The sequence below is a fragment of the Phaenicophaeus curvirostris genome, chromosome 7 (assembly GCF_032191515.1).
Source record: "Phaenicophaeus curvirostris isolate KB17595 chromosome 7, BPBGC_Pcur_1.0, whole genome shotgun sequence".
In the NCBI taxonomy this organism is placed as follows: Eukaryota; Metazoa; Chordata; class Aves; order Cuculiformes; family Cuculidae; genus Phaenicophaeus; species Phaenicophaeus curvirostris.
The window spans coordinates 22,756,463-22,900,641 of NC_091398.1; the positions used below are offsets into that span (position 1 = coordinate 22,756,463).

General features: G+C 36.9%; 1 protein-coding gene across 4 annotated transcripts; it reads left to right on the plus strand.

Moving 5' to 3' along the window:
• Positions 1-15,987: 15,987 nt before the first annotated feature.
• Positions 15,988-77,561, plus strand: GRB14 (growth factor receptor bound protein 14). Of its 4 annotated transcripts, none has more exons than XM_069861202.1 (13): positions 32,212-32,367; positions 50,936-51,092; positions 57,463-57,584; positions 59,768-59,842; positions 63,771-63,908; positions 64,983-65,093; positions 65,284-65,379; positions 65,970-66,050; positions 68,772-68,888; positions 68,985-69,042; positions 69,134-69,221; positions 72,404-72,497; positions 76,562-77,561. In XM_069861202.1, exons 1-13 carry the CDS (start codon positions 32,305-32,307, stop codon positions 76,706-76,708), a joined length of 1,347 nt encoding a protein of 448 aa, XP_069717303.1. In that variant the 5' UTR covers positions 32,212-32,304; the 3' UTR covers positions 76,709-77,561. The 4 variants fall into 4 exon arrangements, with proteins under 4 accessions (XP_069717306.1, XP_069717305.1, XP_069717303.1 ...); XM_069861203.1 differs by lacking the exon at positions 32,212-32,367 and adding an exon at positions 47,826-48,033; XM_069861205.1 differs by lacking the exons at positions 32,212-32,367; positions 50,936-51,092 and adding an exon at positions 15,988-16,111.
• The last annotated feature ends 66,618 nt before the right edge of the window (positions 77,562-144,179 follow it).

Here is a 144,179-nt window from a genome sequence, read left to right on the forward strand (position 1 = left end):
TGTTTAACTTGGTTTCTGACTGGATAGCTGAATCTGAAACAACACTTGTTACAGATGCATTTTTTATCAAGTCTCTTTTGATGATTATGCAAAGCAGTACCTATATCAATAGAAATGCTTCAAAGCTTTTAATTGAAAAGGATACTTTCCATGTGGATTATTTTATACAATCCAACTGAAAATCACAGGTAAGGTGGATTTTTTTTCCTTTTAAAATTTCTGATTAGGTAGCTTTGTGGGAGGGAAGATGTCCTTGTTAAAATGACATGAAATTTGCAAGTAATGGAGTACTAGGCCTCTTTGAAAAGATACTTCCTTTTATCTTTTCTTCCTTACCTTGACATGGTAACTAACACAGAAACTCTGTGCCAAGAATCTGTATGCAATGTATTGCACATGAAGTTGCATTATTTCTTGTCAGCTGTTCCTGGTTGTTAATACAAGCACTTAACACTTAACATTTTTGGTGTGTATCTATCTTCAGGGAGCATATTTGGAAGAGGCATATAGTTTTTTTCTTTTTAGCTGTATTAAACCTCATGTTCACATAACAGTGTAATGGCTGATGCTTAAGTGAAAGAGGAGCAAATGAACACTTCTTTCCCCCCTCCCTCCATCTCACTAGAAAGAACACTAAAACTGTTAATGAACGTAGTTATTCTTAAATTATTCAAGACACTTAAAAGAATAAAATTAAGGGTGCCGGTGGAGAGGGGAAGAGGCAGAGAAGAAGAGGAGTTCTGCTTTTCTGTATCTGGAGAATCACCACTTCTGCGAGGACGGGCAGAAGGATGTTTCTTCTCCTCCCTATTTAATGTCCAAAGGAGTAATCTTTTATGGGCAAATTATCAGCAGGGAATGACTTCACCCCCTTTCAGTGGAAGGTTGAATGAATTTGGTATTCTTATCAGAATCTTACAATATGAAGTGCTGCTTCTCCCCTGGCCTTTCATTTTTTGTTTTCTGTTTTGGCTTCAGGGTTCTACAAATATTGTATCATTTCAGGACATGTGAGTACAAGCCAGAAACTAAAAGCATCACTCTGAAAGCTGATAACTTGTGATTCTCAGTCATGTAATGATGAAAATGCAATCCAGTGCAGCACAGGCATTGTTCCACATTTGCTAATATGGCAATAAAAGAAAATGTCTTCGCTTTGGGAAAGGGAGAAACAACTGTATCTGAAAAGGTCACTAGAACTATTAGCAAATTTTAACTGCATCTATCGGCGATCGCTATTTCAGAGTGACGGTGCATGTATAACTTAGGACCTGGAAATAACGAGGGCTGTGTTATCTCCAACAGAAACAGATGCAACTGTAGTGCTAAAAAGAATCCCGCATAGTTGGATTTGGAAGTAAGTTGCTAATTCCTCTGAACTTCTCATATTTTGAGAATGGTCTTGTACCAATAAATGTACTACAGCTAATGTGATTATCCACAAATGCCAGTGATGTTTACTCATAAATATTACTCAATTGGTGAGGAGCACAGCAGCAAGCAGTGGCACCAGTAAATTCTGCAGCTGAGCACGTCTCGAGGAGGAAATGGAGGGTTCCTGGAGTCGGGGAAACCCATGGATGTGGTGATGGACCAGCTGGGAGCCAGCAGATCCCATGAATCCAGCTGATGCAGCAGGCACATTCCTGGAAGGAACCGTGGGACATTTAAGCGCGGTAAAATTATAAGTATTACTCATTTGGCCGGGGCATTCCCAGGAGGAACCATAGGAGATTTAAACAGCCCTTAGGGAGCACTGGAAACAGTGGGCAAACAGGGCATGGCACATCAGATTGTGCAGGCAGGGTGAGCGGGCAGAGGTCTGTCCCAGGGAGCTGAGAACAACAGGAGCGATGATGTGCAGCTCTCTCCACATTCCTTCCCTTCCCCTCTCCCTGTTTAGCTGGAGTGTTTCATTTAGAAAATTGCAATCAGTGTAACTATTTTCAAGATTATTTCCACTGTATTTTTCATAAATCAGAGCTATAGAAAGCCTTAAGCAACTGTAAAATAAATTGATTTGTCCTTGCTTTACTACTTCAATGAAGTGTCACTGTAGCGATCATGTCTTACTTCTTGTTCAGGATCACATAGGGAGGGGAAAAAAAAAAGTTAAAAAAGAGGAAGACACATGTAGTTGTGGGGAAATTATAAACTTCTGAGTCCAACAATAGTTTATTAATTATTTTTTCAACTAGAAATTCATTAACCATTAGTTAGTACACTAGTGGTTAATGTACACCAGCACTAGTACACTCAGTACACTAGCACTTGTAAATAGCCACTGTTGGCCAGATATATTCTTTAACAGCTGTTGAAACTGCAGGTTCTGTGGACTTAATTCTCCCCCTGCCCTGAGCTGATTGTATGCTTCAACTTCTTTTCTCCTCTGGGTGTTCACTGTCACATATGCAAGCCCATTCTTTCACATCTGCATTGTTTTAACAATCCTGTCACTTGTGAAAATTTCCTCATCTGTTCTGTACTTCAGTGTGTTCCTGTAGCTGTGGCTTTGATAATATTAAATATCATAGACTAAGCAAGGTCAGTCCTGCTTTGTACTTAGAGAGAAGACTTTAAACAAGTGTCATTACCCTCTGCGTTGTACAGAAGAAGCACTCCATTACGTGACCAGCAGGTCCAGTGAGGTTATTCTCCCTCTGTACTCGGCACTGGTGAGACCGCTCCTCGAATACTGTGTTCAGTTCTGGGCCCCTCACCACAAGAAGGATGTTGAGGCTCTGGAGAGAGTCCAGAGAAGAGCAAGGAAGCTGGTGAAGGGGCTGGAGAACAGGCCTTATGAGGAGCGGCTGAGAGAGCTGGGGTTGTTTAGCCTGGAGAAGAGGAGGCTGAGGGGAGACCTCGTTGCTCTCTACAACTACCTGAAAGGAGATTGTAGAGAGGAGGGATCTGGCCTTTTCTCCCAGGTGACAGGGGACAGGACAAGGGACAATGGCCTCAAGCTTCACCAGGGGAGGTTCAGGCTGGACATCAGAAAAAGATTTTTCACAGAAAGGGTCATTGGGCACTGGGAGGTGGTTGAGTCACCATCCCTGGAGATGTTTAAAAGATGGGTGGATGAGGTGCTGAGGGATATGGTTTAGTTATGGACAGGTATGGTTGGACTCGATGATCTCAAAGGTCTTTTCCAACCAAATGATTCTACGTATTGCCTTTAGTTCAAATATTCTTTCTAGTCTGACTTGCAATCAAACAGTGTTTTTCTCCTGAACTATTTCTGCTGATTCATTACTGTATTGCAATGTTAAATTGAAACACGCTTTTTAACTCTCTTTATATGAACTACCTTTGTGGCAGTGTTTTTAGATGAGTCTTTTGATGCCATTTTAATGGTACATTAAAACTTAATGAATGCTGAGTAACAGTAGAATCCCTATGGGTACACATATGGTATCTACATTAATACTGAATGAATGCATAATGATCAGTAAAATTTTTGTGATTTCCACTTGAATCAACAGTGATGAGCCACTTAGTGTTACACTCAATTACATCATGTTCAATTTATGTAGCATTGTTTGGACATTATGTTTAAAATGTCTTTAGTAAATCACTGAGACTCTAATTGAGCCTCCATTTCAGTGACAAAATTGCACTGTAAACATTAAATTCAGTTTTTTACACAACAATTAATTTATGTTGAAGCCTGCTTGCAAAGGGTCAACAACTTGATATATTCTCAATATTGCTCCCTGAGAAATGGAATACTAGTGTAAAATTGTGGCACCTGTTAAATTATTTCTGTTCCCTTAGTTATGCAGTGGCTGGGTGCTCAAAATGCATTAATTCCCTGAACTCTGGAAACAATGGCAATACCTCACCTGCTCTATAGGGCTGCTGCCAAGCAGTTCAGAAGACCTTTTCAAGTCAGAGTACCTTGTCCACATCTATGCAGCAGAGTTCTCTGCAATGCCTGCCTCACTGTATTGTCACACCACTTCTTAGGTATTTGTGAGGCCCTTCTAGCACATCTGTTACTCAACTGCAGTGCACATATAGCACAGCAACTTTGACCAAGAGCTTTTGAAGAGTGACCATGTCCCTGGTCTGCTGGAGGTGGCCAAAGAGCTGGTGAGGGAACCTACATCACATACAGACACTGTCTTTCAGCTGTTCTCCCATCCTGTGCAGGACAAGGAAACAAACACTTGCTTCTATGGTGTTTATTGCCTAGCAGCCTGTGCAGAGGAGTATAACCATGCCTCATTTCTAAAGCAAAAGTGAGAGGACCCACTTAATCTCTCCTGTTCTACCTTGTAGCACATTGAACATGGGCAGTTGGTTGCACAGGTCAAGGGGTGAAGGCTCTGTAAAAGGTTGCCAGTAGCAAGAGAACTGTATGTAGCTGTAGCCCTCCACTTAAGTCCTCCACAGTATCTGCTGCAGCAACAGATTATAGAGTGAAGGAGGACAGAGATTTATCTGAGAGATACGAGAGACTCCACCTTTCCAGACTGGCTCCGCATGCAGACTATGGATATACACATATGTGATCACAGTGAAAAATAATACAAGTAAGTACACTTCATTAAGGAAAACTGGAAATAAAATACTCATACCTCAAGCATCCCTAGCAACAGTAAACGTCTTGGCTTTCACATTTTCCTGCCAGCTACTTCTAGCAGATAAGCTCCTGACACACTGTTTATGTGGGTGTCCACTTGAGCTGGCTTTGGTGATGTTCCAAGGCAGGTCTGTAAAGGTTCATTCATAGACTGAGACTACAGTTGCCTACTTTATTCAATCAGCTCAGTTATTTAAAGAACCATCTCAGCTTGTCTGACTTTTGGAAGAGAAGATAGCCTCTTCCACTACTCCAGAAGGGATTTTGCATGGTTCTCTCAAGCTGGTCCTTTTCCCAGGTAGTTCAGGCCAGCAATGTCTTAATGAGTCTTCTGTCTTTAACATTCTTCCTCAAATAGCTGTTCAAAATACAGCAAGCTTAAATGAGTTTTTAATTCTGAGGGGTTGTCTACTCCAGCTGCCTCTACAAGAAGGACTATGAAGAAAGAGAATCAGGTTTGGAGACAAAATCCTATCAGGTATTTACAAACAAATCCATCGATACACTTCTAGCTTCTGCAAATTTCCTGCTTTAGGTTCTAGCATTAGGCACTGCATCCCGTTACTTTAGTTTATAGGTGATTTACCATCTGTGAGCATACAAACCTATCATTTTAATTTGTTGTTCTTTTTGATCTACTATGAGATTATCTGATAACTGGCAAGGCATCTAACTAACAACTGATCAACAACTTTGTTAGAAGAATTATAGACAAAGATCTTGTTAATGATAATGATCGTAATAGCTGCTCTCATTTCTCTGGATTGCTGAAAAATGCAAATTTAGACCTTTAATAATTGCAGCTCAAGCTTTCATTTCTGACAGTAAAGTAAGAGAGAAAAAAATCTTTACATCTTAAGATGCTGCAAAAGAGGCTATCAGCTTCTTTGTTAAAATTCATTCTTCTTAGAACATAAGAAACTAAGTATAAGAGAGAAAAGATACATATGGAGAGCCTTTTTGTTTTGCTTTAAAAAGTCCTTTTTTTGGTTCATGTTGATAATTTTAATGATTTTGTTCTTATTATTCAGGAATTCTATGCTGTGTTATTTTAATTCAGCTTTAACTTGAATAAAATAAAATAATAGCTAACTTGCTGGCTATGATGATAAAATGCATGTACTGCTTATAAAGAAAGCATTTGAAATATATCAAATAATCTGAAATACATTTCTCTTCGATGTACATCTAATAATTTTATTGATGTAATTATTTCTAATTTATTATATAGCTATGTATTTTTTAGAGCCTGCTGTGAAAGAATATTTTTTAAAAATTAGATGTAATGAGGTTATAATACCACTGTGGCCTTTGGAATAATACCAGTGTAAGAAACAGTACAAGAAAATAAGCCTTAAGCTACACAATGACTGTATAAACAGACTTCACAGAAAATTAGATTTCCTCAACTAGTGTTGTGGTTACAATGACATAATTCATGTTTCATAACTCTGAAGAAATAATGAAGACATTGCAACCAGAAATGTGTCAATTTGAATAAATTTATTATTAATTGCTTTGGTTCTAAAAGCTCCCAATATGTTATAATAGAAGCCTACATTCTTGCTTGAGAGCCAGCCAAATTATCTATAGCAAATGGAATGAGTTTTTAACGTCTTAACCAATCACTTAGTGGTAGATTTTCCCTTCAAATAAGCAAAAGAAGAAATGTTCTGAAGGGACCACACTAATGAAAGACTATATATAACTTTTAAAGCCATTTTGAAAGTAGAAGGTGGAAGCCTTGTATTTAGATGGTACCCTCTTACTACACACGGAAACTAAAAACATTGTTAAAAGTGTACATCTATTTTCACCTGAATCCAAGTTACACTGAAGGAAAATTTAACCAATGCAACAATTAACTCCCTGCATGTAGTTTTTGACTGCATGCACAGTTCAGCGGGCTTCCTCTAGCTACTGTGCAACTGAAACCACATAGGCTGGTGGAATGCAGATTGAAATTTAAGGCACCATCTAACACTTCCACAAACTACAATTAATCAGTAAGAAAGTTTCATATATTACCTTCAGTGAAACATTCTGCCTTTAGTATTATTTTTTGGGTCAGAGGCTTTGTATAGGCTTTCAGACATGGCTTGACAAAATCCTAAAATGGGCTTGAGGCCCTGAAGAGTGCCATAGGAAGCAGAATTCTCAAACTGACTTTGTTAGTTCAAATTTGTTAAGGGATTTTTCAGTGAGTTGAATTTTTACCAGTAGGATTTTTGCCAGATCAGATACTGTCTGTCCTCCTATAGCCTGCATAAAGTCAACACAGAAACATAAAGCTGCTACAGATTCTTTATCATGTGCTGTGGCTAGTTTGACAGAAAGGTGACTGCATGCTTATTCCTTCTGTGGAATGGACATGCCATCTTCAGTGGCACAGAAATCCAGTCACGAGAAAGAATACCAACTTTTGTGACAAGCGTGGATTTATGAAAACCTGGACTTTATGAAAAGGGAACATATTAATTCAGTAGTTCTTCTTGGATGATAGGATCAAAAGTTCAAGTAGGTTAGAAGTCTGAAAACAGTACTGCTATTGTTTTAGAAAATAAGTTCAAAGAATGTAAAAAAATCCCCGTGTATTGCTTTCCCATATTTGAGTTCTCAGACAAGTACAATGGATTGAGCCAAATCTATGGAACTGATAGAGAACACTGAAGTTTGAATTTAAAAGGGCTGAGTAGCTATAACAATTTTCTTAATTTTGGATGTGATCTCATTTTGTACTCCTGCTTCCCCAATGTTTCACATGCATCAGATGTTAAATTTCTTTGAAATCAGGTGCAAATTATTCATGAACTTGTTCAGTAGCTGGCATTTTTCTCATTTCCTCTCCCGCCTCAAGGGAAAATTTTGGAAGACTTTTTGACTTTTAAGTAGAGTTTAAAGGGCCACTGTGTGTGACACAACAGTCTGGAATTATCTTGTATGTTATTATTGATGGATTGTGTAATGTTTCCTTCCTAAACACACAGAAGTGAACCAAAGGTTGCTTATGTTCAGTGTGATGAAATTTTTCTATTTGTAATGGTAAAATTAGGACTATTAGAAAAACTATCACTTTTAAAATGAAGTAGAACAGTTAACTAAATTACTCCAGAGCACAGCTTCAATGAACATGAAACAAAAGGAAAAGCTACTTTTTTTCCTCCAGCTCAAAGAAAAATCACCTTTTGGACCAGATTTAAAGCTGACTTACTGTCAGGAGTAATGAAGTATTAACACACTTTACTGTTTTTATTTTTAGAAACAAGAAACCTCCATTTTAGTTACAAAGGACAGCCTGATTGTTAGTGAACTCACTTTGGACTTGGAGTCTGCACTCCTTACTCAGCCACAAATTCTCTTAGATCTTGAGAAAATCACTTAGCAAATTAATTGCACTGTGTAATTTTCAACAGCTGAGATGCTGGTCAGAAGGTAGTTCTCCCCAGGTTTCTCATGTAGTCAGAAGAATCAAAAAGTTATTCTGGGGTGGCTGTCAACACTAAAAACTCCTGTATGTTTTTCAGCTGACCTCTGGAGTCTTCTGTTTCTTCCCATGGAACTTCTATACCTCCGTGTAAAACAGCCAACCTGGCTTGGTACAGTGGCTAAAGTCAGGTACTCTAGATACCTACTTAGGGTTAATTTTTAAGCATATTCAGGCACATAAATATGCAAACATTTACTCATCCATATGAAAGGAATAAATACATTAAAATGTTAGGTGCACTGATGTTGTGATAATTAGGCTCATAAGAAATGCTGAGATTGTCATTGTTAGATAGGGTTCTTGAATTACAGACATTTGCATTAATAGCCCTTTAATATAATATCTTCCAAGTACACAGCATATTGCTTTTAAAACATGATCAATAGGTTGTTTTTTTCAAAGGTTTATTGAATACCTAATTTCTGAATGGCGATATCTTGGAAAAACTCTTGAGATGGAGCAAATGGCCCTTTTCTGTGTAAACCCTGCGGGATTAATTCATTCCAAGGAGTTCTAGGTGATGTATTTAAATAGTGTCATATATGTTATCATTCAGTGGCACTACCCGAGGAATTCTAGCTGGCCAGATAAGCATTTGTTTGTTTTAATTTCTGTCGTTTGGAAGGAACATAATGACTCCATCATTAAGGTTCAGCAGAGCTTTCCATTTCAGAGCCCGTTTTCAAGGCATTCTAAATTGCATATGCCCAGGTAGATTGATTTGAAAATTGCTTTGCTCAATCAGGGCTGGTGCAAATTTGGGGTTGCAAATCTGGGCTAAGTTATTCTAGTGATTTTGGAAGAGAAAAATTCCTTCTCTCCACACATATATGCAGATATGCATACAATCACAATTTTAATTTCTTACTGTTCCCAGAATCAGAGAAATGTCTCATTAGATTTAATGAAAGCTTCCGAAACTCAGTTTCACAATGCAGTATGTCTCATGTTAATAGACTTTCATTTTGTTTCCTAAAGTCACGCATAGTTGATTTTGAACTGCATGTTACAGAAACAGAACTGAAACAATATCAGTGACATCCAGGCACCTAAATGCAAGTGTCTGATGCCATATTTAATGTCCAACAATATCTGAAACATTCACACTGAGCCCTCACACATGGTATAGGATGAACAGGAAACCCATGCCTTCTTAGGGCACAGCAGAATAGGTGTCTAAATTTGTATTAGGTGCCTGCATTTAGGCAGACTAATCTCTATACATCAATTTTTAAAAATATAGAATTAATCTTGTCTTTAAATTTCAGATATCAGCCTTATACTCTGTTAAAATAAATGGAATGCTGCCTGCCTGGAGTCTGACCAGGTATGTAAATTCTCTTTGCCCAATATAACTCTACATCTCCCTTTCTCTTTTCATATATCCAGCTGCTCTTATTGTGCTCTATGTGGTACTATTACTTCAACGTCCTTGGCAGCAGCTCAAAAATGGCCTAGACTTAAGAGTGGTGTGGCTGTTTGTGGAAAGTCATTTTAGCTCTGAATGTCTTGTGGTTTTGTTTCTTCTCACCTCCCCCCCCACCCCCAGCTTGTATTTTATTTCCCGCTCTACAGCATGACTACTGTTAAAGGATCTAGAATCTGATTTTCCAACAACTCATATTATGGAAGCTGAACTTTTCTCTACTAGATAACTAACCACGAGGAGTACCAGATAGCACAGTCACCTGCACTCTTCCTTCCATAATAATTATAAATTTCTATGTAATATTCTGAAGGTATACAAGGTCAGAAATTATGTTCTTTGTCTAAGGTGGAGTTACAGAAAAAGGGCTGTAAAAAGTATCAGCAGTACTCTGCTGCTGTGAAACATCGCCTGCTTAATTTATCTAAATATTTTATCACATTATGTTTAAAGTTCTCCACTCTTCCCAGTAGTTATTTCAGAGGAACTAATGATGTCTTAATTATCAAAAATATTTACAAGGAATTAAGAACAGAGAAATGTATTGAAAGAAATACGTTTCTTCCATTAAAATACTATCATTACAAATGTCTGGCCTTGCTAAATCAGTTCCCCGAAACTCGGCAATTCACTTCCACAAACAGCCCCAGTGGTATATTATGTAGTTAATTTATACATAACTATCCAGAAGATTATATCTAGACCAGTAGATTTAGAACCATTAGATGAAGACGTAGACACTGTAGTCCATACATGTGTAATATTCATCCTGAACTATTACAGTTTTCTCTAGGAAGGAACTTCATGCCTTTTAGAAGTTCAAGGTTAGCCTGTGCAGCTTGCATCACCTAATACACATTTCATTATAGAGGTTGCTGAATGATTGATTTCATACAGCCTTAGTGCGAGGGAGCAGAAGCCAGTATGTCATGTTGTCTGACCCGCATCTCACAAGCCCCACATGCCACCCAGTCAAACCTATGCTGAACCTAATTATTTGTTTTTAGCTACAATGACCTTTCAGAAATCATAAGCTGTTGATTTGATCTGATTGATTTGAAGGGTATCATTCCCAACACCCTGCATGGAATTTAATTCTGTTCTTGTGTTACAGTTCAAGGGAATATTCCACCAGGGGGGTGTCCAGGGCTGAGAGCAAAGCTGTCACAGGGAATCACAGAACTTGCTATTGAATTAGCAAATGTTTTTTTCAAAGCCAGCAATAAAATTCATCCCTCTACTCAAATGTCTTATGAAGACATCTACACTTCTCAATAGGTAAAAATCTCAAGCCCAAACCAAACAACAACCAAAAACGCAGTGCAAATTTGCATCTTGATAGTAAGTGCAGAAGAGGAAAATTAAGTCAGGGAAACACCGGAGTATTACCATGCTGTGGTTTGTTTACGTGCATGAGAGGGAGTTTCAGGTTAGGTTGAAAAGCAGCTTCTGGTGCTGAGGTGGTGGTACTGATTTAATCCCTTGGAACCCTTCCCCTATCTGCATTAGAAGATAGATATTTTAACAGTAACTCTAAACTTCACATTCAATGTGAGCCATAATAATACACAAGACTCCTCACAAAATATTCAACCAAAGATAATTTTCAAAGAATTACGCACTGTTGCCAAGAAGTTAGCTAGCCATACCTCTACTTTTGCTCACTGGATAAATTTGGGTTTCTTTGAGTACGGTCCCTAGATGGACCAGTTTTCAAAGTTAAAAATGGGCTTTTGAAATGCTCAAGAAGGAGCAGGGATGCACAGCTTGTTGTATCAGGACCACAATACACATTCAACATATTCTAAGTACACTGATATAATAAATACACATAAATTACAAAGTCAGGCTTATATCTCAGGGCATGCCTTTTTACTGGACAAATCAATTTTTTTTTTTTCCCCCCTCTTACGGTGATCCTCTGTATCATTGCATTTGATTAAATTTATTTTGGTGTGATTGTAGAGAAAATATTGTACTGGGAGACAAGTCCTAGGTCTATTTATAGCCTAGCACTTGGAAAACTAGCTACTGCTAGGGCTTCAACCTAGTACTTCAGTAGAGATAATTATTTTCTCTGCTATTGTGGCTATTACAGAAGACCATGTAAAAGTGTGATATTAGTACTCATAGTGTAATCATCTTGAAAAAATTATAGAGTTGCTTTTTTTATGGCGAAACCATTACGTATATAAAACCACATTGAAAATACCTTGATAAATGCAAGAGGGGATGTGTGAAAGAGTGAAATAAAAAAACCCAGTGAAAACCGTCTATATTTTTCAGAGATAATCACAGATAGTTTGGATTTTCTAAACCTTCACTTTGTCAGTAATAACTGTGAAAGTTCACTCTAATTAAAGGCATAATTTTGTCACATTAATCAAGTACTGTGGTTCTAAATAGCACACAATCTTTTGAGAACCGGAGAGCTTGATTTACTGGAAGTGGGGTGCATGCTGAATAGCTTGAATACATTGGTTTTTTTCTTAATATATATTTTTAATTTTGTATGATAAACACAGGGACTTGATTAGATCTAACAAAGATTAAATTAAAAGAGAAAGGAAAACTATTGAGTTGAGGATTGAAGAATGCCCAGTAACTTAGTTTTAGGGAAACACGGGACAACAGGAACAAGGACCACTGCTGCAGAACCATAGCTAGTATCAAAAACCAGACTAGGTAGCTGATGTATGTAGATGATAAAAAAGGAGGCCAAGTCATACAGCTCAAAAAATATGTTGGAGTCAGTACTTAGCAGAAATCTGCTAGCCTTTAAATAACAATGCTGCTAATTGTCCAGAGATTTCTAGGTTTGTACTTGTTCCACGAAAGAGTTAACAAAGGTTACACCTGTACATAGTCTAGATTAAATGCCCTTCCAGTATCTTTAGCCAAGCTCAGGCAATCTTTTTTTATTCTTACAGTTGTTTGCAAGAAGTGCCAGTAAGTCAGGAGAAACTTTAGTTTCATATCCTCACCTAAGCAATGTTTCCAATGCTTCATCATGTAGGTCTTTCTGCACCTCAGTTTTCCAATGACTATATTTTTCACATGTAATGCTATTCTGAAAGCAGCAAGCATCAGAACAGACTATAAGAAGCAGAAAAAAAAAGTTAAGTCAATTTGTTTCTTAAATTGCTACATTCAAATGAAATTATAATAGCATTACATTTTTTATTGATCTTTCCTACAAGTGGCATTTTTGCTGTCATGACTCATTACAATCCTAACAAAGTTATTTTGAAAAATACAAGCATTTAATTCACTTGCTAATATTCCTTGTGTTTTTTATTTGCCTGCCATTTGAAAACAATTACATGACTAAACCAAAGACACAAACATGTATCACATATGTCAGGTTTCACTACGTAATAAGTTGCACAGACTGGGTGAAAAGTCAAAACACATTTTCTTTTTGTGGATGAACTTTTAAAATGCTGATTAGCTTCAGCATACAATTGCCACTTGAAAGATTTTATCTCATGAGGTTCAACAAGGCCAAGTGCAAGTTTCTGCAGCTGGGTTGTGACAGTTAGTTGGTTTCAATACAGGCTGGGGGATGATGTGATTGAGAGCAGCCCTGCGGTAAAGGACTTGGGGATACTGATGGATGAAAAGCTGGACATGAGCCAGCAGTGTATTTGCAGCCCAGAAAGCTGCCTGTCTCCTGGGCTGCATCAAAAGAAGCGTGGCCAGCAGGTTGATTCTGGCACTTGGCTCTGGCGAGATCTCACCTGGGGTATTGTGTTCAGTTCTGAAGTCCTCAGCACAAGGACATGGAGCTGTTGGAGTGGGTCCGGAGGAAGGCAACAAAAATGATTTGAGGGCTGGAGCACCTTTCCTACAAGGACAGGCTGAGACAGCTGGGGTTGTCCAGCCTGGAGAAGGGAAAGGTGCAGGGAGAACACACACCGCATTTATGTCAGTGAATCAATTAGGCAAAAACCAGTGGTCTGATCTGTGCGATTATGTAAAAAGGTAGCTGTTCGCAGGCAGTGAGGAAATCCAGCCAATCATCTTTTTGACTATAAAATTCTAGATATGTTTGCCAGTTTCTGTGCATAAGAACTGTTAATCAGCTCAGACTCGCACTTCTGCTGTCAGCATAACAGAGAGGGAGCTGTTCGGAGGACAAGGAATCCTTCATTTCATTGAAAATAGACGTCCTGCAAAATGATCCGTGACTCAGCCAAAATGAAAACTGCGAGTAGTATGTCAGGAAAGCCTTTCTCCACAATTGAAATTTTGGCTTGTGCCTGAAGAATTTTTTTGTTGGGTTCAGGAAAACAGGGAAACACATGCCCCAAAACATCCTGTACCTGCCTGACAGCTCAGCTACCGCCCCAGCCTGCGCCAGGTGCACTCGGGAGGTTTCCACACGCGGTTCTTTCTACCAGGGCCGCTCTCTAATGATTCGACTCCCTATCGAACTGGCTGACCGACACGATTTCCCCCGCTCCGCTCGGTGCCGTCAAACCGCTCTTCGCGCAGCGAGGGAACGTTTTGTGGGTTTTTTTTTTTTTTTCGCTTTGCGGTAGGCAGAGCGCCGATTAGCACCCGGAGTCCCGCCGAGGAGCTCGAGGCGCACGGGGAACCTTCCCCCGCGGGGCGGGACGCCGGCCCCTCCCGAGCCCGCATGGCCGGGGCGGCGGGGGCCCCGCGCCCCCCTCCCCGCCCCCCGCGCTGCCTCCGCGCCGCGGCGGAGCCGGCGCCCGCCCCCGCCCGTGCCGGGAAGGCGCTGGGTGCCGCTCGCCGCCCCCCCCCGCCCCCCGCGCCTCCTCCGCCCGGCAGCGCCGGCGCCGCTCGCCCGGCCGCGCTTCGCCCATGGCCGCCCCGCCCTCGCCCCCCGACAGGTAAGGCCGGAGCGGGGCCCGCCCGCACCTCAACTCCGAAGTTGTTCGCCGGCCGCGCCGCCGCCTCTCCCCGCCGGCCCCGGCTCTGCGCGACGGGCTCCCCGGGTCGAGGTGGTCGGACCGGGACCCCGCGGCCGCGGTGCCGGCTCGTGATGCTCGGGAGGCGCTGCCCTGGCGCCGCTGCCGGCGACGCGCGCCCGGTGTGTCGCCCCTCGGGCTGTTCCTAAAGCCATCGGTCTCTGCTCTTAGTAGAGGGAACTGTGAGCTGGGCTTTTCGTGAAGCGCCTGATCGGTTTGGATAGACTGAAGTTTACGGAATCTTAAGATACTGCGGACGGGATTTTGTACTTCTCCTCGATGCTAAATATCGCTTTAAATGAACGTTTCCTGACGATTTCCCGAAAGTAAAGCGTTTTCATTCTGCATCATTACCTTACTCTGATGGTTTTCCCCGCTTTGTAGTGTGTTTAGGCTGAACATTAGGAAAAAATATTTCACAGAAAGGGTCATTGGGCACTGGCAGAGGCTGCCCAGGGAGGAGGTTGATTCACCTTCCCTGGAGGGGCTTAAGGTGCGGGTGGACGAGGTGCTGAGGGACGTGGTTTAGTGTTTGATGGGAACGGTTGGGCTCAATGATCCGGTGGGTCTCTTCCAACCTGGTGATTCTGTGATTCCATGTTAAACCTGATATGATAATATCAGAACAACAATAATATGAGTGTTAATAATGAAGTTAATACATATTAATCTTGGAGCCATCGATTCACAGATGCAGCAAAAAATCTGATGATATGTTGGCAGACTCAAGTACTCGAGGTGCTTTGGGTGCTGTTCTCCAAATGAAACCCAGTAGACAAACTGCTGTTCAATATTTTAGGGGAGAAAACCACACACTGTCATGTACACAGCAGACTAAACAACCGCATTATTAATGTGATACTTTACACCGGGGCATAATTGAACGCTCCAGCAAGCACAGTAGTGATTATCTTTAGTCTTCCTGCAAGTGCTGGTTGGCGACATTTGCGACACAGTCTGGTTTAAGTGACCAGCAACTACTGAGACATTTGTTTTATGCTGATGCTGTGGAGATTCAAAGCCAAAAGCAATTGAAGACAGAAATGAGTGTATTGCTTTTCACTGTTTTGTCTTGTCTGTCACTTTGACTCTTGATTCTGGAGAAAAAAGTTTTCATGTGTTCAAAATGCAGTTTTGATATACTTGGGAAGTGTAACCAAGAAGTGCCATGCATCCACTGTTGTAATATGTCTATGTAGAGAACAGCATGAACACAGGGACAACAAAATATTTACCGATGTCCTCAGGAGCCAATATAAATATATCTGTGCTCTTACTCTGCAAAGACTTACACATATTCGAACAACTTTATATTGTGAACTGACTACTTGGATTGCTTTCAAGTACAGTTAAGCACTGTATGTTAATAGATTCAGCCTACTGATTAAAAAAACCAAACAAACCTGCACAAAAAAGCTAATTGCTGTAACCAGGATGTCATGCTATTAGTGCCTCAGTATTTCATGCATTGTGGTTGGATATTGCAATTTTTAGTGGCACTTGTTACAATTATCACTTGCTATTATGTATTTTGTTGAAATAGGATTAAAAAGAAAGATGACAATATTTTGGAGATTCCATCAATTCCAAATCCTTTTCCCGAGCTGTGCTGCTCTCCATTTGCATCAGTTTTGTCAGCTAGTCTGTTGCCCAAGGCAACTTCAAGAAAAATACAGGTAAGATTTGTAAATTATTATTTGACAAAATCTATATTGGTTTCATGAAAGCTTGAGGAAAAGCCCAGTGACCTATTAAGTTATTTGTCTAATAAAGGTATCCCATATTTCCGTAATTTGCTGAAATTTCCTGTGTAGGTCATTGACGATTATAAAAAATGAGGTTTTGTAATCTGTGACTTAAGATGTGACTGTTCTTTCGTAGAGTCTACATGTGACTGTGCAAATGTTACAGGTAAAGCAGAGCCAGGGTTAGGCAGGTGGGCAGTACTTTTTGGCCTTAAATGAGAAAGTGATTTCTATCTTCCCTCCTTCCCCATCTCCAATTACTGTCATCAATGCTATAGCAAAGTTCTAACAGTCAAAAATTAGCGTCTTTGAAGGTCTAATTTTGCTTGGATAATTGAATAAAACCAAAATTGATGGGGAAGGAGCAAATGCTGTGTACTTGGCTATACTTTTTTTGTGTGTATGTGTGTTTATCTCTGTATGGCTGATGTTACTAAGTTTCCATAAATACCTTAAACTGTAAGCCAATGGAGGCTGGAGTGGGCAGGCAGTCCTGGCAGAGCTCTGTCTTAGTAGTGTTCACACACAGTGTCTTTGTTACCCTGAGCACAGGTCGAGTTTAAAGAGGAAGAATTTCCAATTAATGGAAATTACCAGTGTTGAAAATTGCTTTGAAAGCTTACCTGTCTCATTTGTCTTTTCTTTTCCTGAGACTGGAAAGAGTTCTGACAGGAACACCTGTGGGGTTAAGGATACTACCTCCTTCATGTTGCCTTTCTTGGTGGTCTGCAAGATCCCTGTCTTAACAGTTATGGGTATGATATTGGATATGCAAACTTAACACTGCTTCTGCTTATTCAGTTTTTAGATTTGCATTAAGAAGTTGTCTGGAAGTTGAAGTTTCTTGTGGTTGTATTAACTTTTCTGAAGTTCAATAGCCATAACTGTTTCTTTGTACCTTCCTGAGAACTTTAATAGCAAAGTCTTGACTGGCACCTTAAGGATGAACCTTCTCCCTTCTTCTCCAGTGAAAAACATGTGTTTGTCTGGGAAACTGCATTGTTTCTGTCTTGCCATATTTTGCCTGGGGTTTTTTTTTTGAATTTTTTTTTAAATAGCGATGGTATCTTTCTGAACTACTTTTATCTTTTATTCCTTTTAGGTTTGTTTGTTTTTTTTTTTTTCCTACAACAGCAATACCAATCTGAAGCATTTCTGGTCAGTGTGTATCTAAACGTTGCTAATGCAGTGGGTAAAACTGTACTAGTTTCCTGGTTGGGGGCAAGGTGGAAGCACTGGCTGTCTCTGCAGAGGCATGAAAAACACTGAATTGGTAGCGTCTTTCAGAACATAAAGACTAGAAGTGACATTAAAAAAAATAGCTTAAATTACTCATGTTGCTGGCTTAAATTGCACTCATTGTGGTAATCTTTGTGCTTGAAACTGGAAAGTAGATTTCCCAAGCATGATTTGACACACTAAGGTCAACTACCTGCTTTTGTGGCCTGTCATGTTTAAAATTACTGACTGGCTTGATCAGTTAAGTCAGCTAAGTGTTAGCTTCTGTCTCTCAGAAGCTGAAGTTCATAACTTCACAGAATATCACTTCTATTTCTTTATAAAGGCTCTTTTCATACCTTTTGTGACAATTTCTGCTCACAGTCCTTCCATTTCTCCTGGTTTTGCATTTAAGAATGTACTGCTTTCTTTGGTAAAAGCAGGATCGAGAACAACTGGTTTACTGACAGAAGTGAGCTAAAATAGTAATAGCATCTATGGTGGGCCTGATCCATTGTTCAGTTACCAGAAAAGTTGAGAGGAGTCTTCCTGTTATTTTCTGGAGGCATTTTAACAAGACCATAGTTCCCGTCTAAAAGCCTTTTGCCTAGGTATCCGTTTATGGCCACTGCAGGAGACTGCAGGCACTGGGCTAAGTAGACCTTTTGTCAGACTCAGCAGGACTGTTCTTGTGTACTTCATCTGAAGTCATTAAAGATCAAGGCCAGATGAGAACTGTTAAGTTAAATTTTATCTTTGAAATTCAGGTTGAAGTTTCTAATATGTTTATAAAATTACTTAGGTTTAAAAAGTAGAAAGAAGGAATGTTAAGTAGGTATGCAAAGAGTAGTGAACTGGCTGTAACTTTGACTTCCCACAGTTGGCTGTGGAGGCTGTGCTTGGAAATGTCATGTTTCCACCCCCTGCTCTTGTTTTGCCAACTTTGTAACAGCTTTGTCTGCAAATACCTAATCCATATACAAAGAAATCATTGAATATAGCCCCCAAGGTCATGAGTATTACTGTTACAGTTTGATAGTTTCCTAACTCTTAAGAGAAACCATCTACACTGAAGCACTTTTTTTTTCATTGTGTTGACAGATGCCAGATTTTTTTTTTTAAGTTCCCTCTTTGATGATCTACATATGTTTTCAGTGATTTTTCTTTGAGATTGGTTTCTTTCTGATTTTGTTTCTCTTTCTGCTGTTTATAATTTCAGGCATAATGGAGACAAAATTATAGAGTAATTTCTACTTATGTCTAGTAGGTCATTATTATCAAAATATGTATTTCTAAAAGAAAAAAAAAGTTATGCCTCTTCTACCTTGCTTTTCTCTCCAGAAAAAAAAAATTCCACTTCCAGGGAAAAAAGAAATTGTCAGAAATACCTGCTGTCTTATTCATGGTACCTGTGACGTCTAAAATCTTTCCTCTTCTGAATAGAATTAACATCATTTTGAATTCTTGTTTTTCTAAGCTGAAGTTCTTACTGTCTTCTGACGATCTTTTATCATAAGCCTCTCCAAACATTGAACATGCTGCTTGAACAGCATGTCTGTTTGTGGGATGGACTCACTGAAAAAAGTTTATAAAAGTAAATTGGTAAAAGCCACGTAGCAGAACAATGAGTTGCCCCTCTGTGTGGAAAGTAGGACATCTGTGTGTCTGAAAATTGCTTGCTCTGCCTCATCAGCACAGCTGTCCATCTCCTTTCCCCCCCTACAATTTGGAACAGCCTTGTGTTGTATACTCACAGACTTATAATTGTGAGACGTCAACAGTAATTAGAGAAAACTTTCTTTAAGAGGCAGCCTTGACTATTTTTTTCTGTCTTTTAATTTGAAAAATGAAGGGAGAGGGAATAGTGGGGATCAAAGTAAGGAGTAAAAGTATAGAGTCAGTATAGTGACGGATTTTATTATTATAGAGGGAGGACTGGGACCTGAGAGAATGGAAAGAACAGGCCTGCGCTGAGCTGCTGAAAACATGCAGACTTGTGCCTCATATGACCTGTTTTCAGTGGAACATTTCATGAAGGTGACACTGTGGAGGTGATGTTATGGTATCACACCCATGTTTGGGAAGGTTGAACTTTGAGATGTTTCACAAGTGGGAGTGGGATTATGGTTTTAATATCCTCATCCTTAAGGGAATTATATGGAGATGAAATCAACGGCCGAACATACGGATGGGAAGACGACTTTGTGGATTGCATAATCCATTGAGTAAGAAGTTATCAAGTTTGGTATCCTTGCAAGAAACGTAGGAGGGAGTTGGATGCTCTTGGCATGAATAATGTTATACTTATGTATGTACAGATAAACTGATTTTTATGCTTCAGAGTGGAAGACTTCTATCTGAAAAGACCAAAAGAACCAGCTTTCCTCTCATCCAACACCGCATGGTCAACTAGGTTCATGGTGGGAAATGCCTTCCTCTGAGGAATCCATCATTTGCTGTTATTAGGTGGAGTATGTGAACGTGTATGGAGGAGCTAATTGTGTGTCAGAGTTTGTGTTCTCTAAGAAGTGACAAGGAAAGGAAAACATAAAACAGTTTGTAGTTTTGTCTCTAACTGTGAACAAAATGTAGGGGAAAATGTTATCTGTAAGAAAATGTGTTCTGTTCTTTAGTGCTCTTTTGGTTTTCTTTGCTTAAATGAGCTAAAAAGAGGTTACTGTCGTTTTAGAAAGTTTAGTTTTTAAGCCTCTCTAAAACCAAAACCTGAATAATTTTCACTGGAGTGACAGTTCTTGCCCTGTTCAAGGATAAACCAAAAAGTGTTTCATCACAAAAGTAGTTCAAGGTAATTAGTGAGTGCCTTGTTTCTTTAAATTAAATCAGAAGTGCAAAAATAAAGCTCATGTAAATCTCAAGGTGAAGAACACCAAATCTTGCCTCTTTTTGTCTTTCTTGATGTTCTAAACAAATAGATATTTTTATCATTTAGAATCCAAATATATTCCCACAATGTTCTTTCCAGGAAATCAATTGCATGAAGAGACCTCAAATGCACATTTAATTGTATTGGAACATCACTTCTCTTTTTGCATTAAGAAAGACTTTAATGTAAAGCCTTTTGGCAAAGAAGAACTGAGAGGAACTTTATGACATAAAGAGCAAATGTTTCTTTAAATGTGTGCTAGTCTAAGTTTATGAATAATATTGACTGTTGTAATTGGAGCACCATCTCTTTTTTTCTTTTACAACTATAGTTCAGGGTCTTCTAGTGTACCCCTTTGAAATGTTATTGTTCAAAATTTTGCTTATAATTCTATTAGCAGACGTAAGTGGCTAAATATCTGGTACTTAGAATTTCTCATGACAGATTTTTAGGCTGAAATACCTGTTTTCTTTTTACTTTTAAACAATGCAAAAAAATGAAAGACTTCTTTTTAATTGAAATGAATTAAATGAATTTGCAGACAGTTTCCAAGGGTTGAAATATCTTTTCCAATGAAAGGATGCATTAGTTAAATTTACTCTATAATTCCAGTCTGTCTGTTTCTTGCCAGGCTTCCTTCCAGGTTGGAGAGCTCTGCACATATTCTCCTTTATCAGTTCTCAACCTTTTTTACTTCCAACTTCTGAACATGTATCTGCTTTTCCTATGTCTTCCCCTTATATTACGCAAGAAAGACTGAGTTTGAAAGGCAGAAGGGAAGGGAAAAAGTTCTTCCAACCACTTTACAGATTAACAGAAAAAACATCCTGTACAGAAGCAACATAAAGAGCTCAAGGTTTTTACATTGTCTTTAATATAAGATTTGATTTGGTTGGACTCAGCTGGGTGTCTTAACTGGTGGTCTTCTGCTCCAGTTTCTGTGCTCTGTTTTTCATTTAAATGGCTGTACCCTCCCACCAAGAAAAGATTTATTGCTATTACGTTAGGTTGAAATTATTTAGAACTCCATTAAAATTTGCTGTTTTAATGCATGTACCCTTGTGCTTTGACCAGTCACCTTAACACCATGGTGGAATGTCACAGGTCTATATAGGTAAAAGTAAGGAAGCACATTGGAACAATTTCTCATTCTAGTAACAAGGAATATTGCCTATTTTATATTGAAGTGGCCTAGCACAAGCTGTCTAATGCGTCAGCCTGGGGAAACTTCAGAATAATTACCAGTTTATGTCTTCTTTTTGTATCTTACTATGTCTGTTTTACTTTGGTTCATTCATTGGTGTGTCTTTCTTCTAGAGAAAGGAAATTGCTTTCTGTCAAACTTCCCATCAACCCCCAATGTTGTTAGAAATTAACCTTGTATTTTCTCACTATCCAAAAACAACCCCAGTGAAGATTGTAAACGTTCTAACTTCACAAAAATAGCGTGTCTTTGTTTCCGCCCCCCCCGACATCTTCTGTTTAGCAAGAATACAAGGTCACTCTAACTTTTCTGGTTACTAAAATATTGCCCCCTGCAAGCTCATTGTTTAAATCACTTATATCAGGCTAATGTTTGGCTTAAATTTTTACTATTTTTACCAACATAAATTAAAATATTCATCAGGACTGTCAAAAATTCTGGTAGACATTTTGTCACACGGGAATGATTTTAGTAACACTTTTGATTTTGATTGTTTTGGGCTTCATCAGCCTGCAAGTCAAAACTGAAGTTTTTTATCTTTTCTGTTAGGAATGTTTTCTCAATACAAGAAACTGCCTCCTCTGTTCCATTTGGGAAGTTATATTTGGAACAAGAAATCAGTGGTACATTGCAGTAGATCTCATTGTTTGAGTAGAAAACCTTCTCTAAATATGGAAACCTGGCTTCTCCAAGAAGTGATACTTTAATGTCCATCTCTTGAATTATGAGTTGACTACGTGGTGTTTCAGTCCTGTGACACCTCTATAGTACTATGTAATTATGAGGTGGCTAGAGCAGACAATGATAAGAACAGTCTCGGTTTATTTGAAGGTACAAGAGTCTTGACAGTTAAAGTCAGTGGAAACTGCAGGGAACTTCTGCTCTAATGTTGCTGAGTCACTTTTGATAACTTAATTTTACTGAGTTTGGCTATAAAAGATTAAATTCTGATGAATTGAGCTTAAATCCTCATAATATTCAGAAGGGAATGAGATGTGATAGATACTGTTCTTATTCATAATTGTTCCCAGGGATGAGCACATTTGTTTAGGATTAGACTGGAAAACTGAGAAGTTGAGGTCACTTTATAGCAGCTCCATACCTGCCATAGACAGATACATGATTAAATAAATATTTTATTGACAGATCTTTTTTCCAGGGAGCTTCGAGGGGTACACAGTCTGGGTTAATCAGTATAGTGTTCAGTAACATTCATAATTTGTATCATTTATTCTAGGTTAGCATTATGATTCATATGGAAGAAATTATGTGGATTGCTGTTTAAAGGCATTATTAAACTAGAAGACCTTGATTCTGTTTTTTTTGAAGCAGTACTCCTCCCGAAGTATTAAGACCTTTTTCTGTTCCCCAAAGGATTGTTTTTTACAATCTCTTTTACAAGTTTTAAGCATGTACATATAGAATTAAAGTTCATGTCTGCATGTGAATGAGAGCTCCACAGATAATTTTCTTCTTTTGTTGCCACAGCATTTTTCATTTTCACCTAGGTAAAGATGAGACCAAGCCTTATATATTTTTGTATTTCTTCTGTCATTTTCTCCACTTTGTTTTTCAGCAACTCTCTTTCCTTGTGTTATAATATAGCTGTGGCCCCACTGTGGTCCATTTTCATCATCTCATTGACCAGTATTGTATACACCTGCTTTATTTATCTCAAGTTCTCCTGTTTTTAGAAGTTAACCAGTTTAATAGTTGTGTAGTACTGAATGAGATGAGAGTAGTCAATGATAAAGTTAAATTACCTGAAATGCTGTGGGTTTGGTAAAGGTGGCAACTTAGATATTTCTTATTGGAGGTTTACAATTTTCACCTCCACTGAATCAAAAGCTGTGCAACAGATGGAGAAAATACCAAGCAGTTTACCATACATTCTGCAGTACTTAACTAACATTAGATGTTTAGAAATTTTATGATTTTATCATAATAAAGTTTTGTTATCCTGTTGTTGGGGCATTAACTGAAGAATGGAGCTCAACCTCAGATCGATTTCACTTAGGAGTTTTGGTGCAGTTTTTAGCATATCCTTGGATAGTGTTGCATTTCTGATGTTCTGAGAGTTATCTATTCAAATAAGAAGTGAAGAACTACAGAAACAAGCAGATGAATATCCCCATGTTCTTGTAAGTTATTTTCATTAGATAGCTGAGAACTTCTTTGTTCTTTCACATGATAATTCCAGAGACAGTAGTATATTAATGGATGGGTTTTTTTCCCCAATTTTTGCTTCCTGAGCTTTTTAACTGTTTGCAGCGGTAATCTTTATGCTGTGCCAATTTATTTAAGAGATCTAGCTAGAATTGTAATGGCAATTGGACCAATTGGTTATGGAACTATTAGGACAGAAAAAGGACCTCTCATTTTCTTAAACTGCATCCTTACTTCTCTTCTGTGCTATAACTGCCTTTACTTTCAAGACCAAATTTCCCTTATATAAGAAGTACAGAAACTGACAATAGACCTGAGATCTCTCACCCTTGCCACCACCCTATTTCATACAGTGTAGTAGCAGAAAACCCATAGTGTCTTGATATCTGTAGATTACTTAGATGAGTATCTTTAGGATAAGAGTAGTCTTCTGTTTGGTACTTGTAGAGCTGGAACCACGATGGCCAGGCAGTGGGAAGGTGTCTGAATCCTGTTACTGGTAACTGATGTGGATCGTGTGTCTCTGTGTGTGACAGAGTTTCCAGTGGGGGATTTCAGGGCTTGGGGATTTCAAACTTTTTTTTCCACACATTCTGATTATTTCTGTTAACAAGATGGGATATATTTCTAGCAAGTAGTGAAATCCTGCAATGATAAGTGGGAGGTGACGATTGACCACCGGCTATATTCTCTTTGTTTGTCTTCAACATATTTAAACCTGTTAGATATGAGGGAATTCGTGCTTTTATGACTGCCTTTAATTTGGGAATGAAGATAAAGGGAAACCTTCAAGACAATTTACGTAACTGTGACTGTCATGTTAGAGTCCGGATGGGAGTCACCTCAAATGGTAGATTGAAAAAAAAAATTCTAATCAGGCCAAAGAAAATTTTTCAAGAAGGGCAATTGTGGGAGGAGGAATTAAGAGGGAGAAGAAATTAGACCTCTCTGCTCTAGTAACAGCATGAACTTTCTTTTCTCCTGTTTCAGTCACAGAACATTCATTTGCAGCTAATCAGCTCATATTTTAGCCCAATAGTGTAAATTATATTTAATACTTAAGTCTCAAGAGAGAAATATATATCAGTTATCTTAGCAATTTGCCTATGCTTCTAATTAGGGTACTGATGGATTGTTCCTGCCTATTTTTCATGTTTTTGCATTTGCTGCATACTGGTATGTCTATCTGTTTGCTTCCTAACTTGATATTCTATACACAGGAAAACAAGATTAGAATTGGATTTTTCAGTGAGTGAATTCTTAGGCTATAAATAGCCTTTTAATATTAGTTATGTTATGATAACTCCTGTTACTGATTACATTAAGACCTGGAGTTTCTAAACAGCTGCAAGTGCTTGCTAATGGCACAGAAATGGTATCAGCTGTTGAGAAACAGGCTAGAACTTTTCAAAAATTTGGTCTCATACTCACTAGAATTTAATGCTATGCAGTGAGAGGGAAGCCAATGTAATATGAGGGTTTTCTTATAACTCAATTGTCAGAATTTTGTTATCAGTAGGCTTTTCAATCAGGCTTGAAACTATTGATTGCAAAAATAGGCAGCTGAAAAGTTATGCAAGGTGTATGTGTAACACGGCTTTAAGATCCCACAAGTTTGTGAGGAGAATTGGCAGGGATGGGGAACTGCATTATGCTATTTGACACACTGAAATTTAGAGCTGCAGTAAACAGGGGCATCCACACCTTCCCTGGGCAACTTGTTCCACTGTTTCACCACTCCCATTGTGAAGAACTGCTTCCTGATGTCCAGTCTAAATCTTCCCCTTTCCAATTTAAAGCCATTCTCATCCTATCACTACATGCCTTTGGAAAAAAATCCCTCCCCAGCTTTCTTGTACATCCCCTTCAGGTACTGGAAAGCTGTTGTAAGGTCTCTCTGGAGGCTTCTCTTCTCCAGGCTGAACAGCCTCAACTCTCTCAGCCTGTCCTTGTAGCAGAGGTGCCTCAGCCCTCTGATCATCTTTGTAGCCCTACACTGGGCCCTTTCCAACAGTTCCATATCCTTCTTAAATTGAGGATTCCAGAACTGAATGCAATACTACAGGTGGGGTCTCACAAGAGCAGAGGGGCAGAATCACCTCCCTTGACCTGCTGGCCACACTTCTTTTGATGTAGCCCAGGATATGGTTGGCCTTCTGGGCAGTGAGCACACGTTGCTGCCTCATGTCGAGCTTCTGTCAACCAACACCCCCGAGTCCTTCTCTGCTGAGCTGCTCTCATCACCCGTTCTGTATTGGAGCTGCAGATTGCCCCAATCCAAACCTTGCACTTGGCCTTGTTGAACCTTGTGAGGTTCACACAGGCCCACTTCTCCAGCTTGTCCAGGTCCCTCTTCCGATGTGGCAACTGCACCACTCTCCTTGGTGCCATACACAAACTTGCTGAAGGTGCACTCGATCTCACTGTCTATGTCATTGATGAAGATATTAAACAGTTCTTGTGCCAGTACTGATGCCTGAGGGACAGCACTTGTTGTGGATCTCTGGACTTTGAGCTGTTGACCACTACTCTCTGAATATAACCATCCGACCGATTTCTTGTCCATCCATCAAATCCACACCACTCCAATTTAGAGAGGGGTATGTTGTTGGAGACTGTGTCAAAGGCTTTACAGAAGTCCAGATAGATTGCATCCATGTTTTTTCCTGTGCCCACTGATGTGGTTACCCCATCACAGAAAGCCACTAGGTTGGTCAGACAGGACTTGTCTCTGGTGAAGCCATGCTGTGTGCCTCTAACCACCTCCCCATCTTCAATGTGCTTCTCATTAGTATGATCTTAGGATAATATCCTTGTCATTTGTAGAAATGAGGAGCAACCATGAAAAGGATTTACTGGGGGTTTTGTGGATTTGTTCTTTTTTCTTTTGAAAGATCATAAGTGAGTTGTAAGGATTTTGGAAAAGGCTTCCTCTTAAGTTACTTCTTAGAAAGTTTTGTACTTTGTCCTTTGTACTTCTGTCTGAGACAATGACCTTATTAAATAACATTGAAGTTTAAGCATTAATACATTTTTGAAGTAAGTTAAGTATCTAGTAGGAGTTTTGCAACTTTGTTCTTTTTTAGCAGGCATTTAGCAAACAGATAGAAAACTCATAGGTATAAAATATAGTGTCATTGTTATAATGTTCCTGTTAACACTTTGGCATTAGCTAGTAAAATCTTATGTACAGAATAGGCTTTATGGAAAACTGGAATATGTAATGCTGTGCCATATAGAAGGCAGAAGATAAATAAGAGGTCTAAATATAAGAGGTCTAAAATAAGAGGTCTTTGGAAGAGCTGAGTGATGAACTTATTGTGGTTGGGTGTTATTTTTCTTCTGGGATGGAGAATTTGCAAATCCTGAATGAGTTTATAAAACAGAAGCTACTCAGCTTTTTAGACCCAAAGGAGGGGCATTTGGAGGACAGCTACAAAGCAGCAGTGTGTAAGTTAGTGGAGAGAAAAAGACTGAGATATGATCTAGGCTTTTCTATGGAATTATTGTGGAGAAGTGATGAAAAAATACTTCCAGTCTTTGTATTCAGAGCTTATAGATTGGTACAAAACTTATATGAAACTCTTTCAATCTCTTCATTAACCATTCCAGCAGCACTGCATTTTTGAAGTAGCGGTGGTACTCACCCAAGTACAAAAATAATGATCTAGGAAATAATTTGTATAGACTCTTCTAAATAACATTTAAGAGAATATATGAGCTCCGACACAAAATGGAGACTAGCCCTATAGCTCAGGACCCAAGCGTGGAAAGGAAGAGACAAAGACATGGTTGTAGGATATGTTCTAACCTGTCACAGTGAGACAAGGCTCACCTCGATTGCTCCACTCAGTACCAGTGGATGCATGTTCAAATATAGATGGTTTCTTGCCCTTGGTTGGAAAATGTCAGTGTACAAGAGTGAACAGCAAGTGAAGGTCAAGTCTCTTGTGAAACTGAAGACATTAGCTATGGATACTTCTGAATTTATTGACTGAGGCTTATGGTGAAGATCATGTTGGTGCTCAAAGGAACCCATTTTTTACCACTGGAAGATGTGAAAAAAAACAGAATAGAGATCCTCAACAGCCTCTCAGAAATTTATCTGTGAAATTGATTTGAACAGCATCATATCAGCTGTGTGTCAATTCACAAGTGAACTATTTTGAAGGTGTGCGTAGTTGTTAAATAAAAAAATAATAAGAATTACAGGTAGTCTCTTTTTTCCTTTTTTTTTCTTTTTTTTTTTTTTTTTTGGTGATCCTCATATAGTATTGTGATTCCAAGACAGAATGCATTACCAACTCAGTCCAAGTAGTCTCAACGTAGTGGAGCTCTCATCCTTGCTTGAGTGACTGCTGGTGGTGGTTGATTTCTGTGTAACAGAAATACTAACATGAGAAAGTCTTCTCTTTCACAAACGTAACTAGCTCCTTCACAAGGCAAATGTATGGAGACAGTCAAACTAAAGCCAGTGATTCAACTGTGACACCGAGACATTGTCTTACTTGTTTTTGTCCCCATGCTTTCTTCCTACAACCTGTATTTCTCTTTGCTTTAGCAAATATGTATTATTAAACATATTTTCCTGTGGAAAACTAACACTTGATAAGAAAATACTTTCTAATACAGCCTACCTATAATCTTGACTGGCAGAAAGCACAGTTACTGAGAATTTTTATCCGAGAATCTTGCTTTAAGTATGTTGAAGGGTCGGTTTGACCCAGCTATGTCATGGCTATAAGCAAGGGGGATGAAGGAAGCTAGCATATAGTTCAGTAATTCAAGGATAGCATTAAAAAGGAGTTCAGAGTTGATGTGATACATGTTTCTGGGCCACCAAAAGGACAGTGATCTGCTGAGAACTATGAAATGACGTATTTGGAGATGGCTTTTCAGCACAGGGTTTGGGATCTAATGTTATCTTGCTTTGCCCTTAAATTGCTCTGGCATGGTGTGTTTGTAATGCCTGGCTCATCCATGGAAAGGCTAGAAGAGGAAGAGCTGAAAATGTAGATGGAATTGGTTCTTTTTTCTGTGATATGTTAGTATCTTAAAATAGAATTTAATAGGTAGATAACTGTGAAGCGACAGAAGAAGAGAGATCATGATTCTCAGACTTCATTGTGAAGTTCATAGGTATGTTGTAATATGTAGGTTGCTTTACAGGTAATACAGTCTGTTTTTAACTCTTAACTCTTCTAACTGTCTTTAAACTCAAAAATTATTAATCCCCTAAGAGGTTGTACTGTATATTCTGTTTGTAACATTTCTTTGTATAAGGGACTGTAGGAGTAGAAAGATAACAACTCACTCGGTCACTTTGAAACCTTTTGTGGAGCGATTTTAAAGAAAATAATTATTTCTCAAGTAACTGCAAATGTACCCAAGCAAAAACCGTCCTGTATTTGTTTCCACAGTCACATTGATGGTATTAACTGGCTCTTTTAGTAAAGCAACAAAGTGACTAAAGGTGCCAAGCAGACAGGAGCAGTCTCTCAGGGAATTGCAGATAGTACCACAAGTCACTTACCTGTCTTTATGTTAGTCTTGTATAATAATCTTGTACCTTAGTTTAAAGAAAAAACAAGTACAAAAAATAGCATGAAAGTTTTCTACAAACCTTAATGAATTTATATGCTCTAGATTTTTTTTTTCATTTGTAGAAGCAAAAGCTGAGTCTGATTTGCTCTTGTTACCTACAAATGCCCACATTCCTGTGTTACGTCTGGCAGAGCCAGGAATAGATCAGCTGTTGTGACTCCATATCCAGTGCCTTGAGTACATCACTGACCTTCCACTACTAGCAGGATATCTCTACTCCATATGTTGTTGTAAAATCTATACTTGGAGCTACTAACTCTTACTAAGAGCTTTTCGATTCTTGCCCACTCAATTTAGTCACACTTTCTTTACTGGCAAGAAGTAGAAGTTGTATATATTTTTAAATATCTAAAAAGTATTTGCACAGTGTTTTCAGAACGGTATCTGGTAACTTAGTGACAAAAATAGGAGTGAAAAGCTGCATCAACATATTTATTTTACAGAGCTCTTGAGCAAGTGAGCTGGGTCTGGTTTCCTTTCTGTCCACTAGCATCAGCAAAATTCTTTGCAAAACTGAAATGGACAAGTCAAATCTTTTATCTGTAGGAAAAATTATATATGATAATCTATATTTCCCTGAAGGTGTAATTGGCTTTCAAAGTTTTCCAGTATCTCACATTTATCAACAGAACTCCTCTTGGTTTTCAGGTGGTGAAGTGATACTGCAAGGCTTGCACTTAGAAGTTGAAATGTCTTTTATTTTACTTTATTTTATTTTATTGGTGTTCGTGAAATGTAAGAGATGAAGTTATTCCTCAATGTCATTTTTAATACTCTTGGGCACAACTGATGTGTACTTCCATTAATATAAGTAAATTACGGTAGTATTTTTGTTTAAAATCAAATCAGTTGTGAATATTGGATTTTTATTACCAACTTAAATGTAACACTTAAGTCTTTGCTGACTTTCTAAATGGGTCTAGTCTGTAGGTCTGAATGGAGAAGATAAAATACAGACAGTCTTACTGAGGAAAATAATCCTCTGCTTCACCTTGCTGACAAATAGGTCAATATTATTCATAGAACAAAAAGCTGCACGTGCTTTTCAAGAGCCAAGGACCTTCAGTACTCAGGGGTAAGGAAAAATGGCTTGGGTTATTTTTGTTTCTTTCCCAATAAAGCTACTAATGCAATGCACCAAGATTTACAGCTACTGTTCACCAAACATTTTTCTGTGAGACCCAAGGAAAAAAGATTGTAGAGAGAGTGTTATATTCTGCTGTTGCAAACATATGCACGTGTAATATTTCTGGGACTAAAATGCCTACAGGATCAGGCTTTGGTACCACAAGTTATTTTCTGACTCTTACAGCAAAATTTTGAAGCTACATAATGGAATTTTGAGAACGTGCTCCCACAGGAAATAAAAAACTGTGCCTGAAAGGTAAAAACCTAATTGCAAACACTTGACATTTATCAACACGATCTCTAGTAGAAAAGGGTGTTCATTCCAAATGTTACAGAATTAACACCTTGAATTTGATCTTTAGAATAGATTTTTATTTTTCTGATTTCTCGAAACAGTCATAAGGATTTTGAACTGGAACTAAAGAGAGAAAACTAAAAGTAAGTAAACATAATTCCTTAAACCAAGAAGATTAGTTGCTATGCAGCTGTTGCTGCTATAGGCTCAATGTAAAATGAGTCAAAGTTAAAAATGAACCTCTATTACTGAGCCAAGGAGATGGCTAGTATCTGCTGTATTTTAACTGGTTTTATGACTTTATTAAAAGCTTTTGTTTTAAAGCTAACCGAACAAGGATCAAATGTCTGCCTTTGAACAAATTCTTTTCGTAACTTGGCATCAGTTTCTTATCAGTTTTTTTCCACCCTGTACGTCTCAATCAAGGACAACAGGTTCTGAAAGTTTAGGAAAATATTTGTCTTTACTTCCTATTAGCTTGTGTTATAATATTTGCCAGGTCAGTGCTGAATTCTTTGAGAGCTTATACATCAGCTGTGTGCTATATAATAAACTTGCAGTAGCTTTCTATGAAAGTACAGTACTCTGCTTATCTGACACATTATATTTTGAAATGCTATGAATTCTGAAACAACTTTTGCATAATGTCTGCTGCCTTCACCTATGGTGAGCAATGCTCCTGATTAGAATGCTTGTTAAAGTCATAAAAGAAATATCCAATATCACAGTACTAACATCTGTTAAACAATTTGCTTTACAACAAGATTATTGATTACTTATTCTGCATAAAAGGAGAAGACTGTTTTTCTGCTGTTAAGCACATTATGAGACCTTAAAAAAATTCCTTAGTAGAACCGGGTTAACGAAACCAAACTTGTCATGCAGATGTTTGATACACAAAGTAAATATGTGAGTGGGGGTGATCAGCAACTCGAGTTCATAAAGCAGTCTTAATTTTGCTCATTTGTAGCATTTTATGTGCTACATTATCAGGCCTTTGTTGCATTGGAAAGGTATAAATTGCATTATTTTAGTAACAACAGGTTTTTGCTGCTGCTTTGAATAAAAGCAGTTTAAGAAAGGTACAATTAAGACTCCGTGGATTCAGTGCATCTATTCTTATGCTCAGTTACTTTCCTGAAACCCTAATGTCAATAACACTGAAGAATACTTTATTTGCTGGGAAAAGCCAGGAAAAAAAAACCCCAACAACAGTAAAACCACTCAGGGTGAAGTGCTAGAATATTGTCTTTAATTACTTGGGTTTTGCTTTTGTTTTGTTAGTGAAGACAGTGTTCTGAGTGATAGAAATACATGGTGTTCTGCATATTTTTATAGCCAGAGATATCAATGTGGGGCCTTTTCAAGGACAGAAGTTGAGTTTTCGAGTTCTTTGATTGGTTGATTTTGAGTTTGTCATACCCCAGTGTCTTCTGTAATTAGCTTGGAGTGGGACTGGATTCACATAAACAGAGGGAAATTTACTACATCCTCAGTCTTTTCTTTGTCTGGCTCCCCAGTATTTGGGTTATGAGAAGTCAGGCTTCAAGGAATATTGATAACTACTTTGTTGTGCTTCATCTCCTCACCTGGGTGGGGGCTGGCAAGTTCTGTGAAAAGCAGACATGAGTTTGACTTCAAGAAGAGTAACGTTGCCTGCAGTTATGCCAATAATTCTGCAGAAACGGGTATGGCATTTAAATCAGCCTTGTGATTCTGATTTTAGCATGGCTTGGTAGTATATTTGTTTAATATAAATAAACAATGTTTAAAAGGGCTCTATTTAATTTTTCACTTTTTTCCTCCTTTAGTATAATAAGAATTTTTCTTTTCTGATAAATGTAGATATTTTTATTTCAATATGTGAAATATATGTTTACATAATAATATAAATATGTGTACATAATTGTATATTTGTTACTGTGCTTTTTTCTCTGTTACTGTAATTCTTTACCTTGTGCAAGAAATTGATTTTGCTTACAGTTTAATGTAGTTTTCAACTATAAAGTGGCATAATTGTACTTCAGAATATTAAGATATCCCTCTGTGGAAGGCTGTGTTGCTATTCCTAATGGATGATTATTGAAGTCTACTTCCACAGGCTTTGGATCAGCCTTAAACACAGCATATTTCTTCCTCACTCTCTCTGGCTGACACCCTAATAGTGAATGGGCCATCATGTATTTTGGGAATCAGGGTAACAGTGTACGTGTTTCCCTGCAGCTTGGCTTTTTTTCCTTATCCTGCAAAACACTGGAAGCATTCCATCTATGTGTGCTAGGACTGCCTAATGTAACTCTGTGCATTGGGGGGTATCTATGAAGTTAAAAATACACATGGAAGTGAAATATGGAAATATGTGTCTCTGATAAGCCAGATACATTATCTTCTAAGAGGTTAGTTCAAACAAACTGTAATTCATTAGTTTGATTTATTTTGTAAATGTGTACATATTTTTCAAAAATTTCTTGCTGCATAATGTGCCTGAATCACTGTTAATAGACTCGTTTGTTACTCAGAGGCTTTTCATACTAGCAGTGTGAACAATGAAATTTCACTGAAATATTGCTGTGGTTTTAAATGATTCTCATGAGCAATTTCCACAGGACACAGCATATATATCTTACGGCATAAGTGTAGTGGGTCTAATGTAGTATATTAACACATAACTCTCATTGATTTGGGATGTATGATATTCTTTCTGTTTACTTCATTGTTTGAGTTGGAGGTGAAGCCTGTGAACATACAATTTTAGTGTGATGGATTGGAACAGATTAGATTATACTCCTGTCTTGACAACATGATTGTATATCACTTTTCTGATATAGTAACTTTCCTTTTAGATCTAAATGTGTGCAAGATGTGTTATTACACAGTTTTATCAATTTGGTATATCTCTGTTTCACTTCTCAAAAATACTCTTTTAAAAATTGTGTTTTAAATTTAACTTCTCAGTTCTCATCCTCTCAGTTCTGTGGTTCCCTCCCCTTCCTCTCTCCCTCTTCCCAACACCCTACCTGTTCTTAAATCTTTAGTTGTCATAGTTACTTTATTTTTGGTGGCTCTTTGGTTGTTTTTATGTTAGAAGGTGCAGGTCTTTGTTCTTGCAGCATGCAGTTCTGTTGGGACTCCTCTGGTATGCACACAGCAGTACTTTGTGCTGTGTGGGTGGGGAGAGATGTGTAACTTTACTCAGTCTACCATTCAGAAGACTAGGAAACTCACTTTTAACTGCATTGTATATTTTAATAGATTGCTTTTCTTTTTTAACTGTTGAGATCTGAGTATCATTCTCCGAAGAAACTTAAAGACTTCACTATTTTGACAAATACATGGTAAGATTGTTTTCTGTGCATTCTCTCCTATTTTATAAAAACAAATATTTTCACACTTATATCAAATTAGCTGTCAACAGTTACTGACTTTACTTCTCTTTATCTGTGCAATTTGTAAGACGAAAATAAAAATAATGGCAGTAGGAGGAGGAAGCAGCACAGGATGTTGCTTAAGTAGGTAGGTAGGTTACACACAGTTGCAAAGATTCTCAAAGGCGTGTGTCCTTACTGAGGGCTCACTGTATGCTGAATTTAATACTCCTGTTCATGCTTGTGATGTTTGTATCTATACATGTAGAATTCCTTCTGAAAGTATTTCTTCTCTATTCAGAAGGTGCTTCTGTTATTTCTGTAGCACTATCCTAATTTCTGGAACTGGAATCCTGCAGGGAGGGAAGGCAGGAAAGCAGTCAAGAAAGAGCCTTTTTTTGTAAAGGGTAACATTTTTGCATGCGTAAATTTGCCTGGAAGTTTTAAGAATGTTATAGTAGCGCCGCACAGTCAAGAGAGACATAAGTATTGGCTCCTAAAGTATTATTTTAGGCTGTATGTGTATATCGTCTGCAGTCATTATTACTTAAATTCATGGGATCAGTGATTGTGTGGGAAGTTGAGTTTAATTATGGTACTACAAAAATGGCAAGCCTTTTTTTTTTCCTTCTTTTTTTTTATTCCCCCCTCCTTCATAGAAGGTAAAATTTAGGATTATCAATGTGCTAATCTGGCTGTTCTGCCAGTTTCGTGAATACATGGTTTTTTTCCTCATTTTCATTCCGAATATCTAATATGCTTTATCCAAAGTTATTTCATGCTTCTTTCTGTTTTAAAATCTGGTATGAAGTACTTATCACAGTTGACATGTTTTATGCTTAAGTAATATATTTTTAACTAAAGCTATAGTGCCTCATTTAGATTCCAAGGGGTCTTTTAGCACAGGCAGAAAAATGACTTGCTTAATAAGCATAGGGAATTCTGCATATTGAATACTATTAAAAACAAATTTATACCGTGTATATAGACTAGACTAGATATAATTAATCTAACACAGTTAGAGTAAATGTCTTCTTTATCTTTTGTATGAATAACTTTGTACTCTTGTAAAAATGTTTTTAAGAAAAGATCATAATGCATTCAAAACATTGATTTACAGCCAGTTGAAGTCCAATCATTTATTTATGATAAACACCCAAAAGTCTGCTGGACTTGCTGTGTGGTGAGTAGAACAGTACTTATGCACCTGATGCTGAATGTGAATTATACAAACAGTGAGAGCTGTATTTTTTTCCACAGCAGCTGGGAACTTCATAGCATACTAGGACACATGATGTTAAAAAGCCTTGTGGACACTGACAGTATGTATTACAGCTGAATAATTTCCAGTGATTCTTGAAGAGATGTTATAATGTCTTTTAAATGGAAGAAATATTGATTAGAAAAGGAGTATGTAGTTTAGATTGCTCAAATCTAGGACATGTATAAGTGTGCAAATTTCAAGATTCTTTTGCATCTTTATTCTGTCTATTTTTCTGGCCTGAAGTCACATGCTGCTTTAATCAACGCTCATCCCTCCCCCAAGGAAAAATGGTCACTTAAGCCAAATTGTACTGAGAATTACTAATGTCTGTCTGCAAGGCTAAGAGCATGAAAGTAATTTTTCAGTTTTGCTTTAGGTTCCCTGAGATGAAAGGCCAATGTGCTAATTCAGGAATTTTACATACGGCACTTTAAGTGACATGATAATGGTGTCATTAAATGGATACCTTTTATAAAATAACTGGAGGCAGACAGAAGCGTTCATGTATGAAACATCTCTTCATAAGGACAGTTTGAAAAATAGTCATTTAAAGATGCATAAACAGTATCTGTGCCCTTTTTGTCTTTTGCACACTCATAAAAATAAAAGAAATATAATAATAAATAATATAATATGGTAATAAAATAAAGGGTAAAATCCTACAAAGATTTGAAGACAGATAAGAGATTTGAGTAGGAGATGGACTTGAGTGTTCTTTAAAATCTTTAGAAACAGCGTTCAGAAAGCCTGTGATGGTTGAGGTAAAGTATTTGAATCACTGTAAGGTCTTATTCTTGATGGAATATTTTGTTTTATGGCTAAGATTTACTAGGATAAAGCACGAGGGTTACTAGGACAAAGCATGAGGATATGCTGCTACTGGATCTGCAGAGCTGGATATAAATAGTAAAGGTTTTGAGCTAGAACAAGAGCTGAGGAAGGTTGAGGAGAAGGAGTATATATGGGAATGGACAGAGGCCCAAACTCAATTCAGGAGACTGATAGTAGGTTTTTTGGAAGAAGTTTATGTTTAAATTTGCTACAAGGCCCAGCTAGTTTGTAGGCTTTAGGAAAGATCTTGCCACCTTAATATATTTAACATATACTAGATAGCTAAAATAGCTGGATTTTGTTTAAGGAGATCTGCAGTTCTTTCTTCGTCTTGATAATATACAAAAACTTTGTGAAACTAATTTTACAGGTATCTACCTCAGTTGAGGGACCATACAACTTATGTTAGCTACGAAAGCATTCATTAACTGTCATCTTGTCATACTGTACTTGCAAATGATAAGTTACCTACTCACAATAGAGGTGGGTGCAATGCTTGAGATTTGCTTTGAAGGAAGGAGGGTGGCAGACTAGCATTTTCTGTCATTGTGGAAGAGGTCTGGTTAGGTCTCGGGACTGCTTAGGAGGGAGTTACTAACAGAGCCCCCTTTGGGGAAGGTATTGCAGGACTTTTCTCTTCCTTGATAAAGTTCACCGAATAAATCTAGATCTGATACTATACTTGAAGGGTTCTGGGACCAGCTTTTGCTTTGAATATTAGCAGGCACCTGGTATAGCAGTCCATTTGGCCAGTTGTTTTTCCTGCTTTGAACAACATGAAGCCAGTAAAGCTTCCTAACATTTTATTATGTATAAAATTGATCCCACATATATAAATGAAATCAAAGTAGGACTAACTTTAGCAGACCCTATAGTTCAGCTGCTGGGGTGTAGAGGAAGGATTTTTCTATCCTGTGACTTTTCATTCTCTACAAGCAATCACATTTTAACACAGTATTGTGTACACAAAATTGCTAATGATCTTGGAGTTGAAAATGTATAGCACTAGGCTGCATAGTTGGCATGAAAGGTGTATATATATATATGTGTGTGTGTGTGCATGCATGCGAGAGTGTGTAATACGTGCAGAGAGCTTTTTAAATAGGTCTTTTAAAATCTCAGTGTTTTAATACACTCGGTCATTACTTGTCCCTTGTATAGTTTGACAAGTTTTAGTGGCACAATTAACGTTGCACTCTGTCTCTTCTCCGTCTTCAGTTCTTGAACAAATCTTTGAAATGCTTTGCAGTTTCTTCTTGCCTTCTTTGAACATCTAACATTCTTCATACAGTAACCAAAGAAATTGGCAGTTTAGTGCCCTACTCCTCTCATAATCCTTTTCTGTTGGGAGAAATCCTTTGGAAAAAAACATCTTTTTCATCAGTTGGAGAAAGTGCTTGGCCATTTTCTAGCTCTAGTACTTTAGTTTCCTCTTGAATAAATTATGCTCCAAGAAGTCAGAACTTGACCTTCAGACTGTGTTATCTAGCCTTGAAGTATATCAAGAGCTATTGCTGAATAGCTATTTCTAGTGGTAGTAAGCCCCATGCTGATTATGCTGCATTGCTGTGTATGGAGAAACACAACAAGCTGCATACAAGGCATTGGTGTCAGACCTATGTGAAATATCAAATTTCCCTTGCTTATGTCTTTTGTGTGTTACTTTGAACATACAAGTTGCTTTTCAACATAAGCAAGTACTTGAAAAATTAGATTTTATTTACATTTGATGAAATAAACATATATTTATGTTTACAAAGAAAATTCATCACCTTGCACCAGAGGATTATTCATATTAAAGCTTGCTTTCTTCCTCATTTTCGTGCCGTCTCTTTGGGTACTGGCCATACCCCGTGCTCCCCCACTCCATATTTTTCTGCCTGTGGGTCAGGAACAGAGGCAGGACCAACACAACAAAAAGCCACCTGTCCTAAGGACCTAACAAAGAAGTTCTGATGATATGAGCAAAACTTCTGAACCAATATAATTATATTTTAACACTGGAAATTTTACCTTAATTCCAGTCTGCCTTTGTCTCTTGCACTTTGCTTTCAGCCCTTTGTTTATGATTACATTATTTCATGGCAAAGTGTTTTTCATAGTTTAAAGTAGTTAAATGAGAACAGATTTATTCTGGCACAGTACAGTGCAAATGGGTGCCTAGGGAACAATACAAAGCAAGGTGCGTCAAACTTAGCAAGTCACACTTTCCAAGAATACATATACAGTTTCTTGAGTCAGAGTTAATAGACTCTTATCATATATATGAGATATATATCTCATATATATGAGATATATATATATATCATAGTTCATCACATTTCATGTAACATAGTTAATTACAGTCTGGCAGACTGTAATAGCCTTCTTGGACTGCCAACCTGTATCTCTACCAATACACATGCTTGGGCATTAAAAATGTTAACTTGGAGAGAAATCTTTGGTTCCTTTCTTTCCCATGCATTGCATATCCCTAAGATTATAAATTCCTGTTATTTGTGTCTTTGGCACCACTGAAATTCTTATGAAGGACTGAGACCTGGGAGGAAGTGTTCACTTGACACCCTTAGTGCTTTTCCTTTGTTTCCTACTAGTATCTTGGGGTTTTTTTTCCACTATTCCTCAGCATACTGATTTCTTCACAGACTTTTTCATCGCTCTTGTTGCATATCATATCATTTCCACCTATGACCTTTGCCTTAATGTAACATCGTGCATTTTTCTTAGACCATTTAGACTGCTTTTCTGAACCAGTTAATTCCCTTTTGTAAGAGGTGAAAAATTCAGAAGTATCTAGACTGAATATCTGACTGTCTTATATTAGCTTAACTAGCTCAGACTTAACTAGCTCATCAAATTATCCCCCAGCTGTATATGCAAGCCCTCAATTTTGTTACTTTTCCTGTGGTCCCGTTGACTGTAACTTATTGGATTGGTGTCTGTCACCATCTTTTTGGGTATCCTGTTTGACAAGACTTATAGGAGGATCATAACACAAACCCCCTCCCCCCTATACATTTATTATAATATACACGTGACTTGCATGTGACGAAGGAAAGTGACAACCAGACAACCCAGACCTCTGAATGTAGGGTATCATGGCACGTGTAGATATGAGAAATGTGCTACTAACTTCTCAGTTTTCCTGTATGACTTAAGGCTGTTCATTCTACACACCTCATTTTTTTGTTTTGGAACAAAGGATTAGAGGTAAATATCGTCAAAATCCACTGAAGTTCTGAAATTACTAGTCTCTCCTATTTCTACATCATCACTTAACATTATCTTTTTGTTCCACTTTATTCACTTGTTTTCGTGTCTTCTGCATTAGATTGCTGTTATATTTTTGCTGACAATTACAAGCCCTGATTTCCATGACCTGGTACCTCCTGGTCTTTTTTTTTCTGTTCCTGTGGTGGTTTGGATTTGTTAGCAAAATTTTCTGATGTGTGTGTAACAGCGTGACAGTGTGTAGTTTAAGGTTTTACCTGTTTTGAGTAGGCTTACTAGCTTTATTGCAGGATTTACTCTTTACTGGGATTTTATGCTTTGGCTGGCAGGAGTAATGCTAAATGAATAACGTGAAAGACAAGTTGAAAAGTATTGTGGGATGAAATGTTCTGTCAGAATAACTCTTCTACAGCAGTTAAACCTTGTCATTATGCAGCACCCATGATTTGAAACAGATAACCAGAGATATGGTGCTGGCCTGGAAGGATGTGGTAATTTGATCCAGCAAAGTCTTACATCAAGAGGGAAAGTGCGTCAGCATTCTAAACCAACTGTTTATTATAGTAGGTTAAACTACATAGCCTTTGTCATACTTACTCTGCACTTTTCCCTGTACCATTCTAGACATTTTGAGAAAAATTCTAAACTATCTTCTTTAGCTAAAAATCTAAACTTTGCTTAGTCTTACAGAGTATGTTCTTTTCTCATCTGGTGACCTCCATGGGAATATATAGGTGATAAAAGTGATGACAAAGGCATTCTTTACTTTGAAGCTGTGTTGTAGTTCAAGCCCCAAGGAACAATGTCTGTGTAAGATTCAAACCAAAGTTTTAAGAAAACACATTATAATTTTTTTTCTTTTTCTAATTAAAAGAATTATTTTCGGACTACTGCAAAGGAAATGGGAAACTGACTGGTCTCTTAATGTGTTATTCATAGACTTGGTCTTTCTGAACTTCAGCAAGAGATCTGCTTTACTGAGAAACCAGCAACATAGTGTAAAAAACCTGGTAGAAACAATAGGTACTTCTTTTTTTAGCTGGTATCTCTTCAGAAACATAGAGTGCAGCCAGAATGTGGCAGTAACAGATTTGCTTTCTGTTGTGCTGGAACACAACATTCTATTTATCTCTGACAAGCGAAGGATATGTTGGACAAACTGCACTATCAAATACAGAAAGCCTCATTTAAATAATGCTAGTGCTTTGACATAAATAGGGACAAGCTATTCAAACATGAGGTTGATAACATTCTGCCCTTAACTTTGTTGTATGTAGAAAACAAAAATCCAGAGGTATCTTTTAATGGCTTTATAATGAAATTTCTTTTCCCCCCTATCTTCTTACATGACTTCTTTGGAAAGTATAGTAGTATGTGGATAATTTCTACCGTATTTGTAGTTTGTGGGGTAAAGAACTCTGGTGCACTGGGCACTTTTTAATTTTCTGTTAATTTTCTATTTCACAAACTATTTTTTTTTTTAAATTAAATACTGAAGTTCCTCTTTCAAGTCAGATTCCTTGAACCCTCTAGTATGATTTTTTCATTCTATCCCTCTTTTTAAGTCTGGTTAGTCTAACTGGATGTTTTTCCATCACTATGTGGTAAGTGTATTAATTGTATTTTAAATGTTGCTAGTAAAATGTATATAGTAAAAGTATATAGTAAAATGTAAAGATTTGTATTACTAGTAATGATATAAAAGCTATGTAAAGTTAAGATTTAGCAGGCTGTGTTGAAACAACGGACTGAAGTACTAAATAACATAAGTTTATTAACAGGGCTAATAAGCTGTTTGCCTCTACTAAATTAACTTTTCATGAAAAAAGTTGATGTGAAACTACATGCGTCTTAACCTTAATGCAGCAATCAAGTTTAGTCTGAATATTGAGATCTTCAAATCTGAAACAATGAAGCTTTTGAACTTTTATCATAAAAGACTTGGCTTGAGGGCAAAATATGAAACTCTTAGCTGATTTTTGTACCTTCCTAGTTATTTTAACTATTTTCTGTGAATTTCATGTGAAATATAAAGGTAGCTCTGAGTTAAAATAATGGGTCATAAAACACGTACATTTAGCCTAAGTAACTTAAGCTTTATGCAATGAGATGTATTGGTTGGACATACTGGACTACATGAAAGAGCTTCGTGATTCTGACACAAAGAGGTGGTGATGCATGGTTAGCTTGCGTACAAATATACTTGTTTAGAAGCTGAATTATGTTATGTTCTCCACTGAGTTTTACAATTGCTTTCCTTTGGTTAAAGAATTTTACCCAAGTTTCACTCGTTCATCATTATTTATTTATTTATTTTTAGTAGACAGGAAGATGTAAAACTCTTGATAAGTCTTGATAATTGAGATCTCCGTGTCTATGTATAGGGTTTAGATTAACTGGGGAGCCATGCGTACTGAGCACTGAGGTCGAGAAGTGACCTGTATTTGATTAGCTGTCTGTAAGTAAGTGGTACATGGAAGACAGGAATAGGAACCTTTTACCTTTCCCAGGACCAAGAGGTTTTTCAAATAGCTTTGTGTCAGATGTTAATGTACAACACTTAGCGTTACTCATAAGACTTATTCTTATCATGGTTTCTAAGACGTGAGTTCTCTCTCTGATTTTAAGGTTAGTATGAGTAAGAGCCTGAAATTACTTTATTCCATGCCATTCTGCTTTTCCATGGAATTGTATTATTTGAAATTTTGCTGATGAAGTTGCTTTCTCTAGAATTTGCATTTTGTTTAGTTTTATACAGAGAAATGAGTTCTTCTGTAACTATTTTATTACAGTGTATAACTATATTTTGCTTGTGTTGACCAATATTGGAAAAAAAGGAATGTATCAAATTCAGGATTAAATAATGATATTTATTATTCAACTTTCCTGTTGTCTTTCAAAACTTGTTTCTCTTCAGTGTCACTAACATTGTCTTTGAGATGATTGCACGTCAGCATTGTCCTCATTCTGCCATTTTTTTCTAACATTATAATGTGATTGTCATAACCTTCATTTGAAAGAACTTTGCTGGTATATTTTTGCACATAGCTTATTATAATTTGGAGATCTGCATAATTTAACCTCTTTCTTTATAATACAACATATTTACACATCTAAAGCAGTAGTCATATGAGGAAGTCTAAGTGCTTTACAAATCTTAATGAGTTCAATGTGTTGCTCTGCTGCAAAGAAAGAGATTTCAGTTTCTCTGCCCCATTTTACAAAAAGGGAACTGAAGAACTAATACAGACTTACCCAAAGCCAGATGGCAAATACATATTTTCAAATTAAGAATTGGACCGGTTTTGCCTACAGGTAATCTCAGATGTTTTTTGGTACTTCCTCACATTGCTACTAGTTCCTTTCATGTGTGTGTGATCTTTTTCATTCATGGGATGGTTAATCTTGTGCTGGATTAGGTAGGGCATGGAGTCTGTACTAAGAGTATAGGGGAGGGTAGTGAATATGTGGACTGTGTAATGAAGACACTTGTCATAGTGCAAAAGTAAAATACCGGAAGACTCCTACAGAAAATAAATAGAAATTGTTTGTGTTGATAATATGTGCATACTGTAGCTGTGAAATTAAACATTTTTTAATATCTTCTGACAGAATATTTGGGTGTAAAAGAATGAATTGTGTTTGAGGCAACAAATTAATGAATTGCTAGAGAAATGGAGCTTGTCAGTGGTCTTATAGTTGAGTAAAGGCTGGAAATTGGCATTTTTGCTCTTTGAAATGTCATTTTGAAAATGGTTAGATTTAGGAAACAATATGAGATTTTTCTAGGCTGTGTAAAGGTAGGCAATTATCCTAGACTTTGGTCTTCCTTTCTTAGAACTTTGATTTCATTGCAAGACAGGCATAATTAATTATTGGTGGTTTTATATCTTTTAGTGCTTGTGGGACTGTACCTTGGTCTATCAATATTAGGTATCCGCAAAGTTCAGTTTTGGTAACATGGAAGAACAGCTCTTCCTTCTTCAGGCAGCTACTTCATTCTTTGATGTTTGCTGCCCTTGTTATCAGTGACTTGGCTTACCATCACATTCTTTAAATTGATCTCCCAAATCTTCAATATATGCTTCAAAAGCCATACAAGGTGCTTAACTTTCCTTATTAGCCTTGGGTGGTCCTACTGAAGATGACAGTTTAATTTCATTTCATGTCACTTCTATAGTGTCCAGTCTGCCTTTTTTGGCTTTTTAAAATAATTTTTTTGCATTTTACCTTTAGAATAAAGCAAAATATTCTAGAAAATTTGAGCCATAGAACAGAAATTGTTGCTAGCTAAAGGGTCTTAAAATTTCCCTTCCTGAAGGTGATAGGAATATAAGGAGCCTGTGCATGGCAGAGATTTTATCTAATTCTGGTGTCACCTAAACTACTGTTTATACATACTGTATATTATTTCAGCATGGGAGCAGTGTTCCTTCTGCCTCTTGAAGCTATGCTGTGTTCCAAATAAGAACTCAGGATTCACCACGACCTGTATTTTGTTTTTTTTGATTGCATGTTGGAACTCAGATTTGCCCTCTTCCCCCATGGACAGGTTTCCAGGTACTTGTTCATAATCATTGGGGATTTCAGTTCCTACCAGCTGGATTGTACATGTTGGCAAGTCTGTGCATCAATTACGTGGTGTCTTGTGAGCCCTCCTTCTAGGAGAGAGTTCTACAGGCTTAACAACTACCATTGTGGGTTGGGGTGCCTAAAATATTAATGTATCCTCTGTTATTTGTTTCTGTTCTTCAGTTCTCTATATTCATTCCTCACACAGACTTGCACAGGACAAATTTTTGAAAGCTCCTCTTGCATTGATTGAGAATATAATTGCTTTAAAAGGAGCAAATGCAGTTTATCATGATGCACACTTTTTTTTTTTTTTGGTCTTAATAACAGTTGTAGATTTCTGCAAACTGTGAGAATCCTTTTGGCCTGAAAATCTTCCCTCTGGTTCCTCCAGAACCAGAAGTAGGCCTTCTAACTCACACCTGATAATGAAGACAGTAAACTTCATTCTTTATTTTTTTTAACTAGTCATGAGTTAACCTGCCCTTAAATATTTCTATGAATGTGGAGTTTTGCTGATTCTCTCTAAAACCATGACAGACTACTGCTATAAGTCATAGAATAGTTAAAAAGGCTAGAAATTGAAGTGCTTCCGTTGTAGTTGTCTTGGTTTTGGCTGGGATAGAGTCAATTTTCTTCTCAGTAGCTGCACTTCTCAGTACCTGCAACATTTTAGACTTAGTGTGAGAACACAACTGATAACAAATATTGGTTTTAATTGTAGCTAGGCAGTGTTTATACTTGCCTGGGATAGAATTAATTTTCTTCTCAGCAGTTACTGTTTTCTCTTGCTTTTAGTGTGAGAAGAATGCTGAAAAATACAGACATTTATAGTTGTTGCTGGGAAAACCAAAGACCTTTCTCAGTTTCTTATGTCTTGCAAGTAAGCAGGTGTAGAAAGCTGGGAGGAGCGGAGTCAGGACAGTTGTCAGAAGTGCTCCATACCATGAACATTGTACTCTAAGCAGGAAGTTTTCCGGGGATGGCGCTCGTGTCTCCTGCTTGCTCTTGGTACATTCTTCTCCCACTGCTGTGCTGCTCAGGAATCTCTGCATCAGCTGTGATCTCTGCACTTGCTGTGCTCCTCATGTTTGCTGGAACTGCAGTTCTTGCAGCGTTCGCTATCTGGCTTTCACTGCTGGGAGCACGTGTTCTGTGACGGGTGCTCAGGGATGGTCTAAGCATAGTTTTGTGTATTATTATTATTATTGTAAACTGTTTTTATTTTAACCCATGGATCTTCCTTTCCTTTTCCAATTCTTATCCCCAGTTGGAGGAAAGTGAGAGAGCAGGTGCCCATTGTTTAGCTACTGGCTAAACTGGGACAGTAGTTCAAATATACTCCAAATTCCCCTACTCTTTGCCAGTATCAGTAAGCAAAAAAACTTTGTCTACTGGGGGGCGAGGTTGGAAGTTGGAGAACAAATGCTTCAGGAAAATAACCTATTGCTTAACACTAAAGACAGAGGTTAGCGCGGTATCAAGCAGGATCTCAGGGGAAGTATGGCACCCTGGTGTGTAAGACTTTTTAAGGCCAGGGTTTGCATATAATAACTGTGCACTTACGTTAAAATTTCAATCACACTTATGTTAAGTACAAAATGTGTGATATTTTATTCATGGGGAAAAAATAATTGTAGAAATGATAAGTTGAAATTAAATGTTTCTATCTTTATAAATGAAGTGGTCTGAGGTTTTTGGTTTGTTTTTTTTTTTTTTTTTTCTCTAAAGCGCCTACCATCCACTGTTTTAAATAGGTATACAAGAGCATTAAGAGTCATGTAAATGTCAGGTCATTTTGATGTAGGCAGCTAAATATGGGCTCTATGTGCTGAGTGTGTTTTTTTTTTTCTGTTGGATCTACCTGGCTTTTTTCACGTCAGGACTTAGTTTGAAATTTGAAATTCCTCACTGCAGGGTATGGTCTTTCCATATGTTTGAGCTGTTTCTGCAGATTGGCACTTCCAAAACAGATGGCTTGAAGATTCTGAAGAATCAGACTTGGACACCTTGTCTTAAAAGTCTATGAAATGCATTATTTAGTTATTGTGGTAGAGATGGTGGTTGAGTGTGGAAGAAGACCTGGGGGAGTAAAGTCCAGCCTTCTCTTGCTCCTCTTCCTTCTCCCACACTGTTTACCTTATGTGCTATTTTACTTCTTCTTTTAATCAGTTTCTGAATTTTTTTTCTCCTTCTGATGATATTTTTTACTATAAAAGCTAGGGTCTCCTTTTTCCTTTTCTGTAGTAAATACTGGGTTGTATTTGTCAACATCAACTTTACAGTCTGAGTTCGGATGATTAGTAAAATACAAAAAAGTATATATTTTATTTTGAAGCAACATTTCTTATTAAAATAATTGTTTTGAAGGGTAAAGATACATTGGGGATCTTGGCTGATTTTTAATATATTGAGAAGTGGAAAGAGGACACACAGGAAAACTGTACCTCCTTGCCTGCTCATCCAGGCAATGAATATGATTTATGCATGTCATGCTCAGCTTGGTGCTTTCCTCTTATAAGAAAATCTTGGAGCAGCTAATTTCTTATTGCAGTGTCTTAAGCGTAAGCTATTGAGATGTTTCGTTTTCTGGAAAGATGTCGTCATATTTATAAACCAGACAGGAAAGAAGAAGATTTGAGCACTACTGAGGCAACTTTTTCTGTCTACTAATAAGTATAGTCAAGGAAGGCTAAATTGCTTGCTTTAGAACAAAGCTTGAGAGTACATGCTAGTGAAAACTGTGATGACAGCTTGTACTCAGTAGTAGCTCTTTTTTTGTGTGCTACTTCTCAGACAAATTTTCAGGGGAGAAAATGGAAGAGAGCGGGGGTGGCTGACCAGCCTGATGCTAATATTAACTGCTAATAAAAGTAAAGAAGTGGTCACTCAAGCATCCTCCTTTCTACAGGAGGTCAGCATAACTGTATATTTAGCATAATCCTGCCACCTTTAATTCTTGGACCATCCTCTGCTTCTGGGAAAAGAGTTATTTGTTACAATGTATTTCCAAGGAAAAATTTTGAATTTATCCTGTTTCACGTGATCCACTCCCCTTTGAACTAATACATTCCCTGCAAATCCTACAAGAGACTTTGCTTCAAACATAGCAGAAATGCAGACTGAGCAACTCTAATTAAAAACCCTTCAAAGGTCACTTGTAAGGGTGTGATTTGCACCATCACATTTAATTCATTAAACTAAAATGGTAACAGAAGTTTAGAAGTGTCTATTAGGTGACTGCATATCTGCATATCTCCTGCTGTATTTGAATCCCTTGCAAGGAAGAGAAAAAGGGCACAACATTTGTGTTTTGTAAGGGAGCACATGTCATAGTTGTGAGCTGGAGTGATCTGTTGTCGTAGACTTCTGCAGGATTTATTTCCCCATACTGAGAAAGCCAAGTGAGAATACTCACAGAGAATATAAATCTGGGTTTTTTTTTCTGCTGTGTTTTCTTTTATTTTGTTACGTTGTTTTGTTTTGTTTTAGCTGTGCTCCTGTAGTCCAAGGCCACCTCCAAGGCTTCCCACTCCCCGAGTTGAATGGCCACAGGCAGCTCATTATCATGACTTGTGTTGCTGTCTTCAGCATTTTAAAAAGTCTTTTTCTATTTCTTCAGCAATAAGAATGTAGTCATCTGCACTGCGACTCTTAACCCCTTTAAAACGGATTTCTGTAGAAATCGTTCATCAAGGGCCTCAGCATGGTCTGTACGTGCTCTTGCTGTAAAACAAGCACACCACCTAAGTTGATGAGTACATGGAGAAAACTGTAGTTGCTAGTATGTGCTGGCAGGGTCCCTACCCAGAGTGCTGGTGTGGATTTTCACCATGGCTTTATTGTGTGAATATTGAGAAATAAAATAGAGTTACCTTTGGAGGGGACCTACAACAGTCATCTGGTCCAATATTAGAACAAGGAAAGTAGCTTTAATTCTCTCCCTTCCTTTTCCCTTCTATACTGTCTCATTCCATTCTGGTACTTCAGCCTGTAAAATCTTTTAGATTCATCCTGGCACAGACTTACTGGAGAAACTAATGAAGCTGTCCCTGACCTTCAGTGCTGCCCAGAGCAGGACATGTTTTAAGGTGATGGGATGCTGTTTTGTCTACTCACAGCCCTCCATTCCATTGACAGCGCACCCTGCCAGACACCTCTTTTAGTTGTTGAATCCTTGTAGATACTGCAGGCATTTGAGTGATTCAGGCCTGTTTATTCTGAACCACAGAACATAATTTCTGTGTGACTGGCATAGGAGTTTAGGAAGTTGTGTGTGTGGAACAAGACCCTACTGCAAGCAGGATGCATTGTTACCAGTCTCCTTTGCTTAGCTGTGGGAATGGTGTCAAAGCATAGACATCTGGTAAAGTCAACTGTAGCCATCAACCATGGCTGATTTGGCAGGATAGATCATTGAAATCAATGCTGTTATAGTCTTTTTGCCTTTTGTATTAAATGTAAGTACTAGGCTGTAGCTTAGGCCTGTGGGAACTTTGGATTGCCTTTCTCCAAGGTCTGCCTGTTTTCCCAGGAAAGGCTGTGCGTTGAGGTGGTTGATTCATGAATAGAGAGAGATTTTTCACCGCTTCAGAAGCCTGATTTTATTTGTCATATCCTGGAGATTGGTGTAGTGGCAAGTGTGGCTGAACCTTGTGTAGAAGTCTTGAGCTGTCATCATTTATTAGCTGAGATGTTAAAGCAAATCATCATGGACTTCATGCTGATTTAATATGCAGGGCTAAAGTTTGTAACAGAATTGTTGTATATGTAGTTCCATACAGAGAAATTGGGTTTGGGAGAGGAGTAAAGCCATCAATGCAATTGATGCAATTTTAGGATTTTTGCCATTAGTAAAAGAGAAGCAGGGGGCAGGTGATACGGTTGCAGGTTCTTACTCACTTTCCTAGCAGCTTTGGCAAAACTAGAGGAGTAGCTGCTGGAAGAAGCTAGGGCAACGATACATTGCTGATTGTGATCATTAGATGCTTGAAATGAGCATGTGTTTAGTAACGTAGCAGTTAAGGACTGAGTGACAGTAACATGCTTGTTTGTATTTAAAGTAAGAACTTTTGTCTTGATATTTAATGAAGGGTTTACAATGGTAGTTAGGTTTTGTACATAAAATTCAGGTGAGGTGTGTTGTGTATTCTGATGAATATGCATAAATTGAATAAACTGAGATGACAATTTTTGAGGTGAATTAAAAATGGCTTGGATGCCCTTTGTCCTTAGGGGGTCTGTGCTTTGGCACTGACAGGGTAGGCAGGGTAGTTTAACCTGTGTTGAGTTCCTTGCTGTTACGGCCAGACTGTCACTAGCAAGTGAGCTGCTTAGTTTTTTCATTGGCACAGTGCACAACAGGCACTGTGCCAGGGATGAACATTCAAACTCTCTCTATTTTGATAGGGAAGGAATAATGTTGCTCAGTGTTACTTAGGCAAATATTGGGGAATAAATCCCATTCTTAAAGATGAATTAGTGTATTCATTTCCTGATCTTGTGACATTGAGTGGCTTTAGGGTGAAAATAGCCTGTTTGAAATACAAAAGGTTAGAAAGATACATTCCAGAATTGATCACTTGGTGCATTTCTGAATACTCAGAAAACTTTTGTGGCGTGTTTAATGTTGCAACAAATCTTCTATACCTACTGTTCATGTTTACCTGCCTTTTTGTGTTTATAGTAAAATCTCAAACATCTGTTTTATTTCAGGAACAATGTTACTATTCTAACATACAGTACCACAGATAAAAGTTTATCCTCGTGTCATGACCATCAGTATTTTTCAACTTTTGGGCTTTGCTTACTTTAAAAAAAAAGAATTAAAGGAAATCTAACAGAGTATTGAGTTTCTTGACTGCTGTGAAGTATAGGAAATTATTTTCTACTCTTACAAAAAAAAATGTGTTGACTTTAATAGGATTAATCACTGTGCAGAGCTTACAAAGAGAGAGCACTAGTCATTTGCATCAATTCCATCCAATTCACTGATTCATCTGATTATTTGATTCATTCTCCTTTAGAGAAACAAAATACAGAAAAAGATACCTAAATGGTCATGCCTTCTTTGAGTCAGTCAATATGCAATAAGACTTCCTTAGCCACTTCATTTGAAACTAAGTATAAGCAAGTTTAGCTTCACCTCTTAAAGAACTTAATGGACCATTCCTTAGGACTCTTAAAATATGTACCAATGTTGAAAAATAATATTCTTACTGAAATATAAAAATGATAATGACAAGCATAAGTTATGAGAGTTTATATTCCCTGCTTTCCTCCCCTACAACATACTTAATAGAATAAAGAAACTTGGAAAAACTACTGAGATAAAACTTGATAAAAATTCTGTACTTTGTGATAAGTTTTTTGCATGTGCATTGTCTAGAACACTCTATTTACTTTTTGTCCTAATATAATGGTAATTCTTTTAAATGTATGGCTAATTCGGTTCTCTGTGTGTATATATCCCTTTTTTCACTAGCAGTTCTAGTTCTTGCTTGTCAAAATTGGAAGTGGCTTTATAGAGTCTCCTCTTTCTATCATCTATAGAATTATGAGCATCTTGAATCTGATTGCTGTTCTCTGTACTAATTCTTACTTTATCCAATCTTTCTTCCATTCTGAAGTCACAGAATTCTTGAGTTTCACTGTTTATCCTCTGATTTCTTTGTTAGCTTATATAAAAATGTACAGTTTCACGGGGGTTATTTACCTCTCCATTGCAGTGTTTTTATTAAAGAGAACGTGCTAGTCTGCCCAGTGTCCTATGGCAAGGGATGTCCAGAAGCAACATTTAGAAATGGGATGTGCTTTGCTCAGCTGTTTTATTCTCAATTGCTCCATTGCACTAGAGAGGAATGGCTGTGTTTAGTATCACTTCCTGTGTGTATAGGTTCTTGTCTCAGTCATAATGCTGAGAGAGGAACGTATTTGGACTAACTGAATCAAGGACTAAACTTATGAATATTTTAGCTTTTCTATTTATTGCAGGTTATTAAAGTGTATAGTGAAGATGATACTAGCAGAGCTTTGGAAGTACCAAGTGATATAACAGCCAGGGATGTATGTCAGCTGTTGATATTGAAGAACCACTATATTGATGACCACAGCTGGACTCTGTTCGAACAACTTACCCACACAGGTTTAGGTAAGACCAATACTATAACCATACAATAGTACAGCAGTGAATAAGATGTTTGGTTTTTATTTTCCCATAGAAATACAGTTGTAATGAAATGCTTAGAAGTGTGGGAGGCCTTGTGTGATTTTGTTCTTTTGGTGGTTTGCTACTTCTTTTTCTCTTTGTTTTTCAAAAGCATGTCTATGAAGTACGTTTTGTCCTAGTACATTTGCCTTACGCTGCTTGATCTGCATCTGTAGGAGTGATTTGGAAGACACTTAAAGTCAAAGTTCTCACTACAAATCCTTCGTCTCTCTCCCTTGCTTTTCTTTGGCAGTTCTGCTTTTACTCATAATTCCTGCTTATCTCTAACAAGGCTTGGGTTATTTTCATTGCAAATAAAATCTTTGTTGTTCTCAGCACACCTGAGTGAAATTTATGACATCAAGGACAGAAAGCGGTTACACAGGGCTATTCTCTCTGGACAATAGGACCCAGTCTTCAGAAACATGAACAGAGTAGGTTGTCAGTAATTTCCTTCAATACAATCAGTTTGACTAGATTTATTGTGAACTCTGGGATGGGACTGCTTAAAAAGCAGAACAAATCCATTCTTCTAAATTTACAGTTATGGACCAGTGAACTGTGTTGAAATGGCTTTGTGCTTAGTATTTAAGCTGCTAAAAACAAAATGCTCTGAACTTCTTCCATGTCATCAGTGTTCCTCTAGTGTAGTGAAAAAGCTTCTTTTTCTATTATACAGTTTAAAAAGTGGAATCTGATTCCAGATTAGAACTCTTAATTTTAATTTCTGGTCTCTTTTTCTTTTTGTCATGTATAGATGTAATATTGCAGTATAAAAACACATTAAGACCAATTAAATATAGAGAGAAAGGGGAACTTTCCAGAGATGTAAAAAATAGAGAGCACAGGAAAGACTTCACTCAGCCGAAGATGAGTTTAGAAACCCACTGCTAAAATGTAGTATTGAACTGATGCTGAAGTCAGACAATCTTACTTCCTGTTACAGTACTATGTTTTAGTACTGTCTTTTGTTTCATTTTGATAAGGAATTATATCAGAAAAATCTAGTAGACGACAAATGCCATAGAAAAAATGGTTTGAATTTCATGTTTCTCAGAGTTTCCATATTTATCTAGAACTTTGGCACTATACTAGAGTATACTAGAGTACCAAAGGTACGATGACTTCTGCAACCTCAAGGACAGGTTCAGCTGCTAGTGCAAAGTGTGACTTGAGAAAGAAGATGTTTTGGGGACTTTTGCATTCTAAAATACATAGGAAACTCTTTGGACTCCTTAATTCTCAGAAGAGAACGCACTGGTACCTGGTAAGTCTGGTACTGTTGAGTTAAAACAAAAACAACAACAAGCCAAACAACAAAACCACACTTACCCACCTCTTATATTTATGTATGGCTAAAAGCTACTGTTAAACTCCTTTTCTGTGTATGTATCTAGGGAATCTGGACTCATGCATTTGTGTAAAATGAACTGAGCTTTGCATCTCTGCCTGTATTATGTTTAACAGCCTTACATTAAAGAGGAACTATGAAAGCTGAAAATGTTTTCTGCCCTTTTCTGCTGCTTTATCCAATAAAGGCATCTACAAACATTTTTCTTTTTTTTTTCTTGCTTTGTAACATTTCAAAGATATTTATAACCTTTCGCACTGAATGTATCAATTGTAAGATGCTTCCAGCCCAGAGTAAGGTCAGAGTTAAATCTGGGTTGAAGCTGTAAATGACTGGCTGCTACAGAAAAGGAGGTATAAAAATGTCTTTAGACAATGATACTGAAGTGTGAAGTTGAAGTGTTTTTTGTATTTTATAGTGTAGCTGATGTTTAAATAGTGTACTGACTACTGAAGAAGACTCTCTTGACAAACCATGCCAGAACAATAGCGCTGTTGTTTCTCTCCAGGTTTATTATTTACACAGTATACTTCTTGTCAAATAGTGTACTTGCTTCAATCTGAAGGATTTCTTGGAAGATTTCAATATCAAAATAATTGTAAAGTGGTTTTTCCTAAGATTCTGAAATTCTCAAAACTGCTTGCCTGCCAGTCTGGAGACCTGCATTCACTATACAGGCTTCTGATTGCTCCAGCTGCTTTGGGCATAGTTTTGCAAAAAGTTGAATTGTTCATTCCTTTTAAAAAAAAAAATCTTAGATGATGAGGATGACAATTTGACATTACTACTAGAAGGAAAGGAACAGCTTGAGATATCTTCCCCCCCCCCCCTTTTAATAGTAATGAATAATAATGGATTTATTTTTATGAAAATGTTGTATCTGGTGTTGTTTGAAAGGTTTAACATGCTGATCTTGACTTGGATTAAGCATACTCTTAAGCACTGGATAAGTAGCCTGAACCAATATAGTTCAAATGATGATTTAGTTTTGGACTGTTTTCTATATTATTATTGTGTTGTATATTTTACCCATGGAAATTTGGACAGTCTTTTTCTACTAACAAGTGTAATGAATGGATATAGAAAGAAAAAGTACTGTGAGTGGGTGTATGTGTCTGTGTAAATTCCACTATGATGGGGATTAATAATTCATTCATCAATTAGTGAATATTTTCTTTAATATCTAACAGCTGTCTGAATACTCCTGAATTAGATATGATTGCATGAATCTTACTGAGCTGAGCACAGCATTCTGCTTTTAATCAAGACAGACATTAATTAAATCACTGGACTGTGCCTTCATTGTTCTATAGAGACGTGTGAAGGTTAAAAAAGAAAAGAAAAAAATTCCTACCCAAGAGAAAACATAAATCCATGATTTGTATGTTCCTGTTTTCACAAACCTATACACCCTTTTGTGTGGAACTGTATTGTTAAACATTAAGCATGGTCTTGTCCTCATTGCTTTGTACGGCAAGTTCTAAATAGGGGATGTTGACTTGTGGCAGGTGGGCAGATAAGATTCTTCCTCCACTTGTGCTCTCATTCCAGGGTACCTGTCACTGCACCCCATCTGCCTCCAACGGGACACCCACACTTTGCACAGCACACTGCCTCTGCCTCACCACTGGGGATGCTCAGCCTTCCTACCCACCTCTGAAGTTTTGTCGTAGCCTGGGCTCTATTTCAAATATCTAAAGTGTGACAATTCTTACAGCTCTATAAATCACAATATATTTCAGAACTGTGTGCTGCTACATGCCATTTTTGTCTCAAGCTATTGTATTCAAAGACATTTTTGGATATTTCTATCTTGTCCAAGGTTATTGAAAGCAGCTGAGGTATGCCTAGATTTGGATGATGCCATGTCATCCCTACCAACTTGGTGCTGGGTTCCCATACTTCCACTACAATTCCCCTGTACAGGGCAGGGTGTGAAAAGAGATCTCTTCCACAGCTCTTCTCCTTTTTAAGGAAAATGCTGTCTTCATCCTGATATTTTTCCTTCTCCAGAGAGAATTTTTTTTGCCTTGACTGTAAACAGTTTTCTGTTTGCTTCTGCAGCTGAATAGACATGTCCTAGGGTTCCTCTTTGAGCAGGTAATAGTGCCTTCACCAGGCACATCATCATGTTTCAGTCTCATTTCAATTTCCCAATCTACATTCTTTTAGGTAGCCTGTGGGAAGGCTCACAAAGCACTAATTGTGCAATAGCACTGGGCAACAGCTTTTCTGTTTTTTATTTAGTTTAAATTCTTTTCCTCTGCTGTTGGCTAGAGTGGAGCCCATTTGAAATGTGTTCTATTGTGCATTTCAATATTAAATCTTCTTTCTAGTGCTTTTGTTACTTTCCATAGTTAAGGAGACTTTGTTTTGGATGTAGCACTGCTCTTCATATTAGAGATAGTAGTAATCAAGAGATAGTAGAGGAGAAGGTAGAAATTCTCCAGTTTAGCTGGAAGAGAAAAAATGATCTTACTAAACCAAAGTGCAGGTTTTTTATGGTGACATTTAGGGATTTGATTACAGGGCTGTGTTTTGGAGTACACTAACGGTGCTTCAGTTCCTTCAAGAAAGTAAGTTGAATAAATTGTAAAATATTCTGTGATGCAACACCTTAAAAACGAAGAAATACCTGCATCCCTACCCATTGAGGTAATGCAGAATATCTTATTTTTGTACAGAGAAGTAAGTCTTGAGGAAATGATATTTTCTTAAATGTCACAATGCCAAGCATTTAAGAGTTTTAAATGTCATCCCAGAGGAGCACTTTCTCTCTATAAAACTGAAAGAAAAAAATGCTGGTTTTGAGTAAGAGCTTCAGTTATTTAGTGCCTCTTTACCCCTGCATCTGAAGAATGTGTTTGGAGCAGAGCAGCCTGTACAAGATCTTAAAATACTCATTTTTTCAACTTTTTTTTTGTTGGTTTTGTTTTCTGAATTACTTTATGTTTTGTTTGATGTGGTTGCAAAATAAAAATTTCCTGCAGCATCCTTGGTCTCTGTCTTTATGGGCTAAAGAATGAGTTAAGTGCGATGAAGAATCCATTAAATTCAGTTCGGAAAAGTTTAACTTTTCCGTACTTGATCTGTAGATCATGAGAGTGCTTTGTCTTATGCTAGTCATGAACTTGATGTTTTCCTGCTGAGGTGAAATTTAGCTGTATGAGTTTATTTTCTCTACATTTGCCAGCTGGAAACTTCCTGATAAAGCTTATAGATCTGCAGTCTACAATAAGGCTGTTAGCCACCAGACTGGAGAGTGTGGAAGCAGGATGAAAGAGGTAGCAAGAGAAGATAAATAAAAAGATGCTGTAACTCTAAAGAGGCTTTAATGTTTTGAAATATGAGTTTTGTTTTTTATCTTTTGGAAGGTTGTGCATTGTACACTTTGAGAAAGTTGGCTCTTTGTTTAGCCAGGACCACTTGCAAAAATTTACTGTTTATATTAATTTAATGTTATACCTACTTAAGTTTTTAAAAAAATCTATACTATTCTTCTATCTGTTATGATTTTTCAAAAAAGTTTCTAACAACAAGCACTTATATGAGAGTGTCAACATTCATTTAAAGTATATCTTAGCATTCCTTATGATAATACAATGAAGTGTAGAAAATGCGATCAGAAAATTGAGAGTTACATGGTTTTAATAATATATTTTTAATTGGTTTTTTCCTTTTGAGACTGTGACCAGAAATGTATGTTAAGAAGGAATAATTGGCAGGGGAGACTATGTTTAGATCTTAGACTTATTTTTAATGCGAGTTCATTGTTGGAGTGTAATTTAAATTTGGAGATGCCAATGATCATTTAAATAACATATACAACTTTGTTCAACTCCATCATGTTCTCATTATTTTAAGTCCAAAACAATTAGCCACAAAAATTGTATACCAATTTGGAAGTATGTACATCTTTTCTTTATAAAGTGATTTCATAAGCTGCTGAAAATTATTAAAATAAAGGCAATACAAATAATATTGTACGGAAATCATCCATAGTCTGTCAAGATTTATGCTTAGCTTCCTACACTATGAGTAGTCCTGTGGCATTACTCAGAGTATGCAATACATATGCATGCACAACACATCTGCAGGAAAGTTCTTAAGTATCTTTCCTGTAAGTGCATTCCATATTGATGAAAAATTGAAAAATCCGTTCAAGAATCTTAGCGGCAGAAGCAGGCTAAAGCAGCAAGAATGCTGATAATGTGGTACAAATAACTGAATCGTTTTTTCCTTCCTCGCTCCACTGAAAAGCCAAACTACACATTAGGATTCACTTTGTCTTATTTTTTGTCTTTTTTAGTTCTTTTTCATGGCTTACTTACCTTTTTGCAGGTGCTAGTTCTATGACTGCTGAAATTCTCAGTATCCCTGGTTTTTGCAAAAACACTGAAAGGCCTTAAGGTCCTTTGTAGTTTTAGAAATGGTTTGGGACATAGTAGAGGCCTGGGGAGACAAAGACCAATTAATGCTTTTCTATATTGCAGATAACTTTCCCTTTACAAATGATGCATTAGAGAAAGGAACATGAGCAAGACATTGCTGACACCCCAGACAGTCTGAGTGACTGGTTGACATGGTCTGCTGCCTGCTGCCCCATGCGTCTCACAGCAGGAACTGCCTGGCTTCTGTAGGGAGAACATGGATTTGGCCATGAAATAGAATAAAGCCCTCAGCTGCCCCCGTAAACAACAACAAAACATGAACAAACACCCCTCCACTGCCACCCCCCCCAGTGTGGCCTGCCCTAAAAGCTCGGCCCTGCTGAGGTGGAACAGTAAGTGGTGTAACATGGACCTGATTAACAGACTATGTTCAGGTTGCTTGTTTCATGTTTTGTATTCATTTAATTTAATCATATTTTTATCATCTGAACTTTGTATTTTCATATTCTACTCCTAGGCTTTTAGGTGCAGGTTACATGGTCTTTTTAAAAATTTTTTTGTATTTTTACAGGAAGAGCTATAGAGGACCATGAATTAGTGATGGAAGTCCAGTCAAATTGGGTAATAGAAGAGGATAACAAACTGTATTTTAGAAAGAATTACGCCAAGTATGAATTTTTTAAAAATCCACTGGTAAGTCCTAACATTATATCTTGTGCAATTGCTGTTGCAGCAAAATAATCCTTTCTGCTATGCACTGATAGGCAGAGTGTAAAGCTGTTAGTATAACATGAGTCAAAAGGCATGATTGGAAGGGAATATATAGGATATAGGTATGTAGTGTAGTGAGTGTAACTGTTGGCTGTTCCCTGCGTTGCAATTGTAAAACAGCCATGTTCATACTTCTTACTTTGTTTTTTTGGGTGAGAGGTCAGACATGGGTTTAATTTTATTGTGCTTTGGACATGGACTTGTGACAAAATAAAATGTTTGAAATTGAGTAAAGTTGCCATCAAGCGATGACAAAATGTAAAATGAAGCAGTGTGAGGAGGGGCATCTTTAGTAAAGATGATTTTATGAATGTTATGACCCAGTGCTGCCCAATGGCAGCTTCTCATAGCTGCTGCTAAATGACAACTGACAGAAAAGGCTGTGAGCAGCCATAACCTATTAAGAGTAAGTCAAAGTGAAGCCAAAGTTAGTATATGTAAGGAATGGGAAGGGAGCAAAGAAAATTAGTAACTCGAGGATGTTGCCAAAGGTTAATGCTACTGAATCAAACCTTGGCTGATAGCAGAGGCCATGGAAGTAGTCGTGGCTCAGCAGGAGAAACTCACCATCTGGTCGCTGAAGTGTATGGTGTGTTTGGATCACTCCTAATGATGTCTCTTATAAAGGGAGCTTGTTTCAGATGTCAAAGGGAGAAATAGCAGAAATGTATGAGGACTTGAAAGGTGAAAAGTGGAAGGGAACTCAAATTATCTACCTGTGAAAAGGATGAAGAGGTAAATATTAAGACACCAAACGATACAAGAGATCTGAGGTTTTCTTCCTTGCCTCACCTATGTTTCTCTGGGCAAATGTACTTCCCTGATATGGAGATACCCTTGCACTGTAAAAAATTCTGAGCTTGAGATGGGCTACAGTTAGTAGAGAAGCTTTCAAAGAATAACTCTGTTTGTTAATTGGTTAACCAGTGATTGGAACCAGCTATGGAGTGTGGCAGACATGCACCTATAACTAGCATCAGCTGCTGGGGCTAACCAGAATCCTTACTGTTCCTGTTGAGTCATTCTTCTGGCTACTGCAGTCCCAAGTGTAGCAAGAATGCTTATCAGAAATGAGTTGATGTGAATTAACCCTACCAGTAGTTCAGTATTATTAAAAGGGAAAGTCAATGGACATTCTGTGCTCAGGAAAATATTAGAACTGTAGGATAGTTTGGGTTGGAAGTCACCTTTAAAGGTCATCTAGTCCACACCTCCTGCATTGAGCAGGGACATCTTCAACTAGATCAGGTTGCTCAGAGCGCAGTCTAACCTTGAATATTTCTATGGATGGGGCATCTGCCACCTCTCTGAGCAACCTGTTCCAGTGTTTCATCATCCTCATTGTAAAACACATCTTCCTTGTATCTAATCTAAGTCTACCCTCTTTCAGTTTAAAAGTTTCAAGCTTGTCCAGACCTTGAGAAAACTTCATTAGTAATGGTCAAACTCTTGGCTGGTTTATATTTGCATGATTATATTGAACTCTCCAACTACAGGTCTGTCCCATAAATTACACCTTGATGTTTCCTTGGTAATGAAATCAGCACTTCAAATGTGTACTTCTTAACAATATTGACGTAGTCAGATTTTTATCTTAATTCATATTCATATCATACAAAATAGACAATTAAAAAAACCCACAGTCCTGAGAGGACTCGTTCTCTATTAATGGAAGTTATTCCAAAATATTTTAATGGGTTTCTAGTGTAATGAAAACAATTGAAAACAATATTTTTTCCAGAATGCTGGTGTATGTCCTTCCTGTAGCATATGAAGCCCCAGGCAACCCTTATATGTCGACAGCAATAGTACTTACTACTAGGAAAACAACACTAAGGGCCGAGTACTGCAATATGACTTGCACTGGTCTATGAAACCCTCTAACTCCCAGAGACCATTAATGTTTTCTCAAAATTCTAAGTTTTTCAGCAAATAATGTTTAGGATGTCACAAATTTAGGAATGATATTAAGGCAAACTTAAATTATTGGATCAGTGAATGTGCAGTATCTTGTGCTTCATTGAATTTTAATTTTACATCCAAAAGAGATAGGAAGTTTTATATTTATTTTTATGGAATGTTGATACAAATTATTATTGTTGCAGAGGTTTTTCCCAGATCATATGATATCTTTTCCAAGTGAGACTAATGCAGCTGTAAGCCACTCTGGGATATTACAGGTATGTAATCTTTGAATGAAGATGAGCCAGCATAGCTCAGGTTTTCTCACTGCCTGTGTTTTGTGAGCATAGCTTTTTGTCACTGTTGCATCTGTTGCTAGGTTTTGAATAACTCAAACCCATGGTTAATAATTCTTTTCCCTTATGAGATATGAAATGATGCCTTCTTTCCAGATAGTTCTTTTGTGACCACACTTGGAAACTTGCACATTCTTTTGGAGTCAAGGTGTGCTGAAACAGACAAAATGCAGTAAAAATGGTTAACACCTAGACTATTTCAGGTGAAAGACCCTGTTTCCTTAAAAATGTGGTGTGCTGCAGTGCCCAGCACATACTTAAAAGCAGGCCGTGGTAGAATATGAGGAACTGGTAATGTGATACAGATGGCTACAGAAGAGAGGTAAATGGTTAAACTTAATGAGTGAAAAATTTAGACTGAGTAGGATGATTTGTTAGCTTGAAGGGTGCGGTAGCCTTTGGAAAAAAACAATGGTAGGTCATTCAATGTTAGTCATCTTGTAAGTGGACACAAGATTTTAATTTACAGTGGGAATAATTTCATAGAATGACCATATGAAGGATCATCATCTCCTCAAAGAGGGGAAAAATGAGTAATAAAGGTGGAAACATACACATCATTCTTGTTTGCTTGTCACTAGAAAAATTAATTAATAGAAGAACTTTCACTGGCCTTAAGACAACAACCCTATGTGTGAGCTTTAGGGATAGAGAGTGATTGGAAAGGCAGCACAATAAGCTAAGATGTTTAAGGTAGAATTAAAAGAAATATAAAAAATACTATATTTTTTGCATCTCTATAATAAAGTCTACCTTACCATCCACGAGTGAATGAAAAACATAAAAGAACTAACTCTCAAAGCATTCTTCTGTATTAAATGGAATGGTTGGACTCGATGATCTAATGGGTCTTTTCCAACCTGGTGATTCTATGATTCTATGAAATGCTTATATCCTTATAGAAGTGGATGTTAGTCAGGAGGTGAAAATTATTCCAAATGCAGTAAAAACCATTTTAAATTAAATTAAAATTAAATTAATTTAATTAAATTAATTGACGTGCTAGATTCTGTAAATAATTTTTACAAAACTATATAAAACCTTGGTAATTTCAAGAGATGCTGCATATCTAATGAAGACTGGTTCACTCTTGCTACCTAAACAGAAAATAGATTTTGCGGTCTAATGTAAACATTTAATTTAGAAAATCTCATCTCCTGAGTTAGAACATACTTTTTTTGCTTGCAAATATAGTTTAATAGTTTGAAAAAAACAATAAGGAATTTTAGAATGGAACTGTTTGCCATGTAGCCTTGCACAAACTTCCTGAAGCTCTAGAGACAGAACATGCTGTGATATATAGGATGTATACAGAGCTTGTGGGTAAGATTAAGAATAATTTTATATATATATGTAATTTCTTCCCATTTTGATAGCTATTAGCTTAGCAATTTATTATGAACTCTACTCAGTTGCTATTTTGCATTGTATTGTCTGTTTAATCATATTTCATCGAATAAAATGTATTAGGCATGAAATAGAGAATACCTTTGTGGATTGTGCAGGAGTTCTTGGATGAACTTCCATTAAAAAATCCCAACAAACCAAAACAACTGAAAAACCAGCCAAGACCAACCTGCAACAAAAAAACCAAGGAAGTTATACTTTATACTACTTCTAGTTTTAAGCGTTTATTACAGACATGCAGTTTTCACTCTGAAATATTTTTACTGATCATTCCTTCTGACAGTTAATAGTTTTGACTACAGTTTTTTCACGTTATATTTTCTCACACAGTCCTCAGCTGTGTTGGAAATAAAAAGATGGATTTACGATTGTCTTTTTTCCTAGCATTGTTGCTACTTTATATTAATGGATAGCATTGGTACAACAGTGACTGTTGAAGCTGAGCTTTGTATTGCTCCTCTGCTTCGGTCTGCTGAGTGAAAAAAAAAATTTTTCATGACGGTGCTTCTGATTTGAAGCTCTTAAGGCAGAAATCCTGGGGCTTGTGTGGGCTGGGAGCCAACTACTCCTTTTGTCTTCAGAAGAGATGCTAAAGCCTAAAAAGATGCTCTTTTCTTTTTCCATGCATTGACTCTTTTAGATTTTCCTAAAGCTTCCATTTGACTCTGTTTGTGGTGTTAAAATACTTTTTTCATTCAGCCTTTATATTCACTATCAGTGAACCTGTTAATACGTGGCAAATGGGAAGATTAACAGGCTGGAACACCTACCAGGACCTACCTGTCTGCTTCAATGTGGCTGAAATAGCTTAAATATAAGCACAGCTGTGTGCCAGCAGCACATGTCAATTGAAGTACCTAGTCTTATTGTAATTTAGTTATTCAGGTGAATAGTGGTGAAGCTATTCATAAGGCATTCACAGTTGTGAGCTAGGGCACTCTTCTATTGAATGAAGTCAGTCCACGTTTCTGCATTCAAACCAGTGAAACTGAATTAGCTCAGGGTGGTCTACAGGTGGTATAGTCGTGCATCTGATTGCAAGGTAGGAAAACAATGAAAGTGAAACAAACTTTGTGTATCTTGGTTGGACTGCTTTATTTAGTGGCCAAAGAACTTGGTGTACTTCTAAAATTACTTTCATGTCATCATTTTGCTGCAATTTCTTACTGACCAGACTGTCTCTTGCCTCGCAATCTGTTGCTTCATGTCCTCAATACAGATTTTCTGGAAATGGCAGTGGACAGGAGGAAAATGTAGCAATGAAAGCTGCAGATATCAACCAGAAAATCCCTTGTTCCCTATCTCTGTGTAAGCATGAATAATATTTACGATTTTGCAGGCCAGTCTGGGGCAAAGTTCATTGAAGAGCTCAGTGAAAATGTAGGTTCCTTTGCATATATGGAGACTGAAGAATTCTAGGTTAGTCTGTTTAGATGTGAGTCATATTTCTGAGTAGTTTTATTGGAAGAAGGTAATAAAAATTAATGTATTACATGGAATTCCAATAAAGTTAACATGGTTCCCAGCTTTTTGGAACTTTTGCCAACTGAGTAAAACTGCGTACTCGGTCTTAGCGAGATAACAGCTGTGTTGTATTCTGACAATGTCAGGTTGAAATGGCTCAAGAGAAGCTATTGAATATCTTGAGAGAGGCAATGCATCGGTTAGCTTCTCTCAGTGCATTAGTTAACTTATCTGCCTTTCTGTATCGTTCTTCCTTTTCTATGGCTTGTGAAGGTGCACACCTTTTTCTCCTTGCAGTTCTGGAAGCGAAGTGGCTGATCTCTTAGACTTTGAATTCCTCTGTCCTTCCTCCTGATGCATTTTTTTTTAAAACTCTCTGCCACATGACCTTGAGCACACAGACAGGAGCTGCCTTGGTGACTGGTCCAGCCTCTTCTGGTTTTGGTTCAATTAAAGCTCCTAAAACTCCTACTTAAGCACCACTTCAGGTCTTGAGACCTTTGTTCCCTCCTTTTGAAATATCTACCTGACTTGGCATGTCGTGATTTTGTGATTTGTTTACTGAATTGACTTTAACTCAGATCAGTTCCCTTATCTGGTTTGTAACACAGCGGGGAGGGGTGGAGTTTTTTTCTTCTGTTGGTAGCATTGATTTGCAGTTTTATATAAATAGGGTCTGAGGCATAGAATCAGAACTTCTTACACTGCTTTTGTTGCTGAAGTCAACATATTGCATAACTAATGCTCTCATTTCAAACCATATGTTCCATATAAATATGTAGCTTGCTTAGCATACCTTGAAGTTGTGTGACATTCTACATGCCTTAAATCAGAGGTACTCAATGCAATCATAACTAAATTACCATGGTGTAATAGTGGATTTAGACATTTATTCCCGTTAGTCCTGTCTGAGTATGTTATGAAACAGAAAGCTGTTTTCAGATGGAAAGAAAAATGCATCTATGATATTTTCTTTCAGATGTTCCTAAGCTCCAGTACATATCCTGAGATTCATGGTTATTTGCATGCAAAGGAGCAGGGGAAAAAATCATGGAAAAAATTGTACTTCCTTTTGAGAAGATCTGGTCTTTATTTTTCGACTAAAGGTACATCTAAGGTAGGGGAAGGAAAAAAAAGAAGAAAGAAAAAACTGTGAAGTTAGAACAAATGTGTGTGTATTTATCATTTGTTGTAATAATAATCATAAATTGAATTTCAGCTTATAGTGATAAAAAGGCAAAAAGTAATCTATTTATTATAGATAAAAACTAGAGAGATATTGAGATATAAAATTGGTAAAGTGTTGTCTTAGAAACAGTAGTTTCTTTTTGCCTGATAACTTTGCTTTATTCTGGTTAATATTTTCCTAGTCAGTTAACAGAGTTCCCTATTAAATCGAGTTTTCAAATAGTAGTTAAAATTCTGAAGTGTAAGTTGATGCTCTGAAAAATGGACATAATTCTTGATTATCTAAAGTAAACAGAACTCTATGTATAGAAGGGTTTTACAGGAAGATTTTGAGAATTCTCAGATTTTTGTCACTGGGCAGTTTTTCATTTTACTAGTTCAACTTTTTGATGGCAGTATTTTAAAACTGAGTATGTTAAACAGGATACATTGGAGTTCAGGCACCTTTTACACAAACCACTTAAAACAATGTTTTTTCTTGTTCTGAATTTTCTGTGTTAACAGCCAGAGTATCCATTGAGCTATTTTTGTATCCTTCAGCAAATATCTTTTGTTTGTTTCCTTGACTTAGTTAACCTTAAGGCATGGAGATAATCATTAGAAATAGTACTGGACAGTAATTATTACAGTGTGCTGTTTTTCAGATTCTGAAAGTATATTTTATTTTGATATTTTAAATGCATGCTGTTCTCAAAACTTGACTCCTACTCTAATATTATTGTGGCTTCACTTTAGTGGATATTTTCCCAGAAATCATGTCACTTGTACTTTGTTTTTTCTCCCCCTCTAGAAGAATGAACTCTTGGACTAGTTTGATGTGTTTTTTCTCTGCATTAGAAAATTAGTGTTGAGCTGTCTTTTACTAGATTTTGTGACTTCACAGTTAAAACTGCAGTATGTAAAACTATTTTGGAGCAGTATAGCTAATATATTCTTCTGAGCTTCTTATCTGGAGAGGCTGGCTAAAAATAGTCTAACACTATTACATTGCTCTTCCTTGTAGGAGCCAAGGCATCTTCAGTTTTTCTGTGAATTCAGCAATAGTGATATGTACATGTCTTTGACTGGCAAAAAGATTTCTGGAGCACCAACAAACTACGGATTCTGCTTTAAGGTACAAGCTTATTATTCTGATAAATATTAAAGCAAGCCACAGTTTTTAGGTAAGCTTAAGTTTCTTTAAGATTTTTGAAAACAGTATTCAGCTGTCTATTATAAGATAGGAGAATTAGTGGCTTTTATTTCAACAGGTATTATCTTCAAGATATGAATTAATGCTAAAAAAATGTGCTGTGGCCTTCTAGCCTAACAAATCAGGAGGAACCAGAGACCTGAAACAACTCTGTGCAGATGATGAACAAAGTAGGACCTGTTGGATGACAGCAATTAGATTGCTTAAGGTAATTTTTCTCTGTAGCATTAACTTCTTGCTGACGTTTACCGAGTGAAATTTTGATATTGTGTGGTAGAGAAGGAATATAATTCTAGGTTCCCATGCAATCACAATATCAATTTTGAACTCTGAAAGCTTTTTTTTCTTCATCCCAGCAAACGGAGAGAGCCTAAATTACTGGAGTAGTTGTAGAGGATGGGATGATGTCTTGAAGCCTCAGTCCTGCAAATATTTATCATTAAGCATATGCTTATGTGTAACTGTGTTGAATTCAGTGAGATTGTTGACTAATGTTGAAGAAACCTGCAAGAATACACAGCAAGGGATCATTGATATATTTTAAAAATCTGTCTTCTTGTGACAAAATAGAAATAGGCCAGTTTGTACATTAATGAGTAGTATAATATTTAATGCAGAGTGTACATTTGTAAGGATAGCAACAATGACAACAATGTTGTGCATTTCCTTGTCCTAGCAGCATTTATCCCTGGTTTGTAGTGATGTAAGAAAATACGTGTTGTCTTTTACACCTGGAAAAAAATTACTTGGCTTAGGTTTATAATTTTAAATGCTAACCGTGTTATTTTCTGGTTTTAGTATGGGATGCAGTTGTATCAGAATTATATGCAACCATATCAAGGTAGAAGTGGCTGCAGTCCGTTGAGTATTACACCTATGGTATGTCCCACAGTAGCTCCATGAATAAAAACATTGTTTCTGCCATCATGCTATTTTTAAGTGACTTGTTTGACAGTTTTACTACTGACATGATCCCGCAAATCTTCATACCTGTAAATGCTTGCAAAAATCTTTAGAGCTGTCAGGGTTGATTAGAGACTGAATTAATTAATTTGCTTACTTAATACAAATTAGGTAGTCTGGACCAGTTAACAGGCTTTTTCCCTTTTTCATATCTCCAGTATTTTGGGAGCTTATTGGCTTATTTTCTGCGTCAAAAAGAATGAAAGAAAATTCTGAAAACAGAGCAGGAGAATTATAAATGATAGGATAGGAATGGTTGGACTTGATGATCCAGTGGGTCTTTTCCAACCTGGGGATTCTATGATTCTATGATAAACGCATTAAAAAAGAAGTGTTTAAGGTTACAGATGCTGTAAATGATTAATAAGAAAGCTATAACAAATCCTTTTCAGTATATAGTAATACGTTCTTTTTTTAATATTGAGTACTTAAGATGAATTTCACCTAGTGTAGCACTGACTGGACTTCAGAGGAACACCGTAATTTGGCAGAAATGGGTTTTGGAGAAACAACAGTCTGTCCTAGATGCTGTGTACAGCTCCTTAGTCAGATGACTGGACTGGATCAGTTTGTCCCTTTCTTTGATATCTTATGGTATCCCAGTTCTTTATGAGTCATTTGATTAGACACTTCTTCAATGAATGATTTTTATAAATTTTTGTGGATTTTGTTGGCCAAATTGGGTAAAAATTACTTGTTGTTGGGACATGTGACAATGATTTTATGGTGTTTTTTTAGCTTTTATTATAGTTCTTGCTGTTAAAACCCCTACAGTATGCACTTTCTATTATAGGTATTCGCAAAAATAGTGTTCACTGATACTGCTAATAAACATGGCTTCAAAACTGTACATAATACACTGACCATGTCTTTATTCTCTGTTACGTGAAGCTGTTACAATAACCAGCTGCTGCTTTTATAGCAGATCTGGGACCCATTACTGATTCTCCTCTTACACTGCTGCATGCATTTTAGTTCATGTAGCTTCTAACACAGGCAGAATCTATAACCCATAGAAAGCATGGCACTGCTTTTATGCTTGTGTGCAGTTCAGGAATTAAACAGCAAACTGGATAAATTGGGAATTAAGTGCTAATGAACATACTTCATAGGAGAACCACTTCCATATTTCACATTCTGCTGGTGAAGGGGCTGGAGAACAGGCCTTATGAGGAACAGCTGAGAGAGCTGGGGTTGTTTAGCCTGGAGAAGAGGAGGCTGAGGGGAGACCTCATTGCTCTCTACAACTACCTGAAAGGAGGTTGTAGAGAGGAGGGTGCTGGCCTCTTCTCCCAAGTGACAGGGAACAGGACAAGAGGGAATGGCCTCAAGCTCCACCAGGGGAGATTGAGGCTGGACATTAGGAAAAATATTTTCACAGAAAGGGTCATTGGGCACTGGAACAGGCTGCCCAGGGAGGTGGTTGAGTCACCTTCCCTGGAGGTGTTTAAGGCATGGGTGGACAAGGTGCTAAGGGGCATGGTTTAGTGTTTGTTATGAAGGGTTGGACTCGATGATCCGGTGGGTCTCTTCCAACCTGGTTATTCTATGATTCTATGATTCTTCAATAACTCACCACCATGTCAGCTACAAGGAGATCCACTCTCCTAGAGGCAAACATTTTCTCTTATTTTGCCCTTGTTTTTTAACTTTGGTGTCAGGCAGACCTTAGACTACAGTGTCAAGAATAAAACAGAACAGAATTGCTGTTTTCCATTTCTAGTTATATTCATGCTCATAAACAAACAGGAACAAAAAAGCACTGCTTTGATTTTGGACTGGGAAGCTTTGCTAATCCTACAGAAATCTGGGCCTCTTGTGTTCCAGATGTTCCGTTACCTTAAGAGTCCTAGAATGTTCTTGGTTTTATTTTATTTGGTGTTTTATTGTTCTTGGTGTTATTTTATCTTACCAGTTATTTGGTACTGCAATGCCTGCCAACATTTGAACCATTACAACCTGTATTAAGCATTTTGTAAATGTTGGTTTCTGAGAAGTATTTTGGTGAGTTTTAAGACTAGTCAAACTTCAGTGCTTCTTATCCTGTTTTTTGTAACAGATCCTACAGTTGTTGAGTCTGTGATAGGAGTTAAGAGATGTATTAAAATAATATTTAAACTCCATAGAAATGGCTGTTTTCAATGCTTAGCTCCAGTAAACTCTGAGTGACAATTCATATAGGAATTATATAAATTCAGGACATACCTATTGCAAAATATTTCAAATCTTTCTTAATTTAATGGTTATGTGTGAGAATTTTGTATTTTGTCTCTTTTTCTGTTACTTGGATAATTTAATAGCAGTTTCATGACTGCTTTTGACAAACAAAGGGATAGGTACATTTAAAAATAGTTAAAATAATTTAAAATAGAAATAGAGTTTATGGTAAAGTGACATATTTATCATCTATTGCAGTAATGCAAAAAGATGGTCTGTCCTGCCAGACTGTAAAATTGAGCTTTGCAGCAGCATACTTGAATTACAAATGCTCCCTAGGGTAAAATGAGTTTAGCTCTGATGGGAATCACTGCAGATACTTGAAGCACCACTTAGAAAACATGTTTTCTCAGAAGCTCACTTTTAAATGATGAGTCTTTAAAAAATGAAAAAAATTAAATTTATTTTTCTTTGTTGCAGAGAAGCATTTCAGAAAATTCGTTAGTAGCAATGGATTTCTCAGGACACAGAAGCAGAATTATAGAAAATCCAACAGAAGCCCTTTCCGTTGCAGTTGAAGAAGGACTAGCATGGCGGGTATAAATACCTTTGTTTTTTCAGAATAGTATTTTCTGATTTTTTTTTCAAAGCAAAAAAGCTTTGAAGTAATGTTTTTACTTCTTTCTTATACAGAAAAGAGGGTGTTTACGACTCAACTCACACAGTAGTCCTGTTGCCATGTCTAACATGGGTATGTGTGAGTTAATTCATTGCCAGGGAAATGAAATAGCTGGTTCTTTCAATAAAGGCAACAAGTTTTTTAAAGATATTTATTTCTACAGCTATACACAGATCTCAGTCATGGTTTCATCATAAAATCTCTAGAGAAGAGGCTCAGAGGCTTATTTTGCAGCATGGACTTGTAGATGGGTAAGCTAATTCTTCATGTAATACTTATGTGACACATTTCTAGTCAACAACTGCTATTTTCATGTACTTATCAGTGGGGAAGGTGGAGGAAGGAAGATTTTACATTTACCTAACAGAAATAAAAGTTCTTTTATACAGGGCTATCTGGGGATCAGTTGGTTTCTGTTTTATATCTTTTGGAAGCAATAAAGTGGTGATCTAACACTCCAGTTCTGTCACTGACAGGTTACTTATGTCTGTTCAGAGCCAGGCACTTGAGCTCTGTATTTGCACAGTATTCTCTGGGCACTGTCAACTTTGGCACCAGTGTCTTTTGTATCTCTTATTAGTGACAGAAGAATGAAAGAAAGCCTGAAAACATCAACTACCATTATTTTAGGATGAACTGTACAGGGACATTCACTGAAAAAGAAAGTATGCTTTTCCTCATGAGATAACTAAAAATTTAATTATCCCTTAATAGTAAACAAGAAACCTTAGGATAAGACTATTCACTATTATTTTTCTCTCATTTAAATATTAATTTTAAAAATAACAAAGCAAGTAGGTATTTTATGTTCAAATCCTCCTGGTTTTAATTTCTATATTTTTATTCTTACTCCTATATTAAATATAAACTGGGGCTGCCTTCATTCAAAGAGTAATTCCATAAAACTCTTAAGTTCTCTGACTCTGTTTCCAGTTACATACCTGTAATATCAGCTAACTGGTTAAATTGCTTCAGGTTTAGATTAAGTGTTTGAGATGAGTAAGTGAATACCTTGCTAACATTAGTTTTGTGCAGTGATGTTTATGTTATATTGTTGGATCTATTCATAGATGTGCATTCTAGATTTAGTGAGGAAGATACTCTTGCATGCAGTATCTAGAATTGGTTAGAACACGGTACTATGAGTACTCCTATGCTGCCAAATATAATACATATTCAGGAATTACAGTGAAGTTATGAATACATTACAGCACCTGACAAATTCTGTCTTTTTAATGAGCTGAAAAAACGAATTATCACCAGAAATAAAAAGGTTTTCATAGGGATAATAATATTTTAGTTTCTGGGGCAGGGAGGAGGAGCAGAGAAAATAATCCATGTTGAGCCTTTTAATGTGATCCCAAGTAGGAAGGTCTCCTGCATATATGACAGAGGTGGTGGAAGCTCTGTAATACCATATGTACTAACAAATACGCTATTTGTGATGGCTTTGGAAGATAAAGGGACTAGTATGTAAAGAATCTACAGTAGTGTCCATACTTGAATAAGGCAATAACAGAATTAGGGACAGCAACAATCTTGAAGCGTGCTGTGAAGGAATAAGGTTTTTGGATTTACTGTTCTGGTGTAAAATGAACTTCCTTAAAGAAGTTTATGTAGCAATATTGTAGATTTTATATTTTCCCTAGGGGACATTTGAAGACTTTTCAGTGATAAATGGTTAACAGGATTGTGAACTGATCGGCATCTGACTGATGAATGGGATAATGGCCCATGAAAAAAACCAACTGGTCATTCAGAGAATTCCCTGTATGTTTATGAAGGAACATTTGTTTGGAGCTATCCAGCATGTCTAAAAAGCCCCCTTCCAACAAGCATTGCAAAGATTCTATGATCTACCACCCTTTCTTCATATTAAAGTGATCTTTTTAAAGGTTCTTTGACAACTAAACTAGATCTATTGTGATAAGGTTAGAAAAGAGTAAAGAACTCTTTATGTGAAGGAAGAGAAATATTGCTTAGCTTTGCTGTTAAATCAGGATAAAAGTAAGAAAATGGACTTTAAAGAGCTGATGAATGGGAACATAAACCTGTATAATTTTTCTGAAAAAAGTAAAATGCCAGTCCTTATAGACAAACATGCAGAAGATTTAAGTTTATGCAAAGGATCTTAGTAACTGTGCTCTGAAAAATTGTGTTTGTGTCCTGGAGAGGGTGAAAAGCCACTAGATGGTGAGAGAGAGCTTGTTAGGAGAGTTATTGAGAACTCTTAGTTGTCCTTATACTTGTTGTGTGCTCTTACAAGCCATGTCCTGAGTTGACAGTTGTCCCTCTTTAATAATTGAATTAGTATCAGAGCTCCGAATTAGACTGGGTGGGGTTTTGATAGAAAAGTTTATAATTTACAAATTCCTTAATTCCAGGTATTTTCTTACTTTGTACAAATAGAACTCTCAAAAACTTTGAGGATAAAATCAGTAGTTTGGATCCATGCTGTTAGTGAAAATCCAGTGCAAGCTTTCTTCTCCTGAAATCCTTTCTTTTCATATAATTGTGCTGTAATTTCTGGGATGGAGTTGGGCAAAAGTAGGTGGTCACTAGTGCTTGGTTGATTCCTGCAAGTCCATCTTACCCCTTTCTTTTGTGTCCTGTAAGAGGAACGTGCTTGCCGATATCTGCCCTTACTTTTCCCTTGTTTGGTATGTTTGTTAGCTATTTTCCAGACCAGCACTGTACAAACAGTTCAGGGTCTCTCCACTATAAAGCTGTGAATCAGGTACCTCCTCTCTGTCCTCCAAACTGTTCTTCTGTGCTGATACTACACACTTAGTGATTCAATGAAAGCTGTCTCTTATTGGTAACCATCCTCTGCCTGTACCAGATTACTCTACCAGGGTTGTGACAAAATTATGTCTGTCCATACCATGGCTGGAATAAGTTATCAATTAAATAGATACAGTGACACTGTTGGGCATTGAGAATGATGTGATTTGAAGTGAGTACGTGTTTATGAATATTAACCAGGTATGAAAATAATTCTGGTATGCCTTGCACTGCCTTTTCCTGCAAACTTCCTGTTGAACTACATTTTGAATTTTCCTTATAATATTTGTGATTTAGGTAACTTTCAGAGTCCAAAGTAAAATTTTGTTTAAAGCACAAACTTCGAGGGTGCTCTTCTGTCTGAAGAGATGCATTGTAATTCTATGCAGTGTAAAAACTAGCGCCTGCAGTGTCATTCATTTTGAGAATGCATATTTTTCCCATAATAGATGAGGTGAAGAAGAATTTCAGAAAAAGTCTTTCTGTGAGACATTTGCAAAGAAATACTGATCTAAAGCGTAACTTACATAATTGTGATTATTTTTGCTTTTCACTAATACTTACTGTAATGAATTTACAAGTTTTAACTGGATGATTACAAAAGGCTTTCTGGAGTAATCTTACTGCAAAAATTTTCAATCTCTTTTAGGGTATTCCTGGTACGTGATAGCCAAAGTAATCCCAAAACATTTGTATTGTCACTGAGTCATGGATTAAAAATAAAGCATTTTCAAATTGTACCGGTAAGTAAATGTTTCAGTGTATATATACAATTATAAAACAAAACAATTGAATAATTGTGATAAAATATTGATGGATTTTTTTCTTTTGCTGCTATATGGAACATGTAAACATAATACCTGTATCACTAAAAATAACCAGTAATCTTGAGTAGAATTTAACCTTTTTGAGCTTTGCTGTTTGATCTTTTATGAAGCTGTACTAGTATTATGGAATCCTAAAAATTGTCTTGAAAAAACAGACAAATCTATTTGAACTCGAGTAGAAGCAATGAAAATCATGTTTTAATAAAGGTCATATTGCCTTTTCATTTTTCAGTATGTGCACTATTTCTTTTTAGTCATCTGTTTAGGTGCACTGTCTATGACGTGTGTGTGTGTGTGTGTGTGTGTGTATCTCACTGGATAATCTGCTCAGGAGAGTTTCACTGTTTGGTGTCAAACATTTTTGTCTGACCTCTCTTTTTGATTCTTGTTATTGTGGTCCAAGTCTTCTTCGGAGGAACAATTTAAGTAAAACAAGTGTTACCCTTATTTAGCTAGTCCAGCTACTTAGAGGTAAGCTGAAATTTCCTAAATTGAAATCATATTTCAATCAGTTTTCATTGGAGATATCATCCAACCTCCTGCTTGAATTAGCCAGCTTTCTGTATCCCTTCCACTCCTTCCAGAGCAGGTTTATACTGTTTTCTTTACAGGCAGCTTCTGTTGAGATGAGGAACACATTTGCATTATGTGTTTTAGCTATAGATACTTGACATAACACCAGACCTATAGCTTTTTCTTCTCTCTTCACAAGTACCTTTCTTCCAGACTACATAATTCTGTAGCCTCCATGTTTCTTGCTACTGTATTTTTTTATGAGATCCTGCTGTTTCTCAGTAGAAATGAGTGTAGTGGATTTTTTTTGTTTGTTTGTTTGTTTTGTTTCTGATCTGGTAATCCTCCATGATTATTTACCAAATTTCTGTATGCCTTACCTAGGCTTGGAGCTGATATCCTCCCCATTCCTGTAGAATAAAACTGAAACATTATTTGGGAGGAACAAAGGAATGAATCAATGGCAGTAAAAAGAATTGCTCAGGGTTTTCATCATGCTAGGTACAAACAATGGAGGAGTCCTTTATCCAAAAGTGATAGCTATGCCCTGGATCCTGTGAGCATCAGAAAGTGCTCTGTGATCAGAATCCCAGGTGTAAGATTTTTGTGCTTTTATTAACTGTGGTTACTTCTATTATTTACTTTGAGATCACTGTTGCGTATTTTAAAAAACCTCCTGAACTCGGTACGAATACTGGATGATTCTATTTCATTGTGATGGCATTTAACTCTAAAATTTAGGAGACCACTTTTTCCTTCCATGTCTGGAAACAGACCCTCTTTTCTACAAGACCAGATGCAGCAGAAGCTGCACTTACCTTCCATTTCCTCTGAGCTGGATGGTTCTCCTCTTCAGTCAATTATTCAGTCAATTCTAATGTTCCTCAGCAGTGCATTTGAGGAGTTAATCATATACATACATGCTAAAACCTTGCTGTCCTATTGTAGAATCTTTGGAGGAACAAGGAATTCTTTGTTTTGACATAGACTGTCTGTAGACTTGGGTGACTTCTTCCATGCTGATAGTGTAGAAGCCCTTTAGCGCTTCAGGAAGGAAACTTTTGATTGTTTGTTTTTAAAGTAAAGGTATTTCTCCTAAGCAAGTTGCCAGAAGCAATAAATCTGTAATGAGAACAACTTAATCCGGAGAGAGAATGTGGATATTGAAACTGTTAGTTCCCCAACCACAGGCATATTTTGATTCCTTTCTGTCATTCAATTTCTAGTCTCATTCAGCACCCCTCAGCTATTCTCAATACTGTGACATACCGCATGCTCTGCTTTTGCTAGAACAATACTCTTTAAGGAGTTCAGAAAAGTATTTTTTGAGGGGTGAGAGGTTTTCTTCCACTTGCTGTTGGTCTTCTAAATGAAGTTATAATTTTCTAAGAAACAAGGCATTTTGTGTTACTGCAGTAAGTTGCAGTAAGTAAGCTTATTATTTGGAGATCAAGGTTACCTTTTTGAACTTCAAATCCTGCTGTTCTTCTAAACTCTTGCCTTTTTCAAAGTCATTGGGAAGAGAAGGTAAACTTTCCTACTAAATATAAATAAATAAATGGTATTTAGAAGGTCTTTTTACAAGTTAAAAATAAGTTAGTGCCTAAATTATTTTTCTCTTACATTTTACATTGTTTCAGGTTAGATTGTGTTTAAAAATGTGTCCTTTCAGATACTGCATGCAGCCTACCAATTAAAGCTTCTCTCATGTTCCCATGTTAACAGGTGCCTCATGTAAACGTGCAACAGGTATTGCAGGTTGGTGGCAGGGAACTGATTGCAAGTTGAAAAGAAAACCTTTGAGATACATTTGGGATCCCATACTGTGAAAATTGGAGAACTTAATAGTTTGGAATTATTTTTCAGCCTTACTGCCTTGAGCTGATAAAAGTTAAATTCAGTGTAGTCTATTTTCAAATTAGCAGTTTAGTAGTCCATGTGAAAGAACAATTGGTATACATTTCTGGCACCATCTTTTTCCAATAAATGTTCTTTCATAACATCCTTCTTAGCTTGCAGAGAACGTCAGGTTCCTGGGCAACATAACTTTGTTATTAATCTTTATGCTGCAAAATATTGATTGCTTTAGAATTAGCAATCTGTCTGGTATTCAATTCAAGGTTTGGGAGGGAAAAATAAGCTAAAACCAAAATCCTGGTCAAGAAACATGTGAATTGTAAATTCTTCCTGGTATTGAGTATGTTGGCAGGAAAACTGCATGCGTAAGAAAAGTCCAATGGTTGATAATCCATTTTAAGGTTCTTGGTTGGAGCACAGAGCTTGCAAATGCACACATTGCAGTGTTTGGCCTGGATTGACCAAAGTCTGAGAATAAAGAAATTACAAACTACTTCCAGACATGTTAGAAAGGGGTAGTATAACTGAGAGTTATAAGCAGTTCAACAAGTGCTTCAGGTGAGAAATCTTGACTACAGGTAACAGAGCTAATTATATCTTCTCCCTTCCCTTGTACAGAAGTGGGACAGTTATATCTTTCCATAGCACACCTTTTGCTATGCCACACTAGCTGAAATTCAGGATCTCCTGTTCATTACTTTTTTAATCTAGTGAAGTATCTTTTTTCCCCTTTTCTATTTTAAAATAGTTGAGATAGGTTTTTTTTACCCTCTATTTGAATTAATACTTATTGGTCAGCATTGCACTGAAGCTCCTTAGTATTAGGCATATCAGCAGTAGAGGGAATACATCAAGAAAGTATATAGTTAGTGCAATACAAATTGTCTGAGAGCAAATGTTCAGGAACCTAGAATAGGGAAATACTGATGGTAAATTTTTAAGCATCTAAAAGTCAAAAGTAATCTTTCAAGGTATCTTTTGCAATTTCTTTTCTCTTTCCTCTATCTATGCTAATACACGTGTTTGGAGCTGCAGCTGTTCTTTCTACTGCAGCAAAGAACATAGTACTATATCAAGCAAGTTACTTGTCCATTTTGTGATGGGCAGTTTCTTGTGTAGCAGACATTATCCAGTACACCAGTGCACTACTGTATAGCCATATTGCACCCTGCAAAAGAAATTATAAGAAATGTAGCAGTTACACAGATTGTGAATGAAACAAAGGTGGAAATCCCTAAGTAAGCTGAAACTCGGTTGTTTCTTCTCACTCTAAAAACTTACTGTTCTTATTAACTGCATCTAACATTCCAAAGCAAAGGCATTAAGTAGTATTGTTAATGCAAAAAGACTATTCCTATACTTATTTAACTGTTCTTGCCTTTAAAGGATGTACCTAACTTAAAGAGGAAAGTAGACTGCATTATTTTCCTGTTGTTTGTTTTTGATCTTGCTGTGAATGACTGCTGTATTTCTCTGCTCTCAATAGTCATGAGATGTTGAATATCTCGGTCTACAAGAAGACTTCTCAAACAAGTATTTAAATTGGGAAGGAATACCATAGCAAAACCGGATTCTTTCATTTAATTCATCTTGTTTTTTCGTTTTTACAGTTGGAAGATGATGGAAAGCTATTCTATACCCTTGATGATGGTCATACCAGATTTACTGATCTCATCCAGCTAGTGGAATTCTACCAACTTAATAAAGGAGTACTGCCTTGCAAGTTGAAACACTATTGTGCAAGAATTGCTCTTTAACCAAAGCATCTGTTGTTTCATCAGAGGGAAGGGAAGATACCAGAATACTTTTTCTCCTACAGGCAATTTGTATAATAGGAAGAGAAAAAGCATTACATTGTAAAGCTTCTATGTTTAAGCTGCAAAAAAAAAAAATTGTATTCAATATAGATAAGAACTTTGCTTTGTGATTGTTGCAGCAAAATTAACTTTATGGTTTTAAAAAACCATTATTTTCTCTGTAATTCTTTAGTGTTGTCTTGGACTTCCTTTGGCTTTTTTTTCAACTGAAAACAACTTAAAAAAATAATGTTTTGTAACTCCTACAAAAATATAACTGAAGGGAAGATCTTTTGTTCTTAGGTTTAAATTTAACTTTTTGTCTCTTCAAATGTTTCTCATAATTTTTGTTTATCACATAGAAGAGTACGATAAGAAGCTGAACTGCATATTTTACTTGTAAATAAAATGAATAAATATTTTGCACTATATTTTTGAATGCTACTTTGAGGATTATCATATACAAAAAGTGAAAAATCATTAAAACTACTTAAAACTGATCAGTTGTATTGAGTAGTGCTATTACTGTTGTAATATTTTAAAAGGATTTTTTTCTCTAATCTAATGGCTAAAGCTGGATCTTTATACAGAGCTGGACTGTCAATTACTTGGCTGTGATATGTATAAACATGCATAAAGCATCATGTAGTGCATAATGCAGTTTAGTGTATACCTACAGTCTCTTAACAGAGAGAGGGAGAGAGACACCTGCTAAGCACTGTGTATTGTTACAGAGTTGGGGAGGGAATCAACTTCAGTTGCCCTTAAAAAAATAAAAGTAATGTTATAATAATATTTACAAATTTACAATATTTAAAAATATTTGCAGTGCTTACAAAAAGGGGTAAATCTAATGAACTTTAGTCTTCACTGAAAACCTGGTGAGAATGTATTTTCAGTCATTTCCTAACTTATTTTATTACTTATAACAGAATAAGAATTTCACTATAGCTACCAGTAAACACATCTTTAGAGATTACTGAATATCTAACATTCCAACTAAAGAGAACTGTTACAGTAGACCAAGCCAAATTTTGGATGAGAGCATTAGAAATACTTTTGGTATCTGTTTTTTTGAAAGAGATGGTTCTGCTTCATCCTTGAACAAAGACTTGGGTGGAATGGGGCTTTGACTGCGAGAGGCATCCTTTGCCGTCCAATAGATTTGATCTTTTCATGAAGATTCAGGACCTGGCCCTGAGTATCTTTTCTCCGCGTAAAGGCTGGAGTGCTAGGTAAGGCTTGGAGATGGGCCACCACACTCCCCCTTTCTCTGCTTCCTTTGATTCTCTGACTGCTAGACATACCTGTTCTGCTGAATTAATGGGCACAAAAGGTGAGGGAGGCCTGCACGGGATGATGTAAGATGAATCTGGGGCATAGCAGCACCGATGCACATAAGGCACCTCATTTAGATGGAAGCGTTAAAATACTATGGTAACTATAGTTTATGGATTTGTTATTGTGTATGTGTGGAAGACAATCATAATACTGTGATACTTAATTTACTGACTTGATCCACACATCACTGACCTTTTCCTCTCATATGCAAATAGTTTTTAAAGCTCATTAAAAAAAACCAGCTCTTCATAGCATGTACCAAAGATATAACATATGTGGTGCCTAAGCTCATTACATGAAGAATGCCTAGTAAAACTCTTCATAGTCTAATAAATTTAACTATTAAACCTCAAAACTAATTTTAAATTGTAATTAAAAAAATAGTTTAATTAAAACTGCTCCACATTTAGTTTAATAATGCGATTACTTCTCAGTCCTAGTAGTATTCCAGGGATTGGTACAGAATAAGGAGAAACATCCTCTGCATCCCTGTTTTTTTTATCATCTGGCAAATGAAATAAATTGTCTAATGTAGTCTATTTCTTCTTGGACATGTGAGAGCTTTGCTGTAATTTTAATTTGTGTTCATGTATTTGCTAACATGCTTGGTGGAGAAACTAACTGCTTGGTGAATGAGTACCTGTCACTTCTGGACCTGTCAGAAAAGAAAAGAGAACGCGGGGCTTATGCCATGGGGTGGAGAGACATCAACCATCAAGAACCTTCTCCTGCTTTTTCAGGGATTGTTTTTTTTCACAAGTGAAACTAAAAAGCAAAAAAAACCCAAAAACCCAACATCAAAAAAATTCCAAGTAAAAAAAGTATTGTTTAATCAGCATGGGTTTAGGATACCTGAAAGTTTTTAAAGCATTCTTACTCTGTAAAGCGTTGCCTCCTGCATTTTGACAGCTCTCTTAATTAAAATCTAAACTGAAATGTTGCTGAGAATACAGTTGTTTTTCTTTCTTTTTTTTCGCAAATATATGTACCTCTCCTGAATAGTACGTATCATCATTCGTGACTATTTCAAAAAACCAAGCCAGTAAAACTAGTAGAGTCTAGTTGGGTGCTTAAATGACTTGGGAGACTCCCTGCTTCTTTAAATATTACTGAAGGAAGAAGCACAAAGGAGGTATATCTAATGTGGAAAAAAACAACAAAAATAACCAAACAGAAAATCCCCAAACCAAACAAACCCAAACTCTCTCATATCTCAGATTGCTTTAAACATGCTAAATGGTAGAGATTGTTTACGTATAACTTATACGAGCCTTTCTATTAATCAGTATTTCTTGTCAGAAAAATGGCAAGTTTTTTTATGATGCCACTCAAGATATGTCTGACCATTAAGTTCTTTAAGGGTGTAGGCAATGCTGTTAAAACAGAATTTCAGTGTGTTAAGTATGGCTTCTAATTAGGAATACTACACTTCTTTGGTGCCCACCTTCACAAAGAAAGTTGGCTAATCAGAAGTTGTTAACAGCTCAGGGAGAAATCAGTACTATTTTGGGAAAGCCAGTCTATCTGTCTCCAACCGTTTGCTTCTCAACGAAATGTGGACAGTTCTATGTCTACCTCATAGAGGATATATGAACTGATTTAAAAGAAATGTATAATTGGTATTGTTTGCAGAGGGGTCTTTTAATACATAAAAGAGCAGTACGTTTTCACTTCTACTTTGGGGAGGTCAGAACCTACAGTCTTAATGTTCTTCATGGAAAATCAGTGCCAAAGGACCTAGGTTTGAAGCAGGAGATTTAAAAACACTTAATACGTTCTTCAGGTTTAAAATTTTATATTTCTGTGAGTGTTTCCATGTAGTGCAAGGCAGTACCAGGAAGAGAGAACTAAACTTGACATGCAGAGGTACCAGAAGCAGTTTAATTGTACAAGCTCATCTTTCTTTCTGGGGTAATTAGCTCTGCAAGGGTATACTCTGCAAGATGTGAGCTAGTTCAGAGATTGCTCTAAAGCTCAGCATTGTATTTGTCAGAATGCCCTTTGTGCCTTAGTTTCCAATCTCAAAATCTTCTAGGCTCAAAGGAGATTAAAAGTTAATTCACTGGTGTTTCATAATGCATATACATACATGGCCAGAATTAAGGTTGCATGGGCAGCATTAAATGACATTTTTTAACTTCTGAGTGTTTTTCCTTAACAGTCTTATTAAGTCACTTAATGAATTTTTTAAAATGTAGCAAGCCTTCAGTTCATCAAACTAAATGTTTTGAAAGAGATTTTTAACTCATTAAATAAAAGAGGATTACATATGTAACTACAAGTGGGATCTTTCAAGGATAATTGAATTTCTGTCAGATGTTGTCTGTTACATCCTGGTTTTAAGAACTGTAGCATTTTGTGCTTCCTTGGAGGTAGAGTTATTCTGTAGTATAAGTGGGTTTGGGGTTTCTCGTTTTAAGACAGAAATCAGCTTACTTCAAGAGAATAGCCTTTTCTGTTGTTGTTACATTGTTTAAAAGCTACTCATCTTCATCAAATAGAAGCCACTCAGCCACCAATTAGTTTTAATGATTTACATGTATTTAATAGATGTAGCTTGCAAATCAGCCTAGCATTAGTCAGTAAGAAATCTTACATGACTTTTTTGTTACCTTTATTACTTTAGTTTAGGAAAATATAAAGCAACATGCAGCTTACATCAGCTTTTCTGTTTGGGTAGTAAAATAACTATTTTTATTCTTGTTCTGATATTTCCACCTATTATTCCTTAGCACTGTAATGCATTCCATTTCTAATTTAACTTTGTGGCTGAAGCTTTCATTGAAATCATCAAAGATGGGACATACCCCATTACTTGAATATACTTGCAAGCTTTCAGAGGTTAAACACTTATGGTCTATGCATAATCAATGTGTATGGTAGTGCAATTAATGTTAACTTTAATGAAATGCATGAATATTTAAAACTTAATGAATCCAGTTTTACAGCACGCTTTACAGCCTGGTTCCCATATGTGAACACTATTGACTGTTGGCCTCTGGATGTCAGCAGCGTATCACGAAATTCCTGTAATCAGCTGCTGTTTTCCTGCTTCCTCCCAGAAATATCTGTGACTTGTGGTCTCTGCACACCTCCAGCACACCCAGTGCTTTTTCCTCTTATAAATTATTCACTTACTCTGTACCAATTAGTTCTACCAGTTGCTAGGTTTGTTATCAAGTTAAGCTTCAAGACAAGAACCTGAACTCAATGAGTGATTAAAAATTTATTAGCAGAGATGATTAAATATGCAGATAGTCTGTGAAGCTTGTTCTTGAAACCATTATATTACCTTTTTAATACTAATGATTTGTATAATTAATTTTAAAAAAGCCTGAAAGTCTTTTAAAAAAAAAATCAGAGTAGCACATAAAAGGGAAGAGATTAAATGCAGAGGAGGCAGTGAACCTGAGTATTAAAACAGCTCATTCACATGTATAGGCAATAAAGTGATTTCCTTACAGGAATAGTTTGGGGTTTTTTTCCCCCTCTGCTAAGTTGATTATTTTATTAATCTTTTAAGCAATTTGGGAAAACTCTATCCACTAGTGAGTCATATTTTCAAAACAGAACTTTATGCAATTAATGCTAATAATACAGATGATTCCCCTAAACTTTATGGTTACAAACTGAACCGTATTAAGATGCATTTTCAACAACACTTAAGTGCTTGCTGGATTTTAGGCTTGTGAGTAACCCCAAGGTTTCCATGGGAACCGCTCCATGTTGGTGTCTCTCTCACCAGATTTGCACCGAGGAAGGGCCAGGCACTATGGCAAATGCCAGGAGAAGTTTCCAGGTGAGGGACTATCCCCATACCAGCTCTCTGGGGTGATGAGGAGAGCCAGGGTCCTCACAGCCCAAGTCAGAAGTTAGGCAGATTTGGGAGTAGGGTCAGGTGGGACCTTATTGCCAAAAGGTGAGAGGGAGAAACCTGGTGCTGTTGAACCTGCAGGGATAGCTCCTGTGTGGGCACATGCGATGTGTTCGATGTTTTGTAATGCCTCTTTGAGAGGGTACAGGTGGTGACAAGACCTGTCTGTACACTGGGAGCTGAATGCCATCCCTCTGTGCTAGTGCCCGGTGCAGCAGGTAGGATAGACAGTGGGCAGACACCCCCCAGGCACTGTGCTCTGCAGCAGGGAGAGCTGAAACTTGCTTTTCTCTCCCTCTCCTTCCAGATCTGCCTCTGGCCTGCCTGTCACAGTGCTGCTGAATACCATGGCTGATGGCCTCAGACAATTCATGGGAGAGAGTTACTGTGAAAGGGGCTTGAAGGAAGGTGAGGATCTGTACGCCCTTGTTGGTGGCCCTTGGCAAAGCAGGGTGCAAGCAGCCTAGGAGCTACTACCGTGCCCTCTGCCTCCTGGAAGGGAGGAGTCACCCCTTCAGAGAGGCTGATGAGCCCCCCCAGCTGGAGATTGTCAGAGTTGATGAGTTGCCATTAATAAATATGTGTGCTGTGGGTTTGGTGTGCTTGGAGGAGGTATGTTGTTTATACTGACCTCAGTTTAATGCCTAGTAAATGAAATTGTTCAGGTTTTTGTTTTTTTTTTTTAAGGTTAGGGGCTTGAGATTGGGAGGGGAAAGCATGAAAGTAGGCTGTCCTATACCTATTGTGTTGTACTTCCCTCCTTTTTTTTCCCCTGCTTGGTTTCTAAATTAGAGTGCTTTATTTTAAAATGCTAAGCTCCCTGTAGTATTCTTTAGGCTTCAGTTATGTTGAGTGGAGTGCAGTGCATTTTTCTAGCCCTGACCATAGCAGGCAGCAGAACTGGAGCACAGTCTTTTCTAGAATGAGACCTGAAGAAGATGTTTGTATTGCCATCACCACTGAACTTGCGCAGCCCTGATTCTATTGTGGAGGATAAGCCCAGGTGAAAATGGTTGTTCTTTATCCATAATAGCAGGTGTGTCTTTTTGAAGGTGTAAAATTAGAGTATGAGCTCAGAACTTCCTTAGTAGAGCACAGTCCTGGAAACGTTTTTCTAGCACTTCTCTCTGGGAGAGACGTTGACTCAGATGTTAACGTACAACTTTCTGTTATTGCTTTCTTCTTTCTCTAAGCTAACTTGAAACACCACTTCACACAAATGTATTTCAGTTTGCCCTTCTATTATGCCAGCTACCTACTTGGGGAAAGAGAAGGAGCAGAAGAAAGAGCATTGACTAGGGTAAGCAAGTTTGTAGAAAGAATTGAGATGATATTGAATAAAATGATTCCTGCTTCCTTTCTTGTAGGTGAAGCTGAACAAAAGAATGAGTCCTTATACTTGCATTCCTGAATATAGGTTAGACTGATGTGCTTTCATGTGGGATCATAAGTTAGATTGGTTTTTAATGTCAGTGGAAACTTTCTGGTATGAAGAAAAATCTTTAAACTGAGGGAAAGGAAATACATAATTTTATATCTTTTTATAATGAAGGAGGATGCAGATAGGAGAAAAAAATGCATTGTTTTTGCAGGCTGGAGGGTTTTTGTTTGTTTATTTGGAGCTTGTTGTATTTTTTTTAAACAATAAACTTATTCTGTTAAATTGTCTGGAACTCTGCAATTGCCAAATTTAAAACCTATGTGAAATATTTAAGCTCTGGGAAATAACGCATGGAAAATATCTTCTGATGATGGATGCGAGGTCAGCTATTGAAACTAAAATACTTTCTTCCCGGTTGCATGGTATAGGGCTGCGGTGCTCAGACCATATGCATAGTTAGTTATTTTTAGGCATTTGAGGAGACTGTAAAGGAGGTGATATGTGTAGGAGGGTGGAAGGGTAAGGAAGGAATTTTAAAAGAGATACTAACACTTGGAAAAACAATAGATGTGCTGTTGGAGTGAGTTGTTTCCTAACCCGTACACATCACATCTGCAGGGGTTCACTCTTGTACTGAACAATTAATCAAGCTCTCTTTCCTGAAATTATGCATGTGCGTGTTTGTGTGCTATGCATAATGCTATGGATTTCAGTGTGCTTAAGATAATGTGTATAAGTGTTGGCAGGATCAGAGTCAAAGACATCAAAAATAACTTGGAGGGCTTGTGAAAATCACATAGTATAATAAGGTGATGCTTCAGTTGGTGCTGAAGTAGAAATTGTAGCGGATATTATGTTTAATGATGGACTGTGGTCACTGGGTTCACTGTGACTGAACAATATCCATCTCTATTTTTGAATTAAATGAAGAGTAGTACATGAAGTTGAGCTAAAAATTAGAAATATTTTGCCTCTTTAGTACTAGTACACTGATAATTCTGTTTGCACTTATTGTCCTGTATTGTGTGTTTGAGAAAAAACACACAAAAAAAACCTAACCAAAAAACCCCTAAAGCCTCCCTTACAAGAAAGGATTTGCTGTAGGAATCTGTATTTGAAGTGGCCTTGGCCTTGTGAAAGTGTGATATGTACAGTACTTTTGAACAAAAAGTTCCTTGTTCCTCAGCACTGTAGAGTTAGGAACTAAAAAGCATTATGGGAATGATCTAATTGTTTCTATTTCTTTGCTAGAAATAAAACTAACACACTAATTCAAAGAGCATCTGCAGTACAGGTGGTTCTTCAAAGGGCTTCCCCATGGCAAAGAAGTACAGCTGAAATGCATTGTCCTTAAGATAATGGGAGTTTGTAACAAATGAGTTTTAGGTTGTTCTGTGGTGAAGTGAAATGATCCTTTGTCTGCAAGAATGTGTGTTCTACTTCTTCTGCTTCTACTTAAAATAAAGCTCTATCACTCATCGTGAATTTGGAGACAGATGGAAGAATAACTGTGCTTTTCCAATCACATTGAACCAAGGAGTTGTGAGAAGTTTATTGATGTTCTTCTAGGCTTTCAACTTTTCTTTCCCTCTGCATGTTTTTGTAATTCTTTCTAGATTATCCTTTTATTACTTGCAGAAATGAATCTCTTTCTCTTTGGAATATTTTTGTTGGTTATCTTCCTAGAATTTAGTCTGTAGGAAAGAGGAAAATACAATCTTTGCTGTATGAAGAGAATTGTTCATTTGCAGTCCTTTGAACAAGGTTTTTAGAGAATCTGGAAGCACTGTTGGTTCTGTACCTACATTTGATGAATATAGTGCTGAAATGGCGATACTGAATGTATGGTTGGACCTGATGATCCAATGGGTCTTTTCCAACCTGGTGATTCTATGATTCTTTTAGTGCACATGTACTATTTAGGATGCTTTCAAGGCCATAGCAGTAGGAGAGAAATGTAATTTGACACTAAACAGACTCCACACAAAGTAATCTGGTCGTGGAGAAATTCTGCTATACTGGGTTGTACAGACAAAGAATTCAGGCTTGAGGTAACTGAACATCTTTATAGTGGAGTGGTTTGTCTTTATAGCATGGTAGATATGTGGGGACCTTGTGGGAATTAAAATTAAACAAATGGAGACCTCAAGAAAACTGTCATGATGAAGAGCTTGGATGAAACAAGGTCCAAATAAAAGCTGGAGGACTATGGCACTTTAGCCAAGTAAGCTGTGTCAGTTTCAACCCTGAAAAACACTGAAAAGTGGAATAATGAATCAGAAGATGAAATGGAAGGGAAGAAGTTAGAGAAGAACAACTACTTTGGCTGCTTGGGGTAGAGGTCAAGTCTTAATCTGTTTGACTCACGATTGTGCGATGTTCTTGCAAGGATTGTGCATGAGTCTGAAAATTGTCACAGACTCTGTCACATGTGGAGTCTCATGGAGCAACTCTGGGCTAGTGAAACATCAGTATTTTTACTGAATAACTCTGAACTTATCACTCAGTAGCCTGATGTTGCACACAAAGTTTTGTTCTGAGGTATGTGAATTTTTGGAATCTAATAATCTTTGCCTAACAGAAACAACAGGATTGACTGGAGGCAAGTAAAGAGCTGGTGAGAAAGAAGGAAGTGAGGTAGATGCATGGTATGTGCTGGTGTTGTGAGGCTCGACCAAAGAGGGATGAACTAGTAAAAAGTCTGATTTCTATTTAAGAATGTGGTACAACTTGATGAGAGCATGCGAGTGTAACTAAAATGCAGTGTTCTTGTGTGTTTTTGCTGGCTTAGGTTTCTTATGCTGAAAATGTGGATCTATTCCTTTTAAGAGTTAGCTATGACAATTGTTACTTGAAAGTTTCATTGGAAGTTGCCTGACTTTGAAGTGTTGAAGTAGTTGAACGCACTGTGAACTTTTAAAGTAAGCTTTGCTGTGATCTTTCTGCAAAAGAGTAGTGTAGCTATTTAAAAAAAAAAAAAAAGTAGAAAGGTGGAAACCAGATATATAAGCATGTTAACTTTTTATTAAAAGAAATCATTCCAGGAGACCTCATTAAGCCAGGACGATATTCTAAAAGTGAATATACATGTTGACAGCTACACCCATAAATTTGAAAACTGCAAACATGTTCAGCATAAAAGCCATTTTTGAAAAAAGCTGTTGCTCTGCCCTTGTACTAATTTAAGAATTGTTCTTTCATTCTGATTTTTATAGGTTTTTTCACATATATAACTGGGACAGTTTAAGAAGTACTTTAAAGATTCTTTCATGATGTCACAAGCTTCATAATGCAGATGATTATTTTTAAAAATGTATATGTTATATAGTGACTTGAAGCATCAAATAAGCTCAATAATGCCATTCTTTTCCTCTTTAAAGAAATAAAATGACCTGTCTGTAGCCTGTAACTCCATACTGTATTCTTGCAAAGAACCTCTGTTTCCCCCAAGCAATGATGTGAGTTTAAAGCTTTTGGCTCCTGTAGTAGTCTTGGTGAAGAGTTTCTCTTTTTCTGTTCATGCTGTTATCTGAATATATAATAAAGTCTTCGCAGTGAGCACAAGATGATCTCGGACGAACTCTTATTTCAGTACCTGTAGGTCTGAGTGTATTTGGAGGTACATGGACATTTGAGCTGCTTTCAGTAAAGTAGGGACTTAATGTTAACCCAGTTTGGAGAAGCGTAATTGGTACAGAAAAACTTGGGTATTCTGCCTGTGGATACGGATTCTGAAGAACAAGAAACAACCAGTCGTGACCTCAGGTTTGTTTTCTCTTTGCTGTGGGAGGAAGGAGGAGAAACGATTCACTTGGTCTGTTCTGTGTGGGTGGAGATAAGATGGTATTCGGAGGATAGAATATTTCTAAATGAAGATCAGTAATGAGAATTCCCACAACAAAGAGCATGGGAAGATGGCAAAAAGTCATCAGGTGACTGAGAAGAGCTGAGGAAGGGACTAGACCTTAGGTTGGAATGGTTCTTTGGCATTAGGGAACATAAAATGTAATAGTGGTGGGGTTGATTTGTTTGGTTTTGTGATTATTTTTTTTTTTTCTGTATGTCCCTTTTGTTTGAGAGTGTGAGAACTTGTTTGGCAACCGTTCATATCCAAAATGTGTATGTACGATCTGATTACTAGTGTTTTGCCATATTTTGCAAATTGTTTCTAGGTTTTACATGATGATATATTATTATGTTTGCTTGGGAAGGGATTGAATTTCATGCCGTGGCCAGTGCTGTGTTGCTTTCCCTGTTATTTGAATTAAATTTTTTTTCAAAGAAAATACATTCTTTTGACTTCCTGTTGGAGTGACGATGTAATAAATAACAGAAGAGACAAAGAACTATTGTTGAAAATAATTTTTTGAGCTTTGACATTTGAGATAAATCAGTATATTATCAATAGAATAAATGATAAAGATTTTGGTACATTGATGAACTGTCATAGTGCAGAGGTTCAAAACTTTTGATGGGTAGATAGTGTCTTTACTTTGATAATAAATGGAAGACTGAAGTAGAATTATTAGGTGAATCCTCAAGGATTCACATTAATACATACATGTTTAAATATTATTAAGATTCCTTTCAAGACTTTGCTTTAACAGGCAAAAAAACCCAGCTTTGCTACAGAAAGGTTGTCAGGTCAGTTGCACTGCAAACATCAAATTGGCATGGAGTAAAGGAAGCTTTAAAAGCTACAGAATTCCTGAATGGACCTGAGATGGTGTCTTTCTTATGAAATTGGTGGTTAAGGTAGTTGTGCTGTTCCTGGACTCTTCCAATCTAACTGAATGTAAGCTCTTCAAATAGGCTTTTTATTAGTGAAAATTAGTCGAAACTATCTGGGAAAGGAGAATGTTTGTACAAAGTACTCTTTTATTTCTATATAGTAGTCTCAAGCAGATTTTCATCTCTCTAATACGTGTATGTTGTTTGTGGATAGTGGGAAGAGGAGGACGAGTAAATTCCTTATCTAAATCAAGGTGTCAGCAGTAATTTCTCTGTTGGTCCCATGGTGTTACTATTTTCCTGTGCATTGAATTAGACTCCTGCCCCAGTTTTACATTTTATAACACGTGCTGGTATCTTTGCTATAAGCCGAGGCAAGAAAACAACCCCAAATATGAGTATATAAAATTAAAAATCTTTAAGTGCTGAATAATGTTTTAAAAGGCCAAATTCATATATGCATAGTAGATGTTTTACATAGTTGAAACCCAAGAAATAATGAGTCTTCAAGGAGCAGGGACTTTGGCGCATCCTCTGCAGCTGACACTTTCAAAATCATATAATGATTACACCATGAGTTTCCAATAGGAAATCATGGCTGTAACTTTTCAAGGTTTTTGATCTTGGGATAGAGCCAATAAACAGACCCAGACAAGGGCAACTAACCATTTGTGGAAAAATGGTTGGGGCTATAGTGATGCTATTTGAGGATAAACAACACTGGTACTTAAAAAGGGGAAGAAAGAAATACGAACTATAGCAAGAAATGCATTGGTCTGCCATAAACATTTTTACATTGCCTAGTATTTGTGCTGGAAAAGACATCTTTAGAAGGAAGAATGATAAAGGCTCATTGTATCAAGCTGCTGAATGTAGAATAAATACTGTGACTGAAACTTACTTGTGTAAGATTTTCAGTTCTCCTCTGCTGACTGAACAAGATTAGAGTTTTCTGGAGAGGTAATAGAGATCAAGAGTACAAGTATGGAAGAGTGTACCAAAGAAGTAGGTGCCTGACATTGAAGGTATCTTCTGCTTTGTGATTAAGATATCTGCTAATTTCATCAATATTGATCCTGATGACAGAAAGAAAAGAATTGTGCTGGTGTGATGCACTGAGGCCAGATAAGGAGGTATAGTTTTGGTTGTTTGCTTTTCACTGAACATTAGTTAAACTATTTTTAGGATGGCAGACTCAAAATGATTGCATGGAACTTGTTCATGTGTCATGTGTTTGAATACTGGTACTCAGCAGGAAATATTCTTAAAGTATAACGTATGAGCTGTGTGCCCATGGACCAGTGAATAGCAGTGTACCAAATATATCAATGTGCTATTGGTATGTTTAATGCCATTCAGCTGTGGCTATTATTGCATGCAGACTTTTAAAGGATTTGTTTTGTAATGCAAAACATCTTATGTCTTCAGGTAAGCTTTCACATTATGTCTTTATGCCGGGTAAAGGAGTAATCTGTCAAATAAGTAAACAGTGACATTTATATCTGGGCTAACATTTTTAAATGATGCGTTATACCTAGAGGAATACCTTTTTCATTTACTGTGGGGGTTTTTGTGCAACACAAGCTGCTCCTCTATTGGAGAAGAAAATAGATGGAGCTAGGCAACTGAGCAAATATGACCATATGGCAGCATATCCTAGCATATCCTTCCTCATATTGCTGTAGCAGCAATAGCAGTAAGACACTCATGTTCTAAAATATCTTCTAGATCTAGGCCTTTTTCATGAGGGTAGTTTAACAAAACATAAACCTTGTGGTATTAATTTAATAGTCTAGTCAAAACTATGTACATAAGTACAGTTCCTTGTTAAACTTCCTTTTTCCAGTCAGCTTACACTTGTTCTTCAACGCCTAAATCTTTTGGCTTGTAACTGGAGGCACGTGCCCATGCAGATTAGTTAAAGGCTATACAGTTTACTTTGCATCAAGGAATAATTTTGATGTATCTTCTTTCCTGTGAAACCTTCTGCCTCAAATTCCTGCACAACTGCTAATGATGGCCAGAGTTTGAAATGCAGGCTATCTATGAGAGATGGAGAAAACAAAATGCAGCATTAAAGAAATGGGATTAAAAAAATTGAAAAGAGGCATACCTTTTGGCTCTAGGAATAGCTACTTTGATTTACTCTTTCATCCCTAAAATGCTGGGCAGGGTGGGGAAATGCTAGTTATGAGTTTTGGTAATGTCTCCCAATTAATTTAAGTAAAATGGATTCAATATTTTCTTCCTAATGCCAAATTCTCTGTGCGTTTTTTAAACATGCTGCTTGATAGGATTGAGAATTTGTAAGTAACAGGTAGTGAGCACATGACTTGTCGCCTTTATTTCAGTTTATTACTTAATATTCAGGGATGTAACTCCCCTTTGCTGGCGAAGAGACTAGTTGAAGAGTTGAACTCTTCCCCCTTTTGGACAGTTTCTGTGTTCCTGATGATTCTTGTGCTTTTCTGAACTCTATGATTTCCTTTAATGAGGTTATCAGAGCTGAAAGATCTGTGTGTATTTGGATTTACAGAGTCACATAATGTTTTGAGATTTTTTTTTTTAAATGTGGAGTGTTTTTCTTATTTTGGTTCTGGTTTTTCTTCTTTGTGGTTTTTAATATCCTGTTTATTTTCTGATTTCTGCTGAGCACTGAACTGGTGTTTTTGGAGTGGTAGCATCTAATTTTTGACCAGTTATTGCATGTCTGTTCTTCGGGTAGTTCTTTCTGATTACTTTGAATTTAATGACACTTTAATGTTCCTATCTATAAAAAAAGGAATTAGTTACTGTGAAAGCAGCATGCGGGTAAATGTGAGAGAGCTTAACTTGTCTTGCCTGGTGTGTTGTGAAATGTTTTTGAACATAAAATTTGGGACTTTGGTGTTCTGGAAAACTCCAGTGTTTAGCAGCAAAACCAGTAGATTGCTGGGCGGCAAAGAAAATGGAAATTAAAGAGGATTTCTTGGAGACAGCTGACTTTGTCTGGCTTTCTAAGTGGAGAAAGGTGCTGATCCAGAGAAGAAAGGCTGACAAATCTAGGACTCTAATGAAGAAGGCAAGAATGACATGAACAAAACTGTGATATTTGCTGGGAGGAAGGTGGAGCAAGAGAAAGCTTAGTTATAGAGGAGCTTGAAAGTAGAAACTTTTTTTTTTTTCTAACTTGGTTCATGGGTTCATGGAATCATTTGTGTGCACTTTTACAAATGACCAGTAAATTAAACTTCTGAAAATTGCTATTTGTAACTATTCCAAACTGCCAGTTTGAATGGACTTTGAAGATATCTTTCCATCCTTCCCACTTCCCCTGCCACTTTCAGTTAAGATTGGATCCTGATAGATAGCATCATTTTGTCACATTGTGGCACTTTATAAAACATAATACAGTGATGTACAGTGCACTGACAATTGCAGTTTTAGTAGCTATTGGGAAAGCTAAAAATGAGCATTTTCCATAATCTAGATAATTTACTTCAGCTGTTGGGCTTTCTGCACATCTTCAGTATGTATTCCCATAAGATATTAAAAAAAAGTATATGTTTTTATTATATTGTGTACATACTTTGGTAGGTGTAAAATAAGTTTACATTTTAAATGCATTTATGCTGCTATCAGAGAAAAGCAAAACAAAATAAATTGATGCCAGGGGAAATGTCAGGCATGCAACACAGATTTGTTAAATAAACATTACTGTGTGGCATTAGCTAATGTTATTACTTTGTTTCCCTAGTGGCTCTTTTTTTGATTATCTGCATTTCTAAAGACTGTGCACATTTCATACACAATAAGACCAGAACACAAGGATTCTGCTTACATGAAGGGCCTTGCGAAAACTTCAGAATATGATGGCATCTTTTTATTTACAGCTCTGCTAAAAGCATGCTTGCGTTTTTGTTGCAGAAGAGATAATGTGAAAAAATTTAGCTATTCAACTTTTTTGAAACTGTGTGGGAACTATATGTGGAAAAACTTAAAAAGCAAAATAGAATCTCAGGAATTTAAATAAGGGTCAAAAGTATATCATGTTTTTCCTGTGTATCTTCAAGTGGAAACAAAAATAAGAGTCTAATTTAGAATTTGTTTAAAAAGGTGGACAAAGGATGACATAGATACTTGTAACAGTGGAAGGTGATTTCATAACTTCCATTTAGCCTTTTATGCGTAGATGCTGCTTTTTCCCTGAACAGGGCTGTGTAGATAATGTTCAGACATAGTGTAAACTTGGCAAATTTTAAGAAGAATTCTGTGGCTGGGAAATCCTTACCTCTGACCAAGTCATATCCAAGAACAGGGACTGGAGTACCTGCAGTGTCAGCACGTAACTTATTTAAAAAAAGCTTGATTTGTTAGCAAGTATTCATAGCAACATGAGCTAGGGGTTGGTCTGTTTATATATCTGTTGTTATAATATGGATTGGACAATATTTGTATATTTACTTGAAGAGTATAAAGCTCATTTTCAAAGTTTTCATAATCATCATATTTCAAGCAAGTCTGATGCAGAAAAGTGACTGTGGTAAAAAAGAATATCAAAGCTGAATGTTACCATCCATTCAATTTATTTCATATACCATGTTACCGCTCATAGCCTTAGTCCTAATAGACTTGTCTCTATACTGACAGCAGGTGCCCTACCTTTTTGTTGATAGAGGAGAGGGAAGGCTGAGGCAAGAGGACGGGTCTTAAGCATGGCTGAGACACATTGAATAGGATAATACTATTAAACTGTGTTGATGAACAAGAATGTACAGCCTGAGCCTGGAGGATTTTTTAAAAATTCATATATTTGGTGTGTGTGATGTATTCATGGTCTGACTTTCTATCCGTTCAACTTTCATCTATAAAACTCAGTCTTCTGGCTCCTGTTGCTTGATTTTTATGGCAGGAGAGCTGACGACGAATTAGTCTCTCCTCTTACTGACTTTTAGTTTTGACTTTCTCATCATTCCACTGTTTGGTTCCCCAGTATAATGAGATCTTATATGGGTGAAAATAAAGAACAGTCTTCCTGGTTTCTTTTCTAGAGCCTGCCATGATTTAGGGATTTCCTGCTGCCAAGAAAACACTGTGGCTTGAGTCGGACTGTTCCAGATCTTGGTATGTTCAGAGCAAATGCACTTTGAGGACTTTCACTGCCACAGTATTACAATGATCATGTCAATATGTGCAAACTAAATATAATCAAAAGCTTTTGAAGCTTTGCCAGAACAGGTGGAATTTTCCACTGTAAATGCTTCTATGTTTTTTGTTTTAACAGGCTTCTTTGAAATAGAAAACCAACTTTTTGTAGGCTAAAGCAACTCACTTTCCCAAAATCTCATATTTTTTATGAGAAAACATGTTCTCCATCATTGAAGTTGTTTCTTTTCTTCTTTTTTTCCCCTCTGTTTTAAGAGATATTCAAGCAAGAAATGATCACTCAGGGGAGAAATGTAATTTCAGGAAAGTTATGATCTAATGAGTATGTGGTTTTATGATGGTCAAAAAGACATGTTTAACTACAAATACTGTGTTGTTATTAACTACGTCACAGAGTGTATATATGCTGGAGACCTGCTGAAGAAAACCCCTCTTTTTTTGGGAAATGTGGCAAACCTGAGTGCATTACTGTGTCAGAGGTTCGTAGTACATCATGCTGAACCTATATCTGGTTATTTTAAAATGAAAACCTCAAAAACCTTCTTGAGCCTGATCCAGCTGAAGGTGATAGTTGGTATACCATCCATTTCACTGGAAGATGGATCAGCTCCTAAATTATCCTTCCTTTGTTGCATAAAACTGAAAAAGAAGAAATTCAATGAGTTTTGCTGTAGGTATAAAACTAATTGCCACAACTCTAATTTCTAGGCTGGTTTTCTACTCTCTGTTAAAATGAACTCTAAAAATAACCTTTCTTTTTTGTTATTGTTAACCCTATTAATGGATTTTATCACCTACTGGTAGGACTTTAATCCCAGCACCCACCGTTTCCCATAATTTTCCTGAAATCTATCATTTGCAGCATGTGGCAATGGAGACTCTTAAATAGTGACATATATTTATCCTTAAGAAGAAGGTTTTGCTGGGGTTCATGCTTGAGTCTGTTTTTCTTATCTTTCTCAAATGGCCGAAGTTAACTGATTTGAAAGGGCCTCATTTTAAATTACATTCATTCAGTGAAAATAGAAATTAACACTTAGAGACATCTATATGCTAATGATTGTAGCTCAGGGAATAGCCTTCTAACCTTTTCAAAAGGAGTTGGTAAAAAGCCATTTCACTTGAAAGCAACTTAGTAAAAATGGTAGATTAATTAAATACGATAAAATTTCCCTAAAATCTTTATCCCATTTATCACTTATCGTTATTTTTCCTTTTCACATATGGTACCTTAGCTACAAACTGAATTTTCCAGGATGCATTTATTTAAACTGTTTTTCTGGTGACATCTATTAGATACTGAAAAACAGAGGTTAGTAATGTCAGGAGTTTTAGGGGTGGCATGCAAACAGAGGTGAAAAAGCAACTTCGTCTGTCACAGTACATAAGATACTAACTGTATGAATTTTGGCAAAAAGGTCAAAAATGGGTAAGGGAAAGTTTTCCTGTAACCATTCCAGATGCTAAGCAATAGACGGATCAAGAAGATCCCTAGCTTCCAGAGCTTTAAAGTGCTGCATATCTGCATCTATTAGAGAGTTTACTGTAAATGAAAAAATATGACTATTGCTGCGTACAGGCATATTTATTGTAGGTGTAGTCTGTGTTTTGCTCTTGACTCTTTGTAGCAGGTCATAATTCCTGAAGAAGATAAATTGAGTATTTCAGAGTAAGGTGCTTGTGCATGTTGGTCTTATACCCTGTAGTACCTGTTGCTGCCTTATGTGTAACGTTTCTTAAAGTAACTACTCTATATAGAGGACTTATAGGTCCTTGAATCTTGGATTCCTCTTTGGAAGAAAAGGTAAAGCTTGTGGAAACTGTTGCTGTCCTTACACCGACTGCTATTCGTGTTGTGGTTGTATTTAGAGGAATAACTTCTAAGAAAAAGGCCTAAAAAAGCTAATGCCTGAAACTTCTTTGAAGCTACCCGTCTGATTAGTCTAGTAGATCCTGATATGAAGTCTAACTAGGGTCAAATAAAGTATTAAGCCCTGGAGTGAGATGTGTCTGCCCTAGGCTAGAGGCAATTTGCAACTCATACTTGGTTTAAATTTGATAGCAGTAAAAATCTATTGAAACAAAACGTGGCAATTACTGCACTTTAAATTCCAGTGCAGGAGGGACTGCAGGAAGGTCACAGATTTGTACTTGGTTGACTGATGAAAATCTGCGAAAGCGATGCGAAGATCCAAAAGGATCCATAACCTATAGTAATACTGACTTAAGTAGGTGTTATAGAACAACTTTCTTAACCCCAACTGGAGGAGAAGTCTGGAAGCCTTCCCAGCTGGCTAAGCAGCGTGCCAGCAAGCCTGAAGGAGGCAGACTTAAAAGACTATGCTGAATTCTACTGTGAGAGAGAGAATCAAATATACTGGGCAACCAGACAGGAGAAAGATAGGTGGTGATGGTCCTTGAGCAGAGAGGGACACTTGTGACTTGAGGACTGGAGAGTGAGATTTTCTGCAGGAACTGAGGGAGGAAAGCTAAAAGACTAGGTGATAGCTACCTCCTACACAGCAAAGGAAGAGAGACTGTGAATCATTTGACAAAAAACCGCTAACAGGTAATATATGATTAAAAAGGAGTAACTGTGCCTTGAAGACACACTAGAAGAGTATAAAATGGCTTTCACAGGCTTTATTAGCAGCTCAGCTGCACCCTAGGTTTTTCACTGTTATCAGAAAAGTAATGATCTACACTGCTGTGTTTTTGTCCCCTGGACTGCAGACAGTTCTTAAGCAGCTGTTGCCTAATGCCACAAAAAGCTAGTGTGACCTGGGATCAGAGCAGTTATGAACAACAAGATCTTTGTTTTTCATTGTTCTTAGGAGCTGTTCCTTCTGCTCTTGCAACTTCAACTTTCCCCTGGGTTTTAATCAAACTGATGTCTATTTCAAAATACTTCAGAAAGGAGAAAACATCCCACTTGAGCTGGCAGCTTTTAGCGTATGTGTAATAACACACATTTGCAATGCCTAAATGTGTCTCAGTCTGAGTGCTCCCATCCCCCATCCCACCACATCAGAAAGACAACAGATAAAATTGCAATTCTTTACCTAATCAGTTTTGGAAGCAGCACTTATTTCTTCTTTTCAGACACTGAATTGCATTCATTTTGCTAGTTAATATGAGATGGTGTGCTTTTTTTTTTTTGGACAGTTGGCACTGTAGGTTCTAGGTTGGTCTATTGTTAAATAAAAGCCTTGCTGTCTTGGCTGTTATGTGGGGCACTCCAGAAGTGTTAGACCTGGAGAGGCAAAGCTTTGTCCTTGTTCTCTTATACTTCTCTCAGCAGTGTGTTGAGCACAGCAGGGAACTGTAACATACTCTGCTGCTGGTCTGCAGTATGAGACTGGCTATAGGCTTTCAGTACTCTTTTTGCAAAAGTGGGACTGAGAAACCAAACATCTGTAACCTGAACTATTTGGTATGTTATAACGCAACAACAAAGTGCTTGTAGGATCAATGACTAAAATATAGCCACAAGTTAAGAGATCAGTATAAGTTTATAATCATTGTACTAATTTTTGTAGCAATGGTTAATATTCTTGGTATTCTGTGTATAAGATTTGTCATGCTCCTTAAATTATTTGCTTTGAGTGCTAAGCTGTGTATAAATTTGAATGTTGCGATCACAGTGCTTGTGCAAATGTATGCAATAGAAAAAAAATATGGTTTATAAGGCCTGGAAAACAAATTGCTTTTGATGCACTGAGTTTGCTAGTAGTTAAACTACAATTATGTTAATTATTTCCTGTAACTCTAAATGAGGGCTGTCACATGATTCTCCTGTTGATCCAAGAATATTTTGAAGGGTGTATGGCTTCTGAAGTGGTGAATTGCTGTGTGTGCATGACCACTCTGAATTAAGAAAAGAAAACCCAAAAAACCAAACAAAAAAAAAAACCAACCAGTCAACAATCCCTCCCGCAAACAAAACAAACCTCCAAACCAGAAACATTGCTCGTTCTTTGGTTCTGTGCAAAAAGGAAGAGAGATAAGGTGCCAGAAGTATTGCAGAAAGGAAAAATATTTTCTGCAGAGAGGAAAACAGAAACTTGTTTTCATTGAGCTTCCCATGAAATGATCACCAGTACCTATGCTGTGTTGGTCATGTTCTGTACATCCATCATCTTGATTCCCATGGAGGCAAATGCTATGCTTCAGGCATACTATCAGACTAGAACTTGGTCCTCAGTTTATACACTTTTTGACAGTATGTTGTAGAATTTCTGTAAAAAGCTAAAGGTATTTTGTTTGCGTATGCATGTGCATAAGTTTTTCTGTTTATTTTAAGGGGAAAAACTTCTTTAAATCTTGTGGGCTAGATGCTACGGTTAATTACTGTTGATAGATTTATTTTTTAATTAGCAAAGCATTGATTTGAGTGTCCTTGGTATTCTTTGTTTCTGGATTTACCTGTATGCATTTAATTTGTTTTTTGTTTTGGTTGGTTTTTTTTTTTGGTTGGTTGGTTTTTTCAATCAACTTATTTCCACCTCTTTCTCCTACTAAAACAACCAAACTGAAAATAGCTATTTGGAGATGACTTACTGCAGTGATGCTCGGTACCTTCACAAAATCCAAGTGTTATTAGTAGCTTATGTTTTTTGCTCATGAACAACTTAGTGAAATAGGAGCTGACTGTTGGTTGAGGAACATTGACTCTCTTCTGCTGGGAAAGGAGAACAAAGTCAGAGGAATGGGAGCATGTAGGATAGAGGACTTTATGGCACTTTGATCTGAGACCTGACAGACTCCTTTTTGTGGCTCACTAATGATTTAGAGAGGGACCCAATATCTTGATAGATGTCCTTGGCAGGGCTGAGCTGAGCTCCTTGTGCAGTGGTACTGGAAGGGAGCTGATAGAGGTCAGGACCTTCCAGAACTGCTTTTTGGGTTCAGAGTCTTGATTTGTTCCTTAACCCAGGGCATGTGAATGCTATGAGACTGGCGGTGTGTAGTTTTAAGTTCCTTGGAGTTGGTAGGGATGGGTGGGCTGACGGTAGGTCCACACAGCCTGAGAAGGCGCTCTCTATCTGCCAGTAAATCTGCTTGCTCTTGTTTCACTGTCATCAGTGTGCCAGACTGGGTCGCTTCCTTGGAAGTGTCAAATATTGCTTGTCTTCAGCCTGCAGTTTATAAAAGTAGGACCACATATAAATCCCTCTGGCACTGTAATAGAACTGGATTGGCAGGAGTTTAGCAAGCTAAAGCAGATCTTGCTAGTTGAGCAGGTGTAGATTTAAAGCAATGGGAAAACCTGACTGAGGGAATTTCATAAATCCTGTTTGCTAAATGCGTCAGCAAACCAATTGTTTGGTTTGCTATAGCATGAAAATTTAGTTAGCCAAGATAGTTATCAGTCTTTTAAAGGTTTTGCTCCCTGCAACAAGATCAAAACTGACTGAACTTATACTATTTATGCTAATTAAGCTATGTTTAAATGAATAGCTATATTATAGTTAGCACTTTTCATGGTTCCAACAACAGAAAGGAAATTTTCTGTGTGTAGATAACAGTGTAAAATTTCAATCATTTAATACTTTATAATAAAATGAAAGTAAGCCTTTCTAACGAAGTCTTGTTTTCAGTTGGTGATACTCTGCTTTACCGTGGTATAGACCTCTAAATTTAGAGCATATATTGACTATGTTTTGATAGCGAGAAAAATGTTCTGTGGTGGCTTGTTAGATTTACCAGCTAAAGTTTTAAAGAAAATTATCAATTTAATAAGAATGCCATTTTTTTGGGGTTTATTTGAAAGGTGTTGGTAGAATAGGATTATTAAAAAAAAAAAAGTCTTAAAGGTACTTCACATTTCCCCTTTATCTTTTTGGGTCAATATTAAATGAAATGCTTCAGCTGTATTGTTGTGAATTGGATATGCCTTGGTAGTTAAGCTATTAAAAACAATACTCAAGTTTTAAATTGTCCCTTCCAAATGCGGTAGCTAAGCATTTGTGCATTCTTTTGTAAATGAAGCATTATTTGCCATGTGATAGATTCCTTCATTACCTGAATTAAAGTAGATATGAATGGAATATTTATAATGGTAATGTTTGACAGCATATAATAATAGTACAGGAGTTACTTGCATCAGATTTTGTCTGCATCCAGAAGAAGCAAAAAAGATGACACATGATGGTGTTTTTGGTATGGTGTGGGGTTTTGGAGTGTTCTGTCAGATCTCAGAGATTGCAGTTAGAGTTGAATGTTAAATTTCCTGCTTCTATGTTTTTTCCTTTCTCTGTGAAACTTAATGTAGAATTTTCCACTGTAAATGCTTCTGCATTGTTTGTTTTATAAGGCTTCTTTAAAATAGGAAGCCAGCTTTTTGTAGTCAGTAAAAGTAGACTTCAGGTACTCTTCTAAGCAAGTTTAAGAATAATTTTTTTTTTCCCTGCATCTTAGTTAAAGAAACATCCATGTTAAATTACATATAATTTCATTTGGTTCTCATGAAAATGAAAACAATTAGGGTTTTTTTTTTTCTGTCTTATTGTATGTAAAACTATAAAATTGAAGTTACTTAATATAAGCTAGTAATTTAGAATATTGGTGGAATGGAAATCGGCTTTGGTGAGGTGAAGCAAGTTGGACTCAAAAATGAGCATGCAGACACTGAAAGAAGGAGAGCAAAAAGGGCTTCTTGCATACATAAGCAATGCATGTTCATGTAAGCGCAGGAAGATGCTAGTTTAACATAAATGGACTTCTGGAAAAAAATGTTGCCCAATTAGTTAATTTCTACTCTGTCTTGCTGATAGAGATTTGCTTGTCTTTGCACTAGGCTTTAGGTATTCTGTTGCTATAATAAGAGCACAGCATAGCCATGTAAGGACAAGGAGAAACCCTCTCAGGAGGGAAGAAGGACATAAGGCCAGCTTTGAAGGTTTGGATCTCCCATACTGTAACCAGGCACAGAGCCAAACATCCAACTGATATGCAGCGTATCACATGTAAGGGTGACAATGGGTTTGTAATCCAGCCACAACAACATTAATTAATGACATACTGAATTAGTGCAATCTGTAATTTTCATAAGTGTCTCATGGAAATAGATCCTTTGGTGTTAAGTTCGAGGCATTTAGTGCTTTCATACAGGAGAATGTGATGAATTACTTAAGAATAACAGAAGCATGCATGGGATTTTGACTTTAAATATGCTGTATATAGTAATGTGATTGTATGGATATTTGCACTATCCTAGCGCAACTGTATTCTTTTACTAAGCTGCTATCTGTACATTTTTGATGCATTCATCCCATACTCTACTCCCTCCACAAGCTTCTCCCAGAGCAAGCGTTAGAATTATGATTTTACATTTAGACATATGAAAAGATGCTTCTTCCTGGCGCTGCTTATGGTAAAGCTTGCTTACCAGGAAATCAATGTGATTAAAGAAAAAGGCAAAATATAGAGCAAATGTAAATGGCCTTTTCTTCTGCTATCTTCTTTGACTCTGCTTTTAGGCTCTGTGGGCCTTGCTGGCTTTACTATTTATGTAAAGATTTTGAGATTTGCTTCTACATGGCCCTTTTCTGTTTCCCTCCATCCCCTATTCCTGAAAGTACTCATAGTTCTGAGACTGTTTGAATAGACTACATTCATTGATCTCCAACACCTATCTCTGCAAGCCTTCCTGACTGGACAGTGCAGGACCAAAAGGAAGCATAATCCTTTGGATGTCTAAAAACTATTTCTTGCTATCATGAAAGCCTGCTCAAATTAACCAGAAAAATCTAATTTTCACATCCTTCTGTTTACTCTCAGACGTAATTCAAGCCTAATCTGTGGATGTTTTGAGTATGCAAAAGTAACTATATCTCTTAAAGCCTTACTGATGTCTGCGAGTATTCTGCTTGTTCTGTGCCTCACAGGTTGAAGCTGAAAACGGCTATTCAGGATTAGGTTTTTTTCAAATGTTTGCAACCCTGTCCATATCCTTAGCATTTGGGTACCTCTGTGACATGGATTTGCCTGTGACTGAAGAGGGAGAAATCTGGTCCTAATCCTTGTACTGCCAAGATATTAAAAAAAGTGTGAAGATATTAAAGTGTGAAGTGCAGGCACAATGAGGTTAAATGGACAGGAGGGTTATTAACATCATGGAATATCACAGGTGTGTGCAAACAACTTTCACATAATTTTTGAAGCCATGGGGAGAACATGGGTTTTATAATAAGACATAGTTCTTCTAGTTCTGTCTCTGTAAATAATCCTATTGACATCTCAATTTGTAATTCCTTGGCTTGAGCACTATAGTGCTCTCTCTCAGAAATAATTTAGCTTGAATTTTGTTATCTGCCAGTGAGTCTCAAGGTGCCTAGTGTCCAAATACAGGATGCATAAAAACGCATAATGATTCCTGAAGGCAGGTTTGAAATAGTGAACTTTTCCTTCACTGTAGTCCATTCTAATTTGTTCTGATTAAAACATTACTGCAGCTTAGAGGGTGAAGAGAATCTCATATCTACATAAAGCTTAGGTAATTTTCAAAGTTATCTGTGTAACAGAAGCCATGTGAAATCATAACCTGTCACACTTCAAGCTCCAGCTTGTCTGTTCAAAAATAAACCATGGGTTTTTCTTGAATGGCTATGTACATCTTGCTTCCTGTTAGATATGAAAAACATACTCCTTTTCCTTCAAATAGGAAAATTCTTTGAAGTCTTGTGTCTCATTGGGATAAAGTAAATAGAAGAATGGAACCTTAAAGTGTGTTTCTCTTGCCCTATAGATATGGGATCAGAAGGGGCTCTCTGTAGCCAGGTATTTTGTATTTTAGTAAAACTTTAGAGATTTGTAGGCTCACTGAGGTTAGAGAGCTTGATTAGCCTAGGGGTGTGGTATAATACACCTTTAAGTGCTAATGCAAAGATGGTAGTAGTGGTTAGAAAGACTGGTTTTAGGTAAGCCACTTTGAATACAGTAATGAACAGGAATATATTTTTAACACTGAAAAGTAATAAAGTATATATATTTCAAGTTAATATACTTTCAGTTCTTCTTTTGCTAGCAGTTATATGGAGGAAAACTGGCACTACTTTGTACATTGTGTATTGGAGCATACTCTGAGGATCTGGGAGCTCCCTCTATGGCATATTTTGAAAGTAGTATTGACATTATGTCCTCAGGCATTACTAGTGAACAATGTATCAATGCCTGCTGTTAATTATTCTCAGTCTGCCCTTGCACTGTGGTGAGATTTGCAGCCTATGCTAACGTACGTACTGTAAGTGGTGTTTGTATGCTTTGTGAGGAGGTGAAAAGAACTGTCCTAGGCAAGAACTGAGTAGAAGAAACGAGAAGATGGAATAGCTGGGAGAATGTGTTTATAAATACTCCAGAGCTTGTGAACTGTGCTACTGACACAGTTCAGAGATTTGGCACTGATGTTACAATTTGTTTAGAAAGATCACATGAATCATGATAAATATAACATTTTTCCTACTTGAAGAATGATTTTCCCTTTATAATTGAACATCTCTCCAATGTAATTTGGAAACTCCTTTTTGCTTTTAAGGATAAGCAACACAGATGATAGTTCTGTCCTCTCACTGGGGAAAACATACTGATAGATTCATGTTAAGTGATGTCTTTTAGCAAAGAAACTACTATTAAATATATAGGATGAAAAGATGATTTTCAGGCTAACAATAGCAGAGCTTCAATGTAACAGTCTTTAAAGTTTTGATGGTCCTGTATCCTTTTGCAAAGCATGGGCACTGACAGAACAATGCAGACAGTATTAAAATTGAGACATAAAATGTTGTTGGTAGTCTCAACAGAAAGGCCAGCTTCTGTTGTGCAAACTTTCAGACCTTTGGATTGTACTTAAGAGGGTATCTTAAAATTTGTTTTTTATGAACCAGACCTGGTGCCTTCAGTCATCCTGTATATTTCCTTTCATTGAATTTTAAGGCTTTCCAAAGTGAGACGATGGTCATCTTCAGACTTGTTGCAGATGTGTTTCTGTATTACTGCAGGTAGGAAGTCCGACACTGAATTCCAAAAGGCATGTAGCAAAAAAAATTTCTGATGTATTGCATAGTACATATTTGTAACACAAACAATATGCATGTATTGTTTTCCCGTTTCTATTTTTCCCCTAAGCTCAACTGAAATTTAATTGGAAAATACTCAATGCATTCTGCCTATGATAGTTTGGACTGAAAACTTTAATTAGTTTGTAGGGCTTATTATTATTATTTTATCTTTGTTCATTATTTTTTGCTCAGTCTCTGTAGATGTTCGGTGTTTTCATCATCAAATAACTTGCTGGCTATTTTTGTCAAACAAGAACCCTGAAACCATCACACTGGAGTGCTGGGACTATCTGCCCATTCTGTCAACAGGATGAAAGTGAATCTCAAGCTTTTTTAATTACAAGGATAACATGTTCGCTCATCTAGTAATGAAGATGGTTAGCAATTTTAAATTTTAATAATCAATTACAGAAAGTAATTCTCCATTAAACCACAAGAGAGCCATTAAATCTCAAAAGATGGAACATACTGTATGTAACAGTAGCAAAATTTCTATTTTTAAATATCATTAGGGAATATCTGATTTTCATTTCTCTGCTTTTCTTTTACCTTTTTCCTCATGCAGACCATCTCATTTTCAGCAGGAAGACAGCACATGATCTTATAAATAATAAAAGAAAATCCTTGCAAGACTTGATCCTATGTGTGAAATATGTGCTAAAAATCTAATTTGTTTCAATCCAGCATATTTTGACTGAATAATAAGGAAAGTGACTAATTAATACCTTAATACGCTGTGGGCTAGGTGGCATGGTGGGCTTGATACATTCTCCTTTCACCTTGGGAGACCCGAGTTCAGATCTTATTGGTATTGCAGGTGCTGAAAAGTTTGGTTTTTCCTTCTGCTGCTACAGCTGCCATTGAAAACCATATAATTCAGTACTATTGGCAGCTTCAATTGAGAAGCATGTCGAGAGCTTGAAAGCAAGGGTACTACAGCTTTTGGTTAGCTTGATGTGCTAATGTGAGGAGGCCTTTTCAGTGACAAGAAAGCTGGCAAAAATAAATTGATAGTTGCTTCAGCAGAAATAAAATAACCCCAAAATATTGAAGCAATCAATTAGTCTTTCCTCTTTTGCAAAATATCTATTTTTCTTCCCACAGCATTTAAAATCGAAAGCAGCAGAAGTGATTTGGAGTAGTTTGTTAATATTTAGCTCAACATAAAAAGTGCACGTTTTGATAAAGTATATAATCAGGGAATGGTTTATTTGGAAGGGACCTTAAAGATTGTCTAGTTCCAACCCCCTTGATAAGTGCAGGGACACCTCCCACTAGATCAGGCTGCTCAAGGCCCCATCCAACCTGGCCTTGAACATTTCGAGGGATGGGGCGGCCACAGCTTCCCTGGGCAACCTGGACCGGTGTCTCACCACACTCATTGTGAAGAATTTCTTCCTAATGTCTAGTCTAAACCTTCCCCCTCCTTCCAATTTAAAGCCATTCCCCCTAGTCCTATCACTACATGCCCTTGTAAAAAGTCCCTCCCCAGCTTTCTTGTAGCCCCTAAAGGTACTGTAAGGTAGCTATAAGGTCTCCACAAAGCCTTCTCTTCTCCAGGCTGAACAAGGCAAACTCTCTCAGGCTGTCGTCATAGCAGAGGTGCTCCAGCCCTCCTCTGGACCTGTTCCTACAGTTCCATCTCCTTATGTTGGGAGTTCCAGAACTGGACACAGTGCTCCAAGTGGGGTCTCATGAGAGCAGAGTAGAGGGGGAGAATCGCCTCCCTTGACCTGCTGGCCATGCTTCTTTTGATGCAGCCCAGGATATGGTTGGCTTTCTGGGCTCTGAGTGTGCAGTGTTTGCTCATGTCAAGCTTCTCATTGATGAGCACCCCCAAGTCCTTCTCTACAGATCTATTTTCAATCACGTTGTCCCCCAGGCTGTATTGAAACTGTGGTTTGTCCTGACCCAGGTGTAGGAGTTTTCACTTGGTCTTGTTGAACCTCATAGTAAAGTACGACGCATGTGTAACTTTGTATGGAGAAACATCAGTGCCAGTTTGAAGGAAAAAGTAAAGCTGTGAAATGAAAAGCTGATAAAATTATTAACTTCAAAATTGTACTTAGTCTTCAGTGGCTTTTATTACCAACAAGCCACTGATGTTACACAGCATGTGCACCTTTCCAGCAGATAGTGTATATCTGGACTTGCAAAGTTCAGGTTGATTCTTTGGTCTCTATCACTGAATTATCCTGTTCCAATATGCATGATGACCCAACATTAGAACAATATTTAGTTGACACATTCTTAAATGTTAGTTGCACCAGTTTCCTGTACTCAGAAGGGAAGGCTTGTATTTCTAATGGCCTGGCTTGAAAAAGAGTCTGACATAACGGAACTTTTTTATCAATCTTTTCAAAAGACCTGAGATATCTTAGGTCTGGAAATAAAGTTTAAGGTTTTTTTTCATCTAAAAAAGTGAATTGTCTTAACATGGGACTCTGCGTCTGACTTATGTATCTAATGTTCTTACCTTGTGTTTTCATTCATCTTGGAAAAAGCTACAGAAAACTGTGGCACTCTCCTGTCTCTTCTTCCAGAGCTTCAGGTTACATGTATAAATTAACCCTTTAATTAAAGCTTTCATGTATGAAGGCTTAAGTAAGGTACATTGTATGTTTTTTAGCTTTTGGTTTTGTTTGAATAAATTTTATTTCCTACTTCAAGCTCTTTAATACTGATAAGAAAGAACCAATATAGCTGCAGGTTGGAGAGGAGGGACAAACAAACTTTACAGCACAAAGCCATTCTTAGCATCTTAAATGGAAGCAAGAAAGATAATAATAGCTCTGAGCTTAACTTGATTATGTTCATCAATTAGGCAATTTGAAAGAAAAGGTGATTGGACCCATGGAGCGAAGGGGAAGTATTAACAAGGAGAGAGGTGACAAGGTCACTAACCTCTGTGGCACAGAGAAAGAGACAGATAATTATAATTTGAGGAACATTAAAGCAATATTTGGGGGTAGAAGATTGGTGAATAAACTGCAATATTCTAAAAAATATTGTTTCTTCATTTTGTCATTTCAGTTGTCATTGTAGAGGTATGAATGTTAGTTCCAGTCTTATCTCTTACTTTTTTCTTCAACTGCTCTGCTCATATTCAGGTTCACAGTGATAGTTATAGGAATTAGTTGAAACGCTGGATAGCTTTAAGAGGTATGAATAATTTTAGTGTGATGTAGTTAGGATAATTAATGGTAATCTTGTATCTTGACTGCTCTGTGATTGCCTCTATCCATTTTAGGTAAAGGATAGCTCATGGGGTATTTGATTCCAGTGATGGGTTTTGCTTTAGACTTACTAGGTTTGAAAACTAAAAGCTGTATCTTCCACTGTGGGGATATTTCTCCCGAGATTTCTCCTAGTGTAAATTATAATGACTTACTGAGTTGCAAGGAAGACTGGTAGATGACAATCTAGGCTATAGATGTATTGGTTGCTTCTTTATCTTCAGTATATATGTAGTACATCTTTGAAGGAGCTACAAGTCTTCTAGAGCTGCTAGAAAAGTCCCAAGAGTCTGGGTTAAAGGAATGTCTGCAAGATGTCCTTGAGTTTCTCAAGGTGTCCTGAGAGCAAGTGAGGCAGTGTTTGAGAGCCTGTATTTGTCCTCTGGCAATTTTTGAAACGTTTGGATGCCTCGGGCTTTTGAGAAGTAGATCTGCAAGTTACTTTGGTTTTGGAGCTTGGATAGGCTATACTTCTTGTGATGCTGTTGTTTCAGAAACAGCTATTGAAGAGAAGCTGTTAAAAGGATCAGATCATCTCCTCTTCAAAATTAATCAAATGAAATTTAGAGTGATAGGTCTAAATTTAGAAACAAGTCAAAACACCTGAAGAAGGGTTTCTGTACTTGGAAACTTGTCTGTGTCTCACCATTGTTAAAAATCAATTTTTATGTAGTTTGATTATGTTTCCAAGGAAAGGTCATCTCTTCTACTTGCTACTGTAGAACATCACGAGTACAACAGCACCGCTGTTAGTGAACAAAGGGACATAAGTATATTTGGAGATTCAGATTGTTGCTTGAGGGTTTAATCTTGTGCATGAGCTCAGGAAAATTTTGCTTCTGGACATTCTGGCTGTAACTGGTAATCCTGTGATACTATTGGCATGCCTGGAGAAATGCTGTATGCTGTTCTTTGTTTCTTTGTTCACCGCAACCTTCATTATTTAACTCTTCCTATTTTCTTCTTCTGAAATACTTGTCCCTCCTCTCTGTGGTATACTTGAGGGGCTTTTTTAAGTTTTGCTCAAACTGTACTATTTCTGTCTGATTTTGAATTTTTATAGCACTTTTCAAATTTGAAATTCATTACATCTTATGTCCTCTATCCTCTGTGCAGCTTCCCTGCTGGCTCTGCTAACCTGGCTGGTGACACAACTGTTGCTCCTTTGATGGTCCTCAACCTTGTCCTGCTGTGCTTTCAGCGCTTTCAGCTGTTTCCTGCTTGTTGTAGAGCGAACATAATTTTTCAGAGCAGAGAGAGAAACTTTTAAGTGTAAGCTTACATGTTGCAATGGCAGGAACCCTAGAAATACTTGGATATCACACAAGTAAGCAGAAACACCACAAAGTTTAGCACAGTTTCACATTACTAAGGGTTGCCCAACAATTGGTAGTGCAATCACAATGTCTCCCCAGAGTTACTGGTTTTGCAAGATGCCTTCTGACAGGCTGCAGGAGGGAATGGTTAAATGCTTGTTTAATCATATCTGAATGGAGATGTAACTATTGGCCAAAAAAAAAAAAAGTCAGCCCTGTCCAGGTCAGATGAACTGTGATGTAGAAGGGTTTTCTCATACCATAAGGAAGCAGTGCAAATTCAGTTTAATTGTAACTATGTGCAGTAGTGTGTAAATATAGAAGAACCCCTCCCAACCTAAAGATGTGACAATATAGGCTGTTTCTGCCAGCTAATTCTTTTTGTTTAGGTGTGACTGGAAAGATTTTTCACTACAAAGAAATAAAATTTCCTTGTCTAATTTCTTGCTACTGTATTCAAAGAGATGGGATTGTATTCTCTGTAATAAGCCTGTTGGCTGCTAAGAAAAAAAATATGACCAGGAATCCTTGGAAGGAAGTAGTTACCTTCAGGAATTAAGGAACTATCTAATTGTTCGAACCAAAGCAGTGATAAAATCTAGCCTTTTCTGCTCTCCAGTCCTAGTCATTTACAGTCAAAAACACAGAGGATTTTGGATAAAGAAGACTATTGTGGGGTGGACATGTATGAGGGAGGAACTGACTTTTTGAAGATGAGTTTAAAAAAAATAATCTGTTGTAGTTGCACATAGTTTGGCTACACAAATGAAATAGTAGACATGGCAAGGGCTTAAGAGTAAGCAGCAAGATGAAAGTGCTGTCTTCAATATTGGCAAAAAGATGAAATTAGGCAAACGGAGAATTGCAGCAAATGCTTCTGAAAGCATTCCACAATAAAGATGAAATTGCACGTATATTCAATTACACAAAATGTTTAAGTCCTGCCAAGGACTGGTGGTACTAGATGTTCAGTTGACATAAGACTTTTTGTGGTATAAGCAAAATTGAAATTATTTTGGTGATAGTAGGGACAATTTTTGAGGAAGAGTGGGGAAGAAGGGCTGATTTTGAGGTCCTGAGATGGATCCAGTTATTAGGGGAACAGGTTGGTTTCTTTGTTACTTTCATCCTTCCATGAAATCTTAATCCATCCCTCACCATTTCCTCAGAATGCATATTATTTAGTTATCCACAAAGCACCTGCTTATCTCCACTCCTCCATTCTCTTTGTAAGCATAAGCTCTGGTATCTTCCTGTACTGGTGAGAAGATGGACAGTGCTGGGAGGGCAGAGAGAGGAAGGGCTGATCCCAAAGGGGAGCTATGGGGTAGAAAATATTTCTGTCTCTGCTGATGCTGGAGACTGGGGGCAGGAATTCCTTTGGCGTGTAACAGCTGCCTCTTGAGATGAAGACTCAAGTGCATGTTCAGTCCTCTCTCTTGGTGAGAACAAGAGATGATTACTGTCATCTCAAGAGTGGCTTGTGGTGGCAAATTATTTTATACCTGTAATGCTTTCAGGCACTTCTCATGTTACAGATCCCTTGTGAAAGTCTGAGTACTAGTTACTGATCTAATAGCCTTTTGGGGCTCAGGTCTCTGGTGTACTAGAAAACGTTGAGTATTGGTGAACATATTCCAGTGAGGTAGGAAGTAGATTAAGGATTAGTCTTGCAAGAGTTTGAGTCCCATTCTGTAACCCTGAAGCAACTGCCCATTGTTTTGCAGGCTGGATTGGTTTATTGTTTAGAGGTTGACTGGGCATTGCAAAGATGTCACACTCAGTTACCCCCTGTGATTTTTTGAATAAAGCAACCAAAAAATCCCTGCCTGAAAGTGATTGGCTCTGAATATAAAAATAAATTATCTTCAGTCTGATCAACTGCCCTCCCCCTTAACCCTCAAATTATATGTTCCAGTGTTGCAGTGTTTTCTCTTTAGCTCCCTCTGGTTCTGTTTCCTGCTCTGCCCCCCAGTTCTGTACTTAAACTGCTGGTGTTCTTACCTCCTCTATTCAGATGAAGGTCTACTCTGCAGTGAAGGCCAGTAGAATATCTGGGATGTAAAATCAAAACTTCTGAAACTTGTTTTTGTTATTTCTTTTAGTGATTGAATGATGAGTGTTCACTAAGGTTAGGGGCTTAGGGATTAGACTGTGTTAGATTTTAAGTCTTCCTTGACATTTAAATTTAACTAGAAGATTTACCCTTTTGACAGCTCAAGACTTTTTTTCCATGCATACTTGCACAACGAACTTCAGGTCTTTCAGAGAAGATGCAAATTCCAGGTTCTGACTACCTGTGGACATTAAAGACTTCATGGCACTCTTTTTTTTTTTCCTTTGCTTTTTGCAAGAAGAGGAGAGTTCATGTTGATGACCTGGCCAAATTCCAGCTTCAGTAATTATATTCTGCCTTCCTAAAAATACCTTTGCTGTTTCCAAATGGAAAAATTAACTCTTCATTTTCTTTCAAAAAAAATACTGCCTGATGATGCTGAGTGATATTAAGACCTTCACTGTGGACCAGACATGTTTAAGCATAGATTCAGCCAGTCACCGTTTGCTTAGCTCTCTGTAGAGCAGTCAAGCATTTTCTAAACACTTGCATGCACATAAATAGCTAAAAGGAGTTCTTCACAATTCATAGTTGAAGTTGAATCTCGGCATGTAATCACTTCTTTTATGATGAAAGCATTTCATACCTCAAAGGATTTTTACTATTTGTCTCGTGTTTCTTTCTGAAGAGTTCAAAGTACTTTTAAGAATGTTTGCTGCTCTTCTCTGTAAAGTTTCTCCCTTTTTTCCCCTGGTTTTTCTTTTTTTTTTTTTCCTTATGGCCAGAGAAGGAAGAAAATATTTAAGAAATATTTAGAAATCTGATACTGCTCTTCGGTCAGTTTCCTCCAGTTCTTGTTTATGTCCGCAACCATCAAAATATGATCATGAAGCACTAAATACTAGTCATGTGTGGTCTTCATATTCACCAATGCTAAAATAAAAGTGGCTCTTCAGTGTTTTTTCCTCTACTGTACTTCTTCCCACCAGCCTGTTTATATTTAGTGTATGTGTGTTTTGATAAAGCATTTTCTGGAGGCTCACTTTTGCAGCAGGGAAAAGGTATGAGTGTAAAGGAGGCGACAAAATTGCTTTATTCAGTTCAGCTCTGTGTTTAAAGGCAGACCTGACTAAACAACAGAAAGATATCTTAATTTGAAATGAAATTAGTTAATATATCAAGTATCTTTTGAGCTATGTTGGCAATGATTAGGCATTAAAACAAGTATGGCTATGTAGTTCTTGGGAGCAAAGTTCACGTGGTGTACAGGGATGTGTCAAGGGGAGCACAGCTCATCTGGAGAACTTGAAAAGTGTTTTAGAACTTCTCTAACCCAGCTGGTCTAGTTTGTTCTGCCATTGTGTTAATGAATTCCCAGTACACAGTAGCCTTATAAATAAAATCAACTTTACCATAAGCTGAAATTAGCTCTCTCCTTAAAACTATATTACCATAGAAATTGGAAGTAATACACCAGGAATAATCTCAAAGCTTGTACCCTACATGTATAATCAGTGGAACCTACTGGAATGTTTGAAGACATAATCTTTTTCAGCATATGAAAAAAAAGAAATCTAAAAATAAAATAAAAATCTAATTTGTCAGATTCTGTAATGCTGGTATAACGATTACTGGACATAAGCATTCAAAAATACACTTGCTGTTTCTCAGCATGATCATGAGAAGACATAATTTCTTACTGCCATGAATGCAGTTTTATTAAGCAGAACTTGCAAACCACAACACTACAAACTTCGGAAATGCAGATTTAGCATTGTTCTGTGTTCAATAATTAAATACAAAATGCAAGAAGTTGCCTTCTTGACTTTCAAATCATACTTTACCATATCCAAAATGAAACACAACTGCAGGGTACTAATAAAAGTAGGCATGACTAGGCAAGGTAATTTCCTCCTGCATTAATCTTAAATTCTTTTAGAGTCATCAGAGTTTTATTTCACTGGATCTGGCTTAAATGGCTAAGTTTAACAACACATTAAAATTTGCACTGGAGAGATCAGTTTTAAACAAGTGCTTCCTTTGCAGTTGTGCCTGTAAGAAGTAAAACAATTTTCTGTTGATCAGAAATTCAGTGTTCTTTAAACAGCATTTGAAGAAGACAAGTGACTCTCGTGTATGTTTTTATAGGACTGGATGCTTCATGTCCACTCATTTGGTTCAGGACAGTTTAATTTTATCAACAAGCGTAAGGACAAAGTTTTCTTCTGCTCTGAGACTTGCTGGGCACAGAATGGATGAGTAGCTGTCAGGGAGCAGTAACCACAACCAAAATCCTGCTTTGCAGTAGATCACTCATAAGCAATGTTTTTTTTCCTTATAAGTGACAGCGTCTATCTTAGATTGCTAAGAAATCAAACACACTTTTAATCTGATTTGCAAATCTGCCATTCTTCCCTTCTGAGCTCCCTTTTGCTGTAGAATGATGGGATAGAAAGGGCCCCAATTTAATTTCCTGAATTAAGGAAAACTCTTAAATGGGCTCTTCTCCATGTCCAGTCTCTCTGTTATAGGGAAGATGACCTTATTTATGCTATAGTTGAAAAAAAAAATAGGGCAAGGTAAGGTTGTGTCATGCAACCCCTGTTCACTTCTGTAATCCTAATACAGATAAATGTGTCTTCTAGTCAATGGAAAGGAGGGCGAGACAACCCTTTTGTAAGACTGTGGGCATTGTCTTATACCTTGCCATTTGGAGATTATTTAAGTAGTGAAAGTAATATGTAAGAATGAATTATTGTAATGGTAATCACATTTCTATTTAAATATTCCTGATGAAACCTTTGCAGCTATTTATTATGGGTAAACATAACCACACTCTGGAATTCCTGATTTCTGAATTGTGCTGTTTGATGTATGTAACCAATATTTGAATCAAGCAGCCAAACATAATTAAAATTCACTTCTATTGCTTAGTAGCATATATATAATCTAATGTAATTTTCAGTGATATCAAAGTAGAAGTACTCAAGTATTTTTTGGAAGCCTAAAATAACTCTTGACGTTTATGTTGCATTTTGACCTTGATTTGGTGGCTGGTGGTACTTGTGTGACGGTACCTCTGTGACGACAATGTGGCTATGCCATTGTGAGAGCATTTTCTCATTGAAGGGTGTGTGATCAAACCTACAGTGCTCTCGTCCTTGGGAGCAGCTTGTAGTCTGGTCCAGGAAGATTCTTTTTTTTTTTTTTTCTGGATTAGTCTCTCTGCTCCAGGGCTTCCAAGTGTTGTATATTTTATCAATTGCAGGCATCCCTGCTCACCTTGCACATTCAGCTGGCTATGGGTGGAGTTTGCTTATTTTGACTAGATTCTCATAGGTCAGTAAAGGGTCAATTTTGTGAGTAACAATCAAGTGGCCTTATGTTTCTCTTTTGGATTTCCCACTTTGTTATATATGCTTGGCTTTTTCTTTCTAACTTGAAGTAGCAGAATTATTAGGAAAAAGAAAACGTTCTTCAGGCTCTACCAAGTATTATTGCTAGACGTTATCCACCATCAGAAAGTGACTATTTATCCACCATTTGCATCATATACCTTAGCGATAATTCTTCCTTAGTTCCTCAAAACGTGTCTATGTTCCCAGCAGCTTCTCCCTTCATTCTGACAGCAGCAAGCATTCCCTCTGCCAGTTGGAGCTGCTAATTTTTCAGTAACTACAATAAATTGTCAGTGATTATTTTCAGACAACTTTCAAATATGTATATTAGGTAATTAAATTTGCAATAAGTGTCACTCTGTTATGCTAATGTTAAACATGCAACCCTTTCCTTGTCCTTCTGTATTAAGTCTTTACTAAACTGATGTGTCAATAACTAATTTTTTGCAGCTGTTCTAGATCAACAGTTATTTCTTGAGCTACGATGTAGAAAAAAAATGCACTCAACTCATTTATACTCTATACAAATAAAATGCAGTACTATCAGAGATGACTTTGTTTGCATTCAGGTGTCATAGTCTAGCTCCTAAAATTGCTTTTCGCCTTTAGCATCCTTTTGTATCAGAAATGGTGTGGTCAGCAGGTCCAGGGACGTTTTTCTGCTCCTGTACTCGGAACTGGATGTTGAGGCTCTGGAGCGAGTCCAGAGAAGAAAGCTGGTGAAGGGGCTGGAGAACAAGTCTTACAAGGAGTGGTTGAGGGAGCTGGGGTTGTTTAGCCTGGAGAAGAGGAGGCTGAGGGGAGACCTTATTGCTCTCTGCAACTACCTGAAAGGAGGTTGTGGAGAGGAGGGAGCTGGCCTCTTCTCCCAAGTGATAGGGGACAAGACAAGGGGCAATGGCCTCAAACTCTGCCAGAGGAGGTTCAGGCTAGATATCAGAAAGAAATTTTTCATGGAAAGGGTCATCGGGTACTGGAACAGGCTGCCCAGGGAGGTGGTTGAGTCAGCATTCCTGGTGGTATTTAAAAGATGGGTAGACGAGGTACTCAGGGACATGGTTTAGTGGCAGATAGGGACTGTTGGACTGATGGATGATCTAAGAGGTCTTTTTCCACCTAGTGATTCTATGATTCTACAATAACTCTTACAAGCATGTATCTTGTCTTCATTGCCTCTGTTTTGGGCCTTTTGAGTCTGTTAAGGTGTAAGACAACAACCTTTAACAAAGAAAAGAATATTAGATTGTTTAGAGACTATCTTGTACTCAGTGAATCTGCTAATTGCAAGTAATAAACTTACAAAAATACAGAAATATTCTCTTTTAGCTGTAGCTTTTTTTTTCTTCCCCTCTTCAAATAGTCTGAGAAGGAAATTGTTCTTATTGGAGTTGCAGTGGATCAGAGCTCAGTTCTTTCAAAAAGCTTTTTCTGAGGTGTTCTGCTCTTTAGATTTCCTGCTATAGGATTCTGAGTTTATTCTTACATTTACTTAATTCTCAGGTCTTATCTCCCAAATGCAAGACTCAATTTTCTGAGCAGAGAACCAGACTATTAGTATATCACCATTTTTAGTGGTGGACTTTGCAGCATTAGTTTAGTTGGACTCAATGATCTTAAAAATCTTTTCCAGTTTAACTAATTCTATGATTCACCAGAATGCTTATGACTTGCTCTGTGTGCTTCTGCCATTCCCCCTTAAGTTTCATATTAGAAGCAGTAACACACCACTGTTAAAAAAAATTGTTTCTTTCGCCTTTCTTACTACAGAATTTTACATAATAGATAAAATTCTGAGTCATGCTAATTGGAACTGAAAAGCTTTCCTTGATGAGAAAGAGAAGGTAGGAGTAACTTACAGGTATTAGGGATTCAGGCTGGACCTCTGCCTAAATAATTTTCAGAGCATTTTCTGTATATCATGTATTTTTCTTGCCCCTGAAAAGGAATGCCAAATAATATTTGTTTTCTCTCTTGACTATGACTAATTGTGAGAAGCAAACTTAATCTGTTTTTTATTTATCCCATAGTTCCTAAAACAGTGCCTACTAACACATGGTTGGTAAAAGCTGGTATGATCCTAGTAACGTATTTTCTCCCCTGTGGCAAGCTTATGAACTTAAGTAGCAACGATGGTACAAATTTATTTTCAGTCATTGGTGAAGACTCCCTTAGGTACAACAAAAAAGTTGGGAGGGGATAACTAGGTATTTGGCAAAATGAAAGCATACAACAGTTGTTTGCACTTGGTTTGCTATGTTCTAGGATTGTATTCCTTATTGTATGTGTATATTGTGAAAGTTCTAGAAGACTTTTCATGCCTGAAATATCTAACATAGGATGCTGGGCTGCATCAAAGAAGCGTGGCGAGCGGGTCGAGGGAGGGGATTCTCCCCCTCTACTCTGATCTCATGAGATCACTGCATCCCTGTCAGATTTCAGCTTCCCCACCCAAATGAGCTCAGATTGCTTTCATATGTCCCTCTTGATATAATCACACGTAAGGTGATCCCTATGTTTAAAACAAAACAAATTTGAAATGAATATTGCACCAGAGCAAATTTCTTTCAACAAATCAACAATCTTGACTTGGGGAGTGAAATGTCTGCTGTCAAAAGAGTAAGCCCCACTTATAGGGGATTTACAACACAAGTTCTGACCACATTTAAAATGCAACAATGACAAGGTGATTACTTGCAGTCTTGGTGTATGGGAAATAGAACATAATAATTTTTTGTGCAGAAGGGTGCTGAATGCCCTAGTTTTTCCATGTTAATATAGCTTAAAGATAGGTATGTGCAGAGAACTGTCCTGCCCCAAAGGAAAAATTCTTTCTTCATAAAGTTTGCTTTGTTGTTCATGTTTAGCATGCAGAGGAAGAAATTCCTTTTTCTCTCCTACACCTGCTAGCTAAAATACAAGAATACAAAACTCAAGTGACTTTTTAAAATATTGCTGTTACCAGATTTACCCAGCATTACAAGATGAGTTTCCAAAGAAAGCATAGTTACTAGTGCAATAGAAATTTATTGATGATAAAAAAAACAACCAACAAACCAAACACAACCTCAGAACTTTCACTTTTTTTTTGTTGCTGTATCTGGGTTTGTGATTGCCTTGCTTTAAAGCAGTATGAAAATTCCTGTGATGGTGTAAGCCCTCATTTTCAAAGACTTCCAAAAGGAGGCCCTGCAACATAAGAGAATTAACATGAGGTTAGTAAGCTACAAGAGAGTCAAGGGGAGGTTTAAAGTGTTTTCAAGTCCTCTGTATAGCCTACACAGTTAGTTATGTGTTTGGACCTACAGGTATATACATCCTTTAAAAGGTCACAGTACAGCTGTTATGACGCTGGATGTAGCAGTACCTGGTGTTTAGAGACCTCATTTGCAACATGAAACTTCTACTCCGTTGTCTCTGACTACAGAGATTTATTGATAGCATAAACGATGAGATTTACTCATCTCTTTTATGCCAAGAAACTTATAAGGTGACCATCTAAATTAGTCAATAAGAACTGATGATTACAAGCACTATTGAAGGACTACATTAATTTTTCAGAGCTTGAACATCTACCTCTATGTCATATTTATAACCTTAAGTTATCTCTTGGTGTTTGATCCTCGGAGCTGTTTCTTTACAAAAAGCAAAATAAGATATTCCTTTCCTGAAAGAAATTTCTGGCCACTGGTATGAGGTGTTCACTAGAAAGAGCATCAATCAGACTGGCAGAGTCTTGAACCTATATCAGGCTCAAACCCATATCTCCTTTTTTGGCAAGAGGCCCCACTAGCTTATACTATATCTAAGTTGCTCCTCTTCTTTGCAGAAAAGATGAGTTTAACTGAAGGGAACAAGCAGGACTCCTAGCTGGGGCACTCTGCTAGGAATAGGGAATACATGCTCTGTTTCTTGCTCTAGTAACTATTTGTGTTTTACCTGTTAGCTATTTCATACAAAGTCCATGAAATCTCATTCATAAAAGCAGTTTCCCAGTGGGCTATATGAATATGTGGTCATTTGGTGCTCAAAACCAAGATGCTTCTAGGCATCTTTAGAAACAGAACAAGAGTTAAGTCTCCGTAGTTCAATGAGTGTTATGTTGAAGTTCAGTTCACACTGTCAGCCTAAGTGTAGAACATGTCAACACGTAGATATTTTGTGCTGTTTCAGACAGTCTTGGAGCATTCAACAGGTCTGCGCAGGGCCAGAAAATGTACTGTGGGAAAGCTCCATGTTTCTGAAATGGCAGCTGAAGACCAGGCAAGATACTCCAGGATTACTACAACAGTACTTGTAATAGGATGCAACTGAATCCCATTCCTGGGCATAGCTGTGGACATGTATGGAATTAGGCAAGCATCTAGTGGCTAGTACTGTTGGGTTTCCAAATATGAATCTGCCCAGTCTCACAGTAGCCCATCAAGCATGTGTGCATAATTCTACTAAAGTGGAAAGGAAGGAGCAGGCTGGGGTTACTGGCAGATGGTTGAGCAGCCCCCTGGGGAGGTAGGAGGTATGGATTTGAACCTTGTTAGACAGCAAGAGAAATTGATACCTTACCACAATTTAATAACACACTTGAGCATCAGTTCAAAAGTGCCTATTGGGAGTGTCTGAGTTGCAGAACAGATGTTCTCCATGGTGCAACTCGCAGTATTACACCCTGACTGTCTAAACTGAATCCTTACAGTTCTCTCTGAAAGGAGCTCTCCAAGGGAGAACCCTGTTGAAGACCTCACTGCAACCTGCCGTCTGAACAGAGCCGCGCATGTGTCTGGGTGCCAGCAGGCACAAATTCGCATTGCCTTGCAGTGCATATGCAGCTAAAATACTGAATTATGATACCTGTGGAGTCTTGCTGTGCTGCACCGTAATATTTTCTTGTCTGACAATATGCATGTCTGGGTAGCTAAATAAACAAATCAGGCACTCTAATTGTTTGGGGTTTTTTACATCTAGTATATGCTCAACTTACATTGCGATATCTTCATGCACAGAGCATGAAGAGAACACTCTTCTACGTGTTAGTATAACAGAATCATAACGTGGTCTGAATTTCAGTTCATAGACCTTAAAAGTTACTTTCAATATGGTGATGTGGCGTATTATTACAGCACAGTCAAATCATTGCTGCATGTATGGAAAAGACTTCAAATGGCAGACTCCAGTATCCCTGGCAGTTGGGAGATATTTTGAAATAGTTTTTCAGGGAAAATGAGAGGGAATTATAAAGCTGCATTGTAGATTTATTGTAAAATTAACCTTGGAGATATAACTCTAAGAAAGGTAAATTTTCTGTTATGTTTTTTTTACTACAGCGACACATATAAATACAGTTTTATTAAGCTGAAATAAAATAATTTGCATATTTTCTCAAGATAACGGATTTTCTTATTTTTTGCTTAATTTAAAGGTGGAAATTATGAAATAAACTTCAAATGTCTTATTTATTTTTTTTAGCTCACTAGTAATGTATGAACCACTCATTCAGGCAATAGCTATAAATACAGTGTCAGACGAACTGTACAGTTGAACTCATAACTATATATATATGTAGAAGAAAGAGGGTTTTGCACTGGTTAAAGTGGAAAAAAGGAACATTTTCCTGTGATATCAAAATACAGCTTGATTGAAGATATGCCCAGGCGGACAAGCACACACAATTACTTCTTGAGCTTATGAAAATGTAGCTCTTAATATCTGTTCTAACCTCCATTAGGGATATTATAGAGCTGCAGTCTGCATCTATATTGGTTATTTAATAGTGATAGTGCGTATTGTAATTGATCTAGATAAAGATGTTAGCATAAAGCATGGCAGATGCGCTTAAACCTTATGTCCCTATGTAGTCATATTGGCCAATGATGGATTAATTTTACTTTAAGATAAAATGTGCAGCTCCACGTTGTAGATTGCTATAACTTTTAAAAGCAAAATTCCTCTGCAGCTTTACTTAAAGTGACAGAGGTTTTATCAAAGAATACAGATAATTAAGTACTGGAACTGAAAACCATCTCCAAGTGAAGAATTTGGCTGATTTTGTGCGCGTGATTGTTTACAGATTTCATTCTCCATTTGCTCCCGAAGAATACACTTAAACACTCAATCAATGAATAACCTACAGCGGTTTGTTGTAGATTCAATAATGGGGAATGGTGCATTGTACCAGGATAGTCAGATATACCCATAGGGAGTGTCAGTGGTCAAAATGCTTCCATTGCCAGAAGGTAGTCTGAAAATGGTCTGGAAATTCAATACAGCATTGACCCTACATTGTACACATGATCTGCAGTCAGTTTCTCAAGCTTACTTGAAGTTTAAAAAACAGCCATTTTAATTTTAGGGTTCTAAATGTATATATAAATATATATTCTGGATTAAAATTATTTTTATTTCCATGATATTGTAAATTTAAGAGGTGTTTTGTTCCTCCCCCTCCCCCTTCTTTATATGCATCTTCTTGTTGTTTTGCTTTAGCACAAAGAGCTTTTATCACTATAATGTTTCTGAAAATACAGACAGAAAATTCACATGCAACCCCTTGGCCCCCTCCTATTGTCAAATATCTCTACTGGTCTGTCTCTGACAGCAAATGATTTTGAAATGCATAGCGATACCAAATTACAGACGATACATATGTTGCTTTAGGTCCTGTTGATATGAGAATCTGTCTTGAGTTATGAAGTTCACAATTCTGTCCTTTAATGTGGAAGTTTTTAAAAATATTTCAAATTGAAACAAAAAATATCGAAGATTATATTTCCTAATTTACTTATCACTGCACAGAATTATAAGTGGTTTTTATGTTGTTAAAACTCTGAAACTGGTTTCATCTATATGTTTTTCTTCTGGTTTTGTTTTTGATTTTTTTAGAATGGGACTAGCAAATTTCTGAACAGTTCTACCTGATGCCCTGCTTAATCCAATGCTCATGTGGATTCTATGCTGCAATTTCTTGGATGGAACAAAAACTTCCTGCCAATTAAAACCTTTCCGCCTTGCTCTAGTCTACCAACTGTTCTAGGTAAGTCAGACACTTTTATTTTGCAATGCATTTCTTAATTCCGATATTACTAGTGAAGGTCTTGTTAAACGAAAGCAAAAGTGTGTGTTGCGTTGCCCTGTGCTTCAGACTGATGCATATTAAAGTGAGTGTTACTACTAAATACTTAGAAAAAACGTCATTAGACTAAGTGCCTTGAGTTATGCATACAACCATAAAGTGAGATTACACTGCTTGCAGATATTAATGTCACAATTCATATGGTATCACAGGCTGGTTTTCAGAAAAGGGTGCACAACTGCAGTGTTTGCTTCCCAAATGGCAGTCTAATTGTCCTATTAGAATAGCAGCCATCAACTTTTTAGTTTAATTTGGAAAAGGCCTTTCTCCCTCAAGATTGTTTGCCATGATGAAATATTTCAACTGTATCTTATTTAACAGATGCAAATGTTTCGTAAAAGCAAGAGAGCAAAATAACCTTTCAGCTTTTTCTGAAGCCTAGAAGTGTTTTGTTTTGCCAGCTGTCTATGAAAGTTCAGTGCATAAAAGGTTAGGAGCCTGACTTTTTTCTGTCTTGTATATCTTTGAAAAATTGGTTTATGGCGAGTCATACATCATGTATCTAAGACATATGGGAATAGTTAAAGATTAAGGTAAATAGACAAATTGAACTGCTTTAAATCATTTTTCCCTGTTTCACTTTTATGAAAGAGCATATGAACAAAAGTTGACATTAAGCAATCACAATAGGCTATTCTATATATTTTAGACAGTGGTAAAGACTTTACTGTCAGAAAGTGTTGCATCACTGAGGCTTATATCAATTTGACTGGTGTCCAAGTTTTAAAAATGTTACTTTGTCAAGTCATAACCTTTTCTGAATCTTTCATTTGTCATTGTTTCAATGATTATATCTTTTCTAAAAAGAGCAATGTTCTGTACATCAGGAATCATATCATCGTTCATAGACTTTTCTTATCAATTGTTTGGATAAAATTAGTGCTTTTGTCATTCTTTTGTAATATGGTTGCTTAGATGTTTTGGCATGAATGTTCCATTCTAAACAGAAAGATTAGGAATTTCACTGAAGAGAGGTTTGTTAGAAATAAATTTTCACAAAATGTCAGAACACAGTTTGGTTTTTAAAGTCATAAATGAGAAGTCTTTAGTCACACATAGTCATCACATTCTGGCTGTTATTGATAATAAGCTGGGGCCTTCCAGACCAAAACTAAAAGTGTCAGCTGACAAAGCAAGGTAATTCAGAGTATGAACGTGACACTAGCCAGCAAGTTTTTTTGTTCTTGTCTCATCTGGTCTAAAAAAATACATCTATTCTGGAGACACCGAATAATTTAAAGGGAATGGATCTGTTTTGCCTGTTTGTGTTCTTTGAGTCTTTGACAGGAACTTAAGAAATGAGAAACAATAGGAGTTTGGACTAAAAATGCCATCCATGATATAAAGTGTTGTTTCCTTTACTTTGAGATTTCAGAGCAATTATTTGTGTTGTCATTCTGAAGGGCTGGAAGCTGGGATGGTTGTTTAAGATGTTGTTAAGATGAATTGACCATGTCTAAATATTTCTGTATACTATAGGAAGCTTTAGGGGGGAAACAACCAAGCTACCAGTAGGAATTTTATTCAGATCCTTGTGGGCAGCTTAGGCAAGCCATCTTAAATTAAACTGGATTCTTTTGAAATGGGGGCTAAATGTAATGATTGTTGTCAAGCTTTTACAATTGTTGTGGGTGCATGAAGTTCTACTCCTTTACAATATTTGGTTGTTATTTGATTGTAGGGATATCATTGCTACCCAGAATTTGTAGGCTTTATATTTTCATTTGTCTAGGACTACTTTTGTAACTAATAGCAAATTTGATTTAGTTTCGCTGTATGCAGTAATACTAAATACGCTAGCAGTTTCCTTGTCAGTGTTAGAAATCAGTGGTTTATATCAATCTATCTGTGTATAAAATAAAAAAGTTTTGAATATCTTTTCTTCTGCAAAAGGTAATTTTATTTCCAATAGAGATGAGGGACAAAAGCATAGAAATAAAATAAGACTTAATGCTGGGAATGCTCTTCTCCATAGCAAGGTAATAATGCTCCTTTTTTTTTTTTAATTGGTTGCTTATTGTTTTGAATCAGAGGGTGTATTTGGACAGTTTCCATGCGCCGTGTAAAAATCGGGCATGGATTATTTACAGCTTTTACCCTCTGTGCTAGGAAAGTGCTCATTTCCTGAAATCTATTTCTGTCTTCCCTGTCTATTGCATCAGCTAAAAATAAGGCAACTGAATAAACCTCTACAATATTAAAATAATTCTTAAATGAGCTACATTCATTAAATTGATGGAGAAATCACTCTTTTTACCTGTCTAGTTTAAATTTGGGTATTAACCTTGATAATTGGAACACATTGCAATGTTTTAAGTTAAAAATATACATTGACATGATTTTCTGGTAAGGCAACTTCTGTCTCCCTCTTTTTCTTAATATTGGTTAAGCTTAGCATGACATTCAAATGTAGCTGTTAAGGCAGGGGAGCTTTGGCATTTCAATCACAAGAGGGAGCTGTTGGAGCTAAAACTACCCGAAATGCCCGCTTACCCATTGCCGTTTTAATCAATACTGCTCGGTTCTAAATATTTAATGAAATACATAAACAATTATTAGTTTCCACCATCACACCCTGTGACTACCACTGACGTGCATTTTCCAAGAGAAGTATGAAAACAATAATTAAAGTCAATAAACCTATACATTGGTAGTAATATATTTGGCGTGTGTATGGGAACAACAGCCAATCTTTTCTCCTTATGTTGGTGACAAGCTTAAATCTGCTTCAAAGCAAACAGTCTTGTCAAGCAGTGAAACATTACTTTCATTATACAAACCTTTGTTCTCATTTATGTTTTTGTGTATCAAAAGTCTGTGGGTCCAACTTTTCTAGTAGCTCTAGTAGGAAACTGAGCACACGTATGAATGTTATGTGGTGAGGAATGTCAGTTTATATGAAAATTGAAGAATTATCTGTTTTCCCCCTGCAGTTATGCACAAAGGCATCATTGTCAGTTGCCTTTCTTAGACCTTCCCTGCAGGCATGATCAGACTCAAGCAGACAGCTATTTTCCTTTAATTTTCCACAGCAAGCCAGTAATGCTTATGATTATTGTGAAGTCAGGAAAAGTTTAGTTTCATCAAGTGACATGTAGTGTTGCAATTAGTTACTTAAGCACTTCTTATAAAATTTTTTACTATGGTATCTAGCTTGTCAGATGCAGCTAAATATTAGCATCTTTTATTAAACAGGAGGGTAAAAACTCCTAGCAGAAAGCACAGCTGACAGCTCTCAACATGAGTTGAATGATCACTCACAATTGTAATCGATTCTGTAAGTACTGAACACAAACCCCCAGGCAATTGAGGAAAATAGGATGATGAAGGACTGCAAACTAATACGTTACACATCTTCATTGATTAGTCATTGATTAACCATTATTTTCCTGAATGACAAACAGCTAGTGGTAAAGTAACTGAAGCTGATGATTTATTTACATCTTAGACAGAAGATGACTACTTTATTCAGCTGATCGTGAGCTAATACAAAATCAGAAGACAGCAACAGTTTAAGAATAATGGCAGGTTTGTAATCTTTTTTGACAGCATTCCTAGATTCAACATGTTTTTACTGGAAAGAAATTTAACTAGACTTTCAAGCTACGCATAAAATTCAAATGTGGATAATCTACACAGTACCTGTAGTATAACTACATTTAAAGAGAAGATCATTTTATAGACTTGGTATTTACAAGAATATTGATCCGTGTTTATTGAACTTTTAATTTAATTCTGTTTTTTTTCAGTGTCTTATTGGCAATTAAACACGGCTACAGAAATGGCACAATAATGGCTTGGAATATAACTACTGTCTTTATTATTCTGAAAATACCTCCAAACCCTAGCTTTGAACACCCCATGGAATTGGGAAACACATAATTAGGAAGCAGTCTATGCATTTGGAGATCCATTTTTTTCTTTAATACACATCAAACATCTAATTATAATCAACTCCTACCAATACAGTATGAAGTAAACCTGATTGCATTGGAAGGTGGCGCGGGTGTGTGTAGTGTGATACAGTGAGGTTTCCGCCAGTCAGGTGGACTTCTGTTGAGAGTCCAGTTGACCTTTTCCCTTTCTGTTTTCCATTTCTTTTGTAGCCACTATTTTTTTTTTCCTCCCTGAAAATGGAACAAATGTATTCCTAGTGAACATAGTGCTTAAATCTTTTTAAGGAAAGAGGCCTATGACACTATGTGTTTGAGAGATTCCCTGGTACAGTCTACTTCGGTAACGGAAATATTGTGGAACTACTTGTTATTTATTACTGACGAATCATTAGAATTTGTCACTTTTCTTTTTCATAGCATTAATTGTGATGAGCTTTTTGCAAGCACATAGATATCTTTCTTCATAAGAATCATGTTCTAAACCAACAATAATTAATGTGTGTTCAATATAGAATGCTAGTGATCTGTTGTGTATGTTAACTAGTTATCAGAGAAAGTTTCACTGAAAGATGTGTAGTTTCAGGATGTATGAATGTAGAATAGCTATTTAGGAGTAATTAGTCATCATTGCTAGATTTAAGGCTTAATTATTTTATCATATAAATGAAGAAAAGGAAAGATGACAGTATACCATAGAACTGCAGTTGAAGTGCAAATGTATTTGATACTACCTCTAGTAAGTATTTTATTCTGAGACATAAAATTGTGCAATTTTGTTGTCTTCTGGTCTTAAATAGTTTTCTAATTCTATAAATGAATACATTTGGCCAACTATACATCAAATTCCCTCCCTTCATTTTATGGTGAAAACTTATCATACATCTTTTATCTTCTGTATGTTTTTGAGAGGTTTACTTACCAGCTGGATGTCAGTTGCTATCTACTTGCATCTTCTGAACACATTTAGTATGAAGCTCTGCTAAACTCTTAGCTTTACTGTTGAAACATTTGTCAACTTGCTCTAAGCATGATCTTGTTTCAAGGTCTGAGCATTTTTTTACATTAAAGACAATAGAACTCCATATTCTTTGCTTTCAAATTTGTAGCTTGCTTGCAGAAGAACTCCTGGATATTGGTAAATTTATACCATTATTACTTTTGACTTTCTAAGAATTAAGTGAAGTTGAACCACTTGTCCCCCGGTGTTAGGACTGGGTCGGACTGGGCAGCAGAAGTATTTTACCAGGCACCAAGTTGCTGCTTGCTTGGCAGTTCCACGTTATGAGCCCTGAAATGATGGCTCATATCGGTTTGACACATCTTAATTATAAAACTCTACCTCCTTGCGGCTAATCAGCCATGTGCATTTCTGAGGAACCTGCAGCACTTCTGTCCTCCCAAGTGCTGCCTCATGCTGCACACTGAGTATTGACAACTGGACAGTGCTGACTGCTTTAACAAGTCTGAAAAATAACGAAAGAGAAATTGCTCAGGCAGAAAAACCACAAGGAAAAGCCTCTAGGGCAAGGCATGAAAATACACAGTTCCATTCAGGTATACTTGACTTTCAAAACCTGTTTCTGGTTCCCTGTGTAAAAGCAAATAAAAAATCCAATGAATCTTTATATAATTTTTTGTGTCAAGCTTTGTTTGTGTTAGCTGTTTAAATTGCCAATTAAAGGGACTGTTCACGTGAACAGGAGTGTGATGTGTCCTACTATGTAATGCTGGTACATACTTCATAACTGAAAAAAGAAAGAATTATTTTGGAATTTCCTTCTCATTCCTTTGATTCCGGATACATTATTGCAACTAGACATGGGGTAGACTATGCCTCAGTGTCTTCAAGCATATTTAATATCTTTAAATTTTTACATGAAAATGTAGCTGTCAATTTTAAACTAATTTGGATGGACAGCAATAAAATGCAAACCTCACTTCAAATTAGAATTTGCAGTGAGGATTTCTAATGGAAAGTAATTGCTGACAATAGGAAATGACAAATTACTAATTACTTAGTTCAATTAGACTTTTGTGCCTTTGGTCCTAAGTGGCAAGCATACAGCATATCTTGCACTTTTGTAACAATTAATGGCAGTAAAACTATTTAAACTGCCAACAGATGTGAGTAAGAAGACATGAATTGAAACTTACTTAATTTACATACTATCCCAATTTTATATCAAGTAAATGGTGTTTAATTTTTATGTTACAATTAAATATCATTGGCATAGTGTAATTTCTGCAGAACTTTTCAGAAGGAAATAGTTTTGCTGAAAAGCTGGTGCTAATGCTTTTTTTTCTTCTTATCACAACGCTGTTTATCTTAAAGTGACTCTAAAATATATAGAAGTGGTGAATGGAATATAATTTTTTTAGAGCTTGTGCTAACACTTTTCCTAAAGTGGGATGTAGAATTGCACAAACTAGACTATGTCAATGTAAGATTTCAAATTCTGCTTCTCATTTATTGGTGAATGCAAAATTTCATCCAGTGTATATAACATTCAAAAGCAGTCAAACATCTGTATTTACTTCTCGGTCTTTATTAAAGACCTATCAGAATTTGCATGTTAGATACTGTTTCATCACTAATACTATGCTGGTTTATACTATGTTTTAGTAGAGGCTGGATTCTTTATTCATTCTCATATTTCACAGTTTAGATCTTTTGAACTGCTTTCAAGTATGTTTCTACTGAATATGAAGAGTGGCAGACTATAAATTGACTGTAATGTTTTCTGTGCAGTTATTAATATATTCATGCACAGTTATGTTCTCCCTGTAAAGTTTAACATAATTTCTGCATCTCAAAACTTCTAATATTGGATACCCCAAAATAAAGGTCCAAATAAACCTTTATGCTTTAGGAACTGCTAACCTCTTTTCAATGTATTCCATGTGATAGTTAAGATGTCTTTAATTTTTCAATATTTCTGAGAACTGGACATTTTTGTTTGCATATATGAATATCCAGCTTTGGAAATATTGCCCTGTAATATCTTTTGAGTCAAGAAAAGAAGGAAAAGTTACTAAATTGTGAAGTTATTGACCCAGAAAAACTCTGTTTTCCTTTTAGCTGGAAAAATCCAGCTGAGGGCAACATTTAGAAGAATCTATTAATCTAATAGTAGTTTATTTTCCAGAAGAATCTCCCTATCCTTTTGTTTTGTAGCAAGATATGAGGCAGTAGAAGGTATTGTAGCAATGGGTATTCCTGCTGAAAAGATGTATAGATAGAAGACAATATGCTCAATATGGGAGAAGAAATAGGAATGCCTTTGTAAAATATAAGTAAGAAGGCTACAAGAAAATGAAAATGTAGGACCAAGTCAGGAAGATTTATAGAACTGCCTACTTTTAGTTTCAAGGGTTGTCTTGAAAAAGAGGGTGTTTTGTAAGGAGCATTGTGCAGATGTGTAATTTTGGTTTACAAAAGAACATAAATACAGACTCTGTTACAACAGCCTTTAATGCAGCATACTTCAAGACGGACTAAATACGAGACTGTATATACTGTTAAGGCATTTCTTCCTTGCTGTGCTTTACCTAAGGTTTTTGCAAATCACTGCCAATTGATCATTGCTTTCATCAGTCTGGCACTTTATGTAGTACTGCAAACAAAATAGTATAATTTTTTCCTTGATTTTAAATACTAGGTGGCAGGAAAGCTGAACAGAATGGGTGTAGAGGGTGTATATTACACGAGGGTAGTAAACATACAATTGTATACTTTAATATCTAGCTCTTCACTAGGTTTGTTGTCAGTAAAGATTCTTCAATCTGTGTCACGTAGTCTAGTAATTTCTGTTGAGCTTTACTGTGTTATATTCTAAAAAGAAACCACACAACATAGGCAGTCTGTGAAACTCCTGGAAAAAAAAAGATTTCTCTAAGTGCATTTCTCCAAGCGATTTGTCTTGGTGCAGTTTCTTTTAGTATTTTTATTTTACATAATTTCTAATTTTACACTAATTAGGACAATTAAACTAGTACTCGAGAACAAACAAAGCTGATAACTGAGTTGAATTGCTAGCAGTAGTTTTGGGCAAACCTATGTTGTTTCACCACAGCTGTAGTATTCTCTTCCTAACAGCTCAGTGAACTTTAGAGCTAGAAATATAAGAGAGACCATACCTCATAATAGAGGAGAAAGGTAAAGCCTAGGCAGGGGGTAGGAAGCCTGGGCAGGGACAGAGGAAAGAAAGACTCACAAAACCAGAAAGGGGAAAAAAAATGTGGCATTGGTATTGTGCTAATAAAGAGATAATGTGGAAAAGAGGTGAGAGCAGGGAGAGAAGTATACCTGGAGCAAAAAGAACAGAAAAAAAGAAGTGCCCTAATTAGAAGAAAAAAGAGAGAGACAGATGATGGGGGGAAGCAAAAGAAGGGTCAAAGAAAGCAGGCAAAAAATAAATAATGAAGCTAAGGAAAATTAGCAGGACAGATATAAGGGTAAGAATATGGTGTCTTCATTCATGCCACAATGAATCATGAGAGTAGAATGTTTAGGCTGATTTAATCATCTGTGGAGTGTATAATTTCTTTTACAGATCCATCATAATTATTGAGGCACTGGCAACAGATGAAACGTGTAATTCTTGATTGTTTGCACTACTGAGGAAAATGAGGATGAAAAAGACAAAAGGCAAGAATACAAATGTATGTGTGTTTAGTTGTAGTTTAAATGAAAAGTATGAATATGACTGTTCATACAACTGGTGGGAAGAGATACCAGTATCTCTAGTGATATGTTAACATGGTAGCTAGATTTCTAACAACAGAGTTTTGTTAACTAAAAAGAACTGGAAGAACAATTTGCTTCAGTGAAAATATATTGTTTTAGTAATAAAACATACTGGGTAAATTTAGGTTTCTGAAATGTGCTGATATCTTTACTGTTGTAAGCATTTTCTTTAGCAAAATATTATTTTTTTCATGATAAAAAGATATTTTTATAGGAATTGGGAAACGAAAGCACTAACAGACCTTCAGGATTTGATAAGAAAATAAAGACCATTCAAGACTGCCATACTTTCTCAGCTTCTGTGGCCCAGAATATTTCAAAATGACATTTGTCATTATAGAAACTTTGTTGTCTGACGTGATTATTCTGATGCACTTTTCTTCAAAGTGAAAAATGGTATAAATGAATCTCTACCACTCCCCCCTCAGATAATTTTCTCTTATCATAGCAGTGAAAACTAACAGTAGAGGATGATGCTATAAATATTTTCTAGCATGTGGAAATAACTATGCTGCTAATCTAATAATTAGCTTATTATTCTCTATCATGGGAATTACGTGATTTCATTTTATTTTTTTTAAGACTAATGATTTCTAACCAGAGTAACTCTACTAGAAATTTCTGATAAAATATGTTTCATTCCTTGTTTCTGTCCCTGCCCCCCCCCAAGCCCTTTTTTATTCACTGACAGAGGTTCTACTATTCTAGTGTTTCTGAACAAGTAAGCAAACTCCCTGCTCCACCCGCCCCTTTCTTATTCTTTTTAAGTGAGGAAATCTGAAGTGTGAAAAGAAAAATTGGTGTCATTTAGAAATAAGACCCTGATTCAGCAAAAATCATCTTGACTTGTATACTGGGCAAGGCCGCTGAAGTCCTGAACAGTTGTTTTTCATAGCTATATGTGCAATGGATGACAGATGACTGTTTTGCTAAAAGAGATCCAGCCATCTTAAATATGCTTAAATAAAATGTTTGTTCAGAATTTCGCACATATTTTTTTTGCAGATTGACATTTGTCTCATACTTGTGTTATATGTGATATATAGGCCAATTGCATTTATTAATCAATTAACTTTGTTATATTTCATGCATTTGTTTACAAAATTGCTATGAAGGATGACACTTTTCAGAAAAAAGAGCCACTACCAAATGAAAATGTCAAAATAGGGCAAAACGTGTGGCATATTCCACAACTATGTTAAGGATAAAACACTGCCATGAATAAAAGACAGAAATCCTTAGAAAATTTAGAAGAACAACTGCTCCATTTGAAGTATAAATGCATAGGAGAACAGTGAAATAAAGAGAACAGCCTATTAGAAGGAGGAGATGCTTTTAGGCTAAATAGGTAGGCTTTAGAAGGAAAAAAAAAGCTTTTTTTTTTTTTTTTTTCTATTCTGACTAAGGTAGAGGAAGCCAAAGAAACTAGTAAACTCAGTTATTGTGAATGGCCAGAAGCTGGTGTATCAGAACAATCAGATAAAATGCAGATTATAGGTATGATTTTGTTGTTGTGTTGTAATGGATCTGCTGCTGTTGTGGACAAAATGTATAAGAGCAAATACGTTTTTAAGAAAAGAGAGTATAGAATGCATGCAAAAAATTGTGGATATTTTGATGTCTTCATATAAGTATCTTGACTGCCTAGATAAAGATAAAACCTAAATCAGGGATACCTGATTTTTGGCATACCTATGTGCCATTTATATTGACAGATTTCTAGAGTGGTTGTGACTATACGTTTTACCTTGCTACTGTAGTACTGGAGAAATAAGCTAATGAATATTGTAAAGCAGACTAAGCAAATGTGTTTAAAGTCAGCCATCTACAAAAGCAAGGTCAAGTTCCTGCTAGACAATGCCTGTTTTAGCAAAATAAAGCAAGCCAGAAACTCATGTATGCTCTTCTTCCTAAACTTTTTCCATTAATTGTGGAGGAACATACAGTTATGAACAGAAAATAATCTGCCTGATGCTAGGTTCTCAAAGAGCCATTATTTCCAGTGTAAACCAGTCAAAAATCAATTATTTCCAAAATTGTTACGTTGTCATTTTTGTGAGGATCACTTTATGGTTGTGTGCTTTTATTTAAATTTAATTTGCCATGCTTATATTACTCAGTCTTTTTCCACTTTTTTTCTGTAAGCAAAAATGGAGTTTAGAAACAGGATTTTCAGAAGAAAATCCAGTCAATTTCAAGAACTTAATGCTAGGAGCACTGGACATGGCAATGCTGAAATTCTTTGCCACTTGATGTGGCACATGCTGCAACTCCTCATGAGGAAGTGAGAGTTGAGTAAAGCTTTTAAAGTCTGGGCTGTGCTTTTCTGAAGAGCATTGCCTACGGACACCCCAGACAGGTGGAATCAGCTGTCAAGTTGCCTCAGAGCCTTATGGCCCTACCAGAAAAATGGATTTATGTGGCATTAGGTTGCTCTTGCACCCATTATGTTGCATCACTACTGCAGCAAAAACACGTTTTAAAACTTCTCTTGTGTTTGATCCCCTGACTTACGTCCTCTCACTGTTGTAAATTGCTTAATTGGAGGAAAGAAAGGCACTGACAATGTCTGTATTGTAGCTCTTAGTAACAGGTATGTTCCACTTCCATCAGTGATGCATGTGTTTGGGTTTTTTGTTCTGATTTTTTTCTTCTTAAAAAGAAATCTTGTACGGTATCTTCTTATTTTTCTTTGTTTTGTTGCAGAGAAATACCAATTAGTAGTTTTAGAAATGGCCGATCATTTAAACTGTAGAGAATGGTTTAGCTTTTGTTTTTAACTTGGGAAAAATCTAATCTAACGTTGTCAGCCATGAGCCATGTTGGGAATTAGTTCATCTGGCTGTATTTGCTACAACTTGAAGCCAGGTTCTGTTCCTTGTTACGCTAGAGTAAGTCTGATGCAAGTCTTTTGACATCAGTTCTCCCTAGGGATTTGCCATGGGAACAACAAAGCTGAGATGAGGAAAAATTAAGCCCTTACCCTGAGAAAGTCCATGCGTGGTATCTGGCTCTACATCCTGTTACTTGCCAAAGTCTGATGGGCCTCAGTAGGGAGAAGCAGCTTCTGGCACTTCAATTTTCCCCTCTTCTTTCTTTTCATTCTCTTCCCTCCTTCATGTCCCCTTCCAAAAATCTCCACATTCTTTCAGTACAAATATTTATAGCTTAAAGACAATCATTCATTGCTTTTTATCGGGTAGTGTCTTCCCCGGATGTATCCAACTGTTTAGTTTTTCTGGGAAGGGTTGGCTCATGGAGAGTGTTTTTCAGTCTAAATGATTCTGTGATTCTATGAAAAGAGTGGAAAGTGGAGAGACAACAAGGCCTTATATTAGACGGCAAAGAGAAGTAGCTATTGTGTGCCCACACTGAGAAGTGTAAGTTTGTTAAATATTTTTTCCTCTCAAAGATGAGATAGCTTTAGGACCCTCGACCTGTCTGAAATCTACCTTTTGTACAGAAGGAATGTGAGTGCTGGAACAACCTGAACCCGGGGGGAGAGCAACTCTACAACTCAGTGTGGTACAAGCAGTCTTTTCAGTTTTTCTAGATTCTTGCTTAGTCATGAAAGGTAATTTAACTCTGACTTTAGTATGATCCACAGGGTTTTGGCAGTAGTCTATTGATTTTTGTGTTTTATTTTTTATTTACCTCTCTGAATTCCATATGGCTTTCGATTTAGTTGTACTAGAAAAGGACAAAGAAAAATCCCACTCCGGTATGTCAAAAACTACACTTTGACTCAATAGGGAATGATAAGGGGTGAAAGACATTTTTCTATGGGCTTTACAGAACACTGTAGCTGTTTCAATAATTCACAAAACCTCCAGTGTTTATAAACCATTGTCTTGTTCCAGGACAGACTACATACAGCTGCAAGGAAAAGACACATCCTGCCCCCATGAACTCACTGTCTTCTTATTTACCTCCTATAGTCAGAGATTTCCCTAACTTTCATTTATTGATTGGTTTGCTCATTCTAGCTTATATGAATGTTAACACCAAAAGAAAAAAAAAAAAAGAGGGGTGCATGTGTGGGGGGTGTTGTTTTTATTTTTTTCCTTCCTGAGCAGGCTCATTCTCTTTCAGGACATGTTGTCCTTCCTCTCTTACTGAAACAGCTTTCGGTTTCCAGGCTAGCAAGCTGAAAGACTGTTTGTGGCTATAAAAGAGCCAACCCGGGGCTCAGTACATGGATCTGAGGAGGATTACTAAGGATTCTAGGGCATTTTGCTTCTGTCCAAAATTACTTTAAGGCATAGGTGTCAGATAGCTTGGCTGTGTCTGATGGATCAAGGGGACGGAGTGAGAGTGAGAAAGAGAGGTGAAAGGGATAAGGAATGGATTGAGGACAAAAGGAAGATCAGAAAGCAGTCTGGGTAGTGAAGGGAAAGACAGGAACAATATCTTACTTGTGAACTTCTATTTCTAACTCTTTGAATACCAAAGGCAATCAAGAGCATTTTGTCAGATGTGTTGACACAACCTGGAGACAGTTGGCAGGCTTTAAAATTCATTGCTAATTGTGAATCATCTACGTAATTTTAAAATAACTCTATCTGACAGACTTTTAGAGTGGGAAGGTGTGTATAAATAAATAAAAATTTATCAAATAGTTTTCACTATGGGTCTATTTTCTCTCAATATCATTAATTTTGACAATTCTGGCAGCGGCTATTCATGAAGCATTCAGAACTATAATAATCAGTGTTGGAGATCAGGACTGCAGCACGTTTGCAGAGGTGTATGTAAAGAGGGGTGTCCTGACTGTGTTGTGCATTGCTTTGGGCACTGGGCAGGCTGGATGCTGTTAAGCCTGAGTACCTGATATGCACTCTGCCTAGCACTGGGCACTTGGATTAATGTCATCTGGGAAGCTGCTACCAGAGTATCTGCGCTGTAATGCTGATGTTTATAGATCTTGCTTCCTAGATTTGGTTTCTAATATATAGTACCGTGGCTGTCAGGATGGCGTTCTGGGTTTTCTGCAGTATTAGGACTCTAGTTATATTGCAAAAACACAAGCAGGAGCCACGGGGTTCTGAAGTTTCCCCCTAGGATCCTCCTTTTTTGAATAAATGCAAGACAATCTTTTTCTAGTATAAGTGTACATGCACTGGTTTATAGCCGAATGACCACATGTATGAAGTATGACTAGTTTCAGTGTCTTACTGCCTATATGTGGGTATAGAGCCAGAAGAGAAGGTAAATCTACGTGTAGGCACAAGAACAGCCTACTATGCAACTACAGGTGCTACTGAATATCTGGTTCATCTGGGATAGAGAATGGTGATAGTTAGGGAGGTGGCAATAGAAAAGCCATAGTTATAGCTAATTATATTTAGTGATTACATATCATGGTGACTTAGAAATACCTAAAAGGTGTAGATAGAGTGAGGAAACAAGAACCAGTCTCCTAGATATAAGTGCTTACAGCACACCAAGGAGGGGAATGTAAACTTTGATATGGTGGGCCAAATTTTGTCCTTATTTCTTTTTAGGTCCAATCTATGTATTTACTTTCCTCTGTGTATTTTGCGAATTGAACTTTTACATGTATGTTTTTTCACCTCTGTTGGCTTATAGTAATATCCCTTTCCTAATCTTCTAAACTAAAAATCATAGTGGAGAAATTTGTATGTTAGGAGTTTTACCGCATCAAACTTTTTGCCTGAAATGTATGAAGTTACTGTGCAATCCTGAATTTTTGCTTGTAGAAGAAAATGATAAAACATATGAAAAGTTGTGAGGAACACTTTTTTTTTTTTTGTCAGGGAAAATAACACTGTTATACTAGCAACTTATACAAAATAGCAGACAGGAATTGTTATCTGTATTTATAAGAACATATAGAATAAAGTGATAAACAGTCCTGGTGGAAAGATAACAGTAAAACATACTTCCAGAAATAAGTGGTCTTTTCCAGTGAAGGTGTATATGATCCAAATTTGGTCACATTTGGCTCATAGCAGAAGAAAATGTGTATGAATTTGTATCAGAATTAGATTTGGGCAGGGGACCCCCCACCCCCATCAGTTTCTGAAACCTGGTAAAACTCTACTGAGATCGAGATATGTATATGTTTAAATTACATATGCACATACAATTATATCTTCTTGAATTTGGTTGGCTTGCTAGCAAAGAATTGGGATTGAAGTGAAAGCTGTGATTAGTTTTTAAATTTTTTTTGGTTTTGTTCAGACCCTTATTTTTGGTCAAACTGCAGTCTCATTGCTGGATAATATCGTAAAAATATTCCTTGTAAGGGTTACTTAACAATATTGGTGGTGTTGATGAATAGTTGCAATTAATACATTTCCTTAATTAGTCTGATACCCAGAAGATGCACCTGGCAGGTCATTTTAATACTACAATTGATTTATTGCTGCTAGAAATTATTTTACCAGCTATCTTCAGAGAGCACAATTAGAGAGGATTTCATTTTTTTATGCATTTTCACTGAGGAATAAGCATAGAAGGTCTGTGTAATTCAGAACAAAGCAGCTGTAATGTACTAGTGTCTTATGGATTTTGTTAATATTCAGCTAATATTAGAAGCAATTTTAGAGAAGATCAACCTGTTCTCTATATGAAATATTCCATTTTTAGTATCAGTGTGCTTTATTTAAAAAACAAAATCAAATAATGATATTTTAAATGAGTTGTTATTATCATGTATAGGAGATCTTAGAAGTGGTGTAACAATAAGAATACATTGACAGCTGTGTGCTTTTCTATGCTTTGTGCTGTGTGTGATATATGTCAGATGCACTAAGATTCAGGAAATAATATAAATTACGTACTATTTTTTAATTGTAATGAAGAGCCCCTAAACAAAGAAATGCTTTTGTGAGGTTACTATAAAAATGCAGACAAATCAGTGTCAGCTTATCCACTCATAAAAGTATCAAATTCTATTTTTATGTTTTCAAAACTGTTTTTTAAATTGATCTTGAAATTAGTTTGTTCTGCCTTTTTTCCCTCCTCACCTTACTGCATTTTGCTCAATTTCTAGTGCTGCAGCAGACAGCATGTCTGCCTTTTGTTAGCTTCTCTGTGCACTACTATCACTGACACTACAGTGGAAATGTCCAGCAGGCTTCCTTTCTAAATCATAGAAGAAAAGATTTTTTTTCTTTGGTAGAAACCTATTAATTCCTAGGTGCTTAAAATTTTTTTTTTTTATCTGTTTTCCAAGTGAAAATGTGTTTTGTACTTGATGAGGGGAAGGCGGGAACTGTTCAGGGTTTGGGCAAGAAACCTAACTGCATAATTCTTGTATGCTCAAAGTTTTGAATAAATTCACAGGAAATTTGTTCATGTAGGCTGTGCAAGATCGCCTGATATGTTTGAGGCCAGTCTAGATTCACCTAAGCTTTGTTTGTCCTCTGAATGCTTTTGACTCTCCCTGGGATCTGAAGGGCCAAACCTGATTTGCAGAGTGCGTCTCCATGATCTTTTATGCAGGGGTATGATACATGAACAGAAGCTGTTCTCTCAGCTTTGGAGTCTTGAAATGAGGGATCTGGATTTGGAAATGAAGTTCGGGGGGTGGGGGGTGTTGTTTGTTTGTTTTTTTTAATTTTCAAATCAATGTAGTACTAAAATAGCTTTTGACCTTGCAATAAACATGTGAGAAAATAATTATAGTTCAGCATTTAGCCTCATGTTATGTTACATCACTCCAGAGGGCAGAGAAGGCACCATGTAGAACAAATAAGAATACACCCCCTTTACTTTTGAATCTTCTGATCTATTTTCATTGTGAGCCAAAAAAGGTGGCACAGAGCTCTAAAATAAAGTAGGAAATTGCTGCTAAAGACGGACGTGATTTATAGCAGAATTAAGACCTGGCTTAAGTTTCCTAGAAATCAGGATTCAAGTCTAATATCTCTACTCTGAGATGATGAAGGCTAGAATGCTGGAATTTCTCTTTTATTATGACTAAAATGTTCTGGATGTGTACACTTGTTGTTTTTCACCAGAGTTAATAGTGAAGAATGCTTGACTGAAAGTCTATTAGCAGGTTTGCAGACAACCTATTTGAGGGCCAAGTGAATACAGTGGGTGAAAAAGGGAGACTTGCTAGAAATGTGGATTTGAACAGCTCATAGGTGAAGAGTGCAGTCAGGGGATGATGATAAAAATGGGACAGCAGGAGGCTGTCGTCAAGGTATGTTATAGGTAGTATCAAGACTTTCAAGTGCTATGTTTGGGGATGGGAGACCAAGTGGGAACATTCAAAGTTGCACCTTTGTCACAGATGGATCACAAGGACCATCCACAGTCCATGTTTTTCTTAAGACTCAGGTGGAGGGAAATGCTATATGTTCATCAGGGAGTCCAGAGTAGTTGAAGATGCAAAGATCAGTGGTTATTAGCGACTTCAAAGAGTTTTAGCTAAGCAGAAATAGCTTCCTTTCTGTTTAGATGACAAGGAAGTTTATGGACAGTTGAAATACTCTGGAATAATAAGGCCAAGATATGGATGCTGTACATAGGAAGCATAGGTTAAAGTTGAAGGAGAATTAAAAAATGAGTTAGGTTATAAACTAAAGTATCAGGGAAATAATACCTCTAGATGATTGTTTTCCAGAAAAAAAATCTAGTGGGTTTTTGGTTTTATTTTCTTTTTCTTCTTTTTTTTTCCGCCTCAAGTTCTCATTAGATTTGATGCCTGAAGTGTAATATGAAGCCCTTGGATGCAACATAGTCTGGAGGCTGTTGAAAACTGTCTCAACAAATATTTCTGGTTTTAAAATGCTGTCGTATCTTTTAACCTTCGTGAAGGACCCAGGGGTTTTTATTATTATTAGACTTAAACAAATTGATTAGAAATATTGTATAATGGAGTGTAAATATAAATTAGCTTTAGCTTTTCAAGGCCTGAAATTTACTTAAATTAAAGAATACAATGAGCATGAAAGAGTGTAAAGTAATAGCATCTGATGCAAAATAAAATAATTCTGAATATTTAATACAGAACAAAAAGAACACAAACACTTCCAGTTGCAAAGTTGATGTCAACATATGTGGTTTTTTATCTTCTCAGAGATTTTAGTGAAGAATTACAATTATCATAGGACTCAGTGCAGTTTGTTTGCTCCCCACAAAAGCAGAGATGATTTTTATTGACCAATCTTTGATCCGAGAGATTAAAGAAAGTACTGCAAGAGCAGTGAAAAGGATAACACCATGGGGGTCAATAGGCTTACTGCTACTTGGAAATGAAAGTGAAGCATTCCATTGGGAGAGGGGGTAATTTAGCATTCTTACTGGGATCTTGAGATTTTTTCCCTTTCCTTTTTTTTTTAAGAGAAGAAAAAATATTCATCTTACTTACAAGTTTCTCCATGACTTAATACCATGGCCATAATATGAGGTCATTTAGAGGGCACTAGAATTGCCAACATAATTCTACACAATGCTTTTTAGCCCAAATGTCCTGGCTGTCACATACTTGCACTCCTGATTGAAATGTTTCTGGTAGACTTTTGGAATGCAGTCTGAGGGCTTAGTGATTCAATATTTTCAACATGAATACGTTTCCTATCTCACAGAAAGTTTTTATGAACTACTGCAGAGTTAATGGGTCTTTCCGTTGTTTCTTGAAGTGCTGTGAACTTCACAGAAATCTGGTAAAATTGTGTGAGTCAAAAGGAAACATAAGCCCTAGCTTGATATAGTTTTATTTTTTTTATGGCACAATCATCATCATCATGGCCCTTCTTTATGAGGGTGTCAAAGTGTCTGCTGAAAAGCAAATTTTTCTTTCTTGAAACAGCTGTTAATATCCCTTTTCCCTGATGTGTATTATTTGGCTCTTTTTCTTTTTTTTTTTCTTGTCCAGGCAGTATGATTTTTGTCTTCCCCTTCACTGCTAAGGAGAGTGCAGGAAGAACAACAGCTGGCATGACTTTGATTGGGGATGCGCCAAACTGCTTTTGTTTACAGAATATTCACAGAGTCACATGAGGCCTGGTGGAGTACTCATGCCACGCTTCTTCTCATCTTTGAAAAACTGCCAAAGCAAGCTGATTGAAATTGGTCAGTTTTATTTATTTTGCTGTTTGCCAGATATAGGTTTGAAGACTTAGAACATTTTAAGATTTTATTTAGTTTCCTGCGGGTAAGTAGTAAAGTATTATTAATTAATTTTAAGAGGGAAGAAGGCTGAAAAAGTTCTCAGAAAGCTTCTTGAGTCCTATGAATCTATGCAAGATCGTTTTTAAGGAGCACACCCAATAATTTCACTGAGGAGACTGATTTGCTTTGTTACAGAGAATATTCGTTAGTTGTCTTATGTGGGCATAGCTTGTGAAACTTGGCTTTTCTGCAGGTGCAATATAAAGTAAACATTCCTTTACTCCAAAATAAAAAAATTACTGTGTCTGCTTCTAAGTCTCTCAAAATACTAACGAAAATGGTAATTCTACCAAGAACAATGGCCTAATGCCCATGGAATTAACAGGAATCAGGATCTTTTTTTCTCTCTTAAGAATTTCCTGCAGACTAGTAACTTTGCTGACTTTGTCACATGAGAATTAAAGACACAAACTGATTATTAAAATTCATAGAATATTTATATAAAGTAGCTATTCTGTTTACAACCAGGAAGCGTGGGGTTTTTTATAGTTCATTTACTGTTAGCAAGTGCTTGGTAACAGCATTGGCTAAGTATTTGAAACTCTGTGCTGCATTTTTTATGCACCTGGATCATCTTAGTTTTTCTAGAAAAAAATTGTCACCAGCCCTATTGTTCTTTGCTACTTGGTCATGGCTAGGTACGGGTTTTCTGGGATTTTGCTTTGAGATGCGTCCCTGGCCTTGACTATACAGGAAATTCTAGTTCTCAGTTTTACTGACAAGCACTAGTGTAGCAAAGAATGTTTTCAATTAAAGCATGATAAGAAAATCAAGCTTTTGAAAGTTTACAGGACACATTTATTCCATTCTCCTTTATTAATTTTTAGATGCCATGCTCTAAACTCTCATCTTTCTCCTGATTCTTTTCCTTTAGGATATCTTGCATGTTTTCCAGCTCTTAGTTATAGAAATGGACTACTAAAGTGTTGTTCATAGAAGATGTGGCTGACTTCTATCCTTTCTTCTAATCTTCTGTTTCACAGATCTAACAGTATTTGGTGGGTTTTTTTGGGGGGGAATGGATGGGGGTGTAGGGAAGGAGGAAGGCAGAGGGAGGATTTTTTTTCGTTTTGAAAGCCTCAGCTTCTGTAGGAATGGGATTAGATGTGAACAGTCAGCCTTTATTTATTTTTTTAAATGGCAGGAGAGTAAAACCTAAAACTGCAGACTTGACTGAAGTCTAAAGCTTCAGAAACCAGAAGACAAATAGAGTGAATCCCAATTGTGCTATGGTAAAACAAAGCCCTTTTGATATGGAAGGACCTACCTTCTTAATGCTGCTCTCTTGGGGTGATGTTCGGTGAATCTAGTACCATTGCACAGTGCTGTAGTCAGGAGCAGGATATAAGGAAAGGCCCCTAGTGTAGCAACAAAGATTAAGGGTTTTACTGGTAATGACTTAAAAATGAAATAACTTCTATACTCAATGCTGCTTTTTGGTATAGCGGACAAGAAGTCGTATTAACTTTCGTGTGCCCTGAAATCATAATATTTTCTCTAAAAGCTAAGCAGTTTTTTAGAAAGGTGTTGTTTTGTTTTGTTTGCTTTATGGTCTTGTTGGTTTTTTTTTTCATTTTTTTTTAAATTGGAGACAAACTTATTTATGCTGTATTCACAATTAGGTGGCATATTTTTATGATTATTTGTTAACATTATCCATCTTCCTGAAATCTTAGTGTGATCTACAAATATATATATACAAAAAAATAGGCAACACAGGTTTTACTGAGTAATATTGTTTTTTAATTTTGCAACATAGTATTTTTTTTTTTTTTTAGTCATTGCTATTCTCAGACCTGTGCAAAAAAACCTGAGATTCTTTTTGCTACATTTTGAAATTAAGATCCATAAATCTTTCTTTCCAGCAATGTGCAGAATTTTGGCTACAGCAAACTGGAAGATACACCTGATGTTATCAAAATCTTCCCTTCTTGTTTTCCAATTCAAAACTGAATGACTTGTTTTAGCAGTACAGAAAAGTGAGAGAAATATACAATTGAGCTAGATGAATGTTGTCAGAAATTTTGAAGGACATAAGAAGTAGACTAAGGACATTACAGAAAGCAAACAAACAAAAAAAAAGATGGCAAATATTGCATACTGGCTTCCTTTTTCTATGTTGTTATTCCAGTAAAACTTTTGAGCTCCAAGGGGTTGCTAGTTAGAATTGTTAATGGCATCTGACTTAAACTCTATGCTGGGATTTTGTGGTGTAATTGGTTTTGGTCCTTGTCTTTAGACTTGCATCTTTCCACTCAGGCATGAGTTTGTTCACCATAATTAATTTCATCTTAGCTGTTTTATGATTGATCATTAGATAGTCACCAAAAGTAAATCCTCAAGGGAATAAAAGATACTAGAAAAAGCTAAAACTCAAGTGATTAGGACTTTGCTTAGAAATGTATGCTGATTATTTCATTTGAGATGAAATTTCACAGGTTATAGTGGGGGGTTGGGATTTGTTTTGATCCCCAGAAAAAGAGGAAAAGGTTTGGGTCTCTTATTTTCACAAATATTTCTCTTAAAAGCAGGACTTACTGTTAAGCTTTCCTCTGTTATTTGGCAGGTGTAGAGTCATGTATGTGTTTGGCAATTTTGTATTACCTTTACTTTAGTATCCCAGGTGCTCTAGAAAGTGGTGAGGAATAAAAGAAATATTTTTGAATGACCCAAGGGTTACAATCCATTAAATTCTGTCAAATTAAATATATAATATAGAAAACATTATTATAGCAAATATATCTTAGAGTTACCTTGGTGGAGTAGGCATGAGGGGGGATGTGGTGGGGGGTGGGGAAGAGGAGCATTGCTGCTCAGACACTGAATCCCTTAGGATGTCAACTTCAACCAAATTAAAAAATGTGTGCCAGCCTCAAGTTGGCATGCTTGAGTTCACTTCACTCCAGTCAATGAGGCACCTTAGCGCAGTAAGCACAATAGAGACAAAGAGATGCCTTGCAACTGACAGAGAGAGAAGAGAGTCCTTTGAGATGAAATGTTAACATAAGAAGTGAAAATGGTTTGTGATAGTCTCAAGCTGGCTCTTTTGGGTTCACTTTCCTATAGTTACTGAACTAAAGTGCTGTACCTTAACAGAGGAGTCTCAATAAAATTAGAAAGATATCCTAAAAAGGACAGAAGACGACAGAAAGTAAAAGAGAGAGAGAGAGAGAAAGGGAGAGTTCTTTTGATAAGAAGCTTAACAGAAGTGGAAAAAATGGTTTATGTGAATGTTAGTTTTCATGGCAGCCTCAAGCTGACACTTGGGCTCCCTTTATTACAGTCAGTAAGCTACTTTAGCAAACAAAGGAGAAAGGAGAGAAGGATGACTGGAAACAACAGAGAAAGGGAGAGAAAAAGAGACCTCTTTGACAGCATCTAACACAACATGAAATCTCTGCCTCTCTATTCTGAAATATTTTCTGCAATGCAAAGACACACAAATGGTTAAATCTTTGTCAAGATACTTCATAGATAATTAAACAAATTAAATGGTGAGATTTTAAATTTGCTTAAGCAACATAGCAGCTTAATTGTGCTCCACTGAAAGATGGGGCAAGGGCTGTAACTTGCCTTATTAACTCTCTAAAAAGAATATTTTTCAGCATGCTGTTCTAAGATATAAATAAATAGCACCCAAACCAGGACTTTCTATGTAGTGTTGAATCCATTTTAAATCTTGTTCATGTATGACAATATCTGGGGAAAAAGTCACTGGAATTGGAGAAATGTGGTTTTTTTTAATGCAGTACTCAGTAGTGCTGAAAACTGAATGGTTCAGGCTTGTGCTTATATCACATGACTGATACGTGAATCTGCCTCTCCAAATAGGTGAAAGGAAAATTGCTAAACTGTCTTTTCTCTACATTCAATCCAGTTCTTCAGGCTTTAGATATTCCATTCAGTCTAGTATTTCGAGTTTTGAGCACTGAAGTTCTGCCTCTGACCTCTAGTTCTCAGTCTCATTGGAAAAGAAATATGTTTGATCAGCTTCCACAAATTTAAGCCTTGCAAGGTGAACATGAGAGTAAAAAAGACTTCAGTCCTTTTGCACCTGTTAGGTAAACTAAACCATCAAAGCTGTAATTAAAAGACCCATGAAAATTGGCAGATTTTGAATATCATCTATTCACTGCAAAATAGGCCATTAGATATCTGGCTGACAAATGTTTTCATTCTGAACCTAACAGCCACTGATCATACGTCATTTGCAAATTCTGTAGAGGCACACTTTGGAAAGGAAGGGAAGTCACAGCCACAAATTATTCTTGCCCTCCATTAGGCAAATTGTCAACTTTGTAGAATCAATGGAAGGTTCTTTATAATATAAAAATTGGTACGCATCCATGAGCGAAAGGAATCGGATAACCAAGGATGAAGCTTAATTAGAGGAGAACTTGCTCTTAACAATATTGGCTATAATGAAGATGCATTTCTAAGTAAACTACATTGAAGCTTCCAGCTTCATAATTTTGTAAGGTAAAATCTATGGTATTCCAACTCTATTAGTCTTTAAATAAATTATCTGTATGGAGGCAAAAATTGCTTTATATAGTTAAATATTAATCTATTAACCAAGATGATTAAGTTGATGGAAACATAATAGAAGTATTCTAGAGGCATGCAATAAATAAATTGGCGAACATAGTATCTGCCGATGGACTGGAGAGTAGGAAAAATGTGATTTATGTGAACAAATTTTAGTCTGTGCTTTTTTCTAAATTGTTCACATCAGCCTTAGGCTCTTTTTCATATTGCACAATTGTTCACTGAAGTCACTCGATACCTGTTCTGCTTTGCAATGGGCTAGTTTGAAATGTTTGAGCATCAGTATTACAAATAAGTAGCAAATAACATTATGTAATAGAATAAAATTTAATTCATGATGCATCATGAAACTTATGCAGTTCAGAGTTTTTCATGAATATTTGAGCAACTGAAGGACAACCTGTAAGATGCTAGAAAATCTACTGGTATTGCC

Coding starts and splice junctions, on each gene's coding strand:
- GRB14 (XM_069861202.1), top strand. CDS start 32,305: ATGAGTTTGACTTCAAGAAGAGTAACGTTGCCTGCAGTTATGCCAATA. Junction 57,585..59,767: donor AATTTTTTAAAAATCCACTG/GTAAGTCCTAAC, acceptor TTATTGTTGCAG/AGGTTTTTCCCAGATCATAT. Junction 59,843..63,770: donor GCCACTCTGGGATATTACAG/GTATGTAATCTT, acceptor ATTTTCTTTCAG/ATGTTCCTAAGCTCCAGTAC.